This window comes from Helianthus annuus, chromosome 12 (genome assembly GCF_002127325.2).
Source record: "Helianthus annuus cultivar XRQ/B chromosome 12, HanXRQr2.0-SUNRISE, whole genome shotgun sequence".
NCBI lineage: Eukaryota > Viridiplantae > Streptophyta > Magnoliopsida > Asterales > Asteraceae > Helianthus > Helianthus annuus.
The window spans coordinates 127989783-128133961 of record NC_035444.2 but is presented as its reverse complement, the minus strand read 5'-3'; the positions used below and the strand labels follow the sequence as shown (position 1 = coordinate 128133961).

The 144179-nt window shown below is 40.3% G+C and overlaps 1 protein-coding gene across 1 annotated transcript; it reads left to right on the top strand.

The window, feature by feature from the left end:
- Positions 1-139347: 139347 nt before the first annotated feature.
- LOC110876858 (citrate-binding protein) lies at positions 139348-140135 on the top strand. The gene is made up of 2 exons (XM_022125018.2): positions 139348-139617; positions 139712-140135. Exons 1-2 carry the CDS (start codon positions 139348-139350, stop codon positions 140096-140098), a joined length of 657 nt encoding a protein of 218 aa, XP_021980710.1. The 3' UTR covers positions 140099-140135.
- The last annotated feature ends 4044 nt before the right edge of the window (positions 140136-144179 follow it).

Sequence of the window (144179 nt, the reverse complement as noted above, 5' to 3'; positions counted from 1 at the left end):
ATGACACACAAATCTCACACAACAAGTGTTTTCATGCATATGTCACTCATAGTTTTCAGATTTGTAAAATATCTGATAAACTATGGGATCATTCGATGGTTTCAAAATTGATATCAATTGTTGTTTTGATATTTGTGATGTTTTTAATAAACACTAAAGTATGGACCTCAGTTCAGCAAAATTTGTGTTCATCTAAAACACTAGAATACTGCTGACATAGAAAAGAGGGAATAAAACTTTAGTCAAAATCTCTCATGTGCTCAAAGGCAAGTTGAGTACCTTCAAAAGGACCAAATCAACTTTGTCCAAAACACATTGAGAAAATAAGGTGTCAAAACAGTCCTAATCATAGGTAATGTGAGATCTGTAATAAAACATGATCGAATATGGTCAGATCTCTCAAAACATTGCTTCAAGTGATTATGGACAAAGTATGTTCAAAATATAATCTCCTAGTGAGTATTTCTTAACATATGAATAAAAAGGGTAAAACGGGAAAAGGAAAATGAGCAAATATCAAAGTGTGGCTATCTCAAAACTTTTGAAATCAAAAGAAAAGAGGATAAGCATAAAACACTCTTGTGGTTCAAATTAGATCATCAGTGGTCATTTTGCAACTGTGTGCATTCATCAATGCAGAAATTGTTCTGGTAACAATCGCATCTCCAGTGATTATTGTGACAACTCGAATTTCCAAGGTTTCTATTTCGCATTTATTGCACGTTCTTGTATTGTTTAGTTGATTGATTTCACAGTTAATTGCTACGGAATTGTATGCGTCTAAATACAATGAAGTGTATTGTGTGTTTGTGCATGTCTATGTGTTAATTATGATAAACTTGTTAAATGTGTAATCTTGGTGGTGAAACTGTGTAATTAATTGGAATAGTGCACTATTGTAAAATATAATACTTGAGGATGTAGAGGACAATTAGTGGAATTCTAGTAATACATAACCCTAAACTCATTCACTAATCATTCTCTAATCACTTTACACAAAACCAAAAGCACGTACATCCATTTCCTCTAGCAATCATCATCACCAAATCATTGGCAAATCATCACAAGATTGATTTCTCTTCTTCCCTAGGATCAAAACAAGGTAAATGATTACTGTTTATTGATTGATTGATTCTTATTAACTCTTGATTCTTGATTATGTGTTCATGAAAACCCTAGTTCCTCATATAATATTCTGTGATTTTGTTTTGATTCTGAATAATTGTGATTATGATGATGCTTGGTTGCATGCTCGATAGATTATCTTTGTGATGATTGTTGTTGTTAAGCATAGATTGAATGATGATTGGTTCTGCCGTCAAAATGTATGAAATTAGGGTTGGGAACTAAGAAACGTAACTGCTTGAATCGCAATGAACGCATGATATTTTTGTTAGTCTGAGGTTTATTGAAGGTTAGTTGTCTGAGTTTAATCCATGAGATCTTGTCTGAGTTTTTTTATAATAAACCAAGCATGTCCGACTCATATGCATATAACATTTAGTCTGAGTTTAAATTAATCAATTATGTCTGAGTTTAATAGATGATATATGTTCCGAGTTTGTGGAAGGACATAGTGTCCGAGTTTCACAATGGCAACACCTTGTCCGAGTTTGGTGTAAGATCAAACAAGGACCGAGTTTAATTTAGTAGTGAGGGGTCCGAGTTTAATGAATCATGTAGGGTTCGAATTTCAGCAACAAGCATATGGTCCGAGTATAATGGATATTATTCGGTCTGAGTTTAAAACAGCCCTTATGATCCGAGTTTAAAGCAGCCCTTATGGTCCGAGTTTATGCAAATGTCCTAGTCCGAGTTTCATCTTGATAACAAAGGGTCCGAGTTTAATTTAAGGGCAATTGTTCCGAGTTTAATGATATGTGCAAAGGGGGCCGAGTTTATTGATTTTTAAAAGGTCCGAGTTTAATAAAAATTCAATATGGACCGAGTTTGATAAGTACAATATGGACTGAGTTTAAGATTGTTTGGGCCGACCTTAAACATATCATGTGGACCGAGTTTAATGGCTTGCATTTGGATCGAGTTTAAAGAGTTTGATTTGATCCGAAGTTAATATGATCTAGCATGCCCGACTTTAATAAGTTTATGAGTAGTTCGACTTTCAAACAGGGGAAGCCCCCCCCCATACTTGTCTGAGTTTTAGAAGGGCAAGGCCCTGTCTGTCTGTCGGTCTGTCTGATGTTATGTGATGTTTAATTGAATCAATGAGCTGCATACTATATAATGACTAATCTGTTAAGCTTATTAACGATAACAACATGTTCAGTATGTTATCAGTGGTAACCAGGTTAACAATTACGTTAGATTAAACTGTGTAATCAAGAGGCGACGCATGAACTATATGAATATGATTAACTGTTTAAGTGATGTATGATTCTGTATATGATTGTATGATACTGAATGCAACAGTATAATCCTGCATGAATGAACGATCTATGTGATATCATCCTGCATACAATAAGCACACAAAACACAGTCTCTTGAATGTCAATGATTTGCAAACCCTAATTTGATGCAAACACTTACATCGTATCATGTGCAACACATCCTAGGTCGTGTGTTACGGACTTAGAGATTTATAAACCCTAGAAGCAATAACATACCGAGCAAACCAAGGTGAGTTCACACAGCCAAGGCATGGGGTTCCCAGGGTGGGAATGGGATTTGATTATTTACTGGTACTTGTCTATACTGGAACGTAATGATGTGAATTGATGAACTATGGTACATACTCCGCTGATTGAACTACGACTAGACTAGTAACACTTATCGAACTGATCTTCGCACACCTGCCAAGGGTTGGCCGCGATATTATGACTGACTTCGCACACCTGCCTTTGGAAGGCCGCGAACTGTAACTTACTATTCTTCGCACACCTGCCTGGTAGGCCGCGATACAAGTAAACCTAGTCTAGAATATACGGGATGAACATCCCCCTAATATCTTCGCATACCTGCCTGGGAGGCCGCGATGGAAACCAATACGATACACGACATAACGAACGAACATACTGCTACTCACACTATACTATTACTGAATTGTTAACTGTGAACTCGCTCAACTAGTTGTTGACTCTCTGCTGCATGCCTTGCAGGATATTAGGTACATATGGAGCTTGCACAGGGAGGAGCAGGTCGTTGTGGTGCATGGATCGTGGATGTTTTGATAAATTTACAACACTTGAACTATTTACATACATTGGATACTCATTGTTACGCTTCCGCAACTTAAACTATGTTTTGTTGGAACATCAATCGTATTGAATGGTTTGTTTACATTTATTATACTTGACATTAATTACATGTTCGATATGATTGGTGGCTTGATCCTGGTCAGTCACGCTCCCAAGCGGTGATACTCCGCAGGTGGATTTTGGGGGTGTGACAGATTGGTATCAGAGCCATTGGTTATAGAGAACTTGGTTTTAATATGGGAAAACGTTTTTATTAAAACCAGACTATAACCAGAACAGTGCTCTCAACGATCCACAACGACGCTTCGCTCCACGTGCAAGACTCAACTTCCTAGGTAATAAGGTTTATGTTTATTGCCTACATGCTAGAATTTGCATAGAACTTTGCTCGTAGTATGCTTACATTACTTTGCTCACAACTTGTTATTGCTTGAGAACACCTACGTGCTTACACTTTTCTGTCATCGCCCTACTCGCGAATCACTTTCACTTACATTACTTTTACTATGAAGATCATGTCTGGAAGAATTAGCATGACACAAGCCCAGCTAGAGGCTTTCGTTCAAGCTCAAGTTGCTGCGGCAGTTACAGCAGCTCAAGCAGGTCAACACGCGCAGCAGCCTGTCTGCACTTTCAAGAACTTCATGGACTGTCGTCCGAATTCTTTCAGTGGCACGGAGGGAGCAGTTGGACTCCTCCACTGGTTTGAAAAGCTAGAGTCGGTATTCGAGATGTGCGAGTGCCCTGAGGCTCGCAAGGTTAAGTTCGCCACTGGCACACTTGAAGGGATTGCGCTCACTTGGTGGAACGCACAAGTGCAGATCTTAGGGTTGGCAGCTGCTAACGCCACACCCTGGAATGATTTCAAAGAACTGATTAAGAGGGAATACTGCACTAGAGAAGACATCCACAAGTTGGAGGACGAGTTGTATAACTTGAAAATGGTTGGATCTGAGATCGAAGCGTATACTAAACGGTCAAACGAGCTGGCCGTGCTGTGTCCAACTATGGTAGACCCTCCGTACAAGCGCATTGAGATGTATCTCAAGGGATTGGCGCCAGAGATCCAGAGCCATGTGACATCGGCCAATCTTGACAACATTCAGGCCATTCAGCGCCTCGCTCACCGTATTACAGATCAGGCAGTGGATCAGAACAAACTGCCAAAGCGTGTCAAGGCTACCACTACTGCTGTCACCACTTCTACTACTCCCAGTGACAACAAGAGGAAATGGGAGGGGGATTCCAGCAAGGGATCGGTTACTGTCCAGTCTCAGCAGCGCAAGACAAATGACTACCAGAATTCGAGTCAGCAATCGTCTGGCAGTCAGGGGCAGGGTGGATATCGGGGAATTCACCCACTGTGTAATAAGTGCAACAGACACCACAGCGGAAGATGTCGCAGGGAACAATGTCAAAGATGCCTCAAGATGGGTCATGAGGCTAAGGATTGTAGAAGCTCTCGGCCAGCAAATCAGAACCAGCAACTCCCACCACCAGCTCCACAGAACCAGCAGCAGCAACCACAGCGTGGAAACCGGGGATGTTTCCAGTGTGGGGCAGAAGGTCATTACAAACGCGATTGTCCTCAGTTGAACCAGAACCAGAACCGCAACAATAACCAGGGCAACGGGAACAACTACCACAACGGGGGAAACAACAACAACAATGGCAACGAGGCAAGAGGTCGAGTTTTCGTGTTAGGAGGAGGAGACGCAATGAACGCTAATTGAACCTATAACTTATTTTGGGGTTTTCATTATTATGTTTTTGCTACTCAAACAAAGTTTGGTTTGAACATCGATTGTATTGGATTTTATGAATTATTTTAGCTGCTATACTTTATATTTGGTATGATGGATAGTTTGATATTATTGAGCGCGCCTGCCGTATTTATGGACCTTATGAACAGGAGATACGCCAATTCTTGGGTTTGGCGGGGTATTGCAGACGATTCATTAAAGACTTATCGGAGATCGCGCAGCCGCTTACTATGCTGACACAGGAAGGTGTCACCTACCGTTAGGGAGATTCCCAAGAGACCGCTTTACAGTACCTACGGGATAGGCTTTGCAGCGCACCTATTCTCTCATTGCCAGGGGGCACAGATGACTTCGTGGATTATCGTGACGCATCCATCCAGGGTCTTGGGTGGTGTTAATGCAGCGCGACAAGGTTATTGCTTACGCTTCACGTCAACTCAAGGTTCATGAACGGAACTACACGACGCACGATTTAGAGCTGGGAGCTGTTGTTTTCGCGCTTAGGATATGGCGACACTACCTGTACGGTACCAGGTGCACGATTTACACCGATCACAGGAGTCTCGAGCATATTCTTAAGCAAAAAGGATTTGAACATGCATCAACGGAGATGGGTTGAACTTCTAAACGACTACGAATGCGCCATCAAGTATCATCCAGGCAAGGCCAATGGTGTGGCCGACGCCCTCAGTCGAAAGGACACCCTACCTAAGCGCGTGCGAGCGCTACAGCTTACTATTCAGTCCAGTCTTCCTGCACAGATACGAGCTGCTCAGATAGAAGCACAGAAACCCGAAAACGTCATGGCTGAAGCCTTACGCGATTCGAGGCAACGAATGGAACAAAAGGAAGACGGCGCCTACTTTGTAACGGGGCGTATTTGGGCCCCACTATATGGCGGCTTACGAGAACTTGTTATGGGCGAAGCACACAAGTCTCGTTACTCGGTACATCCAGGGTCGGACAAAATGTACCACGACATTAGAACTACATATTGGTGGCCTAGCATGAAGGCCCACATTGCAAATGATTGGCTTGTGCGAGAGTCAAGACAGAGTACCAGAAACCCTCAGGCCTACTTCAACAACCAAGGATACCACAGTGGAAATGGGAAGAAATTTCCATGGATTTTGTTACAGGCTTACCTAGATCCCAGCGTGGGAACGATACGATATGGGTGATCGTGGATCGACTCACCAAGTCTGCGCACTTCCTGGCTATTAAGGAAACGGATAAGTTCTCCACTCTCGCAGACATCTATCTTAACGAGGTTGTTTCGAGGCACGGGGTGCCCACCTCCATCATTTCGAATCGGGATGCACGATTCACGTCAGAGCTATGGCAAGCGAAGCACAAATATTTCGGCTCAAGATTAGACATGAGCCCAGCATACCATCCTCAAACCGATGGGCAGTCTGAGCGAACGATCCAGACTCTTGAAGACATGCTTCGGGCGTGTGTTATTGATTTCGGCAACGGCTGGGAAAAGCATCTCCCTTTGGTGGAGTTCTCATATAATAACAGTTATCACACCAGCATACAAGCCGCTCCATTCGAGGCATTGTACGGACGTAAATGCCGGTCACCTCTCTGTTGGGCAGAGGTGGGGGATAGTCAGATTACGGGTCCAGAGATTGTAGTGGACGCCACCGAAAAGATTGCGCAGATACGACAACGCATGGCGGCAGCACGCGACCGTCAGAAAGCCTACGCGGATAAGCGTAAGAGACCATTGGAATTTCAGGTCGGAGACCGGGTTTTACTAAAAGTCTCACCCTGGAAGGGTGTGGTTCGTTTTGGCAAACGGGGCAAATTAAATCCGCGGTATGTCGGACCGTTCGAGATCATTGAGAAAATTGGCAAAGTAGCCTACAGATTAAACCTACCAGCTGAACTCGGTGCAGTTCACAACATATTCCACGTGTCGAATCTGAAGAAGTGTCTGTCAGATGAGACCTTCATAGTTTCTTTTAAGGAACTCACTATCGACGAGCGGTTGCAGTTCGTCGAGGAACCAGTTGAAATCACGGACCGGGATGTTAAGGTCCGCAAACACAAGAGAATCCCTCTTGTTCGAGTTCGTTGGAACTCCCGACGTGGCCCAGAGTACACCTGGGAACGCGAAGACCAGATGACAGAAAAGTACCCCAGTTAGTCGAAACCAATGCAACCACTACTGAGGCTGAAGCTACTACTACTGAATTTCGGGACGAAATTCCAAATCAACGGGGGGATGATGTGACACCTCAGGAAAACCAGTGAACAATATAACTTACCTAGCTTCCTCAGTGAGTGCGTACCAAATTTCGGGACGAAATTTCTTTCAAGTTGGGGATAATGTGACAACTCGAATTTCCAAGGTTTCTATTTCGCATTTATTGCACGTTCTTGTATTGTTTAGTTGATTGATTTCACAGTTAATTGCTACGGAATTGTATGCGTCTAAATACAATGAAGTGTATTGTGTGTTTGTGCATGTCTATGTGTTAATTATGATAAACTTGTTAAATGTGTAATCTTGGTGGTGAAACTGTGTAATTAATTGGAATAGTGCACTATTGTAAAATATAATACTTGAGGATGTAGAGGACAATTAGTGGAATTCTAGTAATACATAACCCTAAACTCATTCACTAATCATTCTCTAATCACTTTACACAAAACCAAAAGCACGTACATCCATTTCCTCTAGCAATCATCATCACCAAATCATTGGCAAATCATCACAAGATTGATTTCTCTTCTTCCCTAGGATCAAAACAAGGTAAATGATTACTGTTTATTGATTGATTGATTCTTATTAACTCTTGATTCTTGATTATGTGTTCATGAAAACCCTAGTTCCTCATATAATATTCTGTGATTTTGTTTTGATTCTGAATAATTGTGATTATGATGATGCTTGGTTGCATGCTCGATAGATTATCTTTGTGATGATTGTTGTTGTTAAGCATAGATTGAATGATGATTGGTTCTGCCGTCAAAATGTATGAAATTAGGGTTGGGAACTAAGAAACGTAACTGCTTGAATCGCAATGAACGCATGATATTTTTGTTAGTCTGAGGTTTATTGAAGGTTAGTTGTCTGAGTTTAATCCATGAGATCTTGTCTGAGTTTTTTTATAATAAACCAAGCATGTCCGACTCATATGCATATAACATTTAGTCTGAGTTTAAATTAATCAATTATGTCTGAGTTTAATAGATGATATATGTTCCGAGTTTGTGGAAGGACATAGTGTCCGAGTTTCACAATGGCAACACCTTGTCCGAGTTTGGTGTAAGATCAAACAAGGACCGAGTTTAATTTAGTAGTGAGGGGTCCGAGTTTAATGAATCATGTAGGGTTCGAATTTCAGCAACAAGCATATGGTCCGAGTATAATGGATATTATTCGGTCTGAGTTTAAAACAGCCCTTATGATCCGAGTTTAAAGCAGCCCTTATGGTCCGAGTTTATGCAAATGTCCTAGTCCGAGTTTCATCTTGATAACAAAGGGTCCGAGTTTAATTTAAGGGCAATTGTTCCGAGTTTAATGATATGTGCAAAGGGGGCCGAGTTTATTGATTTTTAAAAGGTCCGAGTTTAATAAAAATTCAATATGGACCGAGTTTGATAAGTACAATATGGACTGAGTTTAAGATTGTTTGGGCCGACCTTAAACATATCATGTGGACCGAGTTTAATGGCTTGCATTTGGATCGAGTTTAAAGAGTTTGATTTGATCCGAAGTTAATATGATCTAGCATGCCCGACTTTAATAAGTTTATGAGTAGTTCGACTTTCAAACAGGGGAAGCCCCCCCCCATACTTGTCTGAGTTTTAGAAGGGCAAGGCCCTGTCTGTCTGTCGGTCTGTCTGATGTTATGTGATGTTTAATTGAATCAATGAGCTGCATACTATATAATGACTAATCTGTTAAGCTTATTAACGATAACAACATGTTCAGTATGTTATCAGTGGTAACCAGGTTAACAATTACGTTAGATTAAACTGTGTAATCAAGAGGCGACGCATGAACTATATGAATATGACTAACTGTTTAAGTGATGTATGATTCTGTATATGATTGTATGATACTGAATGCAACAGTATAATCCTGCATGAATGAACGATCTATGTGATATCATCCTGCATACAATAAGCACACAAAACACAGTCTCTTGAATGTCAATGATTTGCAAACCCTAATTTGATGCAAACACTTACATCGTATCATGTGCAACACATCCTAGGTCGTGTGTTACGGACTTAGAGATTTATAAACCCTAGAAGCAATAACATACCGAGCAAACCAAGGTGAGTTCACACAGCCAAGGCATGGGGTTCCCAGGGTGGGAATGGGATTTGATTATTTACTGGTACTTGTCTATACTGGAACGTAATGATGTGAATTGATGAACTATGGTACATACTCCGCTGATTGAACTACGACTAGACTAGTAACACTTATCGAACTGATCTTCGCACACCTGCCAAGGGTTGGCCGCGATATTATGACTGACTTCGCACACCTGCCTTTGGAAGGCCGCGAACTGTAACTTACTATTCTTCGCACACCTGCCTGGTAGGCCGCGATACAAGTAAACCTAGTCTAGAATATACGGGATGAACATCCCCCTAATATCTTCGCATACCTGCCTGGGAGGCCGCGATGGAAACCAATACGATACACGACATAACGAACGAACATACTGCTACTCACACTATACTATTACTGAATTGTTAACTGTGAACTCGCTCAACTAGTTGTTGACTCTCTGCTGCATGCCTTGCAGGATATTAGGTACATATGGAGCTTGCACAGGGAGGAGCAGGTCGTTGTGGTGCATGGATCGTGGATGTTTTGATAAATTTACAACACTTGAACTATTTACATACATTGGATACTCATTGTTACGCTTCCGCAACTTAAACTATGTTTTGTTGGAACATCAATCGTATTGAATGGTTTGTTTACATTTATTATACTTGACATTAATTACATGTTCGATATGATTGGTGGCTTGATCCTGGTCAGTCACGCTCCCAAGCGGTGATACTCCGCAGGTGGATTTTGGGGGTGTGACAATTATGCTTAAAAGAAACATTCAATCAATTGACAAGTAAATGACCCAAACAATGGTCAAAATAATTTGAGAATAATATGATCATGAATTTACTGGAAAATTGTCGGATCCTTTTGACTATTTTCAAAACTTCCTTTGATTTTTGTTAAGGTGTTTTCCTCTAAAATAAAAACCAGATGTATTTTATTTTTTAAAAATATATTTTGATCTTTTACTCATTTTTTATAGTAAAAGTTCATCTCTGGTCTGGATGTAATTACCTTATTTTTGTGTGTAATTACTATCCCTAAAACTGGTCAAAAGGAAATGACACACATATCAAGGTCATGTTAAGCTCAAGTTTGGTAGTAATAGATTAAAAATTGATTGAAAATTAATTCTGAACTACAGAGACACTCATGTTCTAGTTCAAGTAATTAGAAGCAAAATGAGTTGTTTAGTAGTAAAAAGGACTCATCATCTGGGATGCTAAACCACTGTCTGAAATAATAGACAGATGGCAACACCTTGAACAAAATTTCTGAAGATAACTGCTGACAATTTAATCTTGATAATTTACATCTAAAATATATTTTGTTAAGAATAGCATCTCAAATGCTCAACAGATGTTAGATAAGATACTGTTCCTTCACAAAGCAAAATCAAGTTCTACATCTGAACAAGCAGATGCTAACATTGTTTGTCAAAAGTTGAAATACTGCTGCACTATCAGTTGTTGAAACAATTTTCTACCACTGTTGTATCTAAAATGCTGTTGTGCCTTAACATCTGCTCTCTAAAGTCTGTCCACTGCTAAAGTGTCAACCTCTGTTCTTCAAAACACTGATGTTTAAAATCTTTGTTCCATCCACTGATACATCCACTGTTTCATTTTATTACCGTTGTAACTACTGATACTTGATCCATCAGTAGTTGTCAAAACAACTGTCCTCCATCATTTACCATTCCATCAGATGTTTGACACGTGGTCAGTTTTTAGCCTTCAGATCAAAATAACCGCTGCCACATCAGCAATCACTTTTTCCCTAAAAAAAACCCTGATTAAATCCAATCAGAGGATTACACTGTCGAATTGAATTCCAAACATTCTCTTCACAAAGCAGTTTCCCTCTCATAACTCCAAAAATCTTCTTCGATCTTCTTCATAATAATGACGAAACCAAAATCGAAGCCATATGCAAAATCAAAATCAAAACCATCATCTTCTTCCACAACAGCAGAGGTCACTCAAATGGCTGCTATAACCACGGAGATTCGTTACAAAGCACCACACAACTATGTAGGTATTCTCACAAAACCTACCGATAACCACACTTTCGACTCCATCCTTGACATCCTTTCTGCATCAAAGTACAAAACTTTGATAACAGCAGACTCTCCTATTTACCTTGATACCCAGAGAGAGTTCTGGAAAAATGCCACCCTTGAAAAACAAGGAGATATCATCGCCGCCATCAACTCCTCGATACAGGGTAAGAAGGTACAAATCTCACCAAAATCCATCTCTGAAACCTTTAAACTCGATGATTTGAAAGGAAAAACCACATTTACTAAAGACGAGTTGGTAAAGGATTTCATGAACAGGGGCTATGCAGAACAACCAAATAGGGATACCCTACAAAAGGGTTACTTCCCTTCTGCACCCAGATTTTTATTCCAGACACTTCTCATGTGTGTTTCTAATAAAACAACGTCTTTTAATGAGATACCAACAAAAATCCAATGCCTGGGGTATGCAATTTTAAACGATAAAAACTATAATTACTCCCAGGAAATATTTGATGATTTGGTAAAGAACGTTGATAATAAAGCATTTCTTCTCTTTCCAAGATTTCTAAGCTACTATTTTGAACAAAAATTTGTTGAGAAAGATGCAGACTTGCCCAAACAAGGTGTCTCATTCAAAATAAACTGTTTAACAATTGAAACATTTTCTAGAATGATGGCACCAATAAAATTAAAAACAAAGGAGGCTGAGCAGGTGTTAGAAACTGCTACTGATCCTCAAGCAACCACTTCTGAGCCACTGCTCCAGGTGATCAAAGTAGCACACCCACTGCTTTGAAACCAACACCTGCCACCAAAAAGACCAAAAGAAAAACATCCAGAAAACCCACCAAACCCACACCAAAGGCAACTCTGGAAGATGAGATCCTAGAGTTAATGCCAGTGACAACACAAAAGTCACAAGAAACCACTGCTGCTACTTCCTCACAGCAGTTGGAAGAAAGATCTCAACCTCAACCTAAAACTCCTCCTGCATCCTCACAAAAGGATCAGGTTGTAAGCACAGGGACACCAAATTATGAAGCTCTGTATCCACTCGGATCCATCTTCCACAGTCCTGATCCCAAGGACATGTCTTTTTCAACACCCATATCCTCACCAATCATATTGCCACAATCAATAATACCCCTGTTGCATGCAGTTGATATGGCACAGACACAAACCAGGTCCTCTCTATCACCTATTACTGAGAGTATACCTCCACAAGTGACTGGGTCTGATGCTCATGCCTTTGCTAACCCAGCAACAGCTGAGGAGGTTACACCCCTGAGTTACAAGTAACTCTCGGTGGTAGTTTAAGTGGAGCAGCAACTACAATTGATGGATCAACAGATCTTCAGTTGGACAGTTGTTACATTACTAAGACTCCCTTGAAGGCAATTTCTTCCATGGCAACATCGGTAACCACCAGTAAGTTATCTTTAACTGCTGGTAACATCAAAGGTTTATCGGTTGCTGAAGAAAGAAGTCCCCAGTACCAAGAAAAAGGGGCATCAATGGATGATTTTTGGGACTCTGTTCCTACGTCACACATTGATACAACCACCACTGGTGGGGATTCAGATGATCCTGTTAATTCAGGTGATGATTCAAGATACAATGAATTGACGGCCAGAGTTGAAAATCTGGAATCTTCTGTTGCCGAGATAAAAGATATGGTGCAGCAGCTGTTAGAAGCTCAAAAAGCCCAATCAACTGTTCCTCCTGCTCAAGCACCTGCTCCACAAGAATTTGCTGCAAATGAGCTTTGGAATATCTTCCAGCCCATGCTTGAACAACAGCAACAAATGGCTGCTAAAAAGCATGCTAATCAAGTACAAATGCTGACCAACATGGTGGAATCTCGGTTCAAAGACACTCAAGCAGACATCAAGGCTATAAAAGCTAGCATACAAAAGACTGCTCAGAGTGAGAAAGTTCCATCTGCCATTTTCTTCATGGATACACCCCTGGCAGATAATGCCAAAAAGGGGGAGAAAACCAAGCTGAAAAAGAAAGGTATAGAAGATGGGTTGTACATTGAACCAGAGAAACCAAAAACCTCAAAAACTTCAACTCAAACAGCTGATACAACAGCAGTTACAAAAACCGCTGTCAGTAGCCAAACAGCTGCCATCCCATCAACACACACACCACCAACACAAACCACCACAACTACTGTTCCACCACCACCTGTGTCCACAGCACAAAAACCTTCATCAAAACCAAAAACCACCAAACCATCATCATCTAAAATCATACCACCACTGCCTCCTGCCATAAAGCAGAAGACAGCAGATGTTACAACATCTGCTGTGATGACAACAGTGATTGAAACACCAGTTGTTTCAACCACTGTTAGTCAATCACAATCACAAACCACTGCCATCAAATCTCAAACCACTGATCCACCCAAAACATCATCAGCCTCTCCTACATTAAAAAGGAGAAGGGTTCTCATTCCTGATGATGATTCACCACCACCATCACCATCATCCCCTGCTCAAAAGCAGAAGACATCTGCTGACATATCAGCAGTTGTAATGACAACAGTGGATGAAACACCAGTTATTTCAACCACTGTTGGTCAAAAATCCACCACTGATCTCATCACTCCAACACCACATCCTACAAAGCTTCTCAAAAGAAAAAGAGAAACAGCACAGACTACTGATGAATAGTATGATCCTGTTGCAGCTAAGTATCCATTGGAATTAGAAGCTGTGAAAAATGAGATGAAGCAGTTTTACACCATAGATGATCTTACAAAAAGGAAATTTCCTTCTCTCATAGTTTTCATAATTCCAGAAAACATGAATGAATATCTTGAAACAAAAGCAAGACAAGCAAGGATAAGATCCAAAGTTGAATGCAAGGATCAAGGCGATGAAGCCATTCTGGAAAGAAGGGAATTCCTGCTCAACAAGGTCAAACAAATAGCAGAATATGCAAGTGAATTGAACAAAGAGGTGTCAAGTTTATTTCCTGAAGCAGAACAACGAAATGAATTAAGAAAGGAATATCTTGCATACATAATGAAAGAAAAGTTCTATTCTGCTGAAGAAACAGAGTTTAAAGACTAGCCAATCATTGCATTGAAGCTTGAAGTTGACAGAATTGAAAAGATTAAACTTGATCCACGGAAGAAAAAGACAGCTCCAAATTGGAATAAATACAACAAATTCATAGCTGGTCTTATTTCCGAGCATAAAAGAAAGAAGCAGGAGTTGGTGGATGGAAAGGTGGATACTGCGGAGGCCATAGCAAAATGGTCAAAGCAGCAAATTGAAGAAGCTTATGAAAGGCTTGAGAAGCAGAGGTTGAAAGCCTCTAACCCTCCCAAAAAGTCTGACTACAAAAAGCTGCAGGAGCAAGTCAAAATTTTTGAAACACAGATCAGCACAGCAGAAGATTTTGTCACAAAATTGAGAAAAGAAAAGAAAGAAATGATATCTGCTGGAGTAGAAAAGAACAAAGAAGCTGAACAGATAGAAGAAGCTATGAAGAAAATAGCTTCAGATAAAGAAAGATTGGCAAAACTACAAGCCCTTGCCAAAAAGGTCAAAGTAGTAAGCCAAAAGTCATATGCAGGTGTCACAAACAGTGAGCTGATTGACAAAGAAGTTTAAGTAGACATAGCTGCAGCCAATAAGATTATTGAACAAGCATTCATACGAGTGTCTGAAGCTCATGATACTGCTCTGCACTTCTTTTCCAGGCCAATTATTTCAAGTTCATCAGTAAATAAACCTCTCCTAAGAAACCCATTTGGTTTTAAAATACTAAAGTGGCTCTCTGGTCAAAAGACCCATGTATTGACTCTGATCAGAACCAATGGAGAAGTGAGACATATATCAAGGAATCAAGCACTAGGCCTAAGTGTTGAAGATCTACAAGATCTCCTTGAGCTCTCACTGTTCAGGGATGAGAATGATACAAGTTCCAAAGAATTTGAAGAAGAATTTAAAAGAAAAGCAAAGGAACGTCTGATGAAGAATAAAGATCCTGAATAAAGACAGGTTTTGGCATTATCTGTTCCAGGGGGGATTGTTGGGATTGAACCCTATCAGAGGAAGAGATAATGTAAAGCCAAAACCTGATCACAACAATGCATTCACAATAAGCAGAAGTTTACTCTAAACTCTCCCCTTGACAGTGGTTATCCAACAGCTGATGGATCTTAAGTGCTGCTCAACTACAACAACTGATAAACCAAACTCTGATGATTCTCCAACGACTGCTGAAGACAAACACTGATGCTCTATCCACTGCTGTTTCCTAAGTACTGCTGAAGACTCAAGCACTGCTCTCTCAAAGACTGATCACCTTTGAAGAATGCACTGAAGATTCAACATCTGTGCCCAGGCTACAACAGTGGAACGTGAAGCAGTAGTTTTCCTTAGTTTTGCTTTTTACTACTTATCAGATGTTACATGTCAGTAGTTTGTATAGAACAGTGTTTATAGTTTGTTAGGTCGTTAGATGTCACTATCATGGTGACGTCAGCTAAAGCTCATCAGTAGTTTGGTTTGCCTATAAATATGACAGTATTCTGTACTGTTATACTTGATTCGTTTTGAGTGAGTTCGCCTCCTCATTTCAATCCTTTCATCTTGTGCAACCAACTCTGGTGTATCAGGCTGAGGGGGAGTTTAGATTGTAAGCTTGCATTGTAATCTTTTGCTTTTATGTAAATCTTTTGACTCAATGAAAAGCAATTGTTTATCAATCTATACTTTCCTTTGATTGTGTTTACAAAGTTTGCTACTCATTTCCGCTGCACTCATATCATTTCATATGTTCTGATTAATCGTTTTATGCAAACAAACACAATCATGATGGCCCCAGATCCTAAGAGTCCTAATGCCTCCATTATTTACTTACTTGGATTTAAGTTGGTAAGGACCGGGAATGTATCGTCATGGCAAGTTCTAGAGTCGTAAGAAACCAAACGGCTATTCACACAAGAAACGAAAGATGAGCATTTAGTTTAAAGATGTATATTTGTATGCTCAATTAAAGGCTCAAAACTCACTTTTTGTGGGAATGGGTTTTTATTTGATCAAGTATAAATAATCAAATTTTAACTAGATTTGTCATGCCGTTTCATAATTTTCTTATGTTGGTTCTTTTTATCACGACACTATTGGTTGTAAATTCATAAAAATATAACCTTTTTAGAACTTGTTATTCCCAATTTAAACCAAGACAAGTAAGAAAAATGAAAAGGTTTTGAAAAAAATTGGGGTGTTTAGCGGTTCCAATAGAGTTTTGTGTAAGGCTTGTAATTAGGACTTGCAAAATTCAAGGTTTTAGCATCCCCCCCCCCCACACTTAAATTACACATTGTCCTCAATGTGTCCCAAAAATAATTTTTTAGGTTGATTGAATGTGTAAAAGGTGTGTTAAAACAAAATTTTTATGTCACTGGGCATCTGGACACGGGCCGTGGTGTCTGGGCACGGCCCCTTGTTCAGGTTGCCAGTAACAGAAAGTAACAGTAGGCTGGGCACGGGGGCGTGTTCAGTGAACATGCCCCGTGTCCAGTTACCTGAACTGGGCGTTTTTCTGCAAATCCTTGAGCACGAGGCCGTGGGCACGGCCCGTGCTGAACTTGCTGTAATGAAGAAATTGTCGGGAGGCTCTGTTTTTTTTTTTGTGCATGGGGTGTTGGTTCAAGTTTCCCTTAGTATCCTTCACCATCCCGAGTGTGTTTTACCCATTACAACATCATCCAAACACCAAATAATTTTGAAACCATCATTCATTAAATAGAGAGAATTACAATAAGTCCCTAATAAAAGCATAAACTAAAGCTTAGATAAGTAGGTCAAGCAACACAAGAAATCTAAAACCGCAAAGAAGTCCTAGTCTATAGTTTCTTTTAAGAGCAAAATTTCCGACAAAGATAATTTTCTCGGTTGAATGAGGCTTGAAGAACTTCTCCTCTGGGCGTTGTCCCTCACACGTCGTTGAGCCATTCTTCTATCTCCCTAGGGAGAAGAAAAGCGGGCTCATTGGCATCATCATTTTGAGGGGGTGTAACTTCCACCGGAACTTCTTGCAAGTTGTCAAGAGGAGGTTCCGCGGGGATGTCATTCCATCCGATGGGGTTATTGACTCCTAGTGCTAAGTTCCAATCCTCTTGGGGAAGGATTGGTTCCATGGGAGGTGTCATAAGAATGTTCAACCTCTGGTGCAAGAGGTTGATTTCTTGGAAACTATTTTCCAGCCCCACCGTCAGATAATTTATACGGTCGATTAGGACATCTTCTACGAATGTCATTTCGTCGAGAGCTTCTCGTAGTGCCATCACATAGCGTACAAGAGTTGCTTCGATTGAAGGCCTTCGTTCCCTTCGACTGTTTCTGGAATGTGCTGAAGAGGTTCCACTGTTTTGGCTAGACATTCTATGAAAATAAACCAAAGAGAGTTCATTTTAGTGAAACAGTACCTCAGACACGGTCCCGTGCTCAATGAGCACGGCCCCGTGTTCACCTGTCTGTAGATTTTTGGAACAAGGAATCTTGGACTTTTGAAGCATATTTAAGCAGAAATAACTTGAAAAAGTGTTGTAAAACTTATTTTTAACAAGATTCCTTGAATAAAAATCTAACAAACATCACAATAAAGCTTGAAACCATGGTGATTTCAAGCTCTAATGGAGATGTTGAGGGAAAAAATGAAGAAGAAGGAAATGAACAAAAGTAGAAAAAGACAAGATGGTTGTTGAGAACCTTCTTTAGAATATACCTAGAATGGTATGTGTGAAGATCCCACCAAATCTCTGTCTTTGGAATGGTCCAAATGTGTAGGAATCTTGCTGCCTTTATAGAAAACGACAGCACACTGGACACGGCCCCGTGTGCAGACAAGATTCTTACACTTTTTGTCAGTATTCTGACCAAAAGTCAGACGAGAATCTTTTGGTGGACACGGGGACGTGCTGACCTGGACACGACCCCGTGTCTAGAAGCTGTTTATGAAGTTTCATCTATTTTTATGGAATTTATCTGGATCGGGTGGTTCCTTACTATACGGAACAACACCTAAGTGCCTGAGATACCTTAATTGCCCTAGTTTAAGACGAGAACGCAAGAGGTTATCGGAAAGGGTGATTCCTATGCTATATGTAGGTGGACAAGTCCAACCCTTATCCGGGCTCTCGTTAAAGAAGGTGTATGTCGAATCGCTCAGGTCTATGTATGCATCAAGGGAAGTCGATGGGGAGTCCTTCATGGCACAATCAACAAAGGGATGACTATCGCTCAAGTCTTCGCAAGAGTTAGAGGTGATTTCGGGAACAACGAAGTTGTTTTTATCCAAATGCGATCTCACTAATTCTTTTTTATCATCGTCCAGAGGTGAATTAATGATATCCATCTCAAGTTCTTTTATCCAGTTAAGAATTAGATCTTCCATTTGAAATAATTCATCAAGAAGCATTTCATCCAGAAGGGACGATTGAGAGCATTCGAGGGAGAGATAGGGATTATTTTTACTCTCGCCTCTCTTAAGGCTACAGGAAAACAATGGGTCTATATAATGGGGAGTGTAATTTAAAAAATAACATTTTAAATCTTCGTGATTTACGCCACATAATTGACACCACGTACCATAAGAGGAGCAGTAGTAAAAAAAATCAGTGTCGCTCATGTTTATGTCAGAAATTACCAACCGTCGGGATCTTACAGCTCTGTTTTCAGTATCTGATACTTAGGCATGGGGCGTGTTGATTGGGCACGACCCCGTGTTCAGCTACTGTCTGACTTAAAACAAGATTGCCAATATCAAAGATTGGGCACGGGGTGTGTTCAGCGGGCACGACCCGTGCTGAGCTCTGCAGAAACTGAAAATTTAAGAAAAATCCTAAAAAAACAGAAAAATAAGAAAAACGATTAGGCTATTGATTCCTAATTTTCTTAAAATCCTTGTCTCCCGGCAACGGCGCCAAAAACTTGATGTGAGTGTCGTGTTATATATTTTTATGTATATTTTAAGCCCTTTTTAACACTTTCGTCAAGTTTTAAATTTAGAAAACACGATATTTTACTAACACTAAACTCACATATGGGCAAGTGCACCCATCGTGAGCGTAGTATAGCGTTGGTAAGATACAGAGGTCGTCCAAGGACACAAGAGCTTTTAGTACCGGTTTATCCTCAACGTCTAATCAAATCAAAATTTTAGAAAAAAGGTTTAAACATGAAAATAAATACTAAAAATGCTGAAACTAAAAATAAAAACAGATAGACAAGATGAATCACTTGGATCCGACTCGCCTTTAGTGTAACCTTTGATTATTTCCGCACTTTTGCACTTTTTAAGAGATTATCTTAGTTATAGTACTAAGCCCCTCTTTTGAAGGTGACGTTACCCTCAACTAGTAGTTTGAGTCAGCAAGGATACAATCCTAAAGGGTTGGATTATTGAAAGATAATTAATTAAGTTATTAATGCGTAATGTGGTAAGCCCCTCTTTTGAAGGTGACGTTACCCTCGGCTAAGTGGTTTGAGTCAGCAGGGATACAATCCCAAGTAGCCGGGTTAATGTATTAATAGTAGTTTACATATGAGGGGATCAAGCCATTCGCACCCCCGCCATCCAATACCAGTGGGTATTGAAGGAGGTCCTACTAAGCTTGACCCAGGTCCTTGTAGGATCTATACACTGAACAAGGCAAGAAACTTACCAAACCATTCCCTTAACCCCAACCAGGTAGCCAACATATCTCTATATAGACCGTAGAGATATGAATGGTGTAAATCTTTTATTTTATATAGACAATAAAATAACGCCAAGACACCACGGACAAATGATAAGGAAGTTTCACCTTCAACATAAGAAACTAGTTATTAAAGTCATTAATACAAAACAAAATAAAAAGTGCGAAAAGATTAAAAATAAAAAGTATTACACTAAATGCTTGTCTTCACCAAGTGATGTAAGAGACTTAGGCGAACATGGCCTTTGATTGTCAAGAACTCTTACTATCAATCATGGATCCCGAGACTACTACACACACTCTATGATGGATGATGGATGATGGTGGTGGTGGATGTGGGTTGTGATGGTGGTGGTGGGTGGGTGAAGTGTGAGGGAGGTGGTTTGCCAAGGGATGCCTTTGAAGTGAACCAAGCACCTCTATTTATATCCTGCACAGAAGCCCGGACACGCCCCCGTGTCCATTTGGCACGGCCCCGTGTCCATCCACTTTCTCTTTCTTCATTAATTGCAGTTTGTCTGCATTAGTTGGCCACGCCCCCGTGTCCGCTGGGCACGCCCCCGTGTCCGCTGGGCACGACCCCGTGTGCAGAAGCGTATCTGTACTATCAATATTTGCTTGGATTCTGCGAATCTTAACGTTGACCACGGCCCCGTGTCCGCTGGGCACGTCCCCGTGTTGGGAAATAGAAGCTTCTACAACTTTATCTTTTCTGTAGACACTTGGGCACGCCCCCGTGTCCGCTGGGTACGGGGCGTGTTCAGCCTTCTGATGTCTTGTTTTTGCTTGGGAATATGTTGTCGAGGGGTCGGGCGTGCCACGTTTATTCCTTTTCTTGTATTTATGTTAGATTTAGCTGTATTTTTGCTTCTTTTGTTCATTTGAGCTCATTTAATCTTGAAAATACAAAAGGAAGACAAAAGCACACATTTTCCAACATTAATATTAAAAAGGGGTTAGTTTTATGCCTCATTTGATGTAATTTATATGTTGCATTTTACACATATCACTAACCCAAGGTCGTGCGTTGTATAGTTCTTCTTATGCACTTTCAATTGGCGTGACGTGTACGCGATGACTCGTCTCGTTGCATCAACACGCAACCAAGACCTTGTCGTGAAGCATCACAATAAACCACAAAAACCATCAGTATCGCAGGTAAAGACAAGATAAGTGCGTCGCAGAGCTTATCCTTCAACGCCTGTAAAGTTGTTTCTTGTTTCTCTCCCCAATCAAATTTCTTATCCCTCTGGGTTAGGGACGCTAGCGGCTGAGCAATGTTGGTGCAGTCATCTGTCGTCTTCGTCTAATGTCGAGTCTGGGTTGCGATACGGATCTGATCAAACATGATGTCATCATGTTAAATGATGACATCATGTGACATCATCATACATTACATCATCACATGCCTTCTACATATTGAAAAGCAAGAAAACGACAAAGGAGTATTGAATTAGATAGTGAATTGTGATCTTTGTTGTGATTGGGCCAATTAATGGTCCAATGAGGCCTTACCATTTCAAGATCCAATGAGCATCCACCATTTTAAGGACCAATGATGTGCTTCCCTTCAAAGGGCCAATGACATGAAGGTTCAATCAAGAGTTCAAAGAAGACAAAAGGATGATAAGGTTTACTTAAAGTCAAAGCATGATGAATCGCTTATTTGACAGTCATGATGGATCACGTATTTGTCAACATGATGGATCGCTTATAAAGTCAAGGTGGATCGCTTATAAGGAAACATGTGGGATCGCCTTTACAGTTTTTGTTTGAATCGCTTTTACGGCAAACATGGATCGCTTATGTGGTCTGTCATTTTGAGCGGTCCTAGAGTAGTATAAATAGGCTTGATGTTCATTTCATTTGTAACATTGTTCAGATCTGATACCGAGGTATTGCTGGTTTTCCTTGTAAACGTAAACGTTGTAAAATCAATATACAAGAGGTTTAAAGTGTGATTGAAGCTGTGTACACGTCCGTTTCTTTGTTTCCGCCGCTGAAACGGATTTGAGCTCTTCCGAACGACTCGTTTAGGTCGCGAAATTCGATCCTACAATTGGTATCAGAGCCAAGGAGGAGGAGATCTCGCATATACAGTTCATTTTTCATCATTTTTCTGTTTCTACACCTTTCTTTTTCGAAAAAAACTGAACTTTTTACTGTCAAAATTGCTCCAAATTTACACAGTGTGTGCGGAATCATGATTTAACAAAACCTGGAAATTTTCAGAACTAAATTCGGCTTAAAATTGATTAAAATTGAACTTTTGCTCGAAAGTTGTTCGTTCGTTGCTGACGTCACTCTAGGCTCGCTGATAAGGTCAAATCAGGACCGCTCCAAATAATTTCTTCTGGTTCGCTTATTTGGTAGAGTTTTGAACCGCTTTTTGAGGCTGTCGAGGTCCGCTCTTAGTACATCTTGTGGACTGCTTATAAGACTAGTGGGTTTGCTTTTTGAGGACAATTGAAAAATAACCACACCGTTTGAAATACGCATAGAACAGTGTGAACTGTTTGAGACATATTAATAGAACAGTGTGAACCGCCATGGACAATATGTGACAATTATTGAAATATTCTCTTCATTTTAATTTAATATGCATTGATTGTAAATTTGTCGCCCATGTCAGTTCTTGTTTGTTTGTAGTATAGTATAAGCCACCGCCCCACTTTAACACTTTTGGCCAATTACGTAGTAGGCAATTTAAATTGGTTGCCGGCCATTTTCACTTTAATGGTCCAATTGTAGTGGGTTACAGTAAACACTTGTCGGCACATTAATAATTCTTGTCAAGTTGTTTGTCTTTTCTCATTTGGTGCCACCCATTATTTTTTTTTTTTTTTGCCCAATCAACAGCCGCCGTTGAATGTTGTTATTGTTTGCATGTGATTGAAGTGTAGTAGGTTAAGTGTTCAGACATAAAAAAAGGGTCCAATGGTTGTTAAGTGGACTGTTTGATTAAAGGCCCATAATAAACAAACTTGATATTACGGCCCATGATAAACAAACAAACAATTGGATACTGCATATCTTGATTACGGCCCATGTGTCTAAAAGATTTCGGCCCAAGTTGACTTTTTATTAACGGCCCATGTGTAATTTGAATTGAATATTGTTTTCGGAATATGATGGTTTAGTACGTGTTTTGGTCTAATCAGCTGATAAAATTAAGGTTTGATTTCGGTTTGAAAGACAAATTGAAAATGGTCAAAACAGTTTGAAGTGTGTACAGGTCGCGTGAAATCGTGTGGAAGGTCACATTCACTTGAACTTCGATTCTAGTTCGTACAGTTTGGAGTTCAAAAGTCTCAAAAGGCTCAGTTCATTTGAAAGTTCATCAGTTTGTACGAAAAAGTGTTAAGTCATCTGTATTTGATCCAAGTCATATCAGTCTGCACAGTTTGTCAACCTTCTGTCCGCAAAGAAAATTCATCAGTTCAAGAATTTCCCGAATCATCATCTGATTTTTGAAACATGGAAGAGAACTTTTACAATGCTCTTGCTACATCGGTTGATACAGTTTCAGCTGCGTTATTGAAGAAATCATTTGATATGTTTGTGGCTTTTGAAGATGAAACAACAAAGCAGACAATTGATAGATATTGTCATCTGGTATTGGAAATGGGTAGATTGGACATTAAGAAAGAGGATGATGAGTGGATCGATAAGCTAGCTGAGGCTTTACCCCAACAGAAGTGGGGAACTTATCTGTTGATTGTAAAACACATGAGGAAGTCTCAAGTTATGAATCTGGCACAGTTTATTCAGAAAATTGAAGAGCATGAGTTGGATATCCAGAAAAAAGCAAAAGTTGAAGAAAGTTCAACAAAGGAAGCTGAAGGACAGAAAGCTAAAAAAGAATCTGATGAACAGGTAACTGAGAAAGAAGTTGAAAAATTAGTGGATGTCGAGAAACTTGTTGAAGTTGAAAAGACTGTCGAAGTCGAAAAGATAGTTGAAAAGGTGGTTGAAGTTACTAAGCCTTGTGAGAAATGTTCAGAATCTTGCAAAGAGTGTGATGAGAAAGACAAAAAGATTGTCAACTTAGAAAAGATTAAGGAAGATTTACTGTCAGATGTGAAGTATGTGAAAGAGTCATACGATGTAGTGAATAGGACAGTTGACAGTTTGAAAAGAGCAAATGCAGAATTTGAAAAAAACAAATGACAAAATGAGTGCAACTTTGATGACAAAGCAAAGTGTTATTAATGATTACATTGAAGATTGTGCTAACTTGAAGAAGGAGTTGGAACTTGAGAAGATCGAGAGTGAAAGGATCAACCGATTACTTTTGAGTTATACTACTTGTGATTATCTGATTGATCGTGTTTATCCTACTGTCGCAGGTCTTGAAGCTTTCAAGAAGAAAGAAAAAGAAGAGGATACTGGTAAGAAACCAAGGGTCAAGTATAACAGATGTCCGCCTCCTATCTTTGAAAGTTATTCCCCTAGGAAACCAAATGAGGAACAAGTAGACAAGGCTCTAAACATCAAATTAAAGTCTGAAATCACTGATGAATTACCAGACAATATTGATGTTACATTCACAGCGTCTGACACTGATCATGAGGCCGAGTTAGTTAAGAAAGTTGTCGATCAGGTGTTGGATACGGATGAAGAGTCAAAACCGGAGTCTAAGTCTGAAAGTTCGAGTTCGTCAGAAAAGAGTCCGAGTTCATCGGTTAAGAGGGTTTACAATCAAGAATTCCTGTTATCAAAATCTAATTTGAATGACAAATCAATCAAAGTAGCATATACATTGAATGATTCAAACAAATTATATTCTGATGAGGAATTCCCAATAAGAAGTGTTAAAACTGAAATGATCAAATAGGTTTTCAAATTAACAGAAATTAATATTTCTGAAATAAAAGATTTAAATCGTGCTGAAAAACCTAAAAAGTACACTTCAAGAGTTCAACAAAGATTGAACAAGAAAAAAGGTTACGGTTATGGTTCAGATTATCGAAAGAAATCAAACCATAATGGTAATCTAAAAAAGAAAGGTCTTGGTTTCAATTCTTCAGAAAATTATAAAAATCAGAAAACTTATAAACCAAAAAGAAAATTTGTTTCAGGAGGAAGTTCAGAGGATTTAAGTGAGATACAAGCTGTGTACGCATCCGTTTCCTTGTTTCCGCCTCTGAAACGGAGTTGAGCTCTTCTGAACGACTCGTTTAGGTCGAAATTCGATCCTACAATTGGTATCTGTGAAGAATGACTCTTCAAATTCTGCATCAGTGTGCTCAAAATGTAACAGCTTCAAGACTGAAAATGACAAACTCTTGATGGATGCGGAAAGTTTGACATCGAAAGTCAAGAAGTTAGAAGATGTGAAGCATGCTGATGATAAGCAGATTCTTATTTTGAAGGAAAATTGTGAGAAGTTGAAAGCTGAAAATGACAAACTGTTAGGTAATTTGAACAGTTTGACATTTGAAAACAAGAAGTTGAAAGAAAAAGAAAAGGTTTTTGAAGAGAAAATTAAGGATTTTGAAATTGAAAAATCAAAAAGTGAAAAAGAATTTCAAAATCAACTGGAAGTTCTGAAGATGAGCAGAAGAAACCGTTCTGGAAACAATCGAATCAAGAGTTTCTTGCTGAAGTAAAGAAGAATGTGAGGAAGTTTGCTTCGAGAGTTGATAGAAGAACCTGTTTCAAATGCCAGGAAGTTGGACACATAGCTTGGAATTGTCCCAAGACCAACTACCAAAAACAGGGAGTTTCTTCTAACTTTGTTTTGAGAAAAACTTGTGTTGATAAGAAAGAACAATCTGTAAAATTTGTTAAAAAGTTTGAAAATTCTACTTCTGAGGAAGGAGAAAGTTCAAAAAGGTTTTACAAAAGAAGAGGTGATTTAAGTAAACAAAAATGGGTTGTTAAATCTGAGGGTAATTCTGACAATGAATCTGATTCCATAAAATCAGAGGAGTCATTGGTTGATAAAAAGATTGTGAATTCCGTTCCGGTGTTGAACGATGAGAATTTTCCGTCACTGTCAAAGGAAAATTTGATGAAGAAAGTTGGAAAGACTGAGATTTCGAATCAATTCTTCGCTGATAAAAGAGAATTTGATGTTGAGAAGGCTTTCAACGGGAAAGTCAAACACATTTTTGGGAAGATGGTTGATAAGAAGGTACAGGGTGCTAAAGAATTTTATAAATCAAAATGTTGGTGGGACAGATGTGTTCCAAAGTCACCCAAGGCTGGTGAAGCTTGGGTGGACATTATGTTTGAATAAAACACCGGACTTGCCGGAGATCCCAAGTTTATATTGTGGATCAGGAATCGGCATCTTTCATGTTTAATTAGGATGATTTGAAAGTGTTTGAAATTGTCAAAATTTACAGGGTCAAGGACTATGCCGGAGCTTCCAGGTAGGTAAGCGAGGAGCAGGTATCAGCATCTTTCTTGAGAAATTTACTATGGTAATGTCAATCATGCAAACGGTAAAAAGATTTGGTTATGGTTGTTTACAAGTAGTTAGAAAGATTTGATTGTGCATAACTTGTGCATATGGTAAATCAAGGACATTAACTTGTACTTGCATTTTCCTACAAGTGATTGAGAGACAAGATGATAAACCACATCCCCGAACTTAGTATTGATATACTTACAAGTGATAAAATCAATCAAACTTATTTTCCAGAACAATCATTTTGATTAAAACAAACTTAAGTGTTTTGAAATCTAAATGAGAAAATAGTTTGTTGATAGGGGGAGTTCTGATTGTTTATGCCAAGTGAATGGCAAATTGATGCGATTTGATATCGGTTGTCATGTTTCTGTACAGTTTGTTTTCAATTTTCGTTAATGTGTTTGCATTTTAGGGGGAGTAGAAAATTTCAGAAAATCCAAAAACATTAGAAAATTTGAAAAAGACAAAAACATGATAAAAACCAAAAATGAGTTTGTTGTGAAAAAGAGGAAATGATAGTACATCAGCGGACTATCACAACATGCTAAAGAATTGGAAAGTTTAAAAGTGATAAACAATCTTACTGTGGATATGTCAGTAGGTTTTCGCACATTTAATAATTGTGACGAGATATAAACCTAAATTTCAAACTTGCTTGTTCTGTGGGTTAACACAAACTTGGATATATAGGTAACCCCTGAAATCTTGTTTGAAAGATCCCTTATTCTGAGATACTAGGTCTTTATGCTCAGCGATATCTGGGGTATTATCCCGGGACTTCTGCTGTATGGAAGTACTGACCTAGTCCCCGGATAATACTTTCTGCAAATGCTTGAAAAAGCGCCGCCCTCAGCAAATCGATGAAACAATAAAATTGATAGTCATTGCTGTTGTAAAAAAGATCCTCTAAAGGGGACCCACCAAAAGTCGAGCCGTCATCTCTCTGCTGAACGGAAGTTCTGACCTGAGCTCTCACGGTTTCGCACCTAACCCCTTACAGATATCAGCTGTGGTATACTCACCTGTAAGACTGAATATCGGGATCTGGATACGGGAGTATATTCAAGTAGTGGGACACACGGATAAGTTTTAGTTTCTAAGACATTAATATCGTATCTCTGATCAGTTGAACTTTGTGTGAAAATTTAAGAGGACCAGTATACTGACAATCTAGGTAAATTGTTTAGAACTTAAAATGAAATGAAGCTTAACGGTGTTGGTGATTTGTCTCATAAGCTGATATGATCCTCTTACACAAACTCACAAAAATAATGTTTGTAAATATTTCTTTACTGCATTTTATTTCTCTTATGACAAAAATCCAAAAAGATTTTCAGTGTGTTTTAGCATAATTTTTTTTTTCAAAAACACAAAAAGATTTTCAACAACTGGTATTGAAAGCTGATTTTCAAAATTCCGGGTGCTAAACATGTTGAACAAATGGTTTGGGAGAGTGTGTTGGTTTTTGAAAATACAAAAATGATATATATTTCCAAGTGGTTCTTCAAATTGTAAAATCATTCTGTGATTGTATAATTTCTGCGAATTATTCATTAGATATTTTCATATTATCATCGGGAGATTTATTTTTGGGTAGAGGATGTGCAGGTTTCAAAGAGATAGAGATCCAGGTTCCGATACCTGAAGAATTTGAGAGTTCAACAAGCCAGACTGCGATCCCAGCTTATCGAAAGGGGGAGTCTGCAGACATCCAAGTAAAGATTGTGCGAGAAGAGTCATCTGTTGATGCTGATGAAAAGAGAAGAGAAAGATTTGAGGATGCTTTCACTGTTAAAGACTAAAGTCGTTGAAGACTCGACACTTTAGACTCGTCAACATCTGAGGGGGAGTCTGTTGGTGCAGTCATCTGTCGTCTTCGTCTAATGTCGAGTCTGGGTTGCGATGCGGATCTGATCAAACATGATGTCATCATGTTTAATGATGACATCATGTGACATCATCATACATTACATCATCACATGCCTTCTACATATTGAAAAAGCAAGAAAACGACAAAGGAGTATTGAATTAGATAGTGAATTGTGATCTTTGTTGTGATTGGGCCAATTAATGGTCCAATGAGGCCTTACCATTTCAAGATCCAATGAGCATCCACCATTTTAAGGACCAATTGTCACACCCCCAAAATCCCACATGCGGAGTACCACCGCTTGGAGGCGTGACATGACCAGGATCAAGCCATCAATCATATTGAACATAGCATAACATAAATAAAGTAGTTCGTAAAACCTCATTCAATACAATTGATGTTTCAAAACAATCATAGTATCAGTAGCGGAAGCATAAGTAAATAACCCAAGTAAATCATAAGTTCAATTATTCGAAATGCTTAAACATAGCGTTCATAATCCACTGCCCACAACGTCCCGCTCCTCCAGTGCAAGCTCCATTATGTACCTAAGGTCCTGCAAGGCATGCAGCAGATAATCAACAAACTAGTTGAGCGAGTTCACAGTTAATAGTTTAGTTTGGGTAAAAGTGCGTTCGTTCAGTTAAGTCTCATATCGTATCAGTTCCATCGCGGCCTCCCAGGCATGTGTGCGAAGATTTAGTTCGCTAGTTCGCGACCGTAGTCTTTACCGACCAGGGTGTGTGCGAAGGCAATTGATCAGTTCGTTCGCGACCATAGTCATTACCGACCAGGGTGTGTGCGAAGGCAGTTGAGTAGTTCGTTCGCGACCATAGTCTTTACCAACCAGGGTGTGTGCGAAGGCAGTTTGTAAGCATCAACAGTTTAATCGTTCGTTATAATATCAAAGTATGCACAAGTAATCATCCAACCCATTCCCACCCTGGGAACCCATGCCTTGGCTGTGTGAACTCACCTTGGGTTTGCTCGGTATGCTAAGGAAATACACACGCTCACAGTTAATCAATCACGACCTATAGTACGCGCATATGTATACAATCAGTTCGTGTTCGAAATACTTCACATGTCATTTACGTCACAAGTGTGTTTAAGTATTCATTGTCATGTAACAAATAGCAGTTGATCAATTCATGCAATTCATACCTCATATAAAAGTACTTCACAGTTTGCACTATCCTGGTTATTCATTAACACACTTAACAGAGTTAATATACATAACAGAGCCCAGTAGTTAACTGAATAACAACCTAACAGAGTTAATGGACTAACATGGTTAACAAGCCATAAGAGTTACATACTTAACGGAGTTACATGCCTAACTTAACAGAGGTAATGACTTAACATCGTTAACAAACTGGCATAGTTATTAAGTTACAGAGTTACAAACTAAAACACATGTGACGAAAACTCATCTTGGGCGAAAACACTTTGTTGGGCCGAAAATCAAACTTGGGCCGAAATCATTGTTGCCGAAAACACTAATGGGCCGAAAACCAACTGTGGGCCGAAATCACAAGGTGATTTCGTTGTGATTTCGTTGGGCATAAGGTGTGACGAAAACACCATGTGTTTTCGTCTGACTCTAGTGATTTCGTTGTCCTAGTGTTTTCGCTGGCAACATCATCATCCTCAACAACAGTTACAAACAACCCTAAAAGTCATATATCAGTTTCGTATCTTTCAGCATACAGTTAATCATATCAATTCGTGCAACCTTATCAATTATCAAAACAGTGTGAGATCAAGATCGTTAATTGACCAGCAACATCATTAGCAAGCACACACAGTCGATCATAACACCCCATAAACTTGACAGTTTATAGACAATACATACAAAGCATTTACACGAAATCAACGAATCCTGAATTCATATGATTATCATACGCTAACCTGAATATACGATGAGATCTATCTAAATATTATCACAACATCAGATCTGTAGTTCATGATTTATGACAGGAACATCTAATCCACCTATTCATTATTATGCTATCGTTCGACCATATTTATTATACGGAACCGTATTTCAATCATGAATCAAAGCATCACATAAAATCACAGAATCGTAATTTCAGTTTCACCATATATTATGATAATGGACAACCAATTCCGAATAGGTTAGACACTAACCGAGATATAAGGCCAACAGGTTGATTCAGAACGAAGGGTTCCAAGGGATTGCAGTCGTTGCCACTCCGCTAAAGAGGTGTTCTAGGGTTTTCGATTAAACTCTATACGTAAAGGTTATAACCGAATATAATAGCTCGCTACTGGGCCAAAGCCCATTTTGATTTCGTTGGCTAGCAGGTGGACGAAAACACCAAAGTGTTTTCACCACATGGTGTTTTCGGGCATAGGTTGTTTTCGCAGGATGTTAGGAAAGGTTCCACATGCTTTGAATAATTATACAATTCACAACTTAACAACATATACACGCATACAATACATAACACTTATATTGCACTTCAATGATTATAAATTACAATCCAAACAAATAAACAATCCGACCAATTAACGTGTAATATGTGCGCAGATAGAAATCGTGAAAATTCGAGTTGTCACATTATCCCCAACTTAGAAGAAATTTCGTCCCGAAATTTGGTACGCACTCACTGAGGAAGCTAGGTAAGTTGTATCGTTCACTGGTTTTCCTGGGGTGTCACATCATCCCCCCGTTGATTTGGAATTTCGTCCCGAAATTCTGTGGTAGTAGCTTCAGCCTCAGCAGTGGTTGCACGGTTTTCGAATAACTGGGGATACTTTTCTTTCATTCGGTCTTCGCGTTCCCAGGTGTACTCTGGGCCACGTCGGGAGTTCCAACGAACTCGAACAAGAGGGATTCTCTTGTGTTTGAGGACCTTCACATCCCGGTCCGTGATTTCTACAGGTTCCTCGACGAACTGCAACCGCTCGTCGATAGTGAGTTCCTTAAAAGGAATGATGAGGGTCTCATCTGACAGGCACTTCTTCAGATTCGACACGTGGAATACGTTGTGAACTGCACCGAGTTCAGCTGGTAAGTTTAATCTGTAGGCTACTTTGCCAATCTTTTCTAAGATTTCGAATGGTCCGACGTACCGCGGATTCAGTTTGCCTCGTTTACCAAATCGAACCACACCCTTCCAGGGTGAAACTTTAAGTAAAACCCGGTCCCCGACCTGAAATTCCAATGGCTTCCTACGCTTATCTGCGTAGCTTTTCTGGCGATCACGTGCTGCCGCCATGCATTGTCGTATCTGTGCAATTCGTTCAGTAGCGTCAACTACCATTTCTGAGCCTGTAATCTAACTATCCCCCACCTCTGCCCAACCGAGAGGTGACCGGCATTTACGTCCGTACAATGCCTCGAATGGAGCGGCTTGAATGCTGGTGTGGTAACTGTTATTGTACGAGAACTTCACTAAAGGGGGGTGCTTTTCCCAGCTGTTGCCGAGATCGATAACACATGCTCGAAGCATGTCTTCAAGAGTTTGGATTGTTCGCTCAGACTGCCCATCGGTCTGAGGATGGTACGCTGTGCTCATGTCTAATCGTGAGCCGAAAGATTTGTGCATCGCTTTCCATATTTCTGACGTGAATCGTGCATCCCGATCCGAAATGATGGAGGTGGGCATCCCGTGCCTCGAAACAACTCCTTTAAGATAGATGTCTGCGAGAGTGGAGAACCTATCCGTTTCCTTTATAGCCCGGAAGTGTGCACACTTGGTGTGTCGATCCACGATCACCCATATGGTATCATTTCCACGCTGAGATCTAGGTAGGCCTGTAACGAAATCCATGGAAATTTCTTCCCATTTCCATTGCGGTATCTTGGGTTGCTGAAGTAGACCAGCTGGTTTCTGATATTCAACCTTGACTCTCGCACAGGTTAAGCATTTTCCAACGTACGTAGCGATGTGAGCCTTCATACTAGGCCACCAATAAGTAGTGCTGATGTCGTGGTACATTTTATCCGACCCTGGATGTACCGAATAGCGAGACTTGTGAGCTTCATCCATTACAAGTTCGCGTAAACCACCATAAAGTGGGACCCAAATACGCCCCGTTACATAGTAGGCGCCGTCTTCCTTCTGTTCCATGCGTTGCCTTGAGCCGCGTAAGGCTTCAGCTTTGACGTTTTCGGGTTTCAGTGCTTCTAATTGAGCAGCTTGTATCTGTGCAGGAAGACTGGACTGAATAGTAAGCTGTAGCGCTCGCACGCGCTTAGGTAGAGTGTCTTTCCGACTGAGGGCATCAGCCACAACGTTGGCCTTGCCTGGATGATACTTGATGGCGCATTCATAGTCGTTTAGAAGTTCAACCCATCTCCGTTGACGCATATTCAAATCCTTTTGCTTAAGAATATGCTCGAGACTCCTGTGATCGGTGTAAATCGTGCACCTGGTACCGTACAGGTAGTGTCGCCATATCTTAAGCGCGAAAACAACAGCTCCCAGCTCTAAATCGTGCGTCGTATAATTCCGTTCATGAACCTTGAGTTTCCGCGAAGCGTAGTCAATAACTTTATCCCGCTGCATCAATACACAACCAAGCCCCTGTATCGATGCGTCACAGTAAACCACGAAGTCATCCGTGCCCTCTGGCAATGAGAGAATAGGTGCGCTGCAAAGCCTATCCTTTAAGTACTGAAAAGCGGTCTCTTGCGTATTACCCCATCTGTAAACGACACCTTTCTGTGTTAGCATAGTAAGTGGTTGCGCGATCTTGGAGAAGTCTTTAATAAATCGCCTGTAGTAACCCGCCAAACCCAAGAATTGGCGTATTTCAGTCGGTGTACGTGGTGCTGGCCAGTTTCTGATCGAATCAACCTTGGATGGATCGACATGAATCCCATCCTTGTTCACCACATGGCCTAAGAAGTGGACTTCACGAAGCCAGAAGTCGCATTTTGAAAACTTTGCATACAGTTGCTCCTTTCGAAGAAGTTCCAAGATAAGGCGTAAGTGCTGCTCGTGCTCCTCCTGACTCTTGGAGTAAATCAGGATGTCGTCGATGAAGACGATAACAAACTTATCAAGATACGGTTTGCACACCCTGTTCATAAGATCCATGAAAACTGCTGGCGCGTTCGTAAGCCCGAATGGCATGACAAGAAACTCATAGTGTCCGTAACGAGTTCTGAAAGCGGTTTTGGAGACGTCCTCATCTCGGACTCTCAGCTGATGATACCCTGACCTTAAATCAATCTTGGAATAGTAACACGACCCTTGCAACTGGTCGAATAGGTCATCTATGCGCGGAAGAGGATAACGGTTCTTCACCGTCACCTTATTGAGGTCACGGTAGTCGATGCACATTCTGAACGTACCGTCTTTCTTCTTCACAAATAACACTGGAGCTCCCCAAGGCGAAGAGCTTGGACGAATAAAGCCCTTTTCCAAGAGCTCTTGTAGCTGCTTTGACAGTTCTTCCAGTTCGGTTGGAGCCAAACGATACGGTGCTCGAGCTATGGGTGCTGCTTCTGGAGCGAGCTCGATTTGAAATTCGACCTGACGATGAGGCGGTAGACCAGGTAAATCTTTAGGAAACACCTGAGGAAGGTCGCGTACAGCTGGATGGTCTTCCAACTTCTTTTCTCTGCATAGGATTTCTGCTTGCTGTTGCTGCTGGCGATTCCGATCTGCAGGCCGTGGACTCCTGAATCCTTAGTTTCATGGCCCATCTTGAGACACCTCTGGCAACGTCCCTCATTGCACTAACCACCGGGGTGTCTGTTGCATTAGTTACACATTGGGTGAATTCCCCGATATCCACCCTGCCCCTGACCACCAGAAGTTGGCTGACTCGGCTCTGGTGATCACTATTCTTGCGCTGCTGCTGTGCTTGAGACTGAACGGTAGCTGAACCCTTGCTGGAATACCCATCCCATTTCCGCTTGTTGTCACTAGGAGTAGCGGGAGTAGCAGGAGTGGTAGCGGTAGTAATAGCGCTGATACAACTAGGCAGTCTGTTATGTCCCACTGCCTGATCCGTGAGGCGATGAGTAAGACGATGAATGTCCTGGATATTGTTGAGGCTAGACCCTTGAGGTACAATTCGATACTCTTGCTTGGAGGGTCCACCATGGTTGAACACAAGATGGCCAGTTCGTTCGACCGTTTCGTATAAGCTTCAATTTCTGACCCCGTCATTTTCAAATGGTAAAGCTCCACTTCCAACTTGTGGATGTCATCACGCGTGCAGTATTCCCTTTCAATGCGTTCTTTGAATTCGTTCCAGGGGGTGCTTGGACGATAGTCCATGAAGTTCTTGAATGTGCAGACAGGTTGCTGTGCGTTCCGACCCGTTGCGCGAAAAAGATAGGTCAAGGTTAAGCGCGAGAGTTGGGTCACGAGAGTAGGATCTAACGTCCTAGGATAGGTATGGAATAGCAGGGTATACCTCCTGCTGGTGCGGCTGCAAGCGCCGCAGCAACTTGTTCGTTAATGAGAGCCGTCAACTGGGCTTGAGTCATGTTAACACGTCCAAACATGATCGAACAGTAAAGGTAGCGTATGTATGAATGGTTCGCGAGTAGTGCGATGACAGAAAAGTGTAGGCACATAGGTGTTCTCAAGCAATGACAAGTTGTGAGCAAGGTAATGTAAGCATACTACGAGCAAAGTTCTAAGCAAATTCTAGCATGTAGGCAATAAACATAAACCTTATTACCTAGGAAGTTGAGTCTTGCACGTGGAGCGAAGCGTCGTTGTGGATCGTTGAGAGCACTGTTCTGGTTATAGTCTGGTTTTAATAAAAACATTTTTTTTTCCATATTAAAACCAAGTTCTCTATAACCAATGGCTCTGATACCAATCTGTCACACCCCCAAAATCCCACATGCGGAGTACCACCGCTTGGAGGCGTGACATGACCAGGATCAAGCCATCAATCATATTGAACATAGCATAACATAAATAAAGTAGTTCGTAAAACCTCATTCAATACAATTGATGTTTCAAAACAATCATAGTATCAGTAGCGGAAGCATAAGTAAATAACCCAAGTAAATCATAAGTTCAATTATTCGAAATGCTTAAACATAGCGTTCATAATCCACTGCCCACAACGTCCCGCTCCTCCAGTGCAAGCTCCATTATGTACCTAAGGTCCTGCAAGGCATGCAACAGATAATCAACAAACTAGTTGAGCGAGTTCACAGTTAATAGTTTAGTTTGGGTAAAAGTGCGTTCGTTCAGTTAAGTCTCATATCGTATCAGTTCCATCGCGGCCTCCCAGGCATGTGTGCGAAGATTTAGTTCGCTAGTTCGCGACCGTAGTCTTTACCGACCAGGGTGTGTGCGAAGGCAATTGATCAGTTCGTTCGCGACCATAGTCTTTACCGACCAGGGTGTGTGCGAAGGCAGTTGAGTAGTTCGTTCGCGACCATAGTCTTTACCAACCAGGGTGTGTGCGAAGGCAGTTTGTAAGCATCAACAGTTTAATCGTTCGTTATAATATCAAAGTATGCACAAGTAATCATCCAACCCATTCCCACCCTGGGAACCCATGCCTTGGCTGTGTGAACTCACCTTGGGTTTGCTCGGTATGCTAAGGAAATACACACGCTCACAGTTAATCAATCACGACCTATAGTACGCGCATATGTATACAATCAGTTCGTGTTCGAAATACTTCACATGTCATTTACGTCACAAGTGTGTTTAAGTATTCATTGTCATGTAACAAATAGCAGTTGATCAATTCATGCAATTCATACCTCATATAAAAGTACTTCACAGTTTGCACTATCCTGGTTATTCATTAACACACTTAACAGAGTTAATATACATAACAGAGCCCAGTAGTTAACTGAATAACAACCTAACAGAGTTAATGGACTAACATGGTTAACAAGCCATAAGAGTTACATACTTAACGGAGTTACATGCCTAACTTAACAGAGGTAATGACTTAACATCGTTAACAAACTGGCATAGTTATTAAGTTACAGAGTTACAAACTAAAACACATGTGACGAAAACTCATCTTGGGCGAAAACACTTTGTTGGGCCGAAAATCAAACTTGGGCCGAAATCATTGTTGCCGAAAACACTAATGGGCCGAAAACCAACTGTGGGCCGAAATCACAAGGTGATTTCGTTGTGATTTCGTTGGGCATAAGGTGTGACGAAAACACCATGTGTTTTCGTCTGACTCTAGTGATTTCGTTGTCCTAGTGTTTTCGCTGGCAACATCATCATCCTCAACAACAGTTACAAACAACCCTAAAAGTCATATATCAGTTTCGTATCTTTCAGCATACAGTTAATCATATCAATTCGTGCAACCTTATCAATTATCAAAACAGTGTGAGATCAAGATCGTTAATTGACCAGCAACATCATTAGCAAGCACACACAGTCGATCATAACACCCCATAAACTTGACAGTTTATAGACAATACATACAAAGCATTTACACGAAATCAACGAATCCTGAATTCATATGATTATCATACGCTAACCTGAATATACGATGAGATCTATCTAAATATTATCACAACATCAGATCTGTAGTTCATGATTTATGACAGGAACATCTAATCCACCTATTCATTATTATGCTATCGTTCGACCATATTTATTATACGGAACCGTATTTCAATCATGAATCAAAGCATCACATAAAATCACAGAATCGTAATTTCAGTTTCACCATATATTATGATAATGGACAACCAATTCCGAATAGGTTAGACACTAACCGAGATATAAGGCCAACAGGTTGATTCAGAACGAAGGGTTCCAAGGGATTGCAGTCGTTGCCACTCCGCTAAAGAGGTGTTCTAGGGTTTTCGATTAAACTCTATACGTAAAGGTTATAACCGAATATAATAGCTCGCTACTGGGCCAAAGCCCATTTTGATTTCGTTGGCTAGCAGGTGGACGAAAACACCAAAGTGTTTTCACCACAGGGTGTTTTCGGGCATAGGTTGTTTTCGCAGGATGTTAGGAAAGGTTCCACATGCTTTGAATAATTATACAATTCACAACTTAACAACATATACACGCATACAATACATAACACTTATATTGCACTTCAATGATTATAAATTACAATCCAAACAAATAAACAATCCGACCAATTAACGTGTAATATGTGCGCAGATAGAAATCGTGAAAATTCGAGTTGTCACACCAATGATGTGCTTCCCTTCAAAGGGCCAATGACATGAAGGTTCGATCAAGAGTTCAAAGAAGACAAAAGGATGATAAGGTTTACTTAAAGTCAAAGCATGATGAATCGCTTATTTGACAGTCATGATGGATCGCGTATTTGTCAACATGATGGATCGCTTATAAAGTCAAGGTGGATCGCTTATAAGGAAACATGTGGGATCGCCTTTACAGTTTTTGTTTGAATCGCTTTTACGGCAAACATGGATCGCTTATGTGGTCTGTCATTTTGAGCGGTCCTAGAGTAGTATAAATAGGCTTGATGTTCATTTCATTTGTAACATTGTTCAGATCTGATACTGAGGTATTGCCGGTTTTCCTTGTAAACGTAAACGTTGTAAAATCAATATACAAGAGGTTTAAAGTGTGATTGAAGCTGTGTACACGTCCGTTTCTTTGTTTCCGCCGCTGAAACGGATTTGAGCTCTTCCGAACGACTCGTTTAGGTCGCGAAATTCGATCCTACAAGCAATACTTGAAAAATCCTCTATAAATCGTCTGTAATAGCCTGCTAACCCCAGAAATTGTCGTATCTCAGTTGGTGTCCTTGGGGATTCCCAGTTCTTAACTCATTCACCACATTTGTTAGGAATTGCACCCCGCGAATCCCAAAATTTGCACTTTGACAACTTCTTATATAACTGTTCATTCTCTAAGAGTTCTAAGACAGCTTGCAGATGTTGCTCGTGTTCTTCCTTGGTTCACGAAAAAATAAGGTTCCAAATACGGCTTACACACCCGATTCATGAGGACCATGAATACCGCCGGTGCGTTCATTAAGACGAACGGCACGACAAAGTACTCGTAATGTCCATAGAGAGTCCTAAAGGCCGTTTTAGGGATACTTTCTTCTTGGATCCCTAGTTGCTGATATCTCGATCTCAAGTCGATCTTGGAGTAATAGCTGGAACCTTGCAGTTGATCAAATAAGTCATCAATTCTCAGTAAGGGGTACCGATTCTTGATGGTTAATTGTTTAACTCCCTGCAGCCTATGCACGATACCTCTTCCTAGCAAATATCACTAGAGCTCCCCAGGGTGAGAAGCTTGGCCTGATAAATCCCTTGTCTAGCAACTCTTGCAGTTGCGTCGAAAGCTCCTGTATTTCGGACGGAGCTAGTCGGTATGGTGCCTTCGCCACTGGTGCCGCTCCTGGTACTGGGTCTATACGAAACTTTACTCATCGCTGTGGAGTTAGCCCAGGCAAGTCTTCGGGAAGGACTTCCAGAAATTCCTTCACAACGGGAATGCCTTCTAACCTTGGCTCCTTGGTCTCCTTGTCGACAACATGAGCAAGGAAGGCTATGCAGCCTTTTCGGAGACACTTCTGCGCCTTCATAACCGATGTGGGATGTCACAATCTTCCGCCTTATGGGGCCCAACGTCCTCGCATCAACTGCATGAAGGTCGTGTACTATAAGTGTTTCATCATTCGCAAGAGGGATGCGAATGATTTTCTCATGACAAACAACTTCAGCTCCATTCTTGGATATCCAATCCATGTCGATTACCACATCAAACTATCTAAACCAACTGGTAGGAGGTCGATAGAAAATTTTCGTTCCCCAAATTCAAGTATACAATCCTTAATAACTTTATCACTTCGACTAATTTCCTATTTGCCGATTCTCTAGATTATGGGTCGTCTAGTTTACTTGTTTCTAAGCCAAGTATATCCTTAAGTTCCGTAGACTCAACGCTAAAGTCAGCGCCAGTATCAAATAGAGCGGATGCGAAATGTCGGTTTATAGGGGACGTACTTGTAACTACGTTCAAGTCCTGGCGTACCTTGCGTGCTCCTTTCGTGAAAATACTCCCATAAGCACTATTTTTCTTCGGGCAGTCCTTCCGTTAATATCCTTTGTCGCCACACTCGTAGCAACTTTTGCCCCTTTCCGTTCTGTTATCACCTATAATTCCATTCACATGTCCCGTACCAGACCATCATGCTTCCTTGCTATGCCCGGTCTTGCCACAATTACCCAACCATGAGTCCTACACGGACCCACGTGATGATAACCACACTTATCACACTTTTGGTAGTTCTCCTTGGTAGTTTTTATCACCTGTTTTAGTCGTGGCAACGAATGCCCTGGCTTTTTAGTAATAGTGGTTCCCTTATGTTTGTTGCTTGTCCTAAAACCTTGCTTAAGATGCGTATACTTTCTCTTATTTCTATCCGGAGAAGACTCCACATGTGTCTTCTTTTTCATTGGACTCTTATTCGATTTCTCCATCGTTACTCCACCCTCAGTAGGACCTAGGGCATGAGTTATCGCCTGAGCGATTTCCAATGTGGTTCCTCCTATTCCGCCGTTGTTGGCAGTACTGCTTGCTTCGTATTGGATGATTGCTTTAGCGACTTGCTGGTTTACTAGCGCTTCGAGCTCAACTCGTTTTGCAGGTAAAGGTTTTGATTGGGCTTAACCAGCGTTTCCTTTGCTGTGGTTCCATGGGCTTCGCATGTATAGTGTGACACTTGTGCTCTGTATACGATGTACGATGTAAAACAATATCAATTATCAATAAATCGATGTGTTTTGGTGTTAATATATGTGTTTTTGTGTTTGACGATTTTACGTTTTGATTCTAGTTCGATTTCAAGCTCTAAATCGCTTTCTGGAAAGTTATACGCAAACTGATGCGTAAACGTAATCAGTTTAACGCGAAAAACACTCCGGAATAGTGACATAGGCTTAACATACCTTAAATAACCTTTACATAACTTAGAAATAAGTTTTGGAGGGTTTGGTGTGTCGAAAACAAGTTTATTCGATCGCAGGTACTATTTACGACAAACTGTTAAAGTATGCCAATTTGTATACTAACGAACATTCCGGAACTTGATCATAAGTTAAACATACCCTAAATATCCTTTACATAGCTTAGAAATAGGCTTTGAGGGGTTCGGTATGCGAAAATAAACTTATTTGATCAACAGGGACTAAAAGCGTCAAAAAGTGCATAAGTTTGCATTTATGCGCATATCTTACGTTCTGAACATATCCGGACATCCAAAAATTTTTGTAATCATTAAAATATTTTATTTTAGTGATTGGAATGCAAAAATACCATTAGTCGCGCAATTTGGATCGTTTTCGCGTCCGTTCGAGTTTTCGTCGTAATTAACCGAATAACGCAACCGCACGACCAAACGAACCGATATCCGAGATGTTTTCAAGCATATTTCATGTTCCCTATGCTTTAACTTCTTTGTAGAGCCTTGAAATGGGGTTAACGGGGCTGAAATGCATCGAAAACTGAGTTTATGGCTTGCAGGGACTGAATCTGCCAATCTGTCAAACTTTCCCTCGCGGGGCGCGTAAGCCTAGGTAGACTTCTACGCGGGGCGCGACAGACTACCAGGTTAGAAACATTGAATTTGGTTTCAGCAGTTGTTTTTAGGCAATTTTAACATGGTTTTGGGATACCATTTGATTGTTTTTGAGTTCCCCTTGTATTAGAAACAATGTGCCGCAAGTGTATGGTTGAGATTATGCTTTGATTTGCTCAAAAACACTTGTAAAGATCTTGTAAACTCAAGACTTCCTATAAATACCCATCATGTTCAACCTTTATTCCTCACATATTTGATCTAAATCTGCTCTAAGTTGAAGCTAAGGCTTCATACCTGAGTGTTTTAGTTCAAGTCTTCCTAGCTTGGACCTTTTGTAAGCTTCTTTCATGCTTGTTATTGCTTTTTAAGTACGAAAGTCAAACAGTGTTTGACTTTCTGCTTTGACCATGAATTGGTCAACACAAAGTTCGTTCGAACTTTGCAACGTGAGCGTAATCACGATGGTTATAGTCCCTTATGACTATACCTACTGATTACCATGTCGATTAGTCGAAGTGACAAGTCAAAGTTTCGGTCAAAATGTCGATTATGCGCATTTTGCGACGAAGCTATTTTCAGGTATCAAAACACTTTGTTTTGATATCAAACTTGTTTTCTAACTTAGTTAAACATGTTTAACTCGTCACTTTTAGTCTAGTGCTTGTTTTGGGTCGTAAGTCAAGCGGTCTTGACAACCGCTTAGACTTTCGAACCCGACCCGTTTGGTCGATCATTAGGATCCGACCAAGCATGTTTTGTGACATAGTTGTATAGGGAATAACCTTCCGAGGTTATACCTTATGGTCACTTAGTTTAATTAGTTGTTATGATAGGTAGTTTATATGCCTTAGGAAAATGACCAAAATGCCCTTTTCATGCATAATTGGATTTTAAGCATATGTAACTTAAATGTTGGCATTTAAGCTGATTATTCAACATATTTAAACATGTTAGGTCATATAATACTTGTCATAGGACTAGTTAGGTGTCTCGAACGCTCATTCGTGCGAACGACACGTTAAAGTAGCGTAAGTTACCTTAATGAGTCGTAACCGGTCGTAAGCACTTAGGATAGGTTCCGATTTGGAATGTAGGCTTTGTTAAACCATATCACATGAGTTCCAATGCTCATTTGGTTTAAGAGACCTCATTCTACCCAATCTTCCGATTTAGGTGTCGATTTATTAACTTAACGATCCGATTACTAGGTGCTACTTGATTTCCTTGGTTTGCCCGAGCTTTGTTAGTTCACTTTAATCGAGGATACTTTGCACTTCAAAGTGAGTACATAGTTCCCCTATTTTACTATTTTCGATTGTTTTGGGGTGATTCATATGTGTTAAACGATTTCGATATTTTCAACGATGATTTCAAAAACGAATACTATGGTTTATATTAAACAATAACAATTTCGATAATGTGAACAAACTTGTTGGGATGTATTTACATAACGAATTACATTCATTAACAATGATCAAGCCGACCAGTATTAGGTTATGGTACCATAGGATCTGACAAATCATGTTATCGGACTGCCACCATGGTTATGTATGGGGGTTATGTGGATAACGACTGAACCTCATGATTGTTAATACGAGTTGAACGATGGACGAGTTACGAAGGTTTGAATGTATTCACGAGACGACCAAAAGTTAGTTTTCACAATTAAAACAAGAATGATTTGAACGATTAAACGATTTTGAACGATTGAACGATTGTGAACGATTTTGAACGATTTAAACAAATGAACGATGGTCTATAATACGAACGAATTAAAAGATTTAAACGATTGGTTTTTGGTATGTGATTAGATAACGGGACAGATGTAACATGATAAAAGCATGGTAGATACGCCACTGGTACTTCTTATATATAAGTGCTTTTATCATATTACATTCCGTGACGTTATTTAGTTCACTTGGACGAGCGATTTTAAACGATGTCACACAACGATGTTTACTAAACGATATAAACCATACGAGTTTTATTACGAGAACGATTTACAAGTTGGTTTACATAAACAAATGTTTTGGGTTAAGATTCACGGCAACGAGATTTTATAAACTATAACCAACTTATTTTGAGTTGGTTAATCATATTACAATACTAAACTTTTTTCAAATAAGGTTTTCAACTATCAACTTTTATAGTCTAACAATGTTAGTGCATATGTCTATTGACTTCGTCTTGTATTGAGTCATGTAATAGAATAGATAGACCACGACACGTTGTACGAGAGAAACGGGAAACAGGTCTGAACCAGCCAACTCGCACGAGGTGACCAGTTCGTGCGAACTGACCAGTTCGTGCGACCTGGACTAGAAAACATGGGATGGTTCGTGCGACCTGGGATTCCTAGAAATCTGAGGTCTTGGGTCTTCATTTGTAACTTCTGATTCCGGTAGCAAAGCTTTGTCGAAGTGTCACCAACTCGTGTAAACAGTTTCAAATCAATACAATCGACATTTAATCTACTTCTAAGTGCAAATCAAGCTGCTACAACATCAATACGTCTGATTCCGCCTTTCGTATTGATCGAGAACTCTTCTGAACGTCTCGTTTGATCGATTCTCCGATCCTACAAACGAGGTATTGTAACATGTATATGAGCCATGAATCCAACACTCTCACAAAACCTATGTGCTCGCTGGCATTTCTTTGCTGACTTTATTTTCGCATATGTTTTAGGTGGTGTTGAATGATGTTGATTGCGACTAGGATGCATGCTCACTTAGGACTGGACGAGGCCTTAGTGATTTAATAATGATGATAGTCGAGATGTGAACTTGTTTGTTTTAACTTTAAGACAATGTAAATATTTAATAATGCAATAAAACGAAACTTTTTGATCCATGTGTTGTGAAACAATAATCCTGTCGATCCACTCCCCGACGTTTCCGCCGCGGTTTGTTGTTTTACGCGGTCGGGGTGTGACATATAGAACCTTACTGACAAGATTAGACATTTATTTTGGAATAAATGTAGCAACTCTCACTAAAAGTTCTATTTATTAGTCTAATAGGAAACCCAAATTGAGAAACCCAAGTGATTCTGCAGAAACCCTAAGATTTCCAGAACAATCAGAATTAGGATCAGGGCCCCTAAAACTCAGGGGGGGTATTTCCTACTTGATGATTATCCACATAACTCGTTGTAGAAATCTAATTGGTCAAAACCGTCGACTCAGCTAGGCTAGTCCTATGCGTGGCAACACTATAAGAATGAGGTGTCCCTTACGGACCGTAAGGGAGAATGCTTACGGTCCGTAAGCGGTTCAAAATCGGTGTATAAATACAGAACATTAGCACTCGATTTCTGGCTCTGAAACGTCATAGAAATTCCAATTCTACGCTGAGTTATAGTCGAAATACTACAATTAACACACACAATCACTAAGTCCTGCTACGATTCAGGGTATTAATTCGATCGCTATTACGATTGTGGGAAAAACTTATGTTTTGCTTCCGTTGTAAACTTAAACTATGTTTTGACACCAATTGTATTGTGGTGGGTTTTATTTACTTAAAATACGTTGTTCAATATGATTGGTGGCTATGATCCTGGGCATGTCACGCCTCCAAGGCGGGGTGGCGTGACCACGTAAAACAACAAAACGTGGTGGAAACGTCGGGGAGTGTTGTAACAGAATCATTGTTTCACAACCATGGATTAAACAAATTTCGTTTTATTGAATTAAATGAGTTACAATGTCTTAACAATAAAGAAACATAACAAAAATTAACTAGTCTTGCATCTTTTAATGTCACTAAGGTCTCGTCCAATCCTATGTGAGCATGCATCAATATCATCATCAAATATCATCAACTATTGTACCTGAAACACATGTGAAAATACGTCAGCATAAAAATGCTGGGGAGTACATAGGTTTTATGAAAAATAGGATCAATGACTTAGGTTTAAGAAAATGTTTAACCAAAAACTTGTCATGAATCCAGTTTAAGTGTTTGCTTTTACAAAACGTTTGAAAATCGATGATAGATATGTATAGTTAAAAGAATGATGTAAGGTTAAATGAATAACCAAGTAAAAATGAGTTTGTATAAAACAAACTGTTTTGTAAAACAATGTCTTGTGAAAAATATGTTATTTGTGTAAAAATGTATAAATCCAAATGAATGATTTAAATAACGCTACGCCATGTAATATAATACAAGCACTTATATATAGGAAGTACCAGCGGCGTATCCACCATGCTTGTATCACATTACACACGTCTCGTTACTCAAATCACTTACCCACATAAACCATCAATGTAAATTGCCCATGTCTAAACCGTTGTCAAATGTCAATCAAGTATTGTGTAAACAAAATGTCATGTATGGCAAGTGAAATATGAAACAACCAAACCATAGGTAAGAATGCACAAACAATGTACTAAGTATGCGACGGATGGACATACATAGCATGATACCAAGTATAAGATGTCTTGTAAAACGATGTACTAAGTATGATGAACATACATAGCATGAAATGTTATGTAAAACGATGTACTAAGTATGCACACAATGGGCATACATAGCATGTGATGTAAAAAGTACTAAGTATGATGAACATACATAGCATGAAATGTTATGTAAAATGATGTACTAAGTATGCACACAATGGGCATACATAGCAAAAACATAATGAAATCATGTACTAATAGTGTACTAATGAACATAGCAAGTATATGATATAAAAGCATGAAATCATGAAAGTAACAAGTAGGCACATGTGTTTCACCCCAAATTGTTTGGAAAACAGTAAAAGAGGGGTCTATGTACTCACTTGAGGGTGGTCGCTAAATGCTTGGAGCTTGCACGAGGAAGGAGTCGTTGTGGTGTACGGACTGTTATGTTCCGTGCTTAATATTTAAATCCTTATGAACTTATTTGCGTTTTGAACTTTAACTTATAAACTATGGACTTAATTTTTGGACTTTACGTTTATGCTTCCGCTGTTTAAACTAAACTTAGTTAACTAGCTTTGGTCATCAATCATATTGTGGTTGGTTTTATTTACTTAATTACGGTGTTCAATATGATTGGTGCTCGATCCTGGTCATGTCACGCCTCCAAGCGATGGTACTCCGCATGGTGGATTTTGGGGGTGTGACAGAGTGGTATCAGAGCCATTGGTTATAGTGAACTTGGTTTTAAAAAGGGGAAAAAGCTTTTTGATAAAAACCAGACTATAACCTATACAGTGCTCAATGATTCGCAACGATGCTTCGCTCCAAGTGCAAGACTCAATACTTTACTGTGTTATTTATTTTAAGTGTTACAGCTAAGGTTAAGTCCTCCCTAAGTATTTCATGTATCCAACTTTAAGAAATATCTATCTGACGAATAGCTGATAGTACCTCTTCAAGACATATAAGTGAATGAAAAATTTAAAAGATTAGTTGAGAAACCACTTTAGATAGAAGACAGGTTAAGTTTCTCGGGCATAAAAGATTAGTACTGGTATCCTTACTTATTCGAAAAAATCCCGAGGACGAGATTTCTATAAGGAGGGGAGAATGTAGCAACTCTCACTAAAAGTTCTATTTATTAGTCTAATAGGAAACCCAAATTGAGAAACCCAAGTGATTCTGCAAAAACCCTAAGATTTCCAGAACAATCAGAATTAGGATCAGGGCCCCTAAAACTCAGGGGGGGTATTTCCTACTTGATGATTATCCACATAACTCGTTGTAGAAATCTAATTGGTCAAAACCGTCGACTCAGCTAGGCTAGTCCTATGCGTGGCAACACTATAAGAATGAGGTGTCCCTTACGGACCGTAAGGGAGAATGCTTACGGTCCGTAAGCGGTTCAAAATCGGTGTATAAATACAGAACATTAGCACTCGATTTCTGGCTCTGAAACGTCATAGAAATTCCAATTCTACGCTGAGTTATAGTCGAAATACTACAATTAACACACACAATCACTAAGTGCTGCTACGATTCAGGGTATTAATTCGATCGCTATTACGATTCAACGTCCGATCGATTGTAACTATCCAACGTATGATTAAGTGCTGCTCAAATTGAGCTGATACTTTATTGATTCGTCATGATTTCGACTTGAATATTTGAGTGCTGTTCGAATTCGGATTATGCTCTGTTATTCGTTGTGAATCCGCTGAATTGTTAAGTATTGCACTTTGTTAATCGTTGTGAGGGTTTAATCTCGTGAATTGTCGTAACTGCTGTATTAGTTACTAACCCCGTTCGTGTGCATCATTGTTTAAATTAGGTTATTAGGCTTATTAGTAGGCTAACTCTACCCTTACAATCAAAGAGGATAAGCAAACCGAGCAAAGCCAAAGCAAAGGTGAGTTCACGAACTTTCTACAAGGCACGGCCATCCTCCAGAGGTAGGATGCCACTCCACTAATCTTCGCACACCTGCCTGTAGGGCCGCGATGTGACGCGATACGGATACTAACCTTCGCACACATGTCTGGGAGACCGCTATACGGGCTAGTAAGCCAGTGAACCAACCGTGAATTCACTCAACTTTGTTGTTGACTCGTTGTTACATGCCTTGCAGGTCATTAGGTCCCTAGCTTAAGGAGCTTGCACTGGGAGGCGTGGTCGTTGTGGGAAAAACTTATGTTTTGCTTCCGCTGTAAACTTAAACTATGTTTTGACACCAATTGTATTGTGGTGGGTTTTATTTACTTAATATACGTTGTTCAATATGATTGGTGGCTATGATCCTGGGCATGTCACGCCTCCAAGGCGGGTTGGGGCTTTGGAGGGGTGTGACAATAAACTTTGTCGTCTATGAGTGAAAGCAAAGCTCATTCGTCGTGCATTATAAGTATAAGGGTAAGGTAATTCGTAATGATGCTTATGCAAATCCTTCCACCATAATCATCTCATCATTATAGCGAGGTAAAATGAGTTGCAATAGAACCTTGCTAAGGATATATCAACTTCCATATATACCATGTCATCTTGTTACAATTAGTCTTGTGAAGAAAACCTCCTCGGAGTCACCTCATTTCGGTTGATGCAAGTCATTTAATGCTATACGAAATACAGTGAGGTCTTCCCTGCACCTTGTTCCTTGTCGATTCCTCAAGTTTCCGGCTCCTCCAAAGTCTCTAGTTTTACAAAAACATGTATACTTCCCAAAATATGGGGGTTGTGCATTACTACCACGTGTGGGAGGGGGGGTTGATACTGAAAACGCAGGGGTAAGTTCGTGAGGGTACTTGACTTCTTCCTCGGGACCGAATTGTGCCTTGTAGCAACCGTAGAGTTGTTTCCAAGGCGTGAATGCACTACCCAAATGATGGGGTGCACTAAGGGACAGAGAGTGTGGAGGTACTGATAGGGGTGTTGGTGGTGATGATATGGGTAGTGGGTGATAGGGTGCATGTGAGGTGAAGGACGAGAAAAATTCTTTTGCATGTGTCGTACATGTACCTAAATGAAATGGGAATCCGTTGAGAAGGAAAGAATCAAGTGATCGTTTTCGTCCTTATAATATGTCCTATACTTTGTGGGCCTCGATTGTCCGTCGTAGGGAGGACCGCTTTGCCACACTGGACTGTGCTACTCCTACATTGATTTTGCTTGGGCTCCATGAGTCCCAACATAGTTGGTATGGTCTCCATAAATGTCGAATAGAGTGCGGTAGAAAGGTTACGCTACAGCTCGCGGCATGCTACCCCCTTGAGGTAAAACGAATGTCAAATATTGGGGTCTATCTTAGCAACTACAATGGATAAGTTAGGGTGTTGTAGGCTCCGTACAAATTTTAACACAGGAATCCTAAAGTGTTGAGGAAAATCTTTCCTAAGTGTTAGCCATATTTACTTGCTTAGATATCGGGTCCCAAACGACTCGTACTACAGGTAGAAGTGTTACGTGCGAAGTAGGCAAAGACAAACTTCCTACTTTGTAGAGTATTATAGTAACTATCTCGGTTAGTGTTCTACTAGGTGAAAATTTGAACAACTTTATAAATTTCGAATGGGTGTTGATCATTAGCTTGACTCGCAAAGTCCACCAGGATTTCCATGCACTACAAGTTATTATTACGTGGGCCCCCGTAGTAATAAATTGTCTTGCATGGTTACCCTAATTTTCTCTCGTTCAAAGCAGCCGGTCAGTCAGAGAGGGGACGCTACTGTCCTCATACCTTCAACATAAAAGGGACCTTTATGGTGGTCCATGAGCTAACATCCATTGTCGTTACGCGCGAAATGGCACAATGCTTAGACAGAATAGGAACAAGGAGAGTTCCTAGCAACAGTAGTTGGAGGGGCACCTTCAAGATGAGTACCTCATCTTCCTTGTTTGGACAAGAGTGTCGTCAATCATATATCGTAACAGCCACAGGGACCTCGTCCCACTGATAGGGTTGTTGTCCAAGGTTACCTCCTCCGCCTCGCCGTTACTGCCGTAGTCAGGCACCTTCGCATTTGAGGGGGAAGTACAACCATCTTCTATGGAATCAAGCTCAGGGTCTCGTTCGGTAATTACATCAGCCATATGCTTCGTAATAAACGTGAGGTCAATAGTCTCATTGTGCGAGTCAAGAACAATAATAGAATTCGAAGTTAAAGGTATCTCGTCTCCGACAAAAATTATTTCGTACTCATATATGCATATATATATATATATATATATTAATGAATAATAATGTTACTTAGTATTTACAGGCAATAATTGCGACATGTCACATATAACTCTCGTTTGTTCTTTCGGGGGGTTATTTCGTCTTCGGCAAGCCTATCCCACATGGATTGACTATACCTCAATTGGCACATTAGTCGGGGTATTCTCCCTCCCTTCTAATGTCCTTGCTTTGTCTTTCCTTTGAAAAATTTTTTTCCATGGATCTTGGCGTTTTCGTAAATGCAATGAAAAAAACCTTTTTGTAAAAATGTTTTCGTGAGAGAATCCTAGTGATTGTAGTCTACACTCGAGAAGGAATCCTAGTTCACTACAATGGAAGCTCTCATACCAACCTGTCACACCCTGACTTTTGCGGAAGCGTGCAAAGTGTGACTTGATCAATATCATTGCATTCAATTATAATAAACAACTATACGATTAAAACATGATGTTCATCCATTCATAAGTTTAAAATGTTACAAACACAGGTCATTTAAGTTTCAACCAACATATCCACAAGTTATGTTACAAACCAACAAAAGTGGATGACATCTAAACTTGAAATTTACATCTTGAAAACAACACCAGTGCCAAAGATCCATCTTGTTTCCTGAAATACATGTAATTTTGAAAACATCAACAAAAGTTGAGCGACTTTATGTGTTTTGTATGAGTTCCAATAATCTTATAAACATTTAAGTATTCCTTTGTAATCCGGTATGAAAGCGTCTATGAACAGATCAATTAATGTTTTGCAAGGACATTAATATGTGTGCAATGGTGTAGGAAGGCTCAAACCTTTGCGGATTTCGTACCGGGCCACCCGGCTGGAAAGACATAGTCACCAAATGGGCCAACTGCCGGTCCCATGGGTGGGGCTCGCAAGAACCAAATAGATCTATCACTCATGCCCCTCAGTCTTTATATAAAGATTAATGGTCTTAAGTGTGACAACCCGAGTTTCAAGGTCTCTATTCGACTTAACTTATTACTTAATTGCAAGTGTGTTTTTATAATTAATTGATGTGCAATACATGTGTTGTTTGTAGATGGTAGTATACATGATATGTGTATGGATGTTATTTATATAACGTTTGGATCATTGGATTGTATAATTAAAATTAAAAAAAACACTCCTAACTGCCGAAAACAACAAATGGGCTTTGGCCCAGTAGCAATCTGTTTTAATACCTCTTTCCCCACTTTACGAAAAAGCTTATTCGACAAACCCTAGAGTCCTTGTTCTTGTGCGACGGCAACTACCAGTTTTCAAGCTTTTCTTTCAGATCAATCTAGTGACCCTTTCATCTTGGTTAGTATTCACTTTTGTTTGATTCTTGCATGACTCTTTAGAATAATCACCACATGTCTGTGTGTTTATATTTGAGTAAATGATGAGATGGTTATATCGGATTGTTTGTCCATTGGGGTAATGAGTAGGGCTTGATATTGTTATCGTAAATCGATTGGTCTAAATCCGAATGTTATAGGACTGCTCATGCGTGACTGAATGATACATATATTTATGCCTAAATGATGAGTTGAATGATGATCTCGATCGCACGATGATTAGTAATTTATATGACTGCATGCTCTGGTCTGATTGAATGGTTGTATGATGTTGTTGATCATCTGTTAAAATGCATTAGAGTTCCTGTGTTCTGTAACTGATGAGGATGATCATGTTACCTGAGGAACCTTCAGTGAGGAAGGTTAAGGTTCCTCATGAGGAAGGTTAAGGTTCTCCATAGGGGAAGGTTAAGGTTCTCCGTAGGGGAAGGTTAAGGTTCCTCGTGAAACCAGTAAGTACTTAAGGTTCCTCGTGAAATTTATAAGTAACAGTAGTTAAGTATGTTAACTCTGTTACTGTGATAACTCTGTTAGTATGTTAACTCTATTAGTATATTAACTCTGTTAGGTATGTTAACTCTATTATGCATGTTAAGAATGTAAACCCAGTTAGTTTATTAACTGTGTTAAGCTTATTAACTCTGTTAATTTTATTAACTCTGTTAATAATGTATGCCACTCTGTTAAGTATATAACTCTATTAGTTTGTTAACTCTTTTAGTTAACTAACACTGTTAGCTTATTATTCCTGTTATATATGTTAATCCTGTTAAGTTTGTTAACCTTGTCAAGTATGTTAAAGAATAACCATGTTAGAATAAACTGTGAAAGACATTTATGAGAAGCATGAATTGCATGAGATTGACTTACTGCTTACGTGATACCTGATGTTAACTGCCAAGCACACTTAGTGACCTAGATTGCATGTGAAACCTTACCAACATGTACTGATTGTGTATACGTGCACAACTATAGGACTTGACTGATTACTTGTGAGCACATAGTTTAGCTTACCGAGCAAATCAAGGTGAGTTCACACTCTTACCAAGGCATGGGATTCCCGGTGGGTTGGGAATGAGATTGAATGATTACTTGTACTTTCATCGCTACTGGAATACGTACCATTGTCCTCGTTCGGGGAAGGACACCTATAGATACAACTAGACTAGTAACACATGGGAAGCCCCCACTAATCTTCGCAAACATGTCTGGGAGGCCACGATACGAATACTAATCTTCGCAAACATGTATGGGAGGCCGCGATACGAATACTAATCTTCGCAAACATGTCTGGGTGGCCGCGATACGAATACAGATACAACTAGTCTAGAACACATGGGAAACCCCCACTAATCTTCCGAAACATGTCTGTGAGACCACGATACGAACTAATACGATGCATAGTTTACAAAGCAAATATTTGATTTACGAAATGAATACTATAACTAAACAACCAACTGTGAACTCGCTCAACTTTGTTGTTGACTCGTCGTTACATGCCTTGCAGGTCAATAGGTACTCATGGAGCTTGCACAGGGAGGCGCAGTCGTTGTGGGACATGGATCGTGGATGCCATGTTAAACATTTATGACATTTCAAACTTATAATTATGTTGGGTTTTCATATTTATGCTTCCGCTAAACACTTAACTACGTTTGTGATTTGAAACACCTTTCATATTGTGTGGTTGAATTTTATTTATTACTTGTTATGTTCAATATGATTGGTGGCTTGATCCTGGTCAGTCACGCCTCCAGGCGGTGATACTCCGCGTGTGGATTTTGGGGGTGTGACAGATTGGTATCAAAGCCATTGGTTATAGTGAACTTGTTTTTAATAAGGGGAAAAGGTTTTTATTAAAATCAGACTATAACCTGTACAGTGCTCAACGATCCACAACGATGCTTCGCTCCACGTGCAAGACTCAACATTCTAGGTGATATTATTTATGTTTACATTGCCTACTTGCTAGATTTCCTAGAACTTTGCTCATGGTATGCTTAGATAAACGTAATAACTATTGCTTGAAAACACATATGTGCTTACCCTCTTCTGTCATTGCACTTTCGCGAACCTCTTCTTACCCATGTTTTCTTTGGTATGAAGATCATGGCAGGACGCGTTAACCTAACTCAAGCCCAGTTGACGGCTTTGATCAATGAACGAGTTGCTGAGGCACTCGCAGCCACTCAGGCAGGAGGTATAGCCTACCATTGCAACTTACTCTAGGATCTTTAGATCCTACTCTCTCAAACCAACTCTCGTGTTTAATTTGTATTCCCTCTTGTTTACACAACAGGCCAGTTTGCTCAGCAGCCTGCATGCACGTTCAAAACTTTCATGGACTGGCGTCCTAGTAATTTCAGTGGCACAGAAGGAGTAGTTGGACTCCTCCACTGGTTTGAGAAGCTCGAGTCAGTCTTCGAAATGTATGAATGCCCTGAGGCACGTAGGGTTTAAGTACGCCACTGGTACTCTCGAAGGCGTTGCATTGACTTGGTGGAACGCGCAAGTGCAAATGTTGGGGCTGGTAGCTGCCAATGCCACCCCATGGAATGACTTTAAGGAACTTATCAAGCGGGAATATTGTAGTCGTGATGACATCCACAAGCTAGAAGTGGAGTTCTTTAACCTAACGATGACGGGGTCAGAGATAGAAGCGTATACAAAGCGATCCAATGAACTGGCAATGTTATGCCCAAATATGGTAGATCCTCCAATCAAGCGCATCGAGCTGTATCTCAAGGGTCTTGTACCAGAAATTCAAAGCCATGTGACTTCGGCTAACCTTGCTACCATTCAAGATGTTACTCGTCTAGCTCATCGTCTCACAGACCAGGCAGTGGAACAGAACAGGCTGCCTAAACGTATCAGTGCTACTACTACTACCGCTACCAGTATTGCTACTCCCAGTAAGAACAAGCGAAAATGGGATGGAACCTCCAGCAAGGGTTCAACTTCGGTTCAGTCCCAGGCACAGCAGCGAAAGACAGATGACTACCAGAGCCCCAGTCAGCAGTCTTCTGGTAGTCACGGGCAGGCTGGATATCGAGGAAATCACCCAAGGTGCAACAGATGCAATAGGCACCACAGTGGTCAGTGCAACAAGGGTCGTTGTCAGCGGTGTCTCAAGATGGGTCATGAAGCTAAGGATTGCAGGAGCTCACGACCTGCGAATCCGAACCAACAACAATAACCACCCGCTCCACAGAACCAGCAGCGGCAACCACGAGGCAACAGGGGATGCTTTTAGTGTAGTGCTGAAGGCCACTTTAAGCGGGACTGCCCCCAGTTAAACCAGAACCAGAATAACAACAACAATAATCAGGGCAATGGGAACAACAACGGGGGAAACAATGATGGAAACAATGGTGCCAGGGGTCGAGCGTTCGTGCTGGGTCAGGGTGAAGCAAGGAATGATCCTAATGTGGTGATGGGTAAGTTCCTTCTCGATGACTTTTATGTTACTGTTTTATTTGATTCGGGTGCGGACACCCGTTATATTGTTGATGCATTTATTGTCTATCGCCTTCGTCAATCCGAGTTGTAGTGAAAAGCCGGAAGGAATCAAGCGCATAATGTCATATTTAGTTAGAAATGGCAAGGTGGCAAACTTGTAATTTGTGTGAACTTTCATTAAATAGCCTTGACCATATAAATAGGGGATTATGTCACTAGATAGAGATTTTGATAGAAGATTTGGAGAAGACTTGGAGAGAAGACTTTCTAGAGAGAGAAAGTAGAGAGAGAAAGTATTGTATTTGTGATTCTTGTACCGTACACGTCAATTCTATCAACGGAATCACATTAGTAGTACGTTATCGTGTGTTCGGTCACGTTCGTTCACGGATTCCGCACGTGAAACGTTCGTTACGCAATCGAACGGTCGAAAAACCGGTCCTACAATTGGTATCAGAGCTAGGAGCTCGGTTGCTTGATCAAACACATCGTTTTCGTACCAGATTTGAGCCGATTCAGATCCAATTTCTCCTATTTCTTCATCTTCTACTTATTTCTTACGTTTTTTACTGAAAAACGTCAAATTGAACAGGTAAATACGGTTCGTTTCGTCTGATTTTTGGATAAGTTGTGCGCATAGACCCGATCTACAACCCTACCAAGTTTCAGCTCGAAATTCCAAGTCATTTTGGAGAAATCGCGATTTTTCGGTCCAAACTCGCGTCAAAATTCAGCTCTGGTTCGCGTATTTGGCAATCCTGTGGATCGCTTTTGTGAACAGTTCAGGACCGCTCATTTGGTTTTATCGTGGTTCGCTCGTAATCAATTGGTGTGAACCGCTTTTTAGTCAATGATTTAGATCGCTCTTAAGGCATTTGGTATGAACCGCTCATGTGATAAGACTCTGGATCGCTTTTAAGTCAGACTTTTGCCCGCTCTTAAGAAAATTTCAGAACCGCTCATAAATGTCACATGTTAGTCCGCTTATGTGTCACCTTCTTCACGTGATTATCTGAATCATTACAGGTTGTTGACACCGCCCAAGCTAGACCCAATCACGTTTTAAAGCTCATTAATCACTGTCCTACAATTGCCGACATTTAAACAAATTACATTGTGAGTTGTCAGTTCAATTAGATATAGGGCCAATCATTTTTAATTCACCGCCCCATGTGAAACCCATTATTGCCGCCCATATTGTCTGCCATGTGATTGTTGTTTACCTTGTTGACACCGCCCATTAACTATTTTGGCCCAATCCAAGTCCTGTGATCCACCGCCCAACCATTTAAAAAAAAAACATTGTTGTTTTACACTGCCCACTGATTTTCAGCCCAATCACACCATTCAAGATTGTTGAAACTGGTTTAGTGTGCTTTGCGGAAATTGAAATTGTGTGAGCTTTGAGCGAAAAACAAATTTTTGAATCAAGTCACTTAGCGAAGAAAGTGAGATCAAAATGTTTGATGAAGAAGAAAATTATTATTTCGAAAGATTTAATGATTGGCATCACGTGTCACACCCCGGCCGCGTATAACATGCAACCGCGGCGGAAACGCCGGGGAGTGTCGTGGACAGAATTAAATTGTTTCATAACCATGGCATACAAGTTGTATTTTATTTATAAACAAAGGTGTTACATTGTCTTGGAAAGAGAGTACGGAAATCAAAACATAATTAAGCTAGTTCAAACTTCATTTTTAGGCTCTAAGGCACAGGTCCGCCCTAGAATCATGATCATCGTCCTATGGAATAGCTCCTGAAAACACATGTGAAAGTAGGTACGTCAGCATAAAAATGCCTGTGAGATACATAGGTTTTGTGAAAATGGGGTTCATGACTTGAGTTTTAAAGAATGTTTAATAACAGTCAGTCATGAACCTTGTAATTTGTTTTGCTTTGTAAATCATTTGAAAAACGATAACATCAAACGATATGTATAGATAAATGCAAGGTTAAACGAATAACCAAGTAAAGTGAGTTGAATAAGATAAGTTGTTTGTGAAAATAATGTCTTGTGAAGAATATGTTACTTATGTAAAGTGTAATGTGTCTAAACTGAAATGACTTAGATAACGCCACGATATGTAATATTATACAAACATTTATATATAGGAAGTACCAGCGGCGTATCCACCATGTTTGTATCATATTACATACGCCCCGTTACTTGAATCATTCACCCAAACCAATCCACCATGTAAATTGTTCATGTGTAAACCAAATGTCAAGTGTTATTGTAATCCATGTCAAGTGTTTATGCTCAAGTGTAAACCACCAAATGTATATGTCAATGTCGACGTGTTTATGTTCAATGTAAATCATGTAATGTGAAATCCCAAAATGTATGGTAAGCGAAAAGTATCAAATTAAACCATATGCACAAAACAAGTCGTTGAAGTAAAACGTGGTTTAAATCAGCGTTATGTTCTGCGGAAAATGCATGCTCAATTGATAATAACATTTATGCGGTATTGTAAACTATGCATACATCCAAGCCTTGAGACTGCGGCGATAAACCCTTAAACAAATTAAAGGTTTATCTAAGTTATGTATATCGAATTCGGTCATTCCTTCCAGTCCTATCAAACCCAGGACTTCAGGAATGGGAGTTGTCAATTCCTATGGTACCACTACCTACTAACGAACGGCGTAGCTAATGTTAATGAATGTATTGTCCCATGTTAAACAAACCAAATGTCATAACAAAATGAAGGCATGTGCCCATATGCTGAGTAAACATATGCAGCAGAAATGTTCATGTAAATCAATGTGTCCATATGCTGAGTAAACATATGCAACAGAAATGTTTATGTAAATCAATGTGTCCATATGCTAAGTAAACATATGCAACAGAAATGTTCATGTAAATCAATGTGTCCATATGCTGAGTAAACATATGCAACAGAAATGTTTATGTAAATCAATGTACTAAGTACGCACACAATGGGCATACATAGCATAAAATGTAATGAAATCGTGTACTATAATGTACTAACAACATAGCAGGCATATGATGTGAAAACATGGAAAGCATGAATGTAACAGGTAGGCACATGTGTTTCACCCCAAAACAGTTGGAAAACAGTAAACGAGGGGTTCTATGTACTCACCTGAGATTGCTTTGAGTTCTTGTAGAATAACCAGATAATGCTAAAGATCACGGGATATCAACGGCACCTAATAGGTAGCTTATGTTAATATACCGGACCAAGTCGGAAGGATCGGACAGTACGCGGGTTCGAAAACCAAACGAGTATGGAGACTCGTGTAATATGGTTTAACAAAGCCTACATACTAAAATGAAACTTAACCTAGGTGCTTACGGTCCATCACGACCCGTTTAGGTAGCTTATGCCACCTTACGCGTCGTTCGCGTAGAACGCGTCTGGAACGCCTAACATCGTGACCACAAGGTATAACCTCGGAAGGTTATAGCTATGGTCACCTAATGTGTTTGGTCAGGTCCTAATGACCAACCAAATGGGTCGGGTTCGAAAGTATAAGCGATGGTTTAGATCGCTTACCTTACGACCCTATATAAGCACTAAACTAAAAGTGACGAGCTAAGCATGTTAGAACATGCTTAACTAAGTTTAGAAACGGGTTTGACATCAAAACAAACGGCTTTGATGCCCACGAGTAGTTTGGTTACAAAATATGCAAGAATGCATATTTTGGCCGAAACTACGACTCGTCACTGAGCCTAGATAACGTGGTGATCAGTAGGTATGGTCACTATGGACCATAACCATCGTGATCACGCTCACGTTATGAAGTTCCATGAACTTCGCATCGACCATAAGCTGGTCAATGCAGAAAGTCAACAAAACGTTGACTTTCGGACTCGAAAAGCGAATAAAAGAGCGAAAGAAGACTTACGGAGGGTCCCCGAGTGCAAATCAAGACCAAATAGCTCAGGTATGAAACAATGGTTTCAACTTAGAGCTTCAAGATCTGATTTTATGATTTTTACACTAAAGGGGGGGGGTATTTATAGGAAAACTGGAACCGTTAGGATCGTTTTATCGAATATCGTGCCTTGATCTCGTGCGTACATGTGTCCAAGTGGATAAGTTCAGTGAACTTGACCCTTGGCTCTTCATTGGGTGAAAAGGCATCGCCCTTTGATCGAACGAAAGGCCAGATTCTGCATTAAATGCAAAATCTTTCTGTCAGACATGTTCACGCGGCCCGCCTAAAGATTTGGCAAATCTTCACGCGCCCCGCCTAAGGTTCCCAGACCAGAATTTTCAATTTTGGTCCCTGCACTTCAGAAACACGTATTTTGGCCCATTTTTGGCACGTTTAAGCCCCGTTAACCTCATTTCAAGGCTCTAAGATGAAGTTAAAGTGTAGGGGACTTGAAATATGCTCAAAAATATTCCGGATGTCGGTTCGTTTGGCCGTACGATCGCGATGTTCGCTTAATTACGACGGAATGCGCATAAGCGTGAAAGACGATCCAAATGACGCGACGAATGGATTTTTCTTATGCCAAACACTAAGGCATAATACAAGGATACTTACATAAATTTTTGGATGTCCGGATGTATTCAGAACATAAGTTATGCGCGAAAGTGCAAACTTAGGCACTTTTTGACACTTTTAGTCCCTGAATGATCCAAAAGTTTGTTTTAGCATACCAAACCTCTCAAAGCCTATTTATAAGCTATGTAAAGGATATTTATGGTATGTTTAACTTATGGACATGTTCCGGAATGTTCGTTACAGTTCAAATTGGCATACTTTTACAGTTTGTCAAGTTTAGTCCCTGTAAGCGAATTAACTTGTTTTTGCCATACCAAAGCCTTTAAAACTTATTTCTAAGTTATGTAAAGGTTATTTAAGGTATGTTGAGTATATGTTCATGTTCCGGAGTATTTGTCGCATTAAACTGAGTATGTTTACGCACTAGTTAACGTATAACTCTCCAGAAAGCAATGTAGAGTTTGAAATTGAACAAAAGTCAAAACACGAAAAATGTAAAACACAATGAAACAAACATTGGGATCAAATAACATTATTTTATTGATAATTGAACTGTTCATGATGATTACAAGCACAAATGTTACAGTCTCCCCTACTTGTGGAAATTTCGTCCCGAAATTTATTTAGAGGAAACTGATTGAAAAAGATGCGGATATTTTGCCTTCATTTGATCTTCACGTTCCCAAGTAAACTCGGGTCCACGCTTAGATTCCCAACGAACCTTGACCAAAGGAATGCGCTTGCGTTTGAGCCACTTGACTTCACGTTCCATGATTTCTACCGGTTTCTCAACAAATTTCAGTGTTTCATCAACACGAATTTCGTCAAGCGGTATGTGGAGGTTTTCATCAGCTAAACACCTCTTGAGATTGGACACGTGAAAGGTTGGATGAACATTTCCAAGTTCAGGAGGTAACTCAAGTCTGTAGGCTACCTTACCGATTCTTTCGACGATCTTGAATGGTCCAACATATCTAGGTGCAAGTTTTCCTTTCTTTCCGAATCTGATTACACCTTTCCAAGGTGAGACCTTAAGTAATACACGATCACCGACTTGAAAATCCAAGGGTTTGCGTTTCAGGTCCGCGTAACTCTTTTGACGGCTTATAGCTGTCTGAAGGTTATCACGAACTTTCTTTACCTTTTCTGTTGTCTCTAGAATGAGGGCAGGTCCAGTAAGTTGAGCCTCACCGATCTCATTCCAGCAGACTGGTGAACGACATTTTCGACCATAGAGAGCCTCGAAAGGAGCCATGTTGATGCTGGAGTGATAACTGTTGTTGTAGGAGAATTCAATCAACGGAAGATGTGAATCCCAACTACCACCAAAGTCGATCACACAAGCTCTAAGCATATCCTCCAGTGTCTGGATTGTTCTTTCAGATTGACCATCCGTTTGCGGATGATAAGCTGTGCTCAAATTAAGTTGGGACCCCATAGCAGATTGCATGGTTCTCCAAAAATGAGAAGTGAAACGAGCATCTCTGTCAGAAATGATGCTCAAAGGAACACCATGTCTAGCTACAATTTCATCTACGTAGATTTGAGCAAGTCTGTCAGCTGAATAATCCTCACGGATTGGCAAGAAATGTGCTGACTTGGTAAGACGATCAACGACTACCCAGATGGCATCGTGACCTTTCTTTGTGCGCGGGAGTTTAGTAATGAGATCCATAGTAATGTTTTCCCATTTCCAAACTGGGATCTCTGGTTGTTCTAATAAGCCAGAAGGACGCTGATGTTCAGCCTTAACCTTAAGACAAGTAAGGCATTTGGATACGTATAAGGCAATGTCCTTCTTCATACCAGGCCACCAATACTGAATACGAAGATCCTTATACATCTTATCCGAGCCAGGATGAATAGAATAACGAGACTTATGGGCTTCATCCATAAGCAAGGTACGAAGATCATCTTGGCTTGGGACCCACAAACGGTCCATGAAATAGTACGATCCATTGTCTTTCAGTTCAAGAGCATGTGTTATGTGATAAGGAAATTCCTTATCCATTAAACCTTGTGAAACACAAGCTTGTTGAGCCTGAGAAATACGAGCTTGGATATCGGTTTGAATAACAGGTTGGACACGTACACAATGAAGCTTAGTACGTTCCTTGCGACTCAATGCATCGGCTACGACATTCGCCTTACCAGGATGGTAGCGAATCTCGCAGTCGTAGTCGTTTAGAAGTTCAACCCAACGTCGTTGTCTCATGTTGAGCTCTTTTTGATTGAAGATATGTTGAAGACTTTTGTGGTCAGTGAAAACCACACACTTTGTACCGTACAAATAGTGTCTCCAAATTTTGAGAGAGAAGACAACTGCACCCAACTCAAGATCATGAGTGGTGTAGTTCTTCTCATGTATCTTCAACTGCCTTGATGCGTATGCTATGACTTTGTTTCTTTGCATCAGGACGCAGCCAAGCCCTAATTTAGATGCGTCACAATAAACGACGAAATCATAATTGCCCTCAGGCAATGTTAGGACAGGTGCGTCGCAAAGCTTTTGTTTCAAAGTCTGAAACGCTTCCTCTTGTTTGACTCCCCAATCAAATGGCTTGTTCTTCTGAGTTAGAGCAGTTAGAGGAACTGCAATCTTCGAGAAATTTTCTATGAAGCGGCGGTAATAACCCGCTAGACCAAGAAAAGAACGAACTTCAGTAGGGGTAGTAGGTGTATCCCAATCCTTAATCGCACTGATCTTGGAGGGATCTACATGAATACCTTGTTCGTTGACAATATGTCCTAAGAATTGAACCTCTTTAAGCCAGAATTCACACTTGGAGAATTTGGCGAAAAGTTGTTCTTTCTTTAGGAGTTCCAATGTAAGACGAAGATGTTGCTCAAGATCAGCTCGCGTCTTAGAATATATCAAAATGTCGTCAATGAAAACGATGATGAACTTATCTAAATACGGCTTGCAGACCCTATTCATTAAGTCCATGAAAACAGCAGGAGCATTTGTCAAACCAAATGGCATGACTGTGAACTCATAATGTCCATAACGAGTACGGAATGCTGTCTTGGGAATGTCTTCTTCATGTACACGAAGCTGATGATATCCAGATCGTAGATCAATCTTTGAAAAGTAAGAAGCGCCTTGCAACTGGTCAAAGAGGTCATCAATGCGAGGTAGGGGATATCGATTTTTGATGGTAAGCTTGTTAAGCTCACGATAATCGATACACATCCTAAAAGATCCATCCTTCTTCTTTACAAAGAGAACGGGAGCACCCCAGGGTGAAAAGCTAGGACGAATAAAACCTTTGTCGGAGAGCTCCTGAAGCTGCTTAGATAACTCTTGCATCTCTGATGGTGCAAGACGGTATGGAGCTCTGGCAATGGGGTTTGCACCAGGTACGAGATCAATACGGAACTCGACTTGGCGTGCTGGAGGTAGACCAGGTAATTCTTCAGGGAATACTTCGGAATAATCCCGAACGACAGGAATATCTGAAATAGACTTACCCTTGCCTTTATCTGCTGTAACATGTGCTAAGAACGCCACATAGTGCTTTCGCAGATACTTCCGTGCTTTAAAACAAGACATGATTTTGAGACCACCGGCAGGCTTCTCACCACGAACTTGTAGGATCTCGCCTGTCGACAGCGGTATACGAACAATCTTCTCAGAACATACTATCTCTGCGCGATGCTTAGATAACCAATCCATTCCCACAATAACGTCGAAGCTTCCAAGTTGCATTGGCGTGAGGTCAATAGGAAAAATGTGGCCGTTAAGGTTTAACTGGCAGTTGCGTAGAACAGAATTAAGAACAATGGGTTCACCACTGGCAACCTCTACTGTCAAAGGTTTACCTAGTTTCGTTCTAGACACGCGAAGCATTGTCTCAAAAGACAATGACACAAAGCTCTTGTCGGCACCCGAATCAAAAAGAACAGATGCTGGCTGATTATTAATAAAGAACGTACCGTTCACCACCTCGTTGTTTGCTTGTGCTTCTTGTGCATTCATGTTAAAGACTCGACCTCGAGCCGGTGCCGGATTCTGGTTTGCATTCTGGTTCTGGTTGACTAGTCTTGGACACCGATTTCTGTAGTGGGTCAGATCCCCACAATTATAACATGCACCTGCTGGGTAGTTTGGTCGTGCAGCCTGGCCCTGTTGTTGAGCAACCTGTTGAGCAGGGTTCTGGACTGCGCGGTTCTGAGCAAACCGACAAACATCGGCAAGATGACCCGACTTCCCACAGTTAGTACAGAAACGACACTGATATTGCGGCTGATGGTGACTGTTGCATTGATTGCACAAAGGTGCACTTCCTGAATAGGGCTTCTTTGCTGGAGGCTGGTTGGGAGCTGCCTGGTTAGCTTGGGCAGTCACAGCAAAATTTTGGGAAGCCTTACGCTTCCTTGACCCCCTTGAGGAACCAGAATCCTTCCCCTTCTTGTTTTGACCTTTCTTGCTATCCTCCTTGTCAGCCGACTGCTTCTTGCCCTTGTCACCCTTCCTGTGTAGTTTATTCTTTCGGATCTGCGACTCAGTCAGTGTTGCTGATAACTCGATTGCCTGACGGAGTGTGGTAGGGTTGCTACCTGTGAGAATGTCTTGTACTGAGTCAGGTAGGCCGTCGATGTACCTTTCGATGGCCTTATCAAGTAGGGTAACCATAGTTGGGCAAAGAAGACTCAGCTCCTCAAACCTATCTGTATAAGCCCTGTGCTCGCCACTATCTTGCTTCAACACATCAAATTCTTTCTCCAACGCTCGTTGCTCATGACGAGGACAAAACTCCCTCATCATCAGAGCTCTCAGTTCAGCCCATGTTTGAGCTAGAGCAACTTCTGCACCTTGATCTCTCATAACCCCATTCCACCATGTAAGAGCCCTCTTCTGAAACACGCTTGAAGAAAACTCGACTTTGCGATTGTCAGGACACTGCACATGACGGAAAGTGTTCTCGATGCTCTCGAACCACTGAAGAAGCCCAGTTGCTCCTTCAGAACCACTAAACTTGAGTGGCTTAGCCGAGCTAAAATCCTTGTATTTGCATGTACCATTGTTGTTGTTGGCCTCGTTCCATTGAGCAAAGAGATTCGGAAATTGAGCAGCCATCTGCTGCGCAATAATCTCCGCCAGCTCGGCAGTAGCTATCTGGTTGTCGCGTCGAGGAGGCATTCTAGAAGAGAAAAACATGAAATGAAACGAGTGAGATGATTGGATGAAGAGAATGATACGAAACAGAATCAATAAAAGCAAAGATGGTGGTTATGCATCGCAATGCAAACAAGTGATATGAAATGTCTAGTCAAAGTAAATGGGTCGGAATTAGTGTATCGCGAAGACATGCTCGCCTATAAGTGAACACTCACCCCAAGAGTTCCCAGGTAAGAGTGACTAGTCCGATTATGTGGATTTGTACGAACACTCTAGCCTTAGACAGAAAACTCAGGGTACAGGCATTCACCCTTCTAGTTCGCACGTGTTCACACTATTAACCCAAAACTTTGACGGGATTTTTTTTTTTTTTTTGAAATCCAAAGAGGTTCAAAACCATATAACAGAGGGTTCAAAACCTTATAATAGAGGGTTCAAAACCTAGTAATCAATCATCCTAGAACTGATGATTAATTTTCAAAGCGGATTCGGAACCGAAGTTCCCGTTGTGGTTATCACCTAAGGATAGGTGATGTGCATGTTTTAAACTCTAAACACAAGATAACTTGTGTTAGGGTCCTAGAAAGTTATAGTCTAGGTCAAAGCATTACTAATAACCTAATTCCCTATAACCAATGGCTCTGATACCAACTCTTCTGTCACACCCCGGCCGCGTATAACATGCAACCGCGGCGGAAACGCCGGGGAGTGTCGTGGACAGAATTAAATTGTTTCATAACCATGGCATACAAGTTGTATTTTATTTATAAACAAAGGTGTTACATTGTCTTGGAAAGAGAGTACGGAAATCAAAACATAATTAAGCTAGTTCAAACTTCATTTTTAGGCTCTAAGGCACAGGTCCGCCCTAGAATCATGATCATCGTCCTATGGAATAGCTCCTGAAAACACATGTGAAAGTAGGTACGTCAGCATAAAAATGCCTGTGAGATACATAGGTTTTGTGAAAATGGGGTTCATGACTTGAGTTTTAAAGAATGTTTAATAACAGTCAGTCATGAACCTTGTAATTTGTTTTGCTTTGTAAATCATTTGAAAAACGATAACATCAAACGATATGTATAGATAAATGCAAGGTTAAACGAATAACCAAGTAAAGTGAGTTGAATAAGATAAGTTGTTTGTGAAAATAATGTCTTGTGAAGAATATGTTACTTATGTAAAGTGTAATGTGTCTAAACTGAAATGACTTAGATAACGCCACGATATGTAATATTATACAAACATTTATATATAGGAAGTACCAGCGGCATATCCACCATGTTTGTATCATATTACATACGCCCCGTTACTTGAATCATTCACCCAAACCAATCCACCATGTAAATTGTTCATGTGTAAACCAAATGTCAAGTGTTATTGTAATCCATGTCAAGTGTTTATGCTCAAGTGTAAACCACCAAATGTATATGTCAATGTCGACGTGTTTATGTTCAATGTAAATCATGTAATGTGAAATCCCAAAATGTATGGTAAGCGAAAAGTATCAACTTAAACCATATGCACAAAACAAGTCGTTGAAGTAAAACGTGGTTTAAATCAGCGTTATGTTCTGCGGAAAATGCATGCTCAATTGATAATAACATTTATGCGGTATTGTAAACTATGCATACATCCAAGCCTTGAGACTGCGGCGATAAACCCTTAAACAAATTAAAGGTTTATCTAAGTTATGTATATCGAATTCGGTCATTCCTTCCAGTCCTATCAAACCCAGGACTTCAGGAATGGGAGTTGTCAATTCCTATGGTACCACTACCTACTAACGAACGGCGTAGCTAATGTTAATGAATGTATTGTCCCATGTTAAACAAACCAAATGTCATAACAAAATGAAGGCATGTGCCCATATGCTGAGTAAACATATGCAGCAGAAATTTTCATGTAAATCAATGTGTCCATATGCTGAGTAAACATATGCAACAGAAATGTTTATGTAAATCAATGTGTCCATATGCTGAGTAAACATATGCAACAGAAATGTTCATGTAAATCAATGTGTCCATATGCTGAGTAAACATATGCAACAGAAATGTTTATGTAAATCAATGTACTAAGTACGCACACAATGGGCATACATAGCATAAAATGTAATGAAATCGTGTACTATAATGTACTAACAACATAGCAGGCATATGATGTGAAAACATGGAAAGCATGAATGTAACAGGTAGGCACATGTGTTTCACCCCAAAACAGTTGGAAAACAGTAAACGAGGGGTTCTATGTACTCACCTGAGATTGCTTTGAGTTCTTGTAGAATAACCAGATAATGCTAAAGATCACGGGATATCAACGGCACCTAATAGGTAGCTTATGTTAATATACCGGACCAAGTCGGAAGGATCGGACAGTACGCGGGTTCGAAAACCAAACGAGTATGGAGACTCGTGTAATATGGTTTAACAAAGCCTACATACTAAAATGAAACTTAACCTAGGTGCTTACGGTCCATCACGACCCGTTTAGGTAGCTTATGCCACCTTACGCGTCGTTCGCGTAGAACGCGTCTGGAACGCCTAACATCGTGACCACAAGGTATAACCTCGGAAGGTTATAGCTATGGTCACCTAATGTGTTTGGTCAGGTCCTAATGACCGACCAAATGGGTCGGGTTCGAAAGTATAAGCGATGGTTTAGATCGCTTACCTTACGACCCTATATAAGCACTAAACTAAAAGTGACGAGCTAAGCATGTTAGAACATGCTTAACTAAGTTTAGAAACGGGTTTGACATCAAAACAAACGGCTTTGATGCCCACGAGTAGTTTGGTTACAAAATATGCAAGAATGCATATTTTGGCCGAAACTACGACTCGTCACTGAGCCTAGATAACGTGGTGATCAGTAGGTATGGTCACTATGGACCATAACCATCGTGATCACGCTCACGTTATGAAGTTCCATGAACTTCGCATCGACCATAAGCTGGTCAATGCAGAAAGTCAACAAAACGTTGACTTTCGGACTCGAAAAGCGAATAAAAGAGCGAAAGAAGACTTACGGAGGGTCCCCGAGTGCAAATCAAGACCAAATAGCTCAGGTATGAAACAATGGTTTCAACTTAGAGCTTCAAGATCTGATTTTGTGATTTTTACACTAAAGGGGGGGTATTTATAGGAAAACTGGAACCGTTAGGATCGTTTTATCGAATATCGTGCCTTGATCTCGTGCGTACATGTGTCCAAGTGGATAAGTTCAGTGAACTTGACCCTTGGCTCTTCATTGGGTGAAAAGGCATCGCCCTTTGATCGAACGAAAGGCCAGATTCTGCATTAAATGCAAAATCTTTCTGTCAGACATGTTCACACGGCCCGCCTAAAGATTTGGCAAATCTTTACGCGCCCCGCCTAAGGTTCCCAGACCAGAATTTTCAATTTTGGTCCCTGCACTTCAGAAACACGTATTTTGGCCCATTTTTGGCACGTTTAAGCCCCGTTAACCTCATTTCAAGGCTCTAAGATGAAGTTAAAGTGTAGGGGACTTGAAATATGCTCAAAAATATTCCGGATGTCGGTTCGTTTGGCCGTACGATCGCGATGTTCGCTTAATTACGACGGAATGCGCATAAGCGTGAAAGACGATCCAAATGACGCGCCGAATGGATTTTTCTTATGCCAAACACTAAGGCATAATACAAGGATACTTACATAAATTTTTGGATGTCCGGATGTATTCAGAACGTAAGTTATGCGCGAAAGTGCAAACTTAGGCACTTTTTGACACTTTTAGTCCCTGAATGATCCAAAAGTTTGTTTTAGCATACCAAACCTCTCAAAGCCTATTTCTAAGCTATGTAAAGGATATTTATGGTATGTTTAACTTATGGACATGTTCCGGAATGTTCGTTACAGTTCAAATTGGCATACTTTTACAGTTTGTCAAGTTTAGTCCCTGTAAGCGAATTAACTTGTTTTTGCCATACCAAAGCCTTTAAAACTTATTTCTAAGTTATGTAAAGGTTATTTAAGGTATGTTGAGTATATGTTCATGTTCCGGAGTATTTGTCGCATTAAACTGAGTATGTTTACGCACTAGTTAACGTATAACTCTCCAGAAAGCGATGTAGAGTTTGAAATTGAACAAAAGTCAAAACACGAAAAATGTAAAACACAATGAAACAAACATTGGGATCAAATAACATTATTTTATTGATAATTGAACTGTTCATGATGATTACAAGCACAAATGTTACATCACGGATTTCTAGATGAGGGGTATAGGAAAGTGAGCAAAGATGGATGGGCAAAAAGGTTCAAATATTTTGTGTGTTTGAAAGAAGAATCGTTGGATGATCTTAAAGACCGATATAGTGTTTTACTGAATTATATGAAAGATCATGAGATATATCCGTCAAATGTTGAAAAATTGGATAAATTTGCAGATGCATTACCGATTGAATGGGGTGAATGTTTGAAGAATTTAAGGGAGAACTCAAATTTTTCAAAACTACCTCTAAATCAATTCATCAGCAAACTTAAAGCTCATGAACTTGAAGTTAGAAAGAAAAAGAAAGATTTGATCAAGGTTTTGGAGTATAATGTGCTAGATCTAAGTTCAGATGTGATTGAAGAGATGCACAAAAGAGTTACTAAATGTATCAGGACAAAACATGTGCTGAAATACGATTTCAAACGAGGTTGTTATATTGATAATAATGGAAATCCTTTTGATTTCGTTAAAATGTTCTGTGCAGGTACATTTATAGCGACATCAGAAGAAACTTCAAAAGCTGAAGAATCGGTGAAGAACGAAACAATGTGCTCAACATGTGACAACTTTAAGACAGACAATGACAAACTCGTGAAAGATATGGCAAGTTTGGCATCTGAAGTCAAAAAGTTGAAACACGAGAAGCACGTTGTTGAAAATCAGATTCTTATTTTGAAAGAAAATTGTGAGAAGTTGAAAGCTGAAAATGACAAACTGTTGGTTGATTTTAACAGTTTGACATTGAAAAATCAAGAATTTGAAGGGCAAATGAAAATTCTTGAAGATGGGAGAAATGTGTTCAGTAAAAACAACACTGAAAAACAGAAAATGATAAATTCCCATCTTCAGAAAATTATCGAACTTGAAAAGGAAGGTGAAAGCGCTCAAAAGAGAATCAAAGAGTTGGTAAAAGAGCTTGAAAACAAACAGAAATCTTCAGAAGATTTAGATTTCTGGATTAAGCTTGAAAACAAGAATCTGAAAGCGAATGAATCAAAATTTCAGGAACAGATCAAAATTTTGATAAATGAAAAGTCTGTTCTTGAAAATTTGAAGAATGATAATGAAAAAACTATCAAGTCTCATTTTGGGAGAATATCTCAACTTGAAAGTGAAGTTGAGAATTCGAGGAACAAAATTGATGAACTTGAGAAGAAATTGATAGGTTTTGTGACTAAATCTGACAGTTTGAATTTTCCCTGTCCAAAACCAATCAATTCAGTTCCGATAAGTGAAAATGTTACAGACTTTGACAAAGTCAAAGTTGAAGATTGTGATGAGAAAACTGATGATGAAAATGAGAAATTTTATTCAGCAGATGAGTCTGAGACAGAGTCTGATGCTGAATTAAGAAAAAGAAAACAATTTCAAAATTAAAAGAAAAATTTCAGAAAACTGTTTTGCAATCGACTGAAAAGGGAGAATGCTCTAAGCAAAAACCTGTGAAGAAGATTGTAGAACAGAAACAAAAATTTAAAAATGAAGAAAAAAACTCATCAGTACGATCATCCAATCAAAAGAAAAAAACACGTAAAGTAGAAAATGAAAATTCAAAATTTGTTGTGTGCAGGACGAACCATAGTGCTAAAGCGTCAAAACCAGCAAATTTGAGGAATGAGTACCACCAGGCCAAACAATGTTACGATTTGAATGTTTGGTACAACGGTGGTAACTGGTATGATAACAGGGTGTGCTACAGCTGCGGATATCAGGGGCATATTGCTGTTAACTGCCAATACTGGAGTTATGAGACCAGGAGGTGCTATAATTGCAATATCAAAGGTCACATTGCCCGAGATTGCCCAAGGAGATCGCATGAAAGATTGAGGGCCAATTCTCAGAAAATGGTAAAGAAGATACCAGTCGTTGTCAAGCCCAAAGAATTGAAAGCTTCGGGTCAAAACGTCAAAGAACAGTCAATTCAGGAAAAGAAAGTTAAACTTTCACAGGGGCAGAAAGACAGACTGAGGAAAAAGAGAAAGAAAGCAAGAGAATATCTCGGAAAGATTTTGTCCTCGGGTTCACCCGACAGATCGAAGAAGAGTGCTGATGAATCAACTTCCTCGGCTGCAAAGTCAAGCAAGATGAATTCTTCAGATACAAATCTGAGGACTAAAGAGGATAAGAAGAAGAAGAAAGTGAAGTTTTCACTTCCTGGCGATGAATCTGTTTCTTTGGAAACAAAGGAGCCACATGTCGGCGATGAATCTGACAGGTCAAAGTCAGACAAGCCACATTCAGGCAATGATTCTAGTATGGTAAAACCAGAAGAGCCATGTCTTGAGGTAAAGGTCGAGAATTCTAGTTTAACAATGGATGAGAAAAATTTTCCACCATTGTTGAATAAGAATTCAAAATCACCCAAGGCTGGTCAGGCTTGGGTGAAACTTTTCAAATAGAAAAACCTGACTTGCCGGAGCTCCCAGGTTTGTAAGAGTGGAGCATGAATCGGCATCTTTTTAAATCTCTGTTTGAAGATTTTGCAGGAATTGCCGGAGATCCCAAGATGGTATCGCGGATCATGAATCGGCATCTTTCTTGAATTTTATTCGGTAACGTCAATCATGCAAACGGTAAAGAGGTTTGGTTGTGTTTGTGAATGTTTTACAAGTGGTACAGAGGATTCTGGACTGCATATGGTAAATCAAGGACATTAACTTGTACTTGGATTTTCCTACTTTTGTGTAGAAAACAAGATGATGAAGTAACCCCGTACCTAAACTGTTTGGTAAACAAACTAAGTTTTCCGGAAAAGCCATTTTGATTAAGACAAACTTAAGTGTTTTGAAATCACAATGGGAAAATAGTTTGTTGTGAGGGGGAGTTCTGATTGTTTATGCCAGGTGGATAGAGAATTGAAGTGATTCTCATCAAGTTGTCAAGTTTGTACAGTTTGTTTCAAATTTTCCCAGAAAATCAAAATTGAAACATATTTTGATTTTAGGGGGAGAAAAATTTTAAAAAAATTTTGAAAATTTGAAAACGTCAAAAACATTAAAAATTTAAAAATGAGTTTTGTTGTGAAAAAGAGGAAATGATTGTAAATCAGTGGACTATCACAGCATGCTAAAGAAATGTAATGTAAAATGTGATAAACGGTCTCACTGATGATGTGACGATAGGTTTTTATACATTTAGTAGATTTGTTCGGGATATAAACCTAAAATTTCAAACTTGAGAAATTCGTGGGGAACACTACTTGGATATATAGGTAACCCCTGAAATCTCGTTTGAAAGGTCTCGTATTCTGATATACTAGGTGTTTATACTCTATGATGTCTGGGGTATTATTCCCGGACTTCTGCTGAACGGTAGTTCTGACCTAGTCCTTGGCTAATACTTTCCACAAAATGCTTGAAATATAGCATAAAGCCCTCAGTTGATTAGACAATAAAATTGATAATCATCTGTTGTAGCTGAAAAGATCCTCTAAAGGGGACACACTGCTAAGTCGAAGCTGATATCTCTCTGCTGAACGGAAGTTCTGACCTGAGATCCCTCTGTTCTCGCATCTTTCCCCTAATTTATGTACAGACATCATTGTAGTGTTCATACCTGTAAGACTGAATATTGGGATTCTGGATACGGGAGTATATTCAAGAGGTGGGACACATGAATTGAACTAAGTTCATAAAATACCTAAATAGTATCCTGAATAGATTGAAAATTGTATGAAAATTTAAGAGGACAATTATATCGTCAATCTACGTGAATCGTTTAGAACTTAAAGCGATTAAAAGCTTAACGGTGCTTGTGTTATGTCTCAAAAACTGATATGATCCTCTTGCACAAACTCACAAAAATATGTTTGTTTTGCATTTAAATTTCTGTCTTTGCATTTATGTTTCATATTTTCAAAAATCCAAAAAGATTTTCGACAACTGATGGTGAAGAGCTGATTTTCAAAATCTCAAAGGCTAAACTTGATGAACATACAGGTTGGTTAAGACATTTGAAATGTTTAAAATGATTCATTATTTTTTTTTAATTTGAATTAGAAATTGAAATGTTTCAAATTTGTGATTAGTGTTTAATTTGTAAAAATTCTCAAATGATTTGTTGATTCATTAAGTTGAATCACAACTTTATTTGTTTGTGATAGAGTGTTTGAGATATATGCAGATGATGCAGATGATGAGCTGAACAGAGAGAAGTCAGGAGATAATTTCTATGGTGGTAACAAATCCCAGATGTCTATCCTAGCAGGGTGATAGGGGAAGTCTGATGAAAGTTATAGCCAAAGAAAGAAAGATCCAGGCAGAATTTCTGAAGAAGACCAAGCTATATCCGAGAATGTCATGTTGAAGACTCTCACTGAAGATTCCGTCAACATTCAATCTTTTGATACGCAAAGCCAGGTGTCGATCCCAAAAGCATGGAAGCTTGACGAAAGGGGGAGCCTGAAGATTCTGAAGAAAGAGAACAACGGAAGCTGAAGACAGATCCACCGGGATTCTGTTTGAGCTAGAGTAGTTGAAGACTCTCACTAAAGATTCCGTCAACATCCAAGGGGGAGTTTGTTAGTGTAGTTGTCTGTCGACTACATCTTTGTTCGAGTTTTAGAGAGAGAGAAAGTCAAGTCGCTACGAGTTTCACTACGAGATTGACTACGGCAATATCCAAGGGGGAGATTGTTGATGCATTTATTGTCTATCGCCTTCGTCAATCCGAGTCGTAGTGAAAAGCCGGAAGGAATCAAGCGCATAATGTCATATTTAGTTAGAAATGGCAAGGTGGCAAACTTGTAATTTGTGTGAACTTTCATTAAATAGCCTTGACCATATAAATAGGGGATTATGTCACTAGATAGAGATTTTGATAGAAGATTTGGAGAAGACTTGGAGAGAAGACTTTCTAGAGAGAGAAAGTAGAGAGAGAAAGTATTGTATTTGTGATTCTTGTACCGTACACGTCAATTCTATCAATGGAATCACATTAGTAGTACGTTATCGTGTGTTCGGTCACGTTCGTTCACGGATTCCGCACGTGAAACGTTCGTTACGCAATCGAACGGTCGAAAAACCGGTCTTACATATATGTCTCTGAAAGTTAGTCAAATGCTCAAGCGCACACCAACACTTTTGAACACCAAGCATGTCGTAGAGTTAGCTAATGGTAAAAGTCTAGAGGCCACGCACATAGTTCAGGGTTGTAATCTTATCCTTGCTGGTCAGACTTTCTCTATGGATCTCATTTCTATAGTTCTGGGTAGTTTCGACATCGTCATTGGGATGGATTGGTTATCCCAACAACAAGCAGAGATCCAATGCAAAGACAAGATCGTTCGTATTCCCCGTTCTGGTAAAGAACCTCTCGAAGTTCAATGTGACAACTCGTATTCCGAACCTATCTTTGTGATTTATGTAACGTATGTGAACGATATGTGATTTTATGAAAGTGAATGATTACATGAATGCTATGATGATACGTGCTTTATGTAATGTGTGTGTGTGTATATATATATATATATATATATATATATATATATATATATATATATGAACCAATCGCATAACACAACCATCACTCGATCGCACAAGCCCATTTGGGCCGTATTGCTTGTAACCGAAACCAATAGGCAGCCGAGTTGGGTTCGGCCCATCTTGTTGTTCACATAACACTTAGGGGTAGTAACCATCTCTCACTTTTATCAAAAATCACAACACTCACAAAACCCTACTTGCTCTCTCTTCTCTCCCTCGAAGCCGACGACACCAAGGCTCACTGTTTGGATCGTTGTTGCATTACCTACAATCGGTTAGTGTTTTGTTTGTGATTTCTTGTTGAATGATGTTATGATTCCATGCTTAGATTAAACCAATTAGGGTTGTATATGTAATAATAAGCTAGAACCGATTTGATGTTACTAGGTTGCTATGCCTTGTTTTCGGATTGATTTGTGTGATGATTTAAGTTTTGAATGAATGTAATCGGATATGTTCTTGTTGTTGTTCGGCTATCATGAATTGATGTTTAAGATTAAACATATGTAACCGGGTGAATGTTCATGAAATCGGACCGAATCATAAGAGTTGATTAGATTTTTTTCATACTATGATTTGGTTAGGGTTTATGTGAATTGGTTGTAACAACCCTGTTTGATCGAAATCTAACATGTTTTGAAACTGATTAGTTGTTGATTGATAATCACATGTTTGGAAACTATTGAATGTGTAACCGAATGTAACAACTGTCACTAAAACCATAATTAGGATGGTAATTAGCTATTAAGGAAACCCTAATTGAGAAACCCAAGTAATTCTGCACTAACCCTAAAATTTCCAGAACAATCAGAATCAGGATCAGGGCCCCTAAAACTCAGGGGGGGCAAAACCCTAGTCAACGATTATCCTCATAACTATTTGTAAAATTCGAAATTTACGAAACTGTCGACACAGCAAGCCTAGTTACACACGTAGCTACCTTATGAACATAGGTTACCACTCGCGTAGCGCGACGCCTATGGGGGGTACCCCTCGCGCTACGCGACGGTGTCAAATTTCGGGTATAAATAGAGGGGGTTGGGACTTGAATTCTGTCTTTGAAACGACGTAAATCCGAGTTACGTAGATCAAGTTATAAGCAAAACAGTCCAACACACACACACAATTATCAAAACGCTGCCGCAATCAGGGTAATAACTCGATCGCTATTACGATTCAACGTCCGATCGATTGTAACTATCCAACGATAGTCCAGGTGCTGCTCAATTGAGCTTGTACTTTGATTATTCGTCGTGATTTCGACTTGAATATTAGAGTGCTGTTCGAATTCGGACTATGCTCTGTTATTCGTTGTGAATCCGATTGAATTATCGAGTATTGAACTGATTAATCGTTGTGAAGGTTTAATCTCGTGAATTGTCGTAATTGCTGTATTAGTTACAACCCCGTTTGTGTGAATTAGGCTAATCAGTAGACTAGACTCTGCCCAAATTGAATCAGCAGTATATCAAGGATATCTGTAGACTAAACTTTGCCCGTAGAAATCTGCAATGTGAGTTCATTTCTCTTTTCTCACCGTTTGTGAGTCTATACTCTTTTATCAAAGTTTTATCACCTTTTTGTGAAACAGTTATATTACAAAATGCTTTCTAAAATCCTAAATAGTTACCAGTTATACTTACAGTGATTAAGTTATTATATTATATAATAACTACTGGTATGGGAGGTATTATACATTATTTGATTCTCATTGCTATTACCCAGAAAGTTAGCATAACCATAATTATTATATATAAATCTAAATGGCAGATACCATAACAAAGTCAAGTATATTGTATTCTATTGGTAGTCAAGTTATTATATCATATTATTACAATTAGTGAAATAACATGTTTTGATAAGTTATAATAATTGACATAAAATGTCATTATTCTGAATTGCATGATTTGGTGCTAGAAATAATATATTTGACCAAGTAATAAGACATCATTATGTCCAAAGTCACTAGCTGAAAGAATGATCAGCAGTGATATGTCCAAAGACACTAGTTGAAAGAATGATCAACAGTGTTATAATTAGAGTCACTAGTTGAAAGAATGATCAACAGTGATAATGACCAGAAGCACTAGTTGAAAGAATGATCAACAGTGCCATGAATAGAATCGCTAGTTGAAAGAATGATCAACAGCGATATGACCAAAGACCTTAGTTGAAAGAATGATCAACAGTGTTATGAACAAGTGATATGGTCAGAATCACTAGTTGAAAGAATGATCAACAGTGATATGACCCAGTCATAGGAATTGCCTAATGATAGGTAAATTGAATAACAGTAAAGTATAGTTATTTGATTAATCCACTATTGGATGAAAGTAAACCAATGAGTGATATTATTGATGTTATATTGGAATTGCTATTATGTGACAAAATACTGATTGAGTAAGGTAAATGCAAATAAATATAAAACCTTAATACTGTAAGGTATAACAAGATATTTGTATAAAAATGGAATAAATTCACTCAGCATTCCCGCTGACAAAACCTTTTTCAAACATGTTTCAGGTAATTACCATAAGGCTGGATACGGCACTGAAAGGCATCAAGAAATGGCTTATTAAAGAAATATTGTTTTATAAAATAAAACTTATCTTTATTAAAGCTACCACTTTAGGGAATTATCCCATCTATTTAAATCCAATCCGGTGTTTTCTAAACTCTGATATTTTTCCTAACTCACGGTCCTGATGAAAATTCCGCTGCAATGTTTTTCAAAAATAATCACCGGTACCACGGGACTGCTCACGGCACCCGATTCCGTCCAGGGTGGGTCGGGGGTCGTGACAGAAGGTGGTATCAGAGCTAAGCCACTACTTTGATCCTATAAGTGTTGTGATAATAATATTTAAACTTAAATAAAAGAGTTAGGAGATTGCTATTAACTGGTAGCACATCTGATAATATTCAAAGGTTGAATAAGAAAAGATGCCTTAGTATAAGTTAAGCCACTTGTTTAAGCTAATTAGGTGTTCTTTAATACCTAAACAATAAAGTTAGAAAATTAATACAAATTAACTTATGTGTTATACATGAATATGTATATGTTAATATGCACATATAATATCATGGAGGTATTATTTTGTTTTAATTATTTTGTGATATTAATAAGTGAAAATACTTGCAATCCAGATGCCGAATGAAGTATCACATAATCCAGAAGTTCATGCTAATAATGAAAATCCTTTGGATAAAAATGCTATAGAAAATCTAATAGCTCAAGGAATAGCTAATGCTTTACCTTTAATAATTAAAGCTGTTAAAAATCCCATAGAACCCACCAAAGCTATGAGCAGTAAGCATACCCGTGACGATAGTTTTAACCATAGTGTCAATAGTGATAATAATGATATTATCAAAACCCCATTTCCTAAGAAGAAGAAGGCGATGACTCTCGGGTGTACCTACAAAGAATTTCTAGCCTGTAAACCAACCGAGTTCGCGGGCAGTGAAGGTGCCACGGCTGCTCTGCGATGGTTGGAAAAGACAGAGGCTGTTCTTACGATCAGCAAATATGCTGAAGAAGATAAGGTGATGTATGCATCTAATCTCTTTAAGGAAGAAGCCTTAGAATGGTGGAATACTATTCTTCAGGCAAAAGGAAGGACCATGGCTTATGCCATAAACTGGGAAGAATTCAAGGAAACGGTAGAAAGAAAATTTTGTCCTCCTTATGAAAAGGAAAGAATAACTAACAAATTCCTAAATCATAAAATGATAGATGTAAATTGTCGTGAATATACAACAATATTCTTCGAATATGCAAGAATGGTACCAACTCTGGCTTCGCCAGAATCCGTACTAATTTCTCGTTATATTTGGGGATTAGTTAGCGAAATCCGAGATATAGTCAAGGCCGTTAGACCCCAGACTATTGAGGAAGCAGTTGAACTAGCTAACATGCTGACAGATGGACTAATCCGCACAAGAGAAGAAAACAAGAAGAAAGAATTAGCCCAGAAAATTTCCCAAGAACTCAAGAAGAAAGAAACTGAATTGTCATTGGAGCAACCTATCTGCAGAAATAGTAACAAAACGCATTCAGGACGATGTCGTTTTAGGAACACACCCTACTGTGACTTCTGCAAGATGACCGGGCACACAGAGGAAGAGTGCAGAAGGAAAACTAACATCTGTTACAATTGCGGGGAAACCGGACACATCAAACCGTATTGCCCAAAACTAACCAAAACATCTAACAACAAGGCTAGAACAACAGACGGAGCTAAGAAGAACACACTAGCATACGCACTTACTACACCAGAAGTAGAGATGATTCCAGACGTAGTCACTGATATATATCTAAGTTAAGTTATTATTTGACCCTAGTACAAATAAAAGTTCATAAATAAATACATTCCGTCAAATATTTCCTCTATTTCAGATCCATACCAAACTTGTTTGGTTTTCACTTTCGTTGAATCATTTATTTGGTCACGATCACCTTGTGGTGACGTTTTCACAAATTTAAAGCTTGTGCTAATCTCGTTGCACCTCTTACATACAAGTTTAATTATTCATTCATATTGAATCACTTTGATTTATTCTATCAAAACAATCTTAACACAATCGTGTGCTAAGATAATGATACACAAATTCATTTCATATTTCCGTGTATCTATCAAGCGCTTCGCAATCTTTATTGCTTTATCATCTTTGATCATTTCAATTTCAATCCAAAAATCCTACTCATTTTTAAACATTCGGATTTACTTCATTTGATGGTGAAACTCGTTTCATTCACCACTACTATGACACCTTGTGGCGTCATAATAAATAGCTTGAACTATTTGCAATTTCACTCCTAATATACGAATTTTAATTTTTGGTTCATATTCTTAACCAATCTTAATACAACTATGTGTTAAGATAAAAGTACACAAATTCGTATCATATTCCGGTGTACTTCTTAAACGTTTCTTCTATCATCGAAAATTTTATAATATTTCATTTTGTCTTTTCATCATCAATTGAAACTCCTATTTGAAATGAATATCCAAGCTTTCTTCATTTAAACTTTCAGTTGATTATACGGTGAAATTGTTCGAGCACCGTAATTATTGAAATTATTCCAATCATTACGACACCTTGCGGAGTCGTTACAAACTTGTAGCTTGGGCTAATCCTCATCATACGAACCATTCAAAACCACGTATGTCTTTCGTTTGACTCATCATATGAAAGTAATTTTGATATAATTGTATATTAAGACAATGATACACTAAACTCTATTGTATTCCAGTGTATCCTTGCAATGTCAACACACTGATTTTTCTCCTGATATGATTCGATAATTAACAATGATCTTCGTGCCATTATTTCTGACCTTATTGATTCTGAGTTTTCCTCAGTTGCCAATCAAAGTAAGTTTTCTTTTGACCATGAATTTTATTCTAAAAAGTCATTTCACTAACTGTAAACAGATATCTATTTGATCATATATCTGTTGACTTGAACCTAGTCCTATTCGAAACTATATCATTTCATCTCATTCAGTTATCATCGATTTCTTGAACTATTTCAGTTGAACTTTTTGAACCCTACTGATACAACTAGTATTCACAAAATTTGACTCTGTGTCATTTACCTTAAAATCCAGTTCCATTGACTAAATTATGACATAAGTCTAACAGAAATATCATAACCCAAATCTCGAGGACGAGATTTTTATTAAGGTGGGGAGGATGTAACAACTGTCACTAAAACCATAATTAGGATGGTAATTAGCTATTAAGGAAACCCTAATTGAGAAACCCAAGTAATTCTGCACTAACCCTAAAATTTCCAGAACAATCAGAATCAGGATCAGGGCCCCTAAAACTCAGGGGGGGCAAAACCCTAGCCAACGATTATCCTCATAACTATTCGTAAAATTCGAAATTTACGAAACTGTCGACACAGCAAGCCTAGTTACACACGTAGCTACCCTATGAACATAGGTTACCACTCGCGTAGCGCGACACCTATGGGGGGTACCCCTCGCGCTACGCGACGGTGTCAAATTTCGGGTATAAATAGAGGGGGTTGGGACTTGAATTCTGTCTTTGAAACGACGTAAATCCGAGTTACGTAGATCAAGTTATAAGCAAAACAGTCCAACACACACACACAATTATCGGAACGCTGCCGCAATCAGGGTAATAACTCGATCGCTATTACGATTCAACGTCCGATCGATTATAACTATCCAACGAGAGTCCAGGTGCTGCTCAATTGAGCTTGTACTTTGATTATTCGTCGTGATTTCGACTTGAATATTAGAGTGCTGTTCGAATTCGGACTATGCTCTGTTATTCGTTGTGAATCCGATTGAATTATCGAGTATTGCACTGATTAATCGTTGTGAAGGTTTAATCTCGTGAATTGTCGTAATTGCTGTATTAGTTACAACCCCGTTTGTGTGAATTAGGCTAATCAGTAGACTAGACTCTGCCCAAATTGAATCAGCAGTATATCAAGGATATCTGTAGACTAAACTTTGCCCGTAGAAATCTGCAATGTGAGTTCATTTCTCTTTTCTCACCGTTTGTGAGTCTATACTCTTTTATCAAAGTTTTATCACCTTTTTGTGAAACAATTATTTTACAAAATGCTTTCTAAAATCCTAAATAGTTACCAGTTATACTTACAGTGATTAAGTTATTATATTTTATAATAACTACTGGTATGGGAGGTATTATACATTATTTGATTCTCATTGCTATTACCCAGAAAGTTAGCATAACCATAATTATTATATATAAATCTAAATGGCAGATACCATAACAAAGTCAAGTATATTGTATTCTATTGGTAGTCAAGTTATTATATCATATTATTACAATTAGTGAATTAACATGTTTTGATAAGTTATAATAATTGACATAAAATGTCATTATTCTGAATTGCATGATTTGGTGCTAGAAATAATATATTTGACCAAGTAATAAGACATCATTATGTCCAAAGTCACTAGCTGAAAGAATGATCATCAGTGATATGTCCAAAGACACTAGTTGAAAGAATGATCAACAGTGTTATAATTAGAGTCACCAGTTGAAAGAATGATCAACAGTGATAATGACCAGAAGCACTAGTTGAAAGAATGATCAACAGTGCCATGAATAGAATCGCTAGTTGAAAGAATGATCAACAGCGATATGACCAAAGACCTTAGTTGAAAGAATGATCAACAGTGTTATGAACAAGTGATATGGTCAGAATCACTAGTTGAAAGAATGATCAACAGTGATATGACCCAGTCATAGGAATTGCCTAATGATAGGTAAATTGAATAACAGTAAAGTATAGTTATTTGATTAATCCACTATTGGATGAAAGTAAACCAATGAGTGATATTATTGCTGTTATATTGGAATTGCTATTATGTGACAAAATACTGATTGAGTAAGGTAAATGCAAATAAATATAAAACCTTAATACTGTAAGGTATAACAAGATATTTGTATAAAAATGGAATGAATTCACTCAGCATTCCCGCTGACAAAACCTTTTTCAAACATGTTTCAGGTAATTACCATAAGGCTGGATACGGCACTGAAAGGCATCAAGAAATGGCTTATTAAAGAAATATTGTTTTATAAAATAAAACTTATCTTTATTAAAGCTACCACTTTAGGGAATTATCCCATCTATTTAAATCCAATCCGGTGTTTTCTAAACTCTGATATTTTTCCTAACTCACGGTCCTGATGAAAATTCCGCTGCAATGTTTTTCAAAAATAATCACCGGTACCACGGGACTGCTCACGGCACCCGATTCCGTCCAGGGTGGGTCGGGGGTCGTGACACCGAATAAGCATGAAATCCGGATATTTAAAACCGATCGCACAAGCCTCTTGATCGTACAAGAGGCTCTGGTCGCACAAGATCACACGCACAAGAGATCGCACAAGTTATGTACAAATGGATAAGCACAGCGTATAACCCCCACATTGCATGATCGCACAAGATCTTGGGCCACACACACTTATGTATTGAATCCTGATACGGTGTTGGGCCGAGCAGCCCAAATCACCATCGCACAACCCGTTCGGATCGCACAAGGCGACTTGATCGTACAAGCCCATCCGGATCACACAAGATGTATCATTCATTGGGCCGTATATGTTTAGACTCCCTTAATGTTGGGCTTATTTATATGTAGGGCCGGTTACTATTGGGCTTATTTTAATCGCACACGCCGAATATGTTATGCTACTTGACCCTTAATTGTTTACCATGATCAATACGTGTTGAAAACCTGTTAGGCAATGTGTAAACATGCGTGCGTTACTTAAAACCAAAACCTGACTTGTATGGTAACCCTGTTAGGACGTGGTTGACCACTCTTAGTTCAAGTGATCTTTTTGTGTATCTGCCGAGCAAACCAAGGTGAGTTCACACAGCCAAGGCATGGGGTTCCCAGGGTGGGAATGGGATTAGATGATTTACTTGTACTTACCTAGCTAATGGAACTTAATGATATGGTCCTCGAGTGAGGAAGGGTTATTGATAAGATACGACTAGACTAGTGATACTAATAGAACTGATCTTCGCACACACGCCGGGGTTGGCTGCGATAGTATGACTAATCTTCGCACACATGCCTGGGATGGCTGCGAACCATACACTAAACTTCGCACACATGCCAGGTGGCTGCGATACAAATATACCTAGACTAGAATACTTGGGAAAACTTCCCCTAATCTTCGCGTACATGCCTAGAGGGCCGCGATGCAAACTAGTACGATACATGATTTAATGAACGAACATAAAGCTACTCATACTATTACAATTACTGAACTATCATCTGTGAACTCGCTCCACTAGTTGTTGACTCTCTGCTGCATGCCTTGCAGGAACTTAGGTACATATGGAGCTTGCACAGGGAGGAGCAGGTCGTTGTGGGACATGGATCGTGGATTCCATGTTAAACGTTTAAACATTTGAACTAATGATTTACTTTGGGTTTACATACTTATGATTCCGCTACTCAAATTATGTTTTGTTCAACACCAGTTATATTGTGATGGGTTGTATTGATTACTTTTATTGTTTAAATACTATGTTCAATATGATTGGTGGCTTGATCCTGGTCATGTCACGCCTCCAAGCGGTGGTACACCGCGTGTGGATTCTGGGGGTGTGACAAATTGGTATCAGAGCCATTGGATATAGAGAACTTGGTTTTAATAAGGGGAAAACATTTTTATTAAAACCAGACTATAACCAGAACAGTGCTCTCAACGATCCACAACGACGCTTCGCTCCACGTGCAAGACTCAACATCCTAGGTAATATGGTTTATGTTTATTGCCTACATGCTAGAATTGTATAGAACTTTGCTCGTAGTATGCTTAGCTACACATAACTACTATTGCTTGAGAACACTTGTGTGCTTACTCTCTTCTGTCATCGCACCTTTCGCGAACCTCTCTCTTACCTATGTTATCTTTGCCATGAAGATCATGTCTGGACGAATTAACATGACTCAAGCCCAGTTGACGGCTCTCATTAACGAACAAGTTGCTGCGGCACTTGCAGCCGCACAAGCAGGAGGTACATCCTGTAGTTATAACTCACACTAGGATCTTTAGATCCTACACTCCTAAACCAACTTTTGTGTTTAAACTTTGTCCTATTCGTACACAATAGGTCAACCCGCACAGCAACCTGTTTGCACTTTCAAGAACTTCATGGACTGTCGTCCAAGCACGTTTAGTGGCACAGAAGGAGCAGTGGGACTACTCCATTGGTTTGAGAAGCTCGAGTCGGTATTCGAGATGTGAGAATGCCCTGAGGCTCGTAGGGTCAAGTACGCCACTGGCACGTTAGAAGGAATTGCGTTGACTTGGTGGAACGCGCAAGTACAGATTCTAGGGCTGGCAGCTGCTAACGCCACCCCTTGGAACGATTTTAAGGAACTCATCAAACGAGAATACTGAACGCGTGATGACATCCACAAGTTGGAAGTGGAGCTTTATCATCTGAAAATGACGGGGTCGGAAATCGAAGCTTATACGAAACGGTCGAACGAACTGGCTATCCTGTGTCCAACCATGGTGGACCCTCCAATCAAGCGCATCGAGTTGTACCTCAAGGGTCTAGCATCAGAGATTCAGAGCCATGTTACATCGGCAAACCTCGACAATATCCAAGACATTCAGCGTCTTGCTCATCGCCTCATGGATCAGGCGGTGGAACAGAACAAGCTGCCAAAGCGCATGAGTGCAACTGCCACTCCAGCCGCTACTCCTTCTACACTCAGCGACAAAAAACGGAAATGGGATGGGGATTCCAGCAGAGGATCAGTTTCCGTTCAGTCTCAAGCACAGCAGGGCAAGATAAACGACTACCAGAGTTTGGGTCAACAATCTTCTGGTGGTCAGGGGCAGGGTGGATATCGGGGAATTCACCCATTGTGTAATAGGTGCAACCGACACCACAGTGGACGGTGTCGTAAGGAACGTTGTCAGAGATGTCTCAAGAGAGGGCACAAAGCTAAAGAATGCAGGAGCTCACGACCTGCGAATCAGAATCAACAACTTCCGCCACCAGCTCCACAAAACCCGCGGCAGCAGCAACAGCGAGGAAACCGGGGATGTTTCCAGTGTGGGGGCGGAAGGTCATTTCAAACATGATTGTCCTCAATTGAACCAGAACCAGAATCGCAACAACAACAACCACCAGGGCAATGGGAACAACAACGGGGGAAACAACAACAACGGCAACGAAGCTCGGGGTCGTGCTTTCGTGCTGGGTCAGGGCGACGCAAGGAATGATCCCAATGTGGTTATGGGTAAGTTTCTTCTCGACGATATTTATGTTACTGTTTTGTTTGATTTGGGTGCTTATACGAGTTATATATCTTTTAAAGTGAGTAAATTGTTAAAACGTGCACCAACACTCTTAACCACCAAACATGTAGTAGAATTAGCTAATGGTAAGAGTCTAGAAGTCGCGCATGTAGTCAGGGGTTGTAATATTGTCTTAGCCGGTCAAGCTTTCTCCATCAACCTTATTCCCATTGTCTTGGGAAGCTTCGATATCGTTATTGGGATGGATTGGTTATCCCAACATCAGGCAGAAATCTTATGCAGCGAGAAGATCATTCGTATTCCCCGTTCTGGTCAAGAACCCCTCGAAGTTCAAGGCGACAAGAGTGGTGCTGTGGTTGGCATCATCTCCTTCTTGAAGGCTCAGAAATGTTTGCGGAAGGGTCACACCGCTATTTTGGCACTTGTTACTGATGCATCAACAAAGGAAAAGAAATTGGAAGACATTCCTGTTGTACGCGACTTTCCTCAGGTGTTCCCTGAAGATTTACCTGGTCTACCGCCTCACCGCCAGGTCAAGTTTGTGGCACCCCAGGAAAACCAGTGAACGATGCAACTTACCTAGCTTCCTCAGTGAGTGCGTACCAAATTTCGGGACGAAATTTCTTTCAAGTTGGGGATAATGTGACAACTCGCACTTCAGAACCTTTCGTGTACTTTGATGTAGCCGGTGTGAACGCTATGTGACTAACTAATGTGATTATTTGTGATGAAATGCTATCTTTTCATTATGTGATATGTGATGCATTGATTTAATGAAATGTTTTCATTATGTGATTATTATGTGAATGTATGTATGTCAACAACCCTTAGTCGCACAACCCAGTCCAATCGTACAACACACTTGGGCCGCACTATAATGTTTTCACCCACATTCCTCTCGGCCCTCCTCACTTGAAACTGAGTCCAAGTGAAGCCCGAGGATGGGCTCGGCCCTATTGCCTTCGTATAACACCAAGGGGTGTTGGTATACATTCTACTCTTTACCAAACCCTAATTCTCTCTTCTCTCTAGCCCGGAGACGGCAGCCCTTCCTCCACTCGGAACTTGTGCATCGGTTCCGCTAACACTTTCTACCCTTCGGTTAGTGCCTCATTATTGGTTAACTAGTTAATATTTGATACTTGATATTATAATTGTTAGGTGCCTATAGATTAGACATAATATGCATGTGTGTGGCCATGTGATGATAATAGAAAACAATGAGGATATTAAATCAAGTTGTCAGATCCACTATCTTGGTCCAATAGAGTTGCAATAGGGTTGATGTTTGGTCGAATAACAATATGGAATCTACCTACATTTGTCGGCCATAATGGATGATTTTAATGATGATCATCATGTGTTTTCTATTGGTTTGGTATGATCATTGGGTAGAATGGGCGGTGGGATCAAGGTTGGTTCAATCAAAATTAGAGGCATATACTAATATATATAAATATATCAAAGTCAAATGGGGCGTGCATGTGGCGGTTTAGTAAATTGGCAGCCATTATTTATGTATTGGTCCAATCACCTTAGCACTGATTCAGAAGTTGTCGTCCCATGTGTCTCTTGAAGTGTGTGCTTGTTGATGTTGTGTGATGTTATAATTCTGAAACCCATTGTATGTCGGCTGCCTTCAAGTCAAGCCCTAATCCAAACCCACATGTCCACCACTTTTATTGGCGGCCCAATCAAAAGTCCGACATGCGTGCGTAATGTCATTGGCCCACTTTTTGGTTTTAAGGCGGTGACTGGTCCGCATTTATTACAAGGATTTCCTTGAGTCTGATGTTTATGTATAACATGCTCTTGTCCGAGTTTTAATGGTTATCACATGATGTCAGAGCTTTGTTAATTCTGTTAAGTCTATAAACCACTGTTAAGTTGCTTACTTAGCTAAATTATTTAACTCTTTCATTATGTAACTCGGTTAAAGAAATGCATTTAACGTTTGTCAACACGTTAGCTAATATGTCCTGATAGACATGTAACATTTCTGGTGTATGAGTTCTGTTAAGTGCGTTAATGGTATGAAACATGTTAACTGCCTGTTAATCTTACCAAGCTTAAATAGTGCGATTTTGACTAAACTGCATACGTGATATGTGATAACTGTTTAAACACCCTTCGTGACATAAATGGCATGCGAACATGAACTGATTTACTATACGTGCAATCAATAGGACTTGACTGATTACTTGTGAGTGCATAACATAGCATACCGAGCAAACCAAGGTGAGTTCACACAGCCAAGGCATGGGGTTCCCAGGGTGGGAATGGGATTGGATTACTTTATTGTACATACTCAGTTGATAGAACCTAACGATACGAATACGACTAGACTAGTAACACTTAAACTGATCTTCGCACACCTGCCAAGGGTTGGCCGCGATATTATGACTGACTTCGCACACCTGCCTTTGGAAGGCCGCGAACTGAAATTTACTAATCTTCGCACACCTGCCTGGTAGGCCGCGATACAGATAAACCTAGTCTAGAATACTCGGGATGAACATCCCCTAATATCTTCGCATACCTGCCTGGGAGGCCGTGATGGAAACTAATACGATACATGACATAACGAACGAACATACTACTACTCACACTATACTATTACTGAACTGTTAACTGTGAACTCGCTCAACTAGTTGTTGATCCTCTGTTACATGCCTTGCAGGTCGTTAGATACATGGAGCTTGCACAGGGAGGAGCAGGTCGTTGTGGAGCATGGATCGTGGATGCCATGTTAAGACATTTAAACATTTGAACTTATGTTACACATTGGGTTTTCATACTTATGCTTCCACTATACTTTGAAACTATGATTATGTTTTGAACACCTATCGTATTGAATGATTGGTTTACATTATTATACTTGATATTAATTACATGTTCGATATGATTGGTGGCTTGATCCTGGTCAGTCACGCTCCCAAGCGGTGGTACTCCGCGTGTGGATTTTGGGGGTGTGACAAAGTTTCAAATCGAGCTAACACCAGGAGCAGCACCAATAGCTCGAGCACCGTATCGTTTAGCTCCAACTGAACTAGAAGAACTGTCGAAGCAGTTACAAGAGCTCTTGGAAAAGGGCTTTATTCGTCCAAGCTCTTCGCCTTGGGGAGCTCCAGTACTATTTGTGAAGAAGAAGGATGGTACCTTCCGTATGTGCATTGACTACCGTGAATTGAACAAGGTGACGGTGAAGAACCGTTATCCTCTTCCACGTATTGATGACTTATTCGACCAGTTGCAAGGGTCGAGCTACTACTCCAAGATAGACTTGAGGTCAGGTTACCATCAGCTGAGAGTCCGGGATGAGGACGTCTCCAAGACAGCATTCAGAACTCGTTACGGCCACTACGAGTTTCTTGTCATGCCGTTTGGGTTAACGAACGCGCCTGCCGTATTTATGGACCTTATGAACAGGGTGTGCAAACCCTATCTAGACAAGTTTGTGATTGTATTCATCGACGACATCCTGATCTATTCTAAGAGTCAGGAGGAGCATGAGCAGCACTTACGACTTATCTTGGAACTTCTTCGGTCAGAACAGCTGTACGCCAAGTTTTCGAAATGTGACTTCTGGCTTCGTGAAGTCCACTTTCTAGGCCACGTAGTAAACAAGGATGGGATCCATGTCGATCCATCCAAGGTTGATTCGATCAGGAACTGGCCTGCACCGCGTACACCAACGAAAATACGCTAATTCTTGGGTTTGGCGGGATACTACAGACGGTTCATCAAAGACTTCTCAAAGATTGCTCAGCCACTTACACTACTGACACAGAAGGGTGTCACCTACCGTTGGGGTAATACTCAGGAAACCGCTTTTCAGCACTTAAAGGATAGACTTTGCGGTGCACCTATCCTCTCATTGCCAGTGGGCACGGACGATTTCGTGGTTTATTGCGATGCATCCATTCAGGGTCTTGGATGTGTGTTAATGCAGCGCGACAAGGTCATTGCTTACGCTTCGCGCCAACTCAAGGTTCATGAACGGAACTACACGACGCACGATTTAGAGCTGGGAGCTGTTGTTTACGCGCTCAAGATATGGCGACACTACCTGTACGGTACCAAGTGCACTATCTACACCGATCACAGGAGTCTCGAGCATATCTTCAAGCAGAAGGAATTAAACATGCGTCAACGACGATGGGTTGAACTACTGAACAATTACGAATATGCCATCAAGTACCATCCCGGCAAAGCCAACGTTGTGGCTGACGCTCTCAGTCGAAAAGACACTCTACCTAGACGCGTGCGAGCCCTACAACTTACTATTCAGTCTAGTCTTCCTGCACAGATACGAGATGCTCAGGTAGAAGCATTGAAACCAGAAAATGTCAGGGCTGAAGCCCTACGCGGCTCAAGGCAACGATTAGAACAGAAGGAGGACGACGCCTATTATGTAACGGGGCGTATTTGGGTCCCACTTTATGGCAATTTACGCGAGCTGGTAATGGACGAAGCTCATAAGTCTCGCTACTCGGTACATCCAGGCTCGAATAAAATGTACCACGATCTCAGAACTACGTATTGGTGGCCTAGCATGAAGGCCCACATTGCAACTTACGTCGGCAAGTGTTTGACTTGTGCGAGAGTCAAATCGGAATACCAGAAACCATCAGGCCTACTTCAGCAACCGAAGATACCACAGTGGAAATGGGAGGAATTTCCATGGATTTTGTTACAGGTCTGCCTAGATCCCAGCGTGGGAATGATACAATTTGGGTAATCGTGGATCGACTCACAAAGTCTGCACACTTTCTAGCTATAAAGGAAACGGACAAGTTCTCCACTTTAGCAGACGTATATCTCAAGGAAGTTGTCTCAAGGTGTCACACCCTGGCTTTGCGGAAGCGTGGTTAATTTGTGTGACTTCTTAATACCATAGCTTAATCATAACAAAGCTATATGAATTTAAAAACCATGCAAGTCATCCATTAAGTTTTTGAAAACATCATACAATACCATTGTTTTTAACATGCAACCAGAACCTTGTTCAGTAACATTACAACTTATAACAAAACATAAACGTGATTTAGGGATTGTGTCTTGTCCAGGTAAGAGACACAACCCTAAACCCTGATGACTTCATGACCAGTGCAGCGGAAAACGTTCCATACCGTGCCAGATCCGTTTAATTTCCTGAAATACATGTGAGTTGAAAAATCAACAATAATGTTGAGCGAGTTCATGCGTAAGTGAGTATGTAAAACCTTTGTGAGTATGAAAATAGTTGTGGTATGTAGCAGTGTAAGAGGACTTGTGATCATCAATGGTTTGCAAGGCCACTGACATATGTGAAGTGCAAATAGGGAGACTCAAACCTAGCAGATTTCGCCACGGCAAAGTATGTGGACAAAGTCACCCCACGGTCCGTTTCTAGTTTGGCCGGGGGCTGGGCTCGCTACACCCAGATAGATCTACCGCTCCTGTCCCTCGGTCCCTCCATGAGGACTAATGGCCCCATGTTGTTCCTATCCACTCACATGATCGTATAACACCTCCTTACGTTAAACATACCGTTGTAAAGTACTCGTAAATCATAGTAACATGTATTTCACCCCCGCAGTTAAGTAAACTGAAAACAGTTAGAGAAAAGGGGGACATGAACTCACAGTGAATGCGTATCTCTACCAAGTAATCCGAATATCCGAAGCTGTGCAACGACCTACAGGTGCTAATTCTATTAGACGGATGGCCGTGCCTTAGCTTTATAACTTACATTTTTAAGAGACGGTTAGACAACCGTTTCGTGTACATACTTGGCATTTTACTTTCCTTCCCAAGGATGGGGGATTTAAATACATGTGTATTTATACTATCTCATTAAGTCCCACTTAATATATTTTTATTTCTTATTCCAAAATATAATTATTTTTCTCAAAAATAATATATTTTCACTTTACATAATACTTTCCAAAATAATATGTTGACAACATACGTGTCGGTGAATATTTCCGCGTAATGCGTAAGTTACGTTTTAATGATTAGGTGGTAATAGAAATTACCGTTGTAACTTTTATGCTTGTCGTATAAGCGTTTGTATTATCTTGGGTTTGACAAGTTAGTAAATATTATTTTTACTCTAAAAATAATATTTATACATTTTCACAAAATAATCATAAACAGTGTTGTGACAAAATATATTTACCGAATATATATTTATCACGTTTAGTTTTGTGAAAATCCCACCTCCGATTGTTTAATAAATAAAGTCATGGCGAAATATAGTTTGAAAACATGTCAAAGTAGTCTAACACTTGTAAATAATTCTAAGTGTTAGATTTTTAGAAAATTTCGCCAGAGTTTCCTCTGTAACTGGAGGTGGCCACGCTTTCAAGCGTATCATTTTCTTTTACAAAATCACTTCTTTTATTTCAATCAATCAATTTCCAACATAATAAACAAGTTTCAACACTTCGAATTCGTAGACTAGTATGTAAAATCACAATGTTACATGAACTTGTAGTTTTTCTAAAACTTATTATGTAGATCTCGTTATATTTAGTGGATCTATGTATAAAATAGTTTATTCTTGCAAAAACCCCGTTTTTGGAACAAATCACTCTTTACAACTTCCGACAACTTTTATAAAAATTGTTATTTTGTCGGATCTTTCATTTCACAAGTGTTTATACACTTGTAGACTATAGAAATCACATCTGTTAACCTGTTATACAACTTTTATAAAACATGATTTTCTCAATACCCGGTCCTACGAATATACCACTTGTACATACGTAGATCGGCTCGTTTTAAATACTATTTTTCATGTTAAAACACTTTTACACAAGTTCATGTTTCCCGTGTGGTGGAGTTTCACCTTTTAACCCTTGTACAAAAGAAACAAGTGTATGTCAAGATACGTGATCCTAACAAAGTCGGGTTAAACGATGATGAGAGCCACCACATCATAGATCGGGCTTTAACAACCAACATATTCAAATACTACGACATTTACACGCGTTATGTTCTTTTATCCAACGATTTTCACTTTTTAGTAGACTTTAAAGATTCATGAAGCGGGTTACCGACATTTAACCGATAAAAATCCTTTTAACCACTTTAGACACGACTAATAACGAGTTTTAAACAATATACCTCTAGCTCGAGGCTAGGGAAGAAACTAGTCGAAAACGGCGTGGATAAAAGCAAATGCTCGAGGTCCTTCAACTTCCGTTTGTTTCGAGCTTCGTCGTACGCGATCCTCAAGACTTGTATGCACTTGGAATGTAGAGACTTGAACCGAAAAACGGATGGGTGGTGGTGGGGGTTCTCGGCCGTGAGGGGGCAAGGGGGAGAGAGAGAGTGAGTTGTTAAGTGTGTGTTTTAGTGTGTGTGAGAGGTGAGCATTTATAGAGAAAATGTCGTTATCGTCCACCGGTTTCTCGTTCTAGATATCCGCGAATCAATTATAATATAATAAAGGTGTACCCTCCTAGTTCCATCTCAATGGAACCGGCCCAAAGGGTGTGGGGTCGCCCGGTTGGGTCTCGATCGTGCAGTTACAGTTCAGTTATGTTAAGTCGGTTACTTAAAGGTCTAACCTCGTTAGTTGTTTATTGCGTTATGATACGGGTGTTAGGGTAATCAGGGACCCTAACTGGCTCAGAAAAATACTAACAATAATTCTGGCAATATTTTTATGTTCCGGGTATTGTCCGGTTGTTCGGTTGGATAGGAATCCGTTAAAGTGCTTAAGATATCCTTTAAGCGTCGTAGGTAATATTTTTAGCGACACAATTTATTCAGCAAAGTGTCGGGAATAATTCCTTGTATTTTGGCACTTTATTAATTAGCTAGAAGCTAGTGTGTAAATAAAAGTGCTGTGTTCCGTGCTTAAAGTATGTTTTAGGCACATCCAAATCTCTACATCTTATCCCTAGAGACGTAATCATACAACCCTTGTATCCTTACACACACTATGGGTGTAGTAAAATAATTCTGGCTCATTCAGGCCTTTAGAGGCAGTGTCTGCCTGATGCTGGTTATATCAGCATGTTCAATAGGTTATCCGTTCAAATGCTACTGTGCTTTTGTGCATCATGTTTGTCACTAGAGTTCAGTAAATAAATAATGTAGTGACAGGAAAAATCAAAGTATGATGCAGACATGTACATGTATCAACAATCAAGTAGCAGTTTATCAGAAATCTCAGTTAAGCACAGTAATTAGGCAACAGTTAATAGCTAATTAAGTCGTACGGATACCTGGTTTTGTGAGGGTTGTCACATTCTCCCCCCGTTAAATAAATTTCGTCCCGAAATTTAAGTTCTGCTTGTAGATGCAGAGTTTTTAGGAAATAAGTGGGGGTATTTCTCTTTCATCCGGTCCTCACGCTCCCAGGTGTATTCAGGACCATGTCTGGCATTCCAGCGAACCTTGACGAGTTTGACACTGCTCCGGCGGGTCCTGTTAACCTTCCAATCTGTGACCTCGACAGGTGCTTCTACGAAGTGGAGCGTGTCATCAACATGAATCTCGTCGATAGGAATGGCAACGTCAACTTGAGTTGGACTCTTCTTTAAATTGGATACATGAAATGTATCGTGAACACCATTTAGTTCAGCAGGTAGGTCCAACTTGTATGCTACGGTTCCAATTCTTTCTAGAATTCTGAAAGGACCAATGTAGCGTGGATTTAACTTCCCACGCTTCCCAAAGCGTGCCACCCCTTTCCAGGGTGATACCTTCAATAACACCATCTCTCCAACTTGAAAATCCATATGTTTTCGGTTTGGATCCGCATAGGCCTTTTGTCTGTGGCGAGCGGCTTCGATGCGTTTAAGAATCTGCGCAATCTTGTCTGTCGTCTCTTGGACGATTTCGGGACCGGCAAGCTGCCTATCACCTGCGTCAGCCCAACATAGTGGTGATCGACACTTGCGTCCGTAAAGGGCTTCAAAAGGCGCGACACCAATACTGGTGTGGTAGCTGTTGTTGTATGAGAATTCGACCAAAGGTAAGTGTTTATCCCAGCTACCGCCCAAATCCATAGCACATGCTCTCAGCATGTCTTCCAAAGTCTGTATCGTTCGCTCGCTCTGGCCGTCAGTTTGCGGATGGAACGCAGTGCTCAGATTCAATTGTGAGCCAAAAGCTTCTTGGAAGGATTGCCATATCCTCGACACAAACCTTCCGTCTCTATCAGAGATGATCGAGAGGGGTACTCCATGTCGTGCTACGATCTCTCTCAAGTAAATTTCCGCAAGTTTACTAGTACTGTCTTTCTCCTTGATTGGCAGAAAGTGTGCGGACTTTGTTAGGCGGTCAACAATCACCCAAATCATATCATGGCCTCTTGGCGTTCTTGGCAGTTTTGTAACAAAATCCATTGAGATTTGTTCCCATTTCCACTTGGGAATCTCAGGTTGTTGCAGAAGTCCCGAGGGCTTCTGGTATTCCGCCTTGACCTTAGCGCACGTTAAACATTTGCTCACGTAAATAGCAACGTCGCCTTTCATCCTAGGCCACCAATAGTAATTTTTGAGATCTTGGTACATCTTATCCGATCCCGGGTGGATAGAGTACCGTGACTTGTGCGCTTCATCGAAAATAACTTCCCTTAATTCACCAAATAGAGGAACCCAAATCCTTTTCCCAAAACATAACGTTCCTTCCTCGTTTGGCACCAATATCTTCTCCATCCCACGGAGATACTCTTTCTCAAGGTTCTCCTCCTTGAGAGCTTCTTTCTGTGCTGCACGAACGCGCGAGGAGAGATCGGTTTGGATTATCATTTCCATAGCCCTAACCCTTAGGGGCTTGATCCTTTCCTTACGACTTAAGGCATCGGCGACTACATTCGCCTTCCCTGGGTGATACTTTATCTCGCAGTCGTAATCGTTCAATAATTCAACCCATCGTCTTTGCCTCATATTCAACTCCTTCTGGTTGAATATATGCTGTAGGCTTTTGTGATCTGTGAAGATTGTGCACTTCGTACCATACAGGTAGTGTCTCCAGATCTTTAGTGCAAAAACCACTGCGCCTAGCTCCAAATCATGAGTGGTATAGTTCCTTTCGTGTACCTTCAGTTGGCGTGATGCGTAAGCGATGACCTTTTGACATTGCATCAACACACAACCCAATCCCTGACGCGATGCGTCGCAGTATACCACAAAATTGTCGGTACCTTCTGGTAGAGCTAAGATTGGCGTGTTACAAAGCTTATCCTTTAATATCTGAAATGCTTCATCCTGTTTGATTCCCCAATCAAACTGCCTTTCCTTCTGCGTGAGGAGCGTCAAAGGTTGAGCGATTTTCGAGAAATCCTCGATGAACCTTCGATAGTAGCCAGCCAAACCCAAGAATTGCCGAATCTCGGTTGGCGTTTTTGGCGTTTCCCAATCTTTAATTGCCTCGATCTTGGTTGGATCCACGTGGATTCCATCTCCGTTCACCACGTGCCCAAGGAATTGCACTTCTCGTAGCCAAAACTCACACTTAGAGAACTTGGCGTACAACTGTTCCTTCTTTAGCAGCTCCAGAATGGCTCTAAGATGCTGCTCGTGTTCAGCATTTGACTTGGAATAAATTAGGATGTCATCGATGAATACAATCACGAATTTATCCAGGTATGGCTTACAAACTCGGTTCATCAAATCCATGAACACTGCAGGTGCGTTTGTTAAACCAAACGGCATAACTAGAAACTCATAGTGCCCATATCGAGTTCTGGAAGCTTTTTTCGGGATGCTTTCCTCCTGTATCCTTAGTTGATGGTATCCAGATCGAAGATCGATCTTTGAATAGAAGCTTGAACCTTGAAGCTGGTCAAACAGATCATCGATTCTTGGCAGGGGATACCTATTCTTGATTGTTAGCTTGTTCAATTCTCTGTAGTCAATACACATGCGGAAACTTCCGTCCTTCTTCTTGACAAATAAGACCGGAGCTCCCCAAGGCGAGAAGCTTGGTCGGATAAAACCCTTGTCTAACAACTCTTGCAGTTGTGTCGACAATTCCTGCATCTCAGACGGAGCAAGTCTGTATGGTGCCTTAGCCACAGGCGCGGCGCCTGGAACTAAGTCAATGTGAAACTCCACTTGCCTCTGAGGTGGCAGTCCGAGTAAGTCTTCTGGGAAGACTTCGGGATACTCCCTCACGACAGGGATGTCTTCGATCTTCGGCTCAGCAGCCTTCTTATCCACAATGTGTGCTAGAAAAGCAACACATCCTTTCTTCAGACACTTTCTTGCTTTCAGGCAACTAATCATCCTTAACGGCGTCTCACGCTTTTCTCCATGAACAACAATGGTCTCACCATCGTCGGTCGGAATACGAATAACCTTCTCGTGACATACTATCTCTGCCTTGTTCACGGATAACCAATCCATTCCTACCACCACGTCGAAGCTTCCCAACTGGACTGGTAGTAGATCTAGAGTAAACTCGCGTTCTCCTAATTCAATCACACAGCCTCTGATCACATCATTGGCTTCTACCAATTTTCCATTAGCCAATTCGATTGCGTAGGGAATGTCTAACTTATTAGCGGCTAGCCCAAGTATATTCTTAAATTCTAGTGATATGAAGCTATAGTCGGCACCAGTATCAAACAGAACAGATGCATAGCGTTGATTTACAGGGAACGTACCAGTGACAACGTTGGGATCCTGGCGCGCTTCCTGTGCACCGATCTGGAACACCCTTCCACGGGCTTGGTTCAATCCTGGGCAATCCTTCTTGAAGTGCCCAATGTCACCGCAATGAAAACATCCTAATCTTTTTCCACTTCCTGCACCGCCCCCAACTGGCGGGTTGTTTTGATTGGCAGTTCCGGCTTGATTTGCATTGTAGCCTCGATTATTCATTTGTGGGCGATTTCCCAAACCACCACGATTATCGTTTCTATTCATATATCCTCCCTGGCCTCCTCGGCCTGTACTAGCCCAACATGATTCCTTTGAGTGGCCCGGTTTTCCACAAGATTCACAAACTTTCACGTTACAATTGCCAGTATGGTGGCGTTGGCAGTTGTTGCATTTGGGCTGGGTGCCCTGGTACCCTTTCCCTTTCTTGGTACTACCAGCTGATTTTCCCTTCTTTACTGCCATACTGACGCCCTGTTTGAAGTTTGAAAACTTCCTTTTGTTATCTCCTGAGGACTCAACGTGAGTCTCTGTCTTCTTCGCCTTGACTTCATCAAACTTGTTTAAACGAATTGCCTCCTCAGTGAGAGCCACGCTCAAATCAATGGCTTCCGTAATAGTTGCCGGTCTGGCGGAGGTCACCATGCTAATGATTTGGGGAGCTAACCCCCAAATGAAGCGCTCAATTCGCTTGTATTCAGGCGTGACCATATAAGGAACCACTTGAGATAGGTCATGAAACCTCTGGACGTATTCTACAACCTTTGGTCCATCCATCTTTAGGTGCCAAAATTCAGTCTCCAACCTTTGAATTTCTGCACGGGAACAATACTTCTTGCGCATAAGCTCTTTCAATTCGGCCCAAGTCAGGGCGTAGGCGGCAGCTTCGCCTAGTGTTTGCACTTGTAAGTTCCACCAAGATAGGGGTCCGTCTAGAAACAGCCCTGAGATGTAAGTGACCTGCTGGTCGAGCGCACATTTGCTCATGCGGATGGTGGAATTAGTCTTCTCTGCCCAGCGAACGAAAGCAACAGCACCACCTGTGCCGTCGAAGTTGATGGGCTTACAGTCCAAGAATTGTTTGTAGGTGCACCCTGCACATACATCATATCATAGGAACGGCATTAGCATTTGCTAAAGGAATCCATTTATGCCATGGTATGTCTTAATGACTTAGGTTTACCATGAGGAGGATTTTGGTTGCCGTTGATGTTCGTGTTACTTCCGCTTGGTCCTTCTTGCGAGGCAGCATACTGAGCAATGGCGGCAGCAATAACTTGCTGTAGTTCTTCAGGAGTAGTGGGCATCGGCTGCGGTTGACGTCTTGGTGCCATCTTCTAAAGATGCGTACGTCGATTAGGCCATAGTAAACATACGTATATAGTAATAGTAATAGCATATAACATCTCATGTTATCAATATATCACACACAACATCCCATGTCCCAACATCCCATGTCACAAAACATAAATAAGCAATCAAGTGAATCAGATATGGTGAGAATACAGCGATTGTTATATATATCGAGACCATAAAGTGTAGCAAGTGTGTCAGCATGTTACTGTATCATACAATCACAAATCAAATAGGGGCTACATCACCCCTGTCAAAGACATCATCACATCAGTGTCACATACAACCAGTACATCAACAAATATCAGCAAAAATCTGTATCGTCAGATGGTCTCCAAAAGTCTGTGCAGTCACAATCGCGGTCGTCTCACCATCGCCTACCACTACAGTACCAATGAGCCCTATGCGGATGGGGGTGGGGGAGGGGGAAAGTGAGCGAAAAGTAAGCGGCGTAAGTGATACCAGTCCTCCTCCATCGCCTGCTGAGTACGGATCACGGACGCAACCTGCTGCTCCAAGGTCGAAAGTCGGGCAGCAATGTCAGGAGGAAATGATCGAAAAAGGCTGAAACGACGAAGATGTCTGACCAAGATATGGACCAAAAGACAACTGAGCTCTCTCGAGCTCCTGGAGTCGCTGTGAATGAGACTCGTGCTGGTGTACAAACGACATCAAAAGATCCTCAATAGTATGGCCCAAATGAAATGGGTGGTATGGATCTGTGGGTGGCATCGGTGAGGAAGATGACCAAAGTAATGGCGTGCTGGTAAGATCGATGGGTGCAACAGAAGATGGGATAGATGCTATCTGAGGCATGAATGGCATGGTCATCGGTACATGACCGAAAGGGTGGGCTGAAGAGCCCTCTCCAGGCCCCGCTGGAGGAATAAATGATGGGATCTGAAATGAGAAATCAGTATGATGTGTGCCAGTGTGATGTGGGGGAAACGGTGGAACATCCTCGTCCGCCGGTATCCACCCGTGCTGTGCCTCCTCATCTGGAGGATCCATGTGCTCAGCAAAAAGAGCGTGCTCGGGCTCGATGGGTAAAGGATCGATAGGAGCAATAACGGGGTCAACAGGTTGCAATATCAGGATCGACAGGATCAATAACAGGATCAGCAGGTATGTCACCAACGGGTAAAGGAACAATGGGATCAGCAGCAACATGATCGCCCTCGATCACAGGAACATCTACAGGGGGATCAGCATCAACAGGATCAAGAGGAAAATCAGCATGAACAGGGTCATGCTCAGGTAAAGGGTCAAAAGCAGCTGCCTGCTCTGGGGCTATGGTAGGCTCAGGGTCGTCGAACGCCATGTCAAAGTCAAAAATCTGGATCAATGGGACCGATAGGATCATCAGGGTCCTCCATATGCTCATCCATAGGAATATACTCGATATCATGGTCAGGATCAAATCCTGGAGGGAAAACAGGGTCAGAATCCTCGATATCATCATGCTCAAACGCGTAGCTCGGAATGGGGGCAGCTGAAGACGCCTGATCAGGGTCTGAGTCGTGGAATAAACTGCTGCGCGCTCGCCCCGCGAGATGATACAGATTGCCACAGACTCAAAAGAGTCTGGGACTGGTGAGTGAATGGGGCGAGTCTCCAGCTGGAACGTCAGCTATCATCAAGAGACCGCCAGCAGGTAGAGGAGCTACGTCAGGATCCTCGTCCTCAAATGGCTCGTCCTCGTAAAGCTCGATGTCGCCGTCGGCATCGGCGTCTGGTAAAAGCTCATACGCAGGGTAAGAAGCAAGAGGAATCGGTGCCGGAATCGCAACAATAGGGAGGTACTCAGCAGGATCGCCATCAATAGGCTCATAGGCACCCTCGGGTAAAGCGAAGGGCAAGGAGTCATCAGTGTGCTCATCGGCGCCGTCGGTAACGCGAACGGCTGGAAGTCGTCATCGTCGGTGCTAGTATAGTCTGAGGTGTGCACCTCATGCTCCGAAGACATAACATCGTCTGACACTAACGGTAGAGGTCCAGTGGTATCTGATCCACCTGTAGCTGGTGAATCCATGGGTCTGTAACATAACACAGAATAAGCACAAAATCAGTGAATCAAATAGTCACATAAGTTACCAGATAATAATCACATAATCCACATAGTCCCACTAGCCTCCCAGCCTCTCAGACTGTCCTTCCTAGTCTCACTAGCCAACACTCCTAGTCCCACTAGCCTCCCAGCCTCTCAGACTGTCCTTCCTAGTCTCACTAGCCAACACTCCTAGTCCCACTAGCCAACACTCCTAGTCTCACTAGCCAACACTCCTAGTCCCACTAGCCAACACTCCTAGTCCCACTAGCCTGAACCTCAGCCTCCCAGACTGAGCCTAAAATAATGAATAATATGTGCTCAACATTTGTTTGTAAAGTTTGTGGATCTGGACTTAAGTGGTATGCAGAAAAATGTTTTCGTGAGAGCCCTAGTGATCATAGTCTAGACTCGAGAAAGAATCCCTAGTTCGCTATGATCAGAGCTCTGATACCAAGCTGTCACCACCCTGGCTTTGCGGAAGCGTGGTTAATTTGTGTGACTTCTTAATACCATAGCTTAATCATAACAAAGCTATATGAATTTAAAAAACCATGCAAGTCATCCATTAAGTTTTTGAAAACATCATACAATACCATTGTTTTTAACATGCAACCAGAACCTTGTTCAGTAACATTACAACTTATAACAAAACATAAACGTGATTTAGGGATTGTGTCTTGTCCAGGTAAGAGACACAACCCTAAACCCTGATGACTTCATGACCAGTGCAGCGGAAAACGTTCCATACCGTGCCAGATCCGTTTAATTTCCTGAAATACATGTGAGTTGAAAATCAACAATAATGTTGAGCGAGTTCATGCGTAAGTGAGTATGTAAACCTTTGTGAGTATGAAAATAGTTGTGGTATGTAGCAGTGTAAGAGGACTTGTGATCATCAATGGTTTGCAAGGCCACTGACATATGTGAAGTGCAAATAGGGAGACTCAAACCTAGCAGATTTCGCCACGGCAAAGTATGTGGACAAAGTCACCCCACGGTCCGTTTCTAGTTTGGCCGGGGGCTGGGCTCGCTACACCCAGATAGATCTACCGCTCCTGTCCCTCGGTCCCTCCATGAGGACTAATGGCCCCATGTTGTTCCTATCCACTCACATGATCGTATAACACCTCCTTACGTTAAACATACCGTTGTAAAGTACTCGTAAATCATAGTAACATGTATTTCACCCCCGCAGTTAAGTAAACTGAAAACAGTTAGAGAAAAGGGGGACATGAACTCACAGTGAATGCGTATCTCTACCAAGTAATCCGAATATCCGAAGCTGTGCAACGACCTACAGGTGCTAATTCTATTAGACGGATGGCCGTGCCTTAGCTTTATAACTTACATTTTTAAGAGACGGTTAGACAACCGTTTCGTGTACATACTTGGCATTTTACTTTCCTTCCCAAGGATGGGGGATTTAAATACATGTGTATTTATACTATCTCATTAAGTCCCACTTAATATATTTTTATTTCTTATTCCAAAATATAATTATTTTTCTCAAAAATAATATATTTTCACTTTACATAATACTTTCCAAAATAATATGTTGACAACATACGTGTCGGTGAATATTTCCGCGTAATGCGTAAGTTACGTTTTAATGATTAGGTGGTAATAGAAATTACCGTTGTAACTTTTATGCTTGTCGTATAAGCGTTTGTATTATCTTGGGTTTGACAAGTTAGTAAATATTATTTTTACTCTAAAAATAATATTTATACATTTTCACAAAATAATCATAAACAGTGTTGTGACAAAATATATTTACCGAATATATATTTATCACGTTTAGTTTTGTGAAAATCCCACCTCCGATTGTTTAATAAATAAAGTCATGGCGAAATATAGTTTGAAAACATGTCAAAGTAGTCTAACACTTGTAAATAATTCTAAGTGTTAGATTTTTAGAAAATTTCGCCAGAGTTTCCTCTGTAACTGGAGGTGGCCACGCTTTCAAGCGTATCATTTTCTTTTACAAAATCACTTCTTTTATTTCAATCAATCAATTTCCAACATAATAAACAAGTTTCAACACTTCGAATTCGTAGACTAGTATGTAAAATCACAATGTTACATGAACTTGTAGTTTTTCTAAAACTTATTATGTAGATCTCGTTATATTTAGTGGATCTATGTATAAAATAGTTTATTCTTGCAAAAACCCCGTTTTTGGAACAAATCACTCTTTACAACTTCCGACAACTTTTATAAAAATTGTTATTTTGTCGGATCTTTCATTTCACAAGTGTTTATACACTTGTAGACTATAGAAATCACATCTGTTAACCTGTTATACAACTTTTATAAAACATGATTTTCTCAATACCCGGTCCTACGAATATACCACTTGTACATACGTAGATCGGCTCGTTTTAAATACTATTTTTCATGTTAAAACACTTTTACACAAGTTCATGTTTCCCGTGTGGTGGAGTTTCACCTTTTAACCCTTGTACAAAAGAAACAAGTGTATGTCAAGATACGTGATCCTAACAAAGTCGGGTTAAACGATGATGAGAGCCACCACATCATAGATCGGGCTTTAACAACCAACATATTCAAATACTACGACATTTACACGCGTTATGTTCTTTTATCCAACGATTTTCACTTTTTAGTAGACTTTAAAGATTCATGAAGCGGGTTACCGACATTTAACCGATAAAAATCCTTTTAACCACTTTAGACACGACTAATAACGAGTTTTAAACAATATACCTCTAGCTCGAGGCTAGGGAAGAAACTAGTCGAAAACGGCGTGGATAAAAGCAAATGCTCGAGGTCCTTCAACTTCCGTTTGTTTCGAGCTTCGTCGTACGCGATCCTCAAGACTTGTATGCACTTGGAATGTAGAGACTTGAACCGAAAAACGGATGGGTGGTGGTGGGGGTTCTCGGCCGTGAGGGGGCAAGGGGGAGAGAGAGAGTGAGTTGTTAAGTGTGTGTTTTAGTGTGTGTGAGAGGTGAGCATTTATAGAGAAAATGTCGTTATCGTCCACCGGTTTCTCGTTCTAGATATCCGCGAATCAATTATAATATAATAAAGGTGTACCCTCCTAGTTCCATCTCAATGGAACCGGCCCAAAGGGTGTGGGGTCGCCCGGTTGGGTCTCGATCGTGCAGTTACAGTTCAGTTATGTTAAGTCGGTTACTTAAAGGTCTAACCTCGTTAGTTGTTTATTGCGTTATGATACGGGTGTTAGGGTAATCAGGGACCCTAACTGGCTCAGAAAAATACTAACAATAATTCTGGCAATATTTTTATGTTCCGGGTATTGTCCGGTTGTTCGGTTGGATAGGAATCCGTTAAAGTGCTTAAGATATCCTTTAAGCGTCGTAGGTAATATTTTTAGCGACACAATTTATTCAGCAAAGTGTCGGGAATAATTCCTTGTATTTTGGCACTTTATTAATTAGCTAGAAGCTAGTGTGTAAATAAAAGTGCTGTGTTCCGTGCTTAAAGTATGTTTTAGGCACATCCAAATCTCTACATCTTATCCCTAGAGACGTAATCATACAACCCTTGTATCCTTACACACACTATGGGTGTAGTAAAATAATTCTGGCTCATTCAGGCCTTTAGAGGCAGTGTCTGCCTGATGCTGGTTATATCAGCATGTTCAATAGGTTATCCGTTCAAATGCTACTGTGCTTTTGTGCATCATGTTTGTCACTAGAGTTCAGTAAATAAATAATGTAGTGACAGGAAAAATCAAAGTATGATGCAGACATGTACATGTATCAACAATCAAGTAGCAGTTTATCAGAAATCTCAGTTAAGCACAGTAATTAGGCAACAGTTAATAGCTAATTAAGTCGTACGGATACCTGGTTTTGTGAGGGTTGTCACATTCTCCCCCCGTTAAATAAATTTCGTCCCGAAATTTAAGTTCTGCTTGTAGATGCAGAGTTTTTAGGAAATAAGTGGGGGTATTTCTCTTTCATCCGGTCCTCACGCTCCCAGGTGTATTCAGGACCATGTCTGGCATTCCAGCGAACCTTGACGAGTTTGACACTGCTCCGGCGGGTCCTGTTAACCTTCCAATCTGTGACCTCGACAGGTGCTTCTACGAAGTGGAGCGTGTCATCAACATGAATCTCGTCGATAGGAATGGCAACGTCAACTTGAGTTGGACTCTTCTTTAAATTGGATACATGAAATGTATCGTGAACACCATTTAGTTCAGCAGGTAGGTCCAACTTGTATGCTACGGTTCCAATTCTTTCTAGAATTCTGAAAGGACCAATGTAGCGTGGATTTAACTTCCCACGCTTCCCAAAGCGTGCCACCCCTTTCCAGGGTGATACCTTCAATAACACCATCTCTCCAACTTGAAAATCCATATGTTTTCGGTTTGGATCCGCATAGGCCTTTTGTCTGTGGCGAGCGGCTTCGATGCGTTTAAGAATCTGCGCAATCTTGTCTGTCGTCTCTTGGACGATTTCGGGACCGGCAAGCTGCCTATCACCTGCGTCAGCCCAACATAGTGGTGATCGACACTTGCGTCCGTAAAGGGCTTCAAAAGGCGCGACACCAATACTGGTGTGGTAGCTGTTGTTGTATGAGAATTCGACCAAAGGTAAGTGTTTATCCCAGCTACCGCCCAAATCCATAGCACATGCTCTCAGCATGTCTTCCAAAGTCTGTATCGTTCGCTCGCTCTGGCCGTCAGTTTGCGGATGGAACGCAGTGCTCAGATTCAATTGTGAGCCAAAAGCTTCTTGGAAGGATTGCCATATCCTCGACACAAACCTTCCGTCTCTATCAGAGATGATCGAGAGGGGTACTCCATGTCGTGCTACGATCTCTCTCAAGTAAATTTCCGCAAGTTTACTAGTACTGTCTTTCTCCTTGATTGGCAGAAAGTGTGCGGACTTTGTTAGGCGGTCAACAATCACCCAAATCATATCATGGCCTCTTGGCGTTCTTGGCAGTTTTGTAACAAAATCCATTGAGATTTGTTCCCATTTCCACTTGGGAATCTCAGGTTGTTGCAGAAGTCCCGAGGGCTTCTGGTATTCCGCCTTGACCTTAGCGCACGTTAAACATTTGCTCACGTAAATAGCAACGTCGCCTTTCATCCTAGGCCACCAATAGTAATTTTTGAGATCTTGGTACATCTTATCCGATCCCGGGTGGATAGAGTACCGTGACTTGTGCGCTTCATCGAAAATAACTTCCCTTAATTCACCAAATAGAGGAACCCAAATCCTTTTCCCAAAACATAACGTTCCTTCCTCGTTTGGCACCAATATCTTCTCCATCCCACGGAGATACTCTTTCTCAAGGTTCTCCTCCTTGAGAGCTTCTTTCTGTGCTGCACGAACGCGCGAGGAGAGATCGGTTTGGATTATCATTTCCATAGCCCTAACCCTTAGGGGCTTGATCCTTTCCTTACGACTTAAGGCATCGGCGACTACATTCGCCTTCCCTGGGTGATACTTTATCTCGCAGTCGTAATCGTTCAATAATTCAACCCATCGTCTTTGCCTCATATTCAACTCCTTCTGGTTGAATATATGCTGTAGGCTTTTGTGATCTGTGAAGATTGTGCACTTCGTACCATACAGGTAGTGTCTCCAGATCTTTAGTGCAAAAACCACTGCGCCTAGCTCCAAATCATGAGTGGTATAGTTCCTTTCGTGTACCTTCAGTTGGCGTGATGCGTAAGCGATGACCTTTTGACATTGCATCAACACACAACCCAATCCCTGACGCGATGCGTCGCAGTATACCACAAAATTGTCGGTACCTTCTGGTAGAGCTAAGATTGGCGTGTTACAAAGCTTATCCTTTAATATCTGAAATGCTTCATCCTGTTTGATTCCCCAATCAAACTGCCTTTCCTTCTGCGTGAGGAGCGTCAAAGGTTGAGCGATTTTCGAGAAATCCTCGATGAACCTTCGATAGTAGCCAGCCAAACCCAAGAATTGCCGAATCTCGGTTGGCGTTTTTGGCGTTTCCCAATCTTTAATTGCCTCGATCTTGGTTGGATCCACGTGGATTCCATCTCCGTTCACCACGTGCCCAAGGAATTGCACTTCTCGTAGCCAAAACTCACACTTAGAGAACTTGGCGTACAACTGTTCCTTCTTTAGCAGCTCCAGAATGGCTCTAAGATGCTGCTCGTGTTCAGCATTTGACTTGGAATAAATTAGGATGTCATCGATGAATACAATCACGAATTTATCCAGGTATGGCTTACAAACTCGGTTCATCAAATCCATGAACACTGCAGGTGCGTTTGTTAAACCAAACGGCATAACTAGAAACTCATAGTGCCCATATCGAGTTCTGGAAGCTTTTTTCGGGATGCTTTCCTCCTGTATCCTTAGTTGATGGTATCCAGATCGAAGATCGATCTTTGAATAGAAGCTTGAACCTTGAAGCTGGTCAAACAGATCATCGATTCTTGGCAGGGGATACCTATTCTTGATTGTTAGCTTGTTCAATTCTCTGTAGTCAATACACATGCGGAAACTTCCGTCCTTCTTCTTGACAAATAAGACCGGAGCTCCCCAAGGCGAGAAGCTTGGTCGGATAAAACCCTTGTCTAACAACTCTTGCAGTTGTGTCGACAATTCCTGCATCTCAGACGGAGCAAGTCTGTATGGTGCCTTAGCCACAGGCGCGGCGCCTGGAACTAAGTCAATGTGAAACTCCACTTGCCTCTGAGGTGGCAGTCCGAGTAAGTCTTCTGGGAAGACTTCGGGATACTCCCTCACGACAGGGATGTCTTCGATCTTCGGCTCAGCAGCCTTCTTATCCACAATGTGTGCTAGAAAAGCAACACATCCTTTCTTCAGACACTTTCTTGCTTTCAGGCAACTAATCATCCTTAACGGCGTCTCACGCTTTTCTCCATGAACAACAATGGTCTCACCATCGTCGGTCGGAATACGAATAACCTTCTCGTGACATACTATCTCTGCCTTGTTCACGGATAACCAATCCATTCCTACCACCACGTCGAAGCTTCCCAACTGGACTGGTAGTAGATCTAGAGTAAACTCGCGTTCTCCTAATTCAATCACACAGCCTCTGATCACATCATTGGCTTCTACCAATTTTCCATTAGCCAATTCGATTGCGTAGGGAATGTCTAACTTATTAGCGGCTAGCCCAAGTATATTCTTAAATTCTAGTGATATGAAGCTATAGTCGGCACCAGTATCAAACAGAACAGATGCATAGCGTTGATTTACAGGGAACGTACCAGTGACAACGTTGGGATCCTGGCGCGCTTCCTGTGCACCGATCTGGAACACCCTTCCACGGGCTTGGTTCAATCCTGGGCAATCCTTCTTGAAGTGCCCAATGTCACCGCAATGAAAACATCCTAATCTTTTTCCACTTCCTGCACCGCCCCCAACTGGCGGGTTGTTTTGATTGGCAGTTCCGGCTTGATTTGCATTGTAGCCTCGATTATTCATTTGTGGGCGATTTCCCAAACCACCACGATTATCGTTTCTATTCATATATCCTCCCTGGCCTCCTCGGCCTGTACTAGCCCAACATGATTCCTTTGAGTGGCCCGGTTTTCCACAAGATTCACAAACTTTCACGTTACAATTGCCAGTATGGTGGCGTTGGCAGTTGTTGCATTTGGGCTGGGTGCCCTGGTACCCTTTCCCTTTCTTGGTACTACCAGCTGATTTTCCCTTCTTTACTGCCATACTGACGCCCTGTTTGAAGTTTGAAAACTTCCTTTTGTTATCTCCTGAGGACTCAACGTGAGTCTCTGTCTTCTTCGCCTTGACTTCATCAAACTTGTTTAAACGAATTGCCTCCTCAGTGAGAGCCACGCTCAAATCAATGGCTTCCGTAATAGTTGCCGGTCTGGCGGAGGTCACCATGCTAATGATTTGGGGAGCTAACCCCCAAATGAAGCGCTCAATTCGCTTGTATTCAGGCGTGACCATATAAGGAACCACTTGAGATAGGTCATGAAACCTCTGGACGTATTCTACAACCTTTGGTCCATCCATCTTTAGGTGCCAAAATTCAGTCTCCAACCTTTGAATTTCTGCACGGGAACAATACTTCTTGCGCATAAGCTCTTTCAATTCGGCCCAAGTCAGGGCGTAGGCGGCAGCTTCGCCTAGTGTTTGCACTTGTAAGTTCCACCAAGATAGGGGTCCGTCTAGAAACAGCCCTGAGATGTAAGTGACCTGCTGGTCGAGCGCACATTTGCTCATGCGGATGGTGGAATTAGTCTTCTCTGCCCAGCGAACGAAAGCAACAGCACCACCTGTGCCGTCGAAGTTGATGGGCTTACAGTCCAAGAATTGTTTGTAGGTGCACCCTGCACATACATCATATCATAGGAACGGCATTAGCATTTGCTAAAGGAATCCATTTATGCCATGGTATGTCTTAATGACTTAGGTTTACCATGAGGAGGATTTTGGTTGCCGTTGATGTTCGTGTTACTTCCGCTTGGTCCTTCTTGCGAGGCAGCATACTGAGCAATGGCGGCAGCAATAACTTGCTGTAGTTCTTCAGGAGTAGTGGGCATCGGCTGCGGTTGACGTCTTGGTGCCATCTTCTAAAGATGCGTACGTCGATTAGGCCATAGTAAACATACGTATATAGTAATAGTAATAGCATATAACATCTCATGTTATCAATATATCACACACAACATCCCATGTCCCAACATCCCATGTCACAAAACATAAATAAGCAATCAAGTGAATCAGATATGGTGAGAATACAGCGATTGTTATATATATCGAGACCATAAAGTGTAGCAAGTGTGTCAGCATGTTACTGTATCATACAATCACAAATCAAATAGGGGCTACATCACCCCTGTCAAAGACATCATCACATCAGTGTCACATACAACCAGTACATCAACAAATATCAGCAAAAATCTGTATCGTCAGATGGTCTCCAAAAGTCTGTGCAGTCACAATCGCGGTCGTCTCACCATCGCCTACCACTACAGTACCAATGAGCCCTATGCGGATGGGGGTGGGGGAGGGGGAAAGTGAGCGAAAAGTAAGCGGCGTAAGTGATACCAGTCCTCCTCCATCGCCTGCTGAGTACGGATCACGGACGCAACCTGCTGCTCCAAGGTCGAAAGTCGGGCAGCAATGTCAGGAGGAAATGATCGAAAAGGCTGAAACGACGAAGATGTCTGACCAAGATATGGACCAAAAGACAACTGAGCTCTCTCGAGCTCCTGGAGTCGCTGTGAATGAGACTCGTGCTGGTGTACAAACGACATCAAAAGATCCTCAATAGTATGGCCCAAATGAAATGGGTGGTATGGATCTGTGGGTGGCATCGGTGAGGAAGATGACCAAAGTAATGGCGTGCTGGTAAGATCGATGGGTGCAACAGAAGATGGGATAGATGCTATCTGAGGCATGAATGGCATGGTCATCGGTACATGACCGAAAGGGTGGGCTGAAGAGCCCTCTCCAGGCCCCGCTGGAGGAATAAATGATGGGATCTGAAATGAGAAATCAGTATGATGTGTGCCAGTGTGATGTGGGGGAAACGGTGGAACATCCTCGTCCGCCGGTATCCACCCGTGCTGTGCCTCCTCATCTGGAGGATCCATGTGCTCAGCAAAAAGAGCGTGCTCGGGCTCGATGGGTAAAGGATCGATAGGAGCAATAACGGGGTCAACAGGTGCAATATCAGGATCGACAGGATCAATAACAGGATCAGCAGGTATGTCACCAACGGGTAAAGGAACAATGGGATCAGCAGCAACATGATCGCCCTCGATCACAGGAACATCTACAGGGGGATCAGCATCAACAGGATCAAGAGGAAAATCAGCATGAACAGGGTCATGCTCAGGTAAAGGGTCAAAAGCAGCTGCCTGCTCTGGGGCTATGGTAGGCTCAGGGTCGTCGAACGCCATGTCAAAGTCAAAATCTGGATCAATGGGACCGATAGGATCATCAGGGTCCTCCATATGCTCATCCATAGGAATATACTCGATATCATGGTCAGGATCAAATCCTGGAGGGAAAACAGGGTCAGAATCCTCGATATCATCATGCTCAAACGCGTAGCTCGGAATGGGGGCAGCTGAAGACGCCTGATCAGGGTCTGAGTCGTGAATAAACTGCTGCGCGCTCGCCCCGCGAGATGATACAGATGCCACAGACTCAAAAGAGTCTGGGACTGGTGAGTGAATGGGCGAGTCTCCAGCTGGAACGTCAGCTATCATCAAGAGACCGCCAGCAGGTAGAGGAGCTACGTCAGGATCCTCGTCCTCAAATGGCTCGTCCTCGTAAAGCTCGATGTCGCCGTCGGCATCGGCGTCTGGTAAAAGCTCATACGCAGGGTAAGAAGCAAGAGGAATCGGTGCCGGAATCGCAACAATAGGGAGGTACTCAGCAGGATCGCCATCAATAGGCTCATAGGCACCCTCGGGTAAAGCGAAGGGCAAGGAGTCATCAGTGTGCTCATCGGCGCCGTCGGGTAACGCGAACGGCTGGAAGTCGTCATCGTCGGTGCTAGTATAGTCTGAGGTGTGCACCTCATGCTCCGAAGACATAACATCGTCTGACACTAACGGTAGAGGTCCAGTGGTATCTGATCCACCTGTAGCTGGTGAATCCATGGGTCTGTAACATAACACAGAATAAGCACAAAATCAGTGAATCAAATAGTCACATAAGTTACCAGATAATAATCACATAATCCACATAGTCCCACTAGCCTCCCAGCCTCTCAGACTGTCCTTCCTAGTCTCACTAGCCAACACTCCTAGTCCCACTAGCCTCCCAGCCTCTCAGACTGTCCTTCCTAGTCTCACTAGCCAACACTCCTAGTCCCACTAGCCAACACTCCTAGTCTCACTAGCCAACACTCCTAGTCCCACTAGCCAACACTCCTAGTCCCACTAGCCTGAACCTCAGCCTCCCAGACTGAGCCTAAAATAATGAATAATATGTGCTCAACATTTGTTTGTAAAAGTTTGTGGATCTGGACTTAAGTGGTATGCAGAAAAATGTTTTCGTGAGAGCCCTAGTGATCATAGTCTAGACTCGAGAAAGAATCCTAGTTCGCTATGATCAGAGCTCTGATACCAAGCTGTCACACCCTGGCTTTGCGGAAGCGTGGTTAATTTGTGTGACTTCTTAATACCATAGCTTAATCATAACAAAGCTATATGAATTTAAAAACCATGCAAGTCATCCATTAAGTTTTTGAAAACATCATACAATACCATTGTTTTTAACATGCAACCAGAACCTTGTTCAGTAACATTACAACTTATAACAAAACATAAACGTGATTTAGGGATTGTGTCTTGTCCAGGTAAGAGACACAACCCTAAACCCTGATGACTTCATGACCAGTGCAGCGGAAAACGTTCCATACCGTGCCAGATCCGTTTAATTTCCTGAAATACATGTGAGTTGAAAAATCAACAATAATGTTGAGCAAGTTCATGCGTAAGTGAGTATGTAAAACCTTTGTGAGTATGAAAATAGTTGTGGTATGTAGCAGTGTAAGAGGACTTGTGATCATCAATGGTTTGCAAGGCCACTGACATATGTGAAGTGCAAATAGGGAGACTCAAACCTAGCAGATTTCGCCACGGCAAAGTATGTGGACAAAGTCACCCCACGGTCCGTTTCTAGTTTGGCCGGGGGCTGGGCTCGCTACACGCAGATAGATCTACCGCTCCTGTCCCTCGGTCCCTCCATGAGGACTAATGGCCCCATGTTGTTCCTATCCACTCACATGATCGTATAACACCTCCTTAGTTAAACATACCGTTGTAAAGTACTCGTAAATCATAGTAACATGTATTTCACCCCCGCAGTTAAGTAAACTGAAAACAGTTAGAGAAAAGGGGGACATGAACTCACAGTGAATGCGTATCTCTACCAAGTAATCCGAATATCCGAAGCTGTGCAACGACCTACGGGTGCTAATTCTATTAGACGGATGGCCGTGCCTTAGCTTTATAACTTACATTTTTAAGAGACGGTTAGACAACCGTTTCGTGTACATACTTGGCATTTTACTTTCCTTCCCAAGGATGGGGGATTTAAATACATGTGTATTTATACTATCTCATTAAGTCCCACTTAATATATTTTTATTTCTTATTCCAAAATATAATTATTTTTCTCAAAAATAATATATTTTCACTTTACATAATACTTTCCAAAATAATACGTTGACAACATACGTGTCGGTGAATATTTCCGCGTAATGCGTAAGTTACGTTTTAATGATTAGGTGGTAATAGAAATTACCGTTGTAACTTTTATGCTTGTCGTATAAGCGTTTGTATTATCTTGGGTTTGACAAGTTAGTAAATATTATTTTTACTCTAAAAATAATATTTATACATTTTCACAAAATAATCATAAACAGTGTTGTGACAAAATATATTTACCGAATATATATTTATCACGTTTAGTTTTGTGAAAATCCCACCTCCGATTGTTTAATAAATAAAGTCATGGCGAAATATAGTTTGAAAACATGTCAAAGTAGTCTAACACTTGTAAATAATTCTAAGTGTTAGATTTTTAGAAAATTTCGCCAGAGTTTCCCCTGTAACTGGAGGTGGCCACGCTTTCAAGCGTATCATTTTCTTTTACAAAATCACTTCTTTTATTTCAATCAATCAATTTCCAACATAATAAACAAGTTTCAACACTTCGAATTCGTAGACTAGTATGTAAAATCACAATATTACATGAACTTGTAGTTTTTCTAAAACTTATTATGTAGATCTCGTTATATTTAGTGGATCTATGTATAAAATAGTTTATTCTTGCAAAAACCCCGTTTTTGGAACAAATCACTCTTTACAACTTCCGACAACTTTTATAAAAATTGTTATTTTGTCGGATCTTTCATTTCACAAGTGTTTATACACTTGTAGACTATAGAAATCACATCTGTTAACCTGTTATACAACTTTTATAAAACATGATTTTCTCAATACCCGGTCCTACGAATATACCACTTGTACATACGTAGATCGGCTCGTTTTAAATACTATTTTTCATGTTAAAACACTTTTACACAAGTTCATGTTTCCCGTGTGGTGGAGTTTCACCTTTTAACCCTTGTACAAAAGAAACAAGTGTATGTCAAGATACGTGATCCTAACAAAGTCGGGTTAAACGATGATGAGAGCCACCACATCATAGATCGGGCTTTAACAACCAACATATTCAAATACTACGACATTTACACGCGTTATGTTCTTTTATCCAACGATTTTCACTTTTTAGTAGACTTTAAAGATTCATGAAGCGGGTTACCGACATTTAACCGATAAAAATCCTTTTAACCACTTTAGACACGACTAATAACGAGTTTTAAACAATATACCTCTAGCTCGAGGCTAGGGAAGAAACTAGTCGAAAACGGCGTGGATAAAAGCAAATGCTCGAGGTCCTTCAACTTCCGTTTGTTTCGAGCTTCGTCGTACGCGATCCTCAAGACTTGTATGCACTTGGAATGTAGAGACTTGAACCGAAAAACGGATGGGTGGTGGTGGGGGTTCTCGGCCGTGAGGGGGCAAGGGGGAGAGAGAGAGTGAGTTGTTAAGTGTGTGTTTTAGTGTGTGTGAGAGGTGAGCATTTATAGAGAAAATGTCGTTATCGTCCACCGGTTTCTCGTTCTAGATATCCGCGAATCAATTATAATATAATAAAGGTGTACCCTCCTAGTTCCATCTCAATGGAACCGGCCCAAAGGGTGTGGGGTCGCCCGGTTGGGTCTCGATCGTGCAGTTACAGTTCAGTTATGTTAAGTCGGTTACTTAAAGGTCTAACCTCGTTAGTTGTTTATTGCGTTATGATACGGGTGTTAGGGTAATCAGGGACCCTAACTGGCTCAGAAAAATACTAACAATAATTCTGGCAATATTTTTATGTTCCGGGTATTGTCCGGTTGTTCGGTTGGATAGGAATCCGTTAAAGTGCTTAAGATATCCTTTAAGCGTCGTAGGTAATATTTTTAGCGACACAATTTATTCAGCAAAGTGTCGGGAATAATTCCTTGTATTTTGGCACTTTATTAATTAGCTAGAAGCTAGTGTGTAAATAAAAGTGCTGTGTTCCGTGCTTAAAGTATGTTTTAGGCACATCCAAATCTCTACATCTTATCCCTAGAGACGTAATCATACAACCCTTGTATCCTTACACACACTATGGGTGTAGTAAAATAATTCTGGCTCATTCAGGCCTTTAGAGGCAGTGTCTGCCTGATGCTGGTTATATCAGCATGTTCAATAGGTTATCCGTTCAAATGCTACTGTGCTTTTGTGCATCATGTTTGTCACTAGAGTTCAGTAAATAAATAATGTAGTGACAGGAAAAATCAAAGTATGATGCAGACATGTACATGTATCAACAAGCAAGTAGCAGTTTATCAGAAATCTCAGTTAAGCATAGTAATTAGGCAACAGTTAATAGCTAATTAAGTCGTACGGATACCTGGTTTTGTGAGGGTTGTCACACAAGGCACGGGGTGCCAACGTCTATTATTTCAGATCGTGATGCACGATTTACTTTAGAACTGTGGCAAGCAATGCACAAAGCTTTTGGCTCTCGGTTAGATATGAGCATGGCTTATCACCCTCAGACGGATGGGCAGTCTGAGCGCACGATTCAAACCCTAGAAGACATGCTTCGGGCATGTGTCATCGATTTTGGCAACAACTGGGAAAAGCATCTCCCTTTAGTGGAGTTCTCGTACAATAACAGTTATCACACCAGCATTCAAGCCGCTCCATTCGAGGCATTGTACGAACGTAAATGCCGGTCACCTCTCTGTTGGGCAGAGGTGGGGGATAGTCAAATCACAGGACCAGAAATGGTAGTTGATGCTACTGAACGGATTACACAGATACGGCAACGCATGGCAGCAGCTCGTGACCGTCAGAAAAGTTATGCTGATAAGCGCAAGAAGCCACTCGAGTTCCAAGTTGGGGATCGAGTGCTACTCAAAGTCTCACCCTGGAAGGGTGTGATTCGTTTTGGTAAACGGGGCAAACTCAATCCGCGGTATGTCAGACCGTTCGAAATCATAGAAAAAATAGGCAAGGTAGCCTACAAACTAAACCTACCAGCAGAACTCGGTGCAGTTCACAACGTCTTTCACGTGTCGAATCTGAAGAAGTGTCTGTCAGATGAGACCCTCATAGTTCCTTTGAAGGAGCTCACTATCGACGAACAGTTACACTTCGTCGAGGAACCTGTTGAAATCACGGACCGGGATGTTAAGGCCCTCAAGCACAAGAGAATCCCTCTTGTTCGAGTTCGTTGGAACTCCCGTCGTGGCCCAGAGTTCACCTGGGAACGCGAAGATCAGATGAAAGAAAAGTACCCCCAATTGTTCGCGAACAGTACAACTACTACTGAGGCTGAAGCAACCACGGAATTTCGGGACGAAATTCCAGATCAACGGGGGGAGGATGTGACACCCCAGGAAAACCAGTAAACGATACAACTCACCTAGCTTCCTCAGTAAGTACGTACCAAATTTTGGGACGAAATTTCTTTTAAGTTGGGGATAAAGTGACAGCTCGTATTCCGAACCTATCTTTGTGATTTATGTAACGTATGTGAACGATATGTGATTTTATGAAAGTGAATGATTACATGAATGTTATGATGATACGTGCTTTGTGTAATGTATGTATATATATATATATGAACCAATCGCATAACACAACCATCACTCGATCGCACAAGCCCATTTGGGCCGTATTGCTTGTAACCGAAACCAATAGGCAGCCGAGTTGGGTTCGGCCCATCTTGTTGTTCACATAACACTTAGGGGTAGTAACCATCTCTCACTTTTATCAAAAATCACAACACTCACAAAACCCTACTTGCTCTCTCTTCTCTCCCTCGAAGCCGACGGCACCAAGGCTCACTGTTTGGATCGTTCTTGCATTACCTACAATCGGTTAGTGTTTTGTTGGTGATTTCTTGTTGAATGATGTTATGATTCCATGCTTAGATTAAACCAATTAGGGTTGTATATGTAATAATAAGCTAGAACCGATTTGATGTTACTAGGTTGCTATGCCTTGTTTTCGGATTGATTTGTGTGATGATTTAAGTTTTGAATGAATGTAATTGATGTGTGTAAAATGCAACATATAAAACACATCATTTAAGGCATAAAACTAACCCTTTTTAAGTACTAATGTCGGAAAAAGAGTGTTTTTGTCTTCCTTTTGTATTTTCAGGATGAAATGAGCTCAAAATCACAAAAGAAGCAAAAAGACCACTAATTCTACCATAAATACAAGAAAAGGGACAAAAGTAAACTGCCCGGACCCTCAACGGCACCTCCCAAGACAAAGAGAAGAGAACAGAGCCTGAACACGCCCCGTGTCCAGTGAACACGGGGGCGTGCCCAGGAAGCAGCAGAAAAGACAAACCAGTAGAAGCTTCCATTGCTCACCACGGGGCCGTGCCCAGCGGACACGGGGGCGTGTTGAAAGTACAGCAGGCGCATTAATTGTAATTCGCAATTACAATTAATGAAGAGAGAGAATGTCAGACGGGCACGGGGCCGTGTTCAGCGAACACGGGGCCGTGTCCAGCGTTCTGTTCAGCCTATAAATAGAGGAGCTTGGCTTCATTCTCTCTCATCCCTTGGCACACCACCTCTCTCACACTTCATCCACCACCCATCACCACCATAACACCATCATCCACCACCATCATCCATTGTCCATCATAGAGTGTGTGAGTCGTCTCGGGATCCAAGATTGATCGTAAGAGTTCTTGACAATCAAGGCCATGTTTGCCTAAGTCTCTTACATCACTTGGTGAAGACAAGTGTTTAGTATAATACTTTTTATTTTTAATCTTTTGCACTTTTTATTTGGTTTTGTATTAATGACTTTAATAACTAGTTACTTATGTTGAAGGTGATCTTTCCTTATCGTTTGTCCGTGGTGTCTTGGCATTATTTTACTGTCTATATAAAATAAAAGATTTTCACCATTCATATCTCCACGGTCTATATGGAGGTATGTTGGCTACCTGGTCGGGGGTTAAGGGAACGGTTTGGTAAAGGTCTTGCCCTTGTTCAGCGTTTAGAGGTCCTGCTTGGGACCTGGGTCAAATTTAGTAGGATCTCCTTCAATGCCCATAGGTATTGGATGGCGGGGATCCAAACTCTTTGACCCCCTCATAAGCTAACTACTATTAATACTATAACCCGGCTATTTAGGACTGTATCCCTGCTGACTCAGACTACTTAGCCGAGGGTAACGTCACCGCCAAAAGCGGGGCCTACCATAATTTGCATTAATAACTTAATTCATTATCTTTCAATAATCCGACCCTTTAGGATTGTATCCTTGCTGACTCAAACTACTGGGTTGAGGGTAACGTCGCCTTCAAAAGAGGGGCCTACTACAATAACTAAGATAATCTCTTAAACAAGTGCAAAAGTGCGAAAATAATCAAAGGTTATACTAATACACGTGTCGGATCCAAGTGATTCATCTTGTCTATCTGTTTTTATTTTATTTTCTTTTTCAGCATTTAGTTAGTTTTTATTTTTCTTAGTTTAAAACATTTTTCTAACTTTTTGATTTGATTAGACGTTGAGGATAAACCGGTATTAAAAGCTCTTGTGTCCTTGGACGACCTCGGTATCTTACCAACACTATACTACGTCCACGATGGGTGCACTTGCCCATATGTGTGTTTAGTGTTAGTAAATATCGTGTTTTATAAATTTAAAACTTGGCTAAAAGTGTAAAAAGGGCTTAAATATATATCTAAAAATATAACACACTTCACGCACATCAAGTTTTTGGCGCCGCTGCCGGGGACACAAGGATTTTAAGAAAGTTAGGAATCAACGGCCTAATCATCTTTTTATTTTTCTTTAAATTTTTAGGATTTTTTTTAGATTTTTCAGCTCCTGCAGAGCTCAGCACGGGGCCGTGCCTGGTCGGACACGGGCCGTGCTCAGCAACGTCACTGGCAGTTTTTGTTTTTCAAGTTAACAGGAGGCTGACCACGGGGCCGTGTCGGTGCAACACGGGGTCGTGTCCAACTTCCAGTAACTGGGATCTGAAAAACAACCACTGTATCTCCAACCACGGGGCCGTGTTCGCTCGACACGGGGCCGTGGTGAACCTTCTGACCAACATTCTTTTCTGTTTTTATTGCAGGACTTGGAACCCGACGCCAACCTCGCGTAGTGTATGAGCTCCAGTTCCAATAAAGACATAAAGGAACCATTAGAAGAACCCGAACGCTTTCTCAGAAAAAGGTTAAAAGCCAAAAACCAAGAGAAAGTTTCGGGTGACCCACCCCCAATGGCGGACCAACGTACCCTCATGGATTACTTACGGCCCACCGTAGGTAATCTCGGCGCCGCTATCAATGCCCCGAATGTCGAAGCTAATAACTTCGAACTTCGACCGCACTTGATACAAATGCTCCAAAACTCCGCAACCTTTCACGGGCTCGCGGACGAGGATCCCCATCTACATATAACTAATTTCTTAGAAATATGTGATACGTTTCGGATCAATGGAGCATCAAACGACGCCATCCGCCTTCGTATGTTTCCATTCTCACTAAAAGACCGAGCGAAAGCTTGGCTCAACACCCTCCCAGCTGGATCGGTAAACACCTGGGATGAACTAGCCCAAAAATTTCTATATAAGTATTTCCCTCCTTCTAAAACTGCTAAATTAATGGCTGAAATTAACACATACTCACAAGAGGACGGGGAATCCTTATATGAAACTTGGGAAAGGTTCAAGGAGCTACTACGCAAGTGTCCCCATCACGGCCTCGCGATATGGCAACAAGTATCCACTTTCTACAATGGATTGTTGCCACATACTAGACAGACACTTGATTCTAGCTCCGGGGGACTTTTAGGTAATCGACGCCCACACGAAATATATAATCAGATTGAGGAAATTGCTCAAACCAATTTTCAGTGGCACACCCCCCGGGGAAATAAAACTATTGCCCCAGGCGCCCATAAGGTAGACGAAAACACCTCTTTACAAGCCCAAATCGAGGCCCTTTCTTCAAAAATAAAAAAATTAGAAATGACAAAAACAGTCTCGGTCATGGCTTGTGAAGGGTGTGGTGGGTCACATGAAAATTGGAGTTGCATGAAAGAAACGGACGATCAACCAGAAATGGTAAACTACATTGATAATAGACCTAGGCCGTCGGGTCCTCCAACGGGGACCTACAACCAAGGATGGCGAAACCACCCAAACCTTGGTTGGAGGGAGCCCGGCAATAGTAGTAACCAACAACCACAACGAACAAACTTTCAGCAATCAAGAAATGAGTCACAAAATTTCACTCAACAACAAAGTGGGAGAGAAAGGCTCGAAGATACTATATCTCGCCTCGTCTCTGACACTGACAAGAAAAATTCGGAAAGATTCCTACAATTAGAATCAAACTTTAGGAATCAACAAGCTAGCATTCAAAATATAGAAAAACAAATAAATCAACTAGCTCAAAATTTTTCCGAAAGACCACAAGGCGCGTTACCTAGCAATACCGAAACCAACCCGAAGGCACAAGTTCACCTCATCACGCTACGAAACCGAACCGTAGGGCCTGCAGAAGTACCTCCAACCGCGGAAGAATCAACGCCAACACATCTGCAGGAGAAGGACCCTCCCCCATCAACAGAGCCTACCAAGGCTCCTCGAGTTCCGTACCCCGGTAGGTTAATTCGTCAAAAAACCAACGAGCAATTCGCAAAGTTCGAAAGTTTGCTAAAACAATTGCATGTCAATATTCCTTTTATCGAAGTCCTAACCCAAATGCCCAAATACTCTAAATTTATGAGGGATTTCCTTACACATAAAAAGAAAATTGAGAATTTGCAATTAGTTAATTTAGGCGAAGAATGCTCTGCCCTCGTACTCAATAAACTACCCCAAAAGAAGATCGATCCCGGAAGCTTCACGATTCCGTGCTCAATAGGGGAATCTCCCGTTCGCAATGCCTTGGCCGACTTAGGGGCAAGCATTAACCTCATGCCCTCTTCAATGTTTAAAAGGCTTGGCTTGGGAACCACAAGCCCCACAAAAATAAGCATACAACTCGCGGATCGATCGGTCAAGTTCCCGCAAGGTGTCATCGAGAATGTCTTGGTAAGGGTAAGCAGGTTTGTTTATCCTGTTGACTTTGTCATACTCGACATGGAGGAAGACAACGAGGTCCCCCTTATTCTAGGGAGGCCTTTCCTTGCCACCGCACAAGCAGTAGTGGACATGAATGAAGGGACACTAACGTTGAGGTATGGGGACGATGAGGTAAAGTTCGAAGTTGGGAAAAGAATAGAGGATGACGACCCGGTCCACTACATGAAGGTTATCGACTCAAGCTTGGATGCCGCTCTCCGACGGTGTAACTTGGGAGGCAAGGCACCCCAATCAAATGACGTGTAACCGGGAATTGGGTCTAGCCAAGGACCCTTATAAACGTGGCGCACCACGGAGGCATTCCGCGGACCTATCCTTAGTTTAGTTTAATCTTTTAGTTCTTGCAGAATAAAACACACTCATGGTGGTAATGGATGAAAAAGGGAACGAGAAAAAAATGGAACCATGCAGAAGAACAGAACAAACCGACAAAAATCTCCATAACAGAAGGCTCCACACGGGCCGTGCCCAACCAACACGGCCCCGTGCTGAGCCCCCTGCAGGAAATCACCCAGTTCAGGTAACTGGACACGGGCCGTGTTCAGCGAACACGCCCCCGTGTCCAGGCTTCTGTTTCAATTCTATAATTTTTGTTACTGGCACTTGACCACGGGGCCGTGCCCGGTCAACACGGGGCCGTGTCCAGAGTGCCAGTAACACAAATCTTTGTTTTTAAACACACTTGTACATATTCTAATCAACCAAAAACTCTATTTTTGGACACATTGAGGACAATGTGTAATTTAAGTGTGGGGGGGATGCTAAAACCTTGGAATTTTGCAAAATCCTAAAACAAGCCTTACACAAAACTCTATTGGAACCGCTAAACACCCCAAATTTTTTTCAAAAACTTTTTCATTTTTTTTATTTATTTACTTGTCTTAGTTTAAGTTGGGAATAACAAGTTATAAAAGGGTTATATTTTTCCAAACTTACAACCGATAGCGTCGTGATAAAAAGAACTAACATAAGAAAATTATGAAACGGTATAACAAGTCTAGCTAAAATTCGATTATATATGCTTGGTCACATTAAAAACCCATTCCCACAAAAAGTGAGTTTTGAGCCTATATTGAGCATAAAAATACACATATTTAGATTAAATGCTCATTTTTCGTTTCTTGTGTGAATAGCCGCTCGGTCTTTACAAATCTAGAACTTGCCACGACGATACATTCCCGGTCCTTACCAACTTAAACCCAAGTAAGTAAATGATGGAGGCATTAGGACTAACTATTTTTCTTTCAAAACCATTATTTTTCATTTTTTTTTACCTACCCAAAATCCCCCTAGAAAACCCCTTTGAGCCTAAACCTTTCATTTCATTACACCCAAAACAATTTTCTACCCACCAAAAACCTTTTTCATTTTTTTTCACCTTTATTTTAGTGACAAACTCGGTTTTTCATAAACATACCTTTACGTGATCAAAAAAAAAAAAAAAAAAAAATTGAAGTCAAAAACAAACATAAGCTACAAAAAGCTTGTTTGGAGAAATACTTCAAAAATAAATGTCACCAAAAATAAGGTATTTCACGAAAAACCGACACTTGTTACAATTTTCGCCCTTTTTACTAACCACTAACCAACCACCCACCTTTAAACCCAAGCCTTTACCCCAAAAGACCTCTTGATATTTACAAAGGTAAAAAGTTAAAAAGGAGGAGGATTGATCGCTTGGCAAGCATATGGAAAATGTAAATCCGTGCCGCTCTCGAGCGATTCACTTAAATATACACCTTCGGCCGAGTGATTGAGTGATCTCCCGTGAGGTATGTGAACTTGTATATAAATGGAATTTTAATAAGGCATGCTATGCCAAATTAAGTAGTTTATCTTATGAAAAGTTCAAAATAAACCATGACGAATAAGATTGTAAATAAGGTAAAAATAGAACCTATACAAACCTTGGATTCCCGACACTCTAGGACAAGTTAAAAAACTTCTCTTCTACCTATTCCATTTGGGAGTGTAAGCCACATTAAAAGAGTTTTGCTTGAGGACAAGCAAAAGTTCAAGTGTGGGGGTATTTGATGTGTGTAAAATGCAACATATAAAACACATCATTTAAGGCATAAAACTAACCCTTTTTAAGTACTAATGTCGGAAAAAGAGTGTTTTTGTCTTCCTTTTGTATTTTCAGGATGAAATGAGCTCAAAATCACAAAAGAAGCAAAAAGACCACTAATTCTACCATAAATACAAGAAAAGGGACAAAAGTAAACTGCCCGGACCCTCAACGGCACCTCCCAAGACAAAGAGAAGAGAACAGAGCCTGAACACGCCCCGTGTCCAGTGAACACGGGGGCGTGCCCAGGAAGCAGCAGAAAAGACAAACCAGTAGAAGCTTCCATTGCTCACCACGGGGCCGTGCCCAGCGGACACGGGGGCGTGTTGAAAGTACAGCAGGCGCATTAATTGTAATTCGCAATTACAATTAATGAAGAGAGAGAATGTCAGACGGGCACGGGGCCGTGTTCAGCGAACACGGGGCCGTGTCCAGCGTTCTGTTCAGCCTATAAATAGAGGAGCTTGGCTTCATTCTCTCTCATCCCTTGGCACACCACCTCTCTCACACTTCATCCACCACCCATCACCACCATAACACCATCATCCACCACCATCATCCATTGTCCATCATAGAGTGTGTGAGTCGTCTCGGGATCCAAGATTGATCGTAAGAGTTCTTGACAATCAAGGCCATGTTTGCCTAAGTCTCTTACATCACTTGGTGAAGACAAGTGTTTAGTATAATACTTTTTATTTTTAATCTTTTGCACTTTTTATTTGGTTTTGTATTAATGACTTTAATAACTAGTTACTTATATTGAAGGTGATCTTTCCTTATCGTTTGTCCGTGGTGTCTTGGCATTATTTTACTGTCTATATAAAATAAAAGATTTTCACCATTCATATCTCCACGGTCTATATGGAGGTATGTTGGCTACCTGGCCGGGGGTTAAGGGAACGGTTTGGTAAAGGTCTTGCCCTTGTTCAGCGTTTAGAGGTCCTGCTTGGGACCTGGGTCAAATTTAGTAGGATCTCCTTCAATGCCCATAGGTATTGGATGGCGGGGATCCAAACTCTTTGACCCCCTCATAAGCTAACTACTATTAATACTATAACCCGGCTATTTAGGACTGTATCCCTGCTGACTCAGACTACTTAGCCGAGGGTAACGTCACCGCCAAAAGCGGGGCCTACCATAATTTGCATTAATAACTTAATTCATTATCTTTCAATAATCCGACCCTTTAGGATTGTATCCTTGCTGACTCAAACTACTGGGTTGAGGGTAACGTCGCCTTCAAAAGAGGGGCCTACTACAATAACTAAGATAATCTCTTAAACAAGTGCAAAAGTGCGAAAATAATCAAAGGTTATACTAATACACGTGTCGGATCCAAGTGATTCATCTTGTCTATCTGTTTTTATTTTATTTTCTTTTTCAGCATTTAGTTAGTTTTTATTTTTCTTAGTTTAAAACATTTTTCTAACTTTTTGATTTGATTAGACGTTGAGGATAAACCGGTATTAAAAGCTCTTGTGTCCTTGGACGACCTCGGTATCTTACCAACACTATACTACGTCCACGATGGGTGCACTTGCCCATATGTGTGTTTAGTGTTAGTAAATATCGTGTTTTATAAATTTAAAACTTGGCTAAAAGTGTAAAAAGGGCTTAAATATATATCTAAAAATATAACACACTTCACGCACATCAGTAATCGGATATGTTATTGTTGTTGTTCGGCTATCATAAATTGATGTTTAAGATTAAACATATGTAACCAGGTGAATGTTCATGAAATCGGACCGAATCATAAGAGTTGATTAGATTTTGTTCATACTATGATTTGGTTAGGGTTTATGTGAATTGGTTGTAACAACCCTGTTTGATCGAAATCTAACATGTTTTGAAACTGATTAGTTGTTGATTGATAATCACATGTTTGGAAACTATTGAATGTGTAACCGAATAAGCATGAAATCCGGATATTTAAAACCGATCGCACAAGCCTCTTGATCATACAAGAGGCTCTGGTCGCACAAGATCACACGCACAAGAGATCGCACAAGTTATGTACAAATGGATAAGCACAGCGTACAACCCCCACATTGCATGATCGCACAAGATCTTGTGGATCGCACAAGACGGTGCCGATCGCACAAGGTCTTGGGCCACACACACTTATGTATTGAATCCTGATACGCTGTTGGGCCGAGCAGCCCAAATCACCATCGCACAACCCGTTCGGATCGCACAAGGCGACCGGATCGTACAAGCCCATCCGGATCGTACAAGATGTATCATTCATTGGTCCGTATATGTTTAGACTCCCTTAATGTTGGGCTTATTTATATGTTGGGCCAGTTACTATTGGGCTTATTTTAATCGCACACGCCGAATATGTTATGCTACTTGACTGTTAATTGTTTACCATGATCAATACGTGTTGAAAACCTGTTAGGCAATGTGTAAACATACGTGCGTTACTTAAAACCAAAACCTGACTTGTATGGTAACCCTGTTAGGACGTGGTTGACCACTCTTAGTTCAAGTGATCTTTTTGTGTATCTGCCGAGCAAACCAAGGTGAGTTCACACAACCAAGGCATGGGGTTCCCAGGGTGGGAATGGGATTAGATGATTTACTTGTACTTACCTAGCTAATGGAACTTAATGATATGGTCCTCGGGTGAGGAAGGGTTATTGATAAGATACGACTAAACTAGTGATACTAATAGAACTGATCTTCGCACACACGCCGGGGTTGGCTGCGATAATATGACTAATCTTCGCACACATGCCTGGGATGGCTGCGAACCATACACTAAACTTCGCACATATGCCAGGTGGCTGCGATACAAATATACCTAGACTAGAATACTTGGGAAAACTTCCCCTAATCTTTGCATACCTGCCTAGAGGGCCGCGATGCAAACTAGTACGATACATGATTTAATGAACGAACATAAAGCTACTCATACTATTACAATTACTGAACTATCAACTGTGAACTCGCTCAACTAGTTGTTGACTCTCTGCTGCATGCCTTGCAGGACCTTAGGTACATATGGAGCTTGCACAGGGAGGAGCAGGTCGTTGTGGGACATGGATCGTGGATGCCATGTTAAACGTTTAAACATTTGAACTTATGATTTACTTTGGGTTTACATACTTATGCTTCCACTACTCAAATTATGTTTTGTTCAACACCAGTTATATTGTGATGGGTTGTATTGATTACTTTTATTGTTTAAATACTATGTTCAATATGATTGGTGGCTTGATCCTGGTCATGTCACGCCTCCAAGCGGTGGTACACCGCGTGTGGATTCTAGGGGTGTGACATTCAAGGCGACAAGAGTGGTGCTGTGGTAGGCATCATCTCCTTTCTTAAGGCCCATAAGTGTTTGCGAAAGGGCCGCACCGCTATTTTGGCACTTGTTACTGACACATCAACGAAAGAGAAGAAGATAGATGATATTAGAGTTGTACGTGATTTTTCTCAAGTATTTCCTGAAGATTTACCTGGGCTACCGCCTCATCGCCAGGTCGAATTTCAGATCGAGCTAGCTCCTGGAGCAGCACCCATAGCTCGAGCACCTTATCGCTTAGCTCTAACCGAACTGGAAGAACTATCTAAGCAATTGCAAGAACTCTTGGATAAGGGTTTCATTCGTCCTAGCTCTTCACCCTAGGGAGCTCCAGTATTATTTGTGAAGAAGAAAGACGGTACCTTCCATATGTGCATAGATTACCGCAAACTGAACAAGGTGACCGTGAAGAATCGCTATCCTCTTCCACGCATTGATGACTTGTTCGACTAGCTGCAAGGGTCGAGCTACTACTCAAAGATTGATCTGAGGTCAGGCTACCATCAACTGAGAGTCCGGGACGAGGACGTCTCCAAAACAGCATTCATAACACGCTACGGCCACTACGAGTTTCTAGTTATGCCATCCGGGTTAACAAACGCACCTGCAGTCTTCATGGATCTTATGAACAGAGTATGCAAGCCTTACCTAGACAAGTTTGTCATTGTTTTCATCGACGACATCCTGATCTATTCTAAGAGTCAGGAGGAACATGAGCAGCATTTGCGACTTATTTTAGAACTCCTTCGGTCAGAACAGTTATACGCCAAGTTTTCAAAATGCGACTTCTGGCTTCGTGAAGTCCACTTTCTAGGCGATGTGGTAAACAAGGATGGGATTCATGTTGATCCATCCAAGGTAGACTCGATTAAGAACTGGCCTGCACCGCGTACACCAACAGAAATTCTCCAATTCTTGGGTTTGGCGGGCTACTACAGAAGGTTCATCAAAGACTTCTCAAAGATTGCACAACCGCTTACACTACTGACACAGAGGGGTGTTACCTATCGTTTGGGTTATACACAGGAATTAGCTTTTCAGCACTTAAAGGATAGGCTATGTAGCGCACCTATTCTCTCATTGCCTGAAGGCACGGACGATTTCGTGGTTTATTGTGACGCATCAATACAGGGTCTTGGTTGTGTATTGATGCAACGGGATAAAGTCATTGCTTACGCCTCACGCCAACTTAAGATTCATGAAAGGAACTACACTACTCACGATCTAGAGCTGGGAGCTGTTGTTTTCGCGCTTAAGATATGGAGACATTACCTGTACGGTACCAAGTGCACCATCTACACCGATCACAAGAGTCTCGAGCATATCTTCAAGCAGAAGGAATTGAACATGCGACAACGTAGATGGGTCGAACTGCTGAACGATTACGAACGTACCATTAAGTACCATCCAGGCAAAGCCAATGTTGTGGCTGACGCCCTCAGTCGAAAAGATACTGCACCTAGACGCGTGCGAGCATTACAACTTACCATTCAGTCTAGTCTTCCCGGACAGATACGAGATGCTCAGGTGGAAGCATTAAAACCAGAAAACGTCAGGGCTGAAGCCCTACGTGGCTCAAGGCAATGATTAGAACAAAAGGAAGATGGCGCTTATTACGTAACACGACGCATCTGGGTCCCACTTTATGGCAACTTACGCGAACTTGTAATGGATGAAGCACACAAGTCCCGCTACTCAGTACATCCTGGTTCAGATAAGATGTATCACGATCTCAGAACTACGTATTGGTGGCCTAGCATGAAGGCCCACATAACAACTTACGTTAGCAAGTGTTTGACTTGTGCGAGAGTCAAGACGGAATACCAGAAACCATCAGGCCTACTCCAACAACCAAAGATACCACAATGGAAATGGGAGGAAATTTCCATGGACTTTGTTACTGGCCTGCCTAGATCTCAACGTGGGAATGATACTATTTGGGTGATCGTGGATCGACTCAGTAAGTCTGCACACTTCTTGGCTATCAAGGAAACGGATAAGTTCTCCACTCTAGCAGACGTATATCTCAAGGAAGTTGTCTCAAGGCACGGGGTGCCGACCTCTATTATCTCTGACCGTGATGCACGTCTTACTTCGGAACTGTGGTAAGCGATGCACAAGTCCTTTGGCACTCGATTAGACATGAGCACAGCTTATCACCCGCAAACGGATGGGCAGTCTGAACGCACTATCCAAACTCTTGAAGACATGCCTCGTGCATGTGTAATCGATTTCGGCAACGGCTGGGAAAAACACCTTCCTTTAGTGGAGTTCTCGTATAAGAACAGTTACCACACCAGCATTCAAGTCGCTCCATTTGAGGCATTGTACGGGCGTAAGTGCTGATCACCTCTTTGTTGGGCAGAAGTTGGCGACATCCAAATCACTGGCCTAGAACTTGTAATTGATACAATAGAACGAATTGCCTAGATACGACAACGCATGGCGGCAGCTCGTGACAGTCAGAAAAGCTATGCTGATAAGCGTAGGAAACCGTTAGAATTCCAGGTCGGGGACCGGGTTCTACTCAAAGTCTCACCCTGGAAGGGTGTGGTTCGTTTTGGAAAAAGGGGCAAACTCAATCCACGTTATGTCGGACCGTTTGAAATCATCGAGAAAATAGGCAAGGTGGCCTACAAACTAAACCTACCAGCAGAACTCAGTGCAGTTCACAACGTTTTCCACGTGTCAAATCTGAAGAAGTGTCTGTCAGATGAGACCCTGATAGTTCCTTTGAAATAGCTCACTATCGACGATCAGTTGTGATTCGTCGAGGAAGTAGTTGAAATCACGGACCGAGATGTTAAGGTCCTCAAGCACACCAGAATACCTCTTGTTCGAGTTCGTTGGAACTCCCGTCGTGGCCCAGAGTTCACCTGGGAACGAGAAGATCAAATCAAACTCAAGTATCCCCAGTTGTTCGGAAACAGTGCAACCACTACTGAGGCTGAAGCTACTACAGAATTTGGGGACGAAATTCCAAACCAACGGGGGGATGATGTGACATCCCAGGAAAACCACGAAACAACACAACACAACACAACTAGCTTCCTCAGTAACCACGTGCTAAATTTCGGGACGAAATTTCTTTCAAGTTGGGGATAATGTGACAACCCGAGTTTCAAGGTCTCTATTCGACTTAACTTATTACTTAATTGCAAGTGTGTTTTTATAATTACTTGATGTGCAATACATGTGTTGTTTGTAGATGGTAGTATACATGATATGTGTATGGATGTTATTTATATAATGTTTGGATCATTGGATTGTATAATTAAAAAAAAACACTCCTAACTGCCGAAAACAACAAATGGGCTTTGGCCCAGTAGCAATCTGTTTTAATACCTCTTTCCCCACTTTACGAAAGAGCTTATTCGACAAACCCTAGAGTCCTTGTTCTTGTGCGACGGCAACTACCAGTTTTCAAGCTTTTCTTTCAGATCAATCTAGTGACCCTTTCATCTTGGTTAGTATTCACTGTTGTTTGATTCTTGCATGACTCTTTAGAATAATCACCATATGTCTGTGTGTTTATATTTGATTAAATGATGAGATGGTTATATCGGATTGTTTGTCCATTGGGGTAATGAGTAGGGCTTGATATTGCTATCGTAAATCGATTGGTCAAAATCCGAGTGTTATATGATTGCTCATGCGTGACTGAATGATACATATATTTATTTCTAAATGATGAGTTGAATGATGATCTCGATCGCACGATGATTAGTAATTTATATGACTGCATGCTCTGGTCTGATTGAATGGTTGTATGATGTTGTTGATCATCTGTTAAAATGCATTAGAGTTCCTGCGTTCTGTAACTGATGAGGATGATCATGTTACCTGGGGAACCTTCAGTGAGGAAGGTTAAGGTTCCTCGTGAGGAAGGTTAAGGTTCCTCGTGAGGAAGGTTAAGGTTCTCCGTAGGGGAAGGTTAAGGTTCCTCGTGAAACCTGTAAGTACTTAAGGTTCCTCGTGAAATTTATAAGTAACAGTAGTTAAGTATGTTAACTCTGTTAGTGTGATAACTTTGTTAATATGTTAACTCTGTTATTATATTACCTCTGTTAGGTATGTTAACTCTATTATGCATGTTAAGAATGTAAACCCAGTTAGTTTATTAACTGTGTTAAGCTTATTAACTCTGTTAATTTTATTAACTCTGTTAATAATGTATGCCACTCTATTAAGTATATAACTCTATTAGTTTGTTAACTCTGTTAGTTAACTAACACTGTTAGCTTATTATTCCTGTTATATATGTTAATCCTGTTAAGTTTGTTAACCTTGTCAAGTATGTTAAATAATAACCATGTTAGAATAAACTGTGAAAGACATTTATGAGAAGCATGAATTGCATGAGATTGACTTACTGCTTACGTGATACATGATGTTAACTGCCAAGCACACTTAGTGACCTAGATTGCATGTGAAACCTTACCAACATGTACCGATTGTGTATACGTGCATAACTATAGGACTTGACTGATTACTTGTGAGCACATAGTTTAGTATACCAAGCAAATCAAGGTGAGTTCACACTCTTACCAAGGCATGGGATTCCCGGTGGGTTGGGAATGGGATTGAATGATTACTTTTACTTTCATCGCTACTGGATTACGTACCATTGTCCTCGTTCGGGGAAGGACACCTATAGATACAACTAGACTAGTAACACATGGGAAGCCCCCACTAATCTTCGCAAACATATCTGGGAGGCCGCGATACGAATACTAATCTTTGCAAACATGTCTGGGAGGCCGCGATACGAATACTAATCTTCGCAAACATGTCTGGGTGGCCACGATACGAATACAGATACAACTAGTCTAGAACACATGGGAAACCCCCACTAATCTTCGTAAACATGTCTGGGAGACCGCGATACGAACTAATACGATGCATAGTTTACAAAGCAAATATTTGATTTACGAAATGAATACTATAACTAAACAACCAACTGTGAACTCGCTCAACTTTGTTGTTAACTCGTCGTTACATGCCTTGCAGGTCGATAGGTACTCATGGAGCTTGTACAGGGAGGCACAGTCATTGTGGGACATGGATCGTGGATGCCATGTTAAACATTTATGACATTTCAAACTTATACTTATGTTGGGTTTTCATATTTATGCTTCCGCTAAACACTTAACTACGTATATGATTTGAAACACCTTTCATATTGTGTGGTTGAATTTTATTTATTACTTGTTATGTTCAATATGATTGGTGGCTTGATCCTGGTCAGTCACGCCTCCAGGCGGTGATACTCCGCGTGTGGATTTTGGGGGTGTGACATTAAGCATTGTGCCTACCCATTCACGTGATCTAACAGTTCATTCCTTAGCTAACCATACCATTTGAATCATTTGTAACATGTATTTCACCCCCGTAGTTATAAAACCGAAAACAGTTAAAAGAAAAGAGGGACATGAACTCACAAGTTTGTGTCCGGTGTCCTGTAAACTCAAAGATCATATAACTACCTACACACGTGTTATGTTAATTTAGACGGTTAGGTCGTGTAACGACGCTCAATCTTATTTATTAAGACTTATTTTGGAATTGGTGTACTTTGAGTTATATGTTGGATGTATATTATATAATTTCAAATTATATAATTATAAGTTAAAATAAGAATATTTTAACTTAAACTATTTTATCCAATTATTTGGGATATTGTTATAAACAATATATTTTAACTTGGTTTATTATGTATTCCTCTCATATGTATTTGTGTATTTTGCCAAGTGTTGGTAGTGTACTTCTCTCATATTTATTAAGTATTTATACTTAATTTGTGTATTATTTTTCGGAATATTATTTTTATACAACTAAAATCACCAACTTAATATTCTTAAAATATACATATTTTAAGAGAATTTTTATCGAAAAATATTTATAAATTTTACCTGGCAAAAATAAGTATACTTTCATATATATCTTAAAAATAATATATTTTTAAGATTAAACTTAGAAAAATATATATTTTTTTAGTTTTCACCAAAATAATATATTTTTGAATTGTTAAGAAAATATATATTTTTCTCCACTTCATAAATAATGTATTTCCTACTTTGACAAAATATGATATATCTTGTAATAGTTATAAAAATTCATATTTTACCGTTTCTTCGGTTTCAAAATACCGTCTATCACATTTGTCGAATTACGAGTTTATATCCGGAATATATATATAAATATAGTTCAATGTCCTTGTCCGGTTTGTCCAATATTCGGGTATAAATTATATATTTGTTTTCTTGTGATTTTGGTAATATTTTTATATTACAATTTTTAGTATTTTGGTAGTGTGTATTATTTTCAAGGTTCCTAATTTTAATATAACTAATACAGTCAATATACAAGCAGCACACAAATTTTGTGACATCTAAATATATATTTTCCTAAATATATACTTAGTGATTTTTATTATCAAAAATCAACCTCGAATATTTGTAAATTTTGTAATAAAATTATGGCAACTTTTATGCTTAAAACCAAGATCAAAAATTATTTGTAAACACTTTCTTAAAAATATTTTTCTAAGGTGTTTAATTTCTATAAAAATGTTGCCCTAGTTTCTCCTTAAAAATGGAGGTTTCCATGCTTAATAGCATATTATTTTCTTTTAAAAATTCATCATCAATTATCAACAATTCACATATAACTTACCATGAGCCAAAAATATGCATTCTTAGATTATGACATGAACTTAAAGTTAGTAAAAACTTGTAGTAATTTAACATGTTGTTTAATATGTTGTAAGAACATTAAATCCATGGTTCTTATTCTATAAAACTTATTCTTGTGAATTTTCAGTCTTTACAACTTGTGTGATGATTTTTCAAAAATCAATCTTCTTGCATTTTTCATGTTACATACACTTTACTAGTTCTATTTAACCTTCTAAAACATGGTTATTTTCCTTTGAAATCAAATCATGTGAAATCTTGTAGTAAACTTTAATTTCTTGAAAATATTATTTTTGAAATCCTTTTCTTTCAAGACTCGCATCTTGTAGGAATAATCATCCTACACACAAACAAGTTCACTTTCAAGTTCATAGTTCACATTAAGGATGATCATTATAAATTTCTCAAGATCCATCCTTATACTTGCTAGATCATGTGTTTAATCATCATCTAGCAAGCTTCATATGGTGATCTACACCATAAACATAAGTAATCAACAATCAAGTCTACTACACACACTTAAACATCTTTATCTTCATGTTTTTAAGCTTTATGTTCATGATCATGCTTCTGTTTTGTTGAGTTTCTTTAGTTTATCAAGTTACATTATACTTTAACCACTAAAATCATGAGTAAAAATAGGATCAAAGAAGCTTACTACTAGCACTATGGCTAGGGAAGAACAAGAAGCAAAGTGATGAAGATTTGAGGTGGATAAAAGCTCCTAGAGATGGTCCTTCAAGTTCCTTAGCTTCCCACCTCCTTAGTTATACTTGATTCACCTTAGGATCACCTTAGAATGTATTGAATGAAGCTAGAAAAATGAGGATGGTGGAGGGTGCTTTGGGCCGTAGGTAATGGAGGAAGAGAGGGGAAGTTTTGGTGTTTGATGATGAAGAATGATAAGTGATAAAAGAACTAGTGGTTTTTATAAAAATCTTCCAACAATCTTTTACACACTAGTTAACATGCTCCATATCAATATAACACATCTTATTATTTATTCAAAAGAAATCAAAGGTTGTGGGGCCCTTGTTGGACCATCCACATTGTGGGGGGGGGGGGGTCTTGGTTGGGTTTTAACTTCAAGTTAGGTGATTTGGTTAGATTTCAAGGGTATTAGTTTGTGTTTAATGTGTTTAGGGTTTTTAAGATGTATTATGATGTTTGGTGATCATAACTAGCTTAGTAACATTAAAACAATGCTTCTAGTTAATTTTTGGTGTTTCGGGTAGTGTCCGGTTGTTCGGTTGGTTACCGGTTCGTTAAGGTGCTAAATTGCGCAGTTTAGTGTGCTTTATGTTGTCTTTTATGACAGTTTTGATTCCCGACACTTATCAAGATATTCTGGACCATTAAACCATAATTTTGCATTATATTTTGATGTTAAAATGTTGGTTTTTGCTATTTTCTGCAGAATTCTGTAGTTTTAGGGTGTTTCGGGCACTTTCTAGCACTTAAATCATCACTCGGAAGGCAGTTTTATGATCCCTACTTTCCTACATAATATCCTAGTGTAAATCTTGGTTCCGGGACTCATTCTGTGTTCTAACAGCATGTCTGTCTGAGTACTGAACTCCCGTCAGTACTTCTAGTTTATCTGATTATTGTGCTAGTCTCATTTTGTGCACTAATTGAAACGTACCGGGTTGCATGTAATAATGATAAGCAATCATGCAACATGTAATGTATTTGTATGTCTTTGAAAGAAATCAGAAAATCATTAATTTCATTGTTCAATCATGCACAGTCATAAAGTACTAATTACTGTTCATATTGTACGGAATACATGGAAAAGTGCCAGTTGTCACAACACATATGTCGAAGTAACAAAGTTTTTGATTCTGGTAATTTACATAGACATTGGTTTTCAGGTTCGTCAGAAATGAACCACATAAGACCTGAAATCATGATTTTGTCTTGGTTGCAGGTTCTGCCGGAGTTTCATGGTCTCCTTGTCTGATTTCTCCACGATAGTACGATATGGCTACGTTTGTTGACGTGGAAGGCAAAAGACTTATAAAAGGGGGATATGAAGTGTTGCTGGCAAAACAAGTTGTTGGTGGTGGTCGTCGGCGTGGGTAGAATTGCCTCGGTAGATGGTAGGTGGTAGAGGTTGAGGATGAAATTAGTGATGTTGGGTCCCATTAACCTCGTTTGTTATCTTGTTTAGAATGAAATGACAATAATGCCCTCACATGAAAAGCATGTGAGGGGTGTTTAACTGACTTTTTAGACTATCTTAGTGGAAAAGGTTGACCCTATAGCAAAATATGAACATAAAGGTTGGTTTTTGTCGATTTCATAGTGAAAGATACGAAGTACAGTTTGGGTATAACATAAAGGTTGATCTCTACAATTTTATCTATATATTACTTTACTATATATTAATAAACGAATTGAAATGAATAGTGATTCTAATATTATAATAATATATAGTTTTTTTAATACTTTTATTATTTTTATACTATAATAATAGTTATTTTATTTATTTTTTTAACTTTAATCCTTTTATTAATATCATAATAATATATAGTTTTTTAATACTTTTATTATTTTTATACCATAATAATAGTTATTTTCTTTACTTTTTAACTTTAATCCTTTTTTATAATATCAGAGGTTGGGAAAAACTTGGTGTCAACCGATATCGAACCAGTACTGATATCGAAAATACAGGGACGGTCCTGTTCGGTATCAGTACATGAAGGTAAAAACCGGCACTAATACAGAAAACACCAAAAGTTGGTGCTGAATTGATATTGGAAATCTTTTGGTTCGGGAAATTCAGTGCTGCTACCCGATCCCATTTGCTCATCCCTGATAACGGTTACCGTACGAACAACGGTATCGTACAACTATTTTTTTTTTGTTTGTTTCAGGGGTAGGGATGAACTCGGTCCCAGCCGATACAGAAACGGTACTGATACCGAAAATACCGGTTATGGTACCGATATATGAAGGTAAAAAACGGTAGTGAACCGGTACCAGGAATGCCAAAAGTCGGTACCAAATTGGTATTTCAGACTCTCGGTTCGGCAAATTTGGTACCGGTACCCAGAACTATTTGCTCATCTCTGACCACGGGTTTCATACGAACAACATCGTTACCATACAACTTTTTGGTTGATTTTCTTTCGGTTATCTTTTAGTGTTTTCTTCTACATTTTCTTTTTATTCTTGTCAGCAGTTCCGTTCGCAACACGCTCATAATGATTTCAATACACATGTAAACACAGACTAAATAACAAAAGAAATTCACTGCAACTCGATGAACTTCTTAAAACCTAGTTCAATATAACAATAATTTGAATTGTAAACAGTAATATTATATTTTATTAGTCTTTTTTTTACTTCAAACATTATTAATAAATTTCTTTTACCTTGGACTTTTGACTCCTTATTGTTGTATTAATAAATGATTTACGTTTAAACATTAATGATTTATTATATGTAACTTTAATAATAATTCTTTTTATATAAAAGATTTACATTCGATCCACGAACTTTAATAGAATTATCATATTATCCTTAAAGTTTAATAAAATTAATATTTTCATTTTAACAAATATTTATTCTTTTATCTTTTTTATAAGTTTAATTCTTTTTTTATTTTACTTATTATTTACATAACTTATTATAATTAAAGTTAACTTTTAATTCGAGACATGTTTATTTCATTATGTTATTTTTGCCGTCGTATAAATTAAAGCTCACATGGTCTATATTAATCCTTTAATATAACAGGTAACAAATTTAATTATTTTTCATTTACCTAACTATAGTTAAAGCTAACTTTTAACTCTAGAAATATTTACTTAACCATGTTGATAGCTTATTATTACCGTCGTTTAAATTAAAGTTTGTGCGATCCATAATAACCCATCAATATATAATGTAACAAATACATCTTTTTTAGCACTCTCCTACAACCCTGCTGTGAAGCGTGGGTTTCGATACTAGTTGATTACAAATTAACCTTTATTTAAATGGATATTATTTTTTTTATTAACCATGTACAGAAGATATATTAAGAAACATTTAATAAAATTATAACCATGAAAAACAGATATTGAATTCTATAGGTTTTTAACCTATATATCCCACATAAATGTAGATAATAACGATCGTTTAATTTGGCATGCACCAATAAAATTTGTCATGAAGTTTTGAGACAAAATTCAGTATAAATTGGATCCTAAACAAAAAAATGATAAAAATATCACTGTTATACTTGGTTAATATAATCCTGTTAAAGTATCTAATGTAATCCTGAAAGACGCCTTATATAATCAATTGTTAATTTAACCAAACTAGTATTAAACCATCCCCGCGTTGCGGAAGGGGGCGTAAAACCATGCCAAGTTGCACCAATGCTACACCACCGTCGGTGACTACTAACCCCAAAAAAGCTCGTAAAAATAAAATAAATTAAAAAGAAAAAAATAACATCGAACGAAAAGCAAAGTTAAATCTTTGAACCATGTATGCCCGTTGTGGCGTGTTAATGTGAAGAAATTAGACCGAAACGAAAACACATAAAATAACTAAGATGGTCTAGGAACCGTGCGTTGCGACGAACTTGCCAAACAGGGAAAAATAGGCGTGTTGCGACGGGCCTGTCAAATGGGAAAAAATTGACGAAAAAACGTTGAACCCCACACGTACGTTGCGGCGTATTGACTTGCAAAATATAGAATGAAACGTAAAACGAAAAACCTGCAAAAAGATGAAAAGTATGAGGCATCAAAGTGAAAAATTAATTAAAAAAAAAAAAAACTCTTCATGCTAAAGCTAAGGGCACAACTTTATAAAAAACAAAAGTGATGTTTATTTTTTATTTAGGAGTTACTTTGTTAAATAGTAACCAAGTTTCAGGAGTGTTCCAATCAGGTCAATCATAATTTTTTTTGTTCCAATCAGGTCACTAAAGTTTAATTTATGTTCTAATTCTAGATATTTTACCTAAATAGAAGGTCACATATCCTACATATCATTTATTTAGATTTTAAAAAAATATATGATGACATAGCTTACAAGCGTCAACATGGATTAAAAAAATTCAATTATCTTTTTTAAATAATTTGCGATACTTTTATTAAAAATACAAAAAAAAACTAAAATTGCATTTTTTTTAAATCTTGAAGAAAGACAACAATTAAATAATACAAACAAACTTTTAAGAAGGGTGGTGGCTTTAGCTGTTTATAGGCGACTGCATTGGATTAGAAAACAACAAATCCTTCCTTTATAAATTTTTGTAACCATGTGTAAACATAGTCTATCTTGAAAGATTTTATTCCTAGAAACTGAAGTATCGCGTCAATGTCGTCAGAAGGTTTCATAGCAAAGATAAAATGAAACTGGAGGTCAGTCATGAATTTCACAAACCTCCTTTTTTCTTGAATCTCTTAATTTGCATCCTCTATTTTAGTTCCAATTCACTAGTCATTTTTGTTTCCATTGTTTTCTTGATTTTAGTTTGGTTATTTATTTTTATTTTTTGTATTTTATTGCTTAGATTTCCACAAAATAGTCGTATACTGAATGATTCATGGGTTCCTTTAAGAGAAGCCATGGTAGCATGACAAGAATTCTTTGAGTTTTTAAGTGATGAAAACCTATATAAATGCCACATAGAATAGTTTACCTGCTATTCAGGTAAATAATATAGGATTAGAACATAAATAAAACTTCAATGACCTAATTAGAACAAAAATTTTTATAAGTGACTTGATTGGAACACTTTTAAAACTTGTTTACTATTCTGTGAAATATTCCCTTTTATTTACTATGGTTTCTTAAAACCATCATACAAACTTCAAAAACAAGTTAAATTCAATACACATGGATACACAGGACATACCGGCCATTGTGAGCAACCGTAAAATTCAGCACCACATCGAACACTTCTCCTTCCTGCTACGCGAATAACAGCTCTGATCTCGTGATGATAATACAACTTCCCATCCATGTCCACCTTGAATATTTTAGGGATTCGGTTTGTATTACATGAAGAGTTGGAAGAAGTAGACATGCCGATCAGCCAATAAGTTGAAGGTTTGCTCTGATCTCGTGATGAGCAAATTAGGGAGCTAATTAGGGTTTGGATTTGGGTCGATTCATCCTTATGAGCAATTTAGGGTTTACCAATTGTTTGTGCAGGGTTAAAATCGAAGAAGAACATGGGTTTTATACCATGAATGTGCCACATCTACAATTATATTCCACGTAGGATGCCATGTAGGATGGAAGAGTAACTAAGTTAGTCATTTTTTAACTGAGTGGTGAAATGACTAACAAAATTAAAAGTTTGGGGTGTTACAGATCAAAGTGTTAGTTGCGGGTGTTATCGGCCAATTCTTCAAAGTTAGAGGTGTTAAAATCCAATTGGCCAATAAAAAACAACAATGCGAAGAATTGTTCCAAATTTATAGTATATAATTTCATTCAAAGGATTCGATAATATATATTGTGTAATATAACCTCATGTTTAAAAGAACATATCTATGTTTTTATCGTAGTGTTAACATGTCCTACATCTGTTTGGTATGAGGTGATATAATGGACGAGTGAATAGAATGGACGAGGTAATGGAATGAACGAAGGAATGCAATGGATCATTACCATTCCATATCTTGTTTGGTTACCGTGTGGGAATGGAATGAATTATTTATTATTGTGTATTGTTTTGTAGCTAAGAAAAACGAATGCATAAAAACAACGGTGAGTGGTGGTGGTCGATGGTAGTGATTGTGGGTGGTTATAGGTGGCGGTGGTGGTGGCGATGGGTGGTGGTGACGGCGAGTGGTGGTGGAGGCGGCGATGACGGGTGGGGCCACCAGGGGTGGCCGTGGCAGCGACCGTCGGTGGTTGTTGGTGGCGGTGGCGATGGTCGTTGGGGTGGCGGTGGTTGTGGCGTCGACGATGGTGGTGGCAAGTGGCGTTGGCGTCGGTGGTGGTTGGTGGCGACGGTGGGTGGCAACGGCGGCGGTGGTGGCTGTTGGGGTGGCGGTAGAGGCGGTGACGGGTTGCAGGTGGAGGCGGCGATGGTGGTTGGTGGTGGGTGGTAGAGGCAAGTGGCGTTGGCGGTGGTGTTGGTTGGTGGCGGCGGCAGTGGCTGTCGAGGCGGTGACGGGTTACGGGTGGAGGCGGCCATGGCGTCGGTGGTGGGTGGTGGCGAAGGTGGTGGGTTGTGGTGTTGTTGATAAATGGTGCAAGAGGGGATGGAATGGAAAAAAAAAACATGGGTGTTGGATGGAATGATTTTGAGGGAATGGAATGCCTTATGGAATGAGTGATTCCATTCTATTGTTCAACCAAACACTCTTTTATTCATTCCATCGTAATGATCCATTCCATTACCCCTCTTATTCCTGCATACCAAACATGGAAGGTGATGTTCTCATTTATGGCTATATTTTTTTATTTACTAATATGATTCTTGCTTGTCACGTATATTTTATTTGATGCATCTTCAATCTTAGAGATCCTAGTGATGATCTCTCCCTTCTACTTTGGTTAGAGGGTTCAATAAATTCTTTCTAAACCAGACAATGACCTTAACTTACTTTGTAATCTTCACAATTTTGTTTTATTTGTATTAACTCTATATATAGTCGAACATAATCATACAAGCACACAAAGATCTAAAGAAAACATGAATTCTCGCACATGTTTGGTGACCTACATTTCATTTGTGTTCCTCTTCGTGTACAAAGCCATGGGAGGTGGACCTATCAATACCACAACAGGTTTTGTAGCACAACCACTCGATCAGTCCAATTTCCACATACAAAAGCCATACAACGTCCCGCTCAATCAACGATACAGCTTTTCTAATGGCGTCCACAAGCTTTGGGTGCTCAAGACCGACAAACCACACTCAAAAAACAGTAAAACCCTCCCACGTACAGAAATTCGATTTCAAGTAAATTTTTAGTCATCCATATGGTTTCCTTATGAAATGATGTAAATCTATGTTCTATATAGACTAACAATTTCATTTTTATATTGTTTTTAAGGGTTATGATTACTCGTCGGGTGTTTGGCAATTTGAAGCTTACGGATACGTGCACCATGGGACTTCTGGGGTGTGCATAATGCAAATTTTCGGGTCAAAACCTCCATCTGCTACAACCACAATGCTTAGGGTAGATCATAATAAACTTACCTATTACCGGAATCCGGTTATCTTTTCTAATATATACGACAAGTGGTTCCGTTTGAATGTTATACATGATGTGGAAGGCAACAACGTACAAGTTTATATAGACGGGGTTCTTAAGTATGATGGTCCTGGTCGTGGAGGAAGATCTCATTATTTCAAGTGTGGTGTGTACTCGCAACAAGACGCTTCCTTCCATATGGAATCTCACTGGAAGGATATCAAAGTATTGAAAAAGGCATAGTCACTAACTTTTGGATCCTTTCAATACATGTCATGATTTCCAGACACAATGACATTAATAAATCTATGTGGTTTTCGAACATATATATCTTCATGTGTGTAGGCTGATTGTTTTCCTTTGTAAAGGCACCTACACATTATAAAAACGCACAAAGAGATTATATATGTAGTTATGTACATCGACAATTAATTCGTGCGTGATATGTCCAAATACAAATCAATGAATCATGCCCGTACACAACGTAGTTTATATACATGAGCTTCACCGGCGGACGATTCAATAGAAAACCGTCGATGAAAGTCATCACCAACAGGAATCTATCGGTGAAGCTCTGTTGGTATACTGGTCGTGAGATAATACTCCGACTGATATATTTTCTCCGACCATAATTTGACTCGTTAACGACAAAGTAACCAGTGAACAATTCTCCGGTTGGCTATGTTTACCGACGGACGCCATTGGTATTCACTCAGTAATTATATTTTTTTTAGGGGTGGCAATATGGGTGCGTTGGGCAGGTTTGGGTAATGGGTTAGATCATGGGGTATGGTGGGGCTTGGGTTGGGGATTGGGTTGGGCATTTGGTGACACGTGGATCTTGAATATTCCCAACCCAAAGCCAAATTTTCAAGGGGTATGGTTGGGGCTTGAGTTGGGCGTGGCTGGGCGGGTGGCATAGCCACATCAACAATATTTAAAAAAAAAAATACATAAACATAAAAAAATAACTACATAAAAAATAAACATACATATTTAAAAAAAAATACATAAACATACATAATAATTATCAAAATAAAAAACAGTCATTCTTCGTCGTCTTCGAAGGTTCTGATGTATATCCCTTGACTTTATTAAAAATTCATTTGCCGCTTTATCTTCGTCTGTTACGTTACCTGGTTGGGGGTCATCGTCATCGTAGTAGGTAACGACCGCTCTACCTTCATCCTCCAAAATCATGTTGTGAAGAATGATACATGTGTACATCACGTTTCCAATCTGATCCTTGTCCCATAGTCGACAAGACATTGCCAATATTCGCCACCTTTTCTTCAAAACACCGAATGCTCGCTCGACGTCTTTACGTGCAGCCATCTGGACCCTGTTAAACTTTAATCTCTTTGGATCTGAGGTACCGTGTCTTGTGAACGATTTTACGAAAACCCCCCACTCTGGGTAAATCCCATCAACTAGGTAGTACCCGTACATGTACTCAACCCCGTTTACAAAGAAAGTTCCTTTGGGTCCTATACCATCTACCCGATCATTGAAAAGAGGCGAGTGGTTTATGATGGTAATATCATTATGTGAACCTGGCATACCGAAGAACGCATGCCATATCAAAGATCTTGGGACGCAACCGCTTCAAGCATGATGGCTGGCACCCCGTGAAATCCACTAGTGTGAGCGCCTTGCCATTGGGTAGGACAAAGTTCCCAGGGCTATTTCATACAATCTAAACTATCTAGCAACCCGGGTAGCCCATGATAATCAGCGTGATGTTCCAATATTTGTTGCATGTCACTAAAGGAGGGCTTTCTCAAATATCTTTTCCTATAAAGTTCTAGAATACACGAACAAAAGTTGTGAAGAGTTTCTCTAGCTACACGTGCAGACATTTTTAAATAGTCATCCATAATGTCCGAACTATTGTCGTACGCTAACTGCCTAAGTGCGGCCGTGACCTTTTGCCACGTACTAAATCCTAATTGCCCGGTTACATCGGGTTTTTGTTGGAAATAATCATATTTCTCGTCAAGATCTCTAGATATTCTTAAAAATAAGTTTCTACTCATACGAAAACGACGCCTAAACATTTTTTCATCATACTTAGGTTCCGCTGAGAAGTAATCGCTTACCAACAAATCGTTAGCGGTGTGTCGTTCACAAGCGATGTACCTTCTCCTCCGTTTAGGTTGTTGAGTCTCTTCCTCATCTTCTTCGTCTTCCACGATAGCTTTCACCACCGCCACGATCGATTGTGGAAATATTTCCGCACCATCGTCAGATGATGAAGACGATTCACTATAACTTGAAGAACTCATGGCAATATTGTGTTTTATGTGTTTGATATTGTGTGAGAAAAATGTTAAATGTGGTAAGTATTTATAAAGGAATTTTTTTTTAAAGTAGCCCCCAACGGCTACCGCAACGGCTAGCCCAACGGCTACTTTTAATGGGCCAATGACAATCCGCCAACTCACCTTGCTCCCCCACCCCACGCCCGGCTTGAAAGCCAAGCCCCAAGGGGCCACGCCCCAACCCAAGCCCACCCGGGGTGGTGACTTGGGCGTTTTACCCCAACCCAAGCCCCATACCCCACGGCCTTAGGATGATTTTATTAAGAAATGGGTAAGGATGGGCTTAGGTCAAGATGGGTTTTTCTCAAGATGGATTTGGGCATGATATGCTAAAAATATAAATAAATATATAAATAAAATCAAAAAGATTAAAAAAAATCAAAAAAAAAAATCAAAAAGATCAAAAAAAATTTTTTTTTAAAAAAAACCTTACAGCAGCCTTTTATCGAATACGATGTATATGCCTACGACAAGTGTATGATAATGACACCAGCTCGTATCAAAATTTACAGATATGTATTGAATGCTTGGTCCTAAGGATATTTAGTATAGTCATAAGGCTAGACGGTATGGGGAGCGTCCCCCACCCTTCCAGCACCGGCGACGAACCAAACACCGTGCCCCCCCCCCCCCCCCCCCGTCGTCCTCAGCGGCGGGTCCTAGACGTTTGAGACGGTCCATGTGAGGACAAAATTTTCCCAATTCTCAATGCAAGTCAATAAATTACATATGCACAATTAGGTGTTTGTTTTTGTGTTTGTGTTCGTGTGTACGATTGATGAAACAAGAGGTTCAAAGTTCAAACCTGTAAACTGAGACGCGAAGAAGGTGTTTGCAATGACGAAATCTGTGCAAAAGTTCAAACCCATTTGTTGTTACTAACTTGCCGTTCATAATTTCTTTTGTTAAAAACTCGGGTGTGAATTTCTTACACGAACCTGACAGGAAATTTACGGGTTTGGGTTTAGTCTAAATGGTTTGGGTGAGTTTCAAGTTAAACCCACGAACCCGTTTAAAGTTTATGTATTGTTTTTTAATATTAATGAAAATATTTTCTTAATTTATTTGTTAAATGTTAAAAAAAAGTGGAAGATTAAAAATATAAATGAAAAAGTGGTGGGGTAGGATCATCCTCCAATTTCCACTAGTTTTGTGGGAAGGACCATCCTCCCAAGAATAGTTTTGTAGGATCATCCTCCCTTGGAGGAACGTCCCCATACCATGTAGCCTAATTTTTATTTTTTTTTTGAAATGTAACTTTTATAAATAATAGCGAAGCCGGACCAAACTAGGCCTACCCACTAAAAACTACAATATGTACAAAGGGAATTTACACCATTCGACCCATAAAATGTCTTTATATTTCGATCTGTTCCTTAACCAAAGAAAACCTATAGACTTTATATCCCCCATTATGTCTTCACTCCTGCCTGACCCGTTTGAAAAGATCTTCTCGTTCCTCGCCTTCCATATACTCTAACAACTAATCATAATCATGCCTTTTACCACTGCCTTCTCCTCGTTATTTAGGTTACAAACGTTGTGATATTCTGAGGGAATCCGAAAGCTAACATATCCGGGAGCCGAAACCATTCGCTAAACTGATGCCAAACATTTTTCACCGTCGAGCAACATGTAAAAACGTGATCGATGCATTCGTCGTAATCCCCGCAGAAACCACAATTTGTATCGTTGATGTTAATGTTGCGACTGATCAGAGCAGACCTTGTCGGAATCCTGTTTTGAAGCGCTCTCCAGAAAAAAATACTACATTTCGCCGGAACCCACGAGACCCAACCCATGACATTTTCGAATGAAGCAGCATTATCCTCAACCATAATTTTTCGAATCGAAGCCGTAGAAAGACCACCATCTTTGTTCCCACTCCAGCTCCATCTGTCATCTTGTTCTGATAAGCGAAAATCCTTCAGCAATCCACAAGTTTGCACAGATCCGACCTGTCTCTATCTGAAAGCGAAGGACTTGACCAACTCCAGCTCAGC

Excerpts from the sequence above, each read along its gene's own strand:
- LOC110876858 (XM_022125018.2), top strand. The coding sequence starts at position 139,348 with ATGAATTCTCGCACATGTTTGGTGACCTACATTTCATTTGTGTTCCTC. Across the intron at positions 139,618-139,711 it reads GTACAGAAATTCGATTTCAA|GGTTATGATTACTCGTCGGG; the intron begins GTAAATTTTTAG and ends ATTGTTTTTAAG.